This window comes from Achroia grisella, unplaced genomic scaffold (assembly GCF_030625045.1).
Source record: "Achroia grisella isolate CSIRO2021 unplaced genomic scaffold, CSIRO_AGI_Agris_v1 utg149, whole genome shotgun sequence".
NCBI lineage: Eukaryota > Metazoa > Arthropoda > Insecta > Lepidoptera > Pyralidae > Achroia > Achroia grisella.
Genome location: NW_026712644.1, coordinates 114,740 through 236,635, shown reverse-complemented (window position 1 = coordinate 236,635; position 121,896 = coordinate 114,740). Strand labels below are relative to the sequence as shown.

The 121,896-nt window shown below is 32.5% G+C and overlaps 2 protein-coding genes across 2 annotated transcripts; one reads left to right on the top strand and one right to left on the bottom strand.

The window, feature by feature from the left end:
• Positions 1–1,506: 1,506 nt before the first annotated feature.
• Positions 1,507–19,267, top strand: LOC131840792 (CLIP domain-containing serine protease B9-like). The gene is made up of 4 exons (XM_059188990.1): positions 1,507–1,627; positions 14,216–14,390; positions 17,574–17,755; positions 18,879–19,267. Exons 1-4 carry the CDS (start codon positions 1,555–1,557, stop codon positions 19,265–19,267), a joined length of 819 nt encoding a protein of 272 aa, XP_059044973.1. The 5' UTR covers positions 1,507–1,554.
• Positions 19,268–29,198: 9,931 nt separating this feature from the next.
• Positions 29,199–109,665, bottom strand: LOC131840791 (cell adhesion molecule Dscam2-like). The gene is made up of 30 exons (XM_059188989.1): positions 109,626–109,665; positions 78,773–78,861; positions 77,810–77,901; positions 77,218–77,369; positions 76,011–76,101; positions 73,746–74,130; positions 73,094–73,229; positions 71,704–71,823; positions 70,973–71,149; positions 69,596–69,740; positions 66,685–66,833; positions 65,921–66,092; positions 65,130–65,269; positions 64,489–64,638; positions 63,762–63,846; positions 61,391–61,473; positions 60,846–60,980; positions 59,401–59,553; positions 57,297–57,426; positions 54,171–54,334; positions 48,785–48,964; positions 47,168–47,368; positions 45,532–45,732; positions 45,128–45,288; positions 44,171–44,357; positions 41,011–41,128; positions 37,544–37,716; positions 32,343–32,453; positions 30,141–30,218; positions 29,199–29,237 (listed from the first exon to the last, which is right to left on the bottom strand). Exons 1-30 carry the CDS (start codon positions 109,663–109,665, stop codon positions 29,209–29,211), a joined length of 4,227 nt encoding a protein of 1,408 aa, XP_059044972.1. The 3' UTR covers positions 29,199–29,208.
• Between the last annotated feature and the right edge of the window lie 12,231 nt (positions 109,666–121,896).

Sequence of the window (121,896 nt, the reverse complement as noted above, 5' to 3'; positions counted from 1 at the left end):
GTTACGCTGCGTGGTAACACTGTTGCCTATTTACAATTCGTCAATGAAAGTGACAGCACAATTCGAGACTGATACATTTCTTGCCTGCCATTGTAAATATACCTCTTATGTATATATTTTTTTTGTTTCTTGCAAGACAAGCAATTAAAGTTTTTAAATTTATTTAAATTAATTTACACAGAAGTATTGTATATCATTTTAAAAGTATTTAGATAATGATTAAGACGGCGTGGTTAATTTAATTGACTTATATAAAAGGAGGCAATTCTAGCTTCTAATTTTGAAAAATGATATTTTTCTATTTAATCGACGATATATTTACCAAATGAAATACCATCCATCAATGGCGATCTTCCACGGTGCGTTTTTTTAGAAACTTTTTGCCATGCACAAATACATTGTGGAATCACAGGCAGCAATGGTCTTTATGAAAGAATACGATATTGAACACTTAAAAACAAAGCCTATTTCTTCTTAAAAGCTCGGCAATGCACTTGCCCCTGGTATTCATTTGGGTGCTCATTGGTGGTAATCACTTACTATCAGGTGAGTCACAAGCTCGTTTGTCCTCTATGCTATAAAATGGAAAACTTGTGAATATATCTACAATATACATATATAAATAGTTAGATCGGTCTCTTCTTTACTAGTTCCGTTTCCTGTCGCTGCTACTTCGGAACAACACCTATGTAAATAATGTCACAGACACTAAACGCGCAAAATAAAAGTAAAGTATTGAATAATAAACTATATGTAAATAGTGCAAAGAAACAATTTCCTTTGAACACTAGATGGTTGATGATTAATTTAGGTATTTTACATCGGCGCGCGAGCATCATGTCTACGTCATACATACGGTCTAGTGTCACCATTTAATTAATATATCAGAGTGGGATAAGAACATAAGTACAATATTTATTTTCTAATGGATAATGATGGAATAGTGCTCTATCAAAATATTTTAAACTACAAACGATTACAATAGATTAAAAATCCCTATTAATGAATTATCTGAAATGTATTTAGTAACACGGTAAAATTGAGATATTTTTTATCATGGATGGAGATATTCATTGGATATACAGCAGTAAAAATAATATAATCTGGATTTTCATCACTATTGCAGTTGGACATTACTGTTAATCAGCTACAAGAACACTCATTTTAAATGTAATTGATTATACTTTTTATTCCAAAAGTAATGTGCCTAATGCTGCCAAATATGGTTTCTTAAAAAGACAACGATATCGATGCTTATTTCCGAACGTAGAGTTGATAAACTGTCGACATACTGACATTGGGATTGCCCCGTCCGAGACGAAACACACCCATACCAACCATCATATTAGATGCACAATATATTGTGGAAATAACAGCGTCGAACAGTTTATATACATCAAAGCGAATAGGCATGTAGTAGCATATGTTCCGCGGACTTCAAACTTATCGCACGTGTATACTGAATAGTATGATTTCGTCTTTTATCGGAGTGTTTAACGAATTATTTATTCGGTTATTTATAATTGTGATTGAACGTTAGTTTAATTTTTATAAATGAAGTGTTTTATTGTTTTATGTGTGTGTGCATTAGTTGAAGGAGTACGATTGTCATATATTCATCGGAACGGTAAGTTTTTATATTTATATTATTTTCTATACATGGTATATTTTTTTAATTTGATATGTGTTTTGTGTTAATTTTAATAGGAAATACAATATTTCGTTTAAATATTTTAATATGTGATTTTGAACAGGTAGATTATATAATATAAAAGTTTTTTTTTATAAATTAAGTTTTTTATTTTCATCAGCGCACTGCAGTCCACTGATGGACATAGTTTTTTAAATAAAATCCCACCTTTTTGACTACTACTTGCATAAAATACATTTTGTAAAATCTGTAATCGCTTAATAGAGCTTTATCATTATGAAATAATGATAGAGCATTTTAAGTCGCAGTTGCGCAAGAGTATTTTAAGTTGCATTTTGACTTGTCTAGTTACTCCATATAATTTTTTTACGTAATTAGGTACATGTTTTAACAAGTACAGATACGTACCATATCATCGTACTTACAAAAAGTCTTTTCGAGTCAGTGAAACGATTTCTTAAGCCGAAGCAAGTTCTGGTGTTTATTTATTAGTGTTTAGTCTAGAGTGTGCGCTTTACTTCTGATGGTGGTGGGCTCGATTCCTCGCACAGTGCAAACATTTGTATTCATGAATATTATTGTTTGTATCGTTCTGGGTATATCTATTTATATTATGTATGTATTTACAAAAAAATCTAAGTCTTTATATCAGTTGTCTAGTACTCATAACAAAAGCTCTGCTTACCGTGGGACTAGATGGAGCTGTGTTAATTGTCCAGGGTTATTCATTTTGTTAAGTTTGTTTTAAATAGTCACACCCACTCCTGCGTTGTTGATGTGATAACGAAATGATATTACTACTTACATTATCTACATGTAGGATTGCATTTTATTTTTTAAATAATAAATATATAAACTGGTTTCGATAGGAAAAAATTAAGTATTAGGAAAAACAAAAATATTTTCATTTTTTTGCATTTAAAACGAATTTTTGTGTGCTTTTGATACTAGAGCTGTGACAAATGTTACAACTCGCAATTGACATCTAACATTTCGCTCAGTAATTATAAATCGTTAAGTACCCATTATGAGTACTTTGTTTTACGCATCGCAGTAAAGGTTGAAAACAAAGTATTTTGTATACTTTATGTAAAAGTATAGTATAATTACCAAAAATATAGTAGGATACGTTATTATAAAGTATGGTTGGGAACCCCTACCTATATGTTATATTATTAGGCACATTGATTGTGGAATAAAAAGTATAATGCATCACACTTAAAATTATTGTACTTGTTGCTAAGTAACAGTTATGTGTTACTTCCAACTGTGATGAAATCGAAAGTAAATTATATTTACTGCTGTATATCCACAGAATTTATAGTTAGTAATTAGTGGGTCAACTTATTTAATTTTGAATGATTATTCTATTTGTTTTTTCTTTTTCTGGCTTGGCACGTGCCAAGCCAGAAAAAGAAAAATGCATGGTGTGCAAAAAATGGTGCATTTGCCAGAACAATATTAAGGAAACTTGTTTACCAATTAAATATATTTAGGATATAGAATTTGGTATAGGATTAAAAGGGTGCATTGGTAGTAAAAGGAAAAAATAAAAAATCTATATAAATAAGCTGACATATTCTGATATGACCATTTTTTTTGCTAATTGTTTTAATCACTGTGACATTGACATTTATACCTGTCAATTTAGGTGACAGGTGTAAGTGTGTAATTTTCAAATATGTTACCACCCATAGCAGGGTAGTGCTGTACCTGCGATACCGATTTGTTTAATCGTAACTTTTTATTTTAGTACATTTGTTTGAAAGCTTTACATGAAGTTCCACAACATATTTTCCATATTTACGTACGTATTGTATTTGTATTACTACATTGTATTATACAATACAAAAATACTTATTTTTTATATCCTATTATATGCCTTAATCTGCGGTTGTTCTAACTTATTGTCACAAATGAAAAAAAAGGCTGTTGATTAAAAATATAAATAAATATGGCATTCAAAATTTGTGAAAATCTCACTCTTAAGGGCGTATAGAAATTCGTGCTTTTTTAGTTACTTTAAAATTAAATATTTTATATCATCCAAGGTCACTTTTCCACGCGGACACAGTCGGGCGGCGCGCTAGTATTATATAATAACTAACAACTTATTGCACCTACTATATTCTATCGAATAAATAAATTATTATTATTATTTACCATCATCTGAGCTGTACGCTTGATTGGTGTAAAGAATAATTTATCGATTTTTTATTGTTATATGATATCGATTGTTTTCAGTGTTCTCACATACCTAGGTATCTCATAGACGGTAGAGGCGAGAGCCAAATCTTCATTACACTCCGCGCTGCTCACACGTGTACTCATTAGAATATGCTTTCGTCGCGACTGTTATTGTGAAATTAATTTTATTTGTGTGGTTTTTATACTTTTGAATGCACTTTTTATTTTTCACAAATGAAGTTAATTGTTGTGTTATGTGTTACTGGATTATTTAGTGGATACCATTTGTCTTCTATACTTCGACACGGTTAGTTTTTTTTTTTAATGGTGAGGTTTGGGCTTTTAATAGTTTTTTTTTAGTGGATGATAATGGAATGATGCACTCGCCTCCGCGGTTTACGGCATCAGTGGGGGATGATATGATAAACATGAAGTCAGGTCAGTTAGCCCATCATGATAAATTCACCGGGTATTTATCACAATGGTTTCCAGGGGGAACCGCGTGGAGGTCAACCTGACATGGTACATTGTTAGCAATGGGATCATTAGTCCACATTACTAACAATACCCTTCCCTTACTATTGTTAGGTTTTTTTTTTTCATGGATGATAATGGTATGGTGCACCCGCCTGCGCTAACGGTTTACGCTGGCGGGGCACCAGTGGAGGATGATAAGATGAACATGAGGTCAGGTTAGTTAGCCCATCGTGACATATTTAGCAGGAATTTATCACGATGGTTTCCAGGGGGAACCGCGTGGAGGTCAACCTGACATGGTACATTGTTAGTAACGGGGTCATGAGTCCACATTACTAACAATCCCTTTCCCCCTACTATTGTTAGGTTCTATAAGACCTGTAACACTGCGACCTGTATAGATCTATTGTACTCACCCTTATTCAAAGTTCGCTACCTAGACCCGTGAGGGACAAGAATTGAAGGATATTTTTAGGAGCGATGGTTTTTATCTCCTCAGGATAGAGTGTATACTTTCCAAAGGAGATATTTCGCTTATGAGTGGGCTACAACCACTTAAGATGTGTAGTGGCGTTCCCTCTTCTGCTTGGCAAAATCTGCAAATTGATTTGCAGATTTTGCCATATTTATTATTTATACGTACAATTAAAATTCACGTAATCTTACCACAAAATTATATAATACACTTACATATTTATTATAAAAGATATCAACTTTATATAATTGTGTTATGTTACTAAACAACAGATATAAATATATCTGTTATTTAGTATCCATAACACAAGCTCTACTTACCGTGGGACTTGGTAGCGCTGTTTTAATTGTCCAGGGCTATTTATTATTATTATAGGTATAGGTTATTTATTTATAACGTTAAACCCTCGGTGACCATGGATCAACAAACAATGACTATTATAAAAGGAATGATGATGATGGCTAAGATTATTATTATTATTATTATTATATTATCTAAAGGAAACAGAAAAGTAATCTAAGTAGTAAGTAAATTATTAAATAAATCTAAGTAGTAAGAAAGCTTATATATATAGCAATTTACTGATCATATTTACAAGATACAAGTATTTTTTTTCTAAAGTAAAATCGAGTTTATTGGCTGCAGCAGTCAACGACAAATACCGAAGCGGATAACTTTGTAGAACTAATCACTGGTGAGAAAATTGTATAAGGAAACATTACTTATATGAATATTCATCTTATATCTGTGTAATTCCAATTTACCTATATTAGTCATCAGATTCACATAGTATACAATTATATTATTAACTAGCTGTTACTGAATTTAACGTTTTTTAATTGAAATATATAATGTTTATAAAATAAAAATAATCTCAGTTACTCCTTATTAGCTATCTGCGAGTGAAAGTACCTTCAAAATCGGTCCAGCCATTCCACCGTATATACTTTCATATATATGAAATTACAAAGATACTTAAATTTTGTTTCGTTGTCTATACTAAAACTTACCATGTATTTTCATACATGATGATCAGTATCACTATATCACGTTATATGATGTCCGTAGTATCACCTATTCCTCGGTGTCTTGTAATTTTTCTACTTTATGATCACTCTTCATCACTCTTACAAAGAAAGTCGACATAGCTAGGTCGAAATGTGAAATAATTGGAACTACTCATTCAGATGTAAATAATATATCTAGGTTGAATAAATAACCATCGTCATCGTCATGTGCTTCCTTATCGCATTCGTCCTTGTTCAAAGTCATCTCGTTATTTACTCTCTTTCTTAATATAATATCACCTTTGATACAGTCCATCTCTTTTTCGGTCCTCCTCAGCTCTTATAACCATCCACATTCACATGTAACACCTTCCTTAAGATATGATCATCATTCCTGCGTACGTAAAAAATGTTTTCGTTACTGTCATAATTACGACATTCGTACCTACTTCTGAATACGCCTCAGATGCGTCACTTTAGGATGCTGCTATGACCGGATTGAGACGATAAAATCAAGGCTGGGTTTAGTTAGGGAAAATTGTGAAATGTCATCGACTTTAAACAAAATAATATCAAATTCAAATTCAAATTCAAATTCAAAAATCATTTATGCATGTAGGACATTTTAGCCGCTTATGAACGTCAAATTTTTACATTATAATTTTTTTTTTCTCTACTGTCCAGTTCTGTATATAGATCCAATTGAGAAGAACTGGCAAGAAACTCAATTGAATTACTTTTTTTTTTAAAGTCAGTTTATTTACAATTTATTTTTATATAGGTGTCTATGTCTAACATTAAATGAAAATTCAGTACATGAGCAACTATTGCCATGCACACTCGTCATTCAAGTAATCGTTTAGTGAATAATAGCCTTTGCTCAGTAAATATGATTTAACAGATGTTTTGAATTTATTTAAGGGTAATTCCAACATATCCTTTGGTATCTTATTGTAAATTTTTATACCTATTCCCATAAAAGACCTATTGACTATTGGACAGCAAGTTTGTCGTTAAATCTAGTATAAATATTATGAATATTGCTGTTTTTTGGAAATCAATCAATGAATCAATCAAAATCAATAGGTAGCAGAGTGTTAATATAGTATATGTTATATATTATAGTGTATTGTATATACAGTGTGTATATTATACATATAATAGTGTAAGTGTGATAAGGTGTTGTAGCTTAGGCTACTTTTAATTTAGATTGTTTTTTAATTTATTATTTTACTATCTGAGCTCGCTATTTCACCCGTGTGAAATTTATAGCCTATATGTTATTCTGATAAGCTATATTACTGAAAAGTTTCACGACAACTGTTCAGTAGTTTTTGCGTGCAATAGTTACAAATAGCCATCCATACTCACAAACTTTCGCGTATTGAATGTTCACGTCCACTGTGCGACCACAGATATCAGTATTATAAAGCTATCGTAAAGCGATGTTAATTGTTAGAATATAATGGACGTCACGAAGTGAATCAAATATACGAAATGAGTTGACCTACTACCTATAACCGCAATATGGTACGAGTACGATACGCGCGGTGTTTAAACTGATTCATAAACACGATACATTCGTGTGTCGCACCTTTAATAGGGGTTTCTCTAATGAATAAATTAATGAATTTATAAAATATTGGTATTTTTTTTATAATACGTTGTTGGCAAATAAGGATACAACCCATCTGATGGGAAACGGTTATCGTAGTCTATGAACGCATGAGTCACCAAGCATGTCACGTGTTGGCGACCCTTAAGACACCTTATTATATCCTTTTTGAAAAATCACATGCATCTCTCGAGAAAACATCGGCAGGTAGTTATTCCACAATCTAAGTGTACGTGGAAAGAAGCTCACATGAAATTGACGAGAACGCTTAGGTTCCAGTGGGGATGAATAATGAATTCCTTGACGATGGCGAGCGGTGCGGTGGTGGAAGGTAGCCGTGGGCATCACGACAATAATTCTCAGAATTCTTTGACATGATGACAAGACAAAACATTCCAGTCCGTTATATATTCGCTAGAAGACACAAAGCTATCTTATATAACAAATAACAAGCGTTTAGCTATAATCATTTCCTTGTTTTTTGCACATTATTTGGGATCGGCGCAGTATGTCTTATTTTTAACATACAATTGACTCACAAAGGTCATGACTTCGGAACTTTAAAATTGGACTTAATCCAAAAAACATATCCATATAAAAACTGACGAATATATTTTCCTAACATTCGTAATCATCCTGTACCTATTATGTTATATTGAATCATTTTTAATTATTTTAGGGTACTACGATACTATGATTCATATGCTGGTTATGTGTATTATCTATGACGCCCCCAGTGGCCTAGCGGTTTAGTGCACTACTCTAATTCCGATGGTCGCGGGTTCGATTCTTCATACGGTTCAAACATTTGTAATAATGAGTATGATTGTTTGTATTGGTCGCTAAAAATCTATACATATAAATAAAATTCGAGTGTCTGTTTGTAATATTGAAATAACCGATTTTTCTATATGCATATGAATATAAATACGGTACATACACCAAAATAACATTTTCTACAATTTTTGTCTGTCTGTCTGTTTGTTCCGGCTAATCTCTGAAATGGCTGGACCGATTTTGACGGGACTTTTTTTGCAAGGTAGCTGATGTAATAAGGAGTAACTTAGGCTACTTTTATTTTAGAAAAATAAAGTTAAATCGACACGGACGAAGTCGCGGAAACAGCTGGTATTGAATAAAATAGTTTATAAACACTTACTTTTTTTTCAAATAGTCTCATCATTTAGGTTTCAAGGTGTGAGGATGAATTATTAGGTATATTGATTGTGGAATAAAAAGTATAATGCATCACACTTAAAATTAGTGTTCTTATTGGTAAGTAACAGTTATGACTTACTTACAACTGTGATAATATCAAGAATTAATTGTATTTACATATACTATAAAAGTACCTACTTATTTTATAAGCTTAAAGTAATTATAAAAGTTAGAAATACAATAAAAGTACCTACTTATTTTATAAACTTAGAGCAATTATAAAAGTATTCACTTAACTACTTAATACAAAATTAATATTTTGAAATTTAACAAATTTCAAAATATCCGATAATTTTTAAATATACTGTTTTTAGTTTTTTATATCTACATATATTCTCCATTACGTATTCCCTGTCGATGGCAAAAGAAAGATGGCGAAGAAATTTTTTGGACAGTTCTAAGAATAATTAATATATCTTCGATTATAGTTGTTCTCGAATTCTTCGAAATTAGTGATGTTCCTAGAAAATCTATGTATAAATTTGTCTATCAATAATTTAATAGTTAAGACGAAAAAAAACTGTTCTTGTTTTAAAGGAACAATTCCTTTTTTTATGTAGATGGAATGGTAAACAAGCTGACGGTCTATCACGTGGTATACAACAATTGTAATCTATACCTATACATATAAAAAAATACCATGTGACGTCCGTGACGTACCCAATAAAAAATATAAGTCTCGACAATTCACGCAGCATCTTGTTTCACACTCTAAGCTAAGCGGAGTTTATTTTATAGGTACTAAACAACTGTTAAAAATACAGTGGACCCGCGGTAATCCGGCGCCTGTCTAATCCGGCCCCCCTTGTAATCCGACATTGTCTATTATTTGTTATTGAATATTACTTTGACAATATACTTCAGAGTGCATATACATACATACATATATAACATAGAATCTTGTCACTGGATCTGTAATTTGTCGGATTACAAGATATCTTTTGTAAAAAATCCGACAAATATAATCCAACAAATACGATGGTCCCACACTGCCCTGCAAAATGTTTGTCGGATAACCGGGGGTCCACTGTATACATATACATATATAATATAAAGAATCATCATTGGATCTATAATTTGTCGGATTACAAGGTACTCTTTTGTAAAAAAATTCGGACTATAAGGGGTCTTAGGCAGTACTCTATAATCAGACAAATTCGATAGTCCGACACTGCCCTGCCAAATGATTGTCAGACTACCGGGGGTCCACTGTACATACATTATTATTGTCAATAAATACATAACATACATAAAACATAGAAATCACCCACAACGATACAAACAATCGTACTCATGAATACAAATTTTATATTGCGTATTGAATCGAACCCACGACCATCGGAACTATGGCGGTGTGCTAAACCACCGAGGCCGTCAAATATACAAATATACACGTTATATGTACCTATATATCATCGCTGCTCCGGATTTCCCCGCCTTTGTCCTCGTTTGAAGAATGTCCAAGGAGAGTCCGTATTGCGTTTGAAATTCGACATTTGTTTCGTATATAATAATCTCAAGACAATTCACACAGCGCTGTGACTAGACCCAAGTTAAGCTAGCTAAAGCTTGTGTCATGGGTACTATATAACTCGTACAAATACATACATACATTTTTTCGTATATACCATACCTGTTATGATTACGATTATTGACGACCTCGGTGGTCTAGCGGTTTAGCACACCGCTTTACGATCGATGCTCGCGGGTTCGATTCCTCGCACGGCACAAACATTTGTATTCATGAGTATGATTGTTTATATCGGTCTGGGTGTTTTCTATGTAAAATATGTATGTATTTACAAAAAAAAAAATCTATGTATTAGTCTAGTTCCCATAACACAAGCTTTAGTCAGCTTAACTTGGGACTAGATGGCGCTGTGTGATTTGTCCTGAGATTATTAATTAATTAATATTAATTAATACCTTATATATTATACATAAAAAACGCCCAGACCGATAGTTTGTATGGGTAAATTATAAGTAAGGCGGTGTGCTTATCGCTAGACAACTGAGGCCGTCTAATAGCACAAATAATATAATATTACATACTAATAGTAAGTTATAATAAGTACGTAGACGGTCCTCCACGAGTGTACCAGAAGGGCGGCCAGTAGGGAGAAATGGCGAGTTGCTGTACAGCGTGTGACATCAGTCTCTCACTTCACTACGTAACGCCTAACGTTCTGTCAAGCGTATCGAATATTAGAAGAAGAAGTCATAATAAAGAAATAAAGATATTATTTCCAAACCGTAGCAACAACATAACCAAATTATATTCTAATTCTTGAAAAAGTCAAGGTTATGAATACATACACTCCATACTGAACTGTGAGCCATTTTGTTTTGCTGTGGCACACATATGGTGGTTAAGCCACATTCTATTGTGTTTAAATATTCTGAATGTACTGCTTGTAATTGAACCTTATAACAACACTGGTCAAGAAAAATATATATTTTTTACTTCTATTTTTTCCGTTTCTACCTCGAATTAACGCGTATTGTTTGAATATAGCAACAATTTTTCTCTCACAGCTTTTGTTTTTGAGTTAACTTCCCTCATTTACTAAGTTCAACTTAGATTTGCCTTTTTTATTGGACAATGAAATATGTTTTGTTATTGTTTTCGATATGGCTTCGTTAACAAGATGTTATATAATTAATCCCGAATGTTGTTGTTATATTTGTAGTGAATATGAATTTGTTAAATATCGAAAACCTATATCGAACTTTGTGAAAACTGGGTATCATCAATACTTCAAAAGAAAATTGTGTATATAAAAAATTGAAGCTATTAGCAATCTCCTAGTATTTTTTTCATACTCAGCAATAAAATACCCAAAAACAGAAAAAAATTAAGGAAACAAGACTTCTGTTGACCAGTGTAATATACATACATGTATGTAGGTACTAAGATACACACAAAAATTCTTATACATATTATATGTAGGTATATACATCACAGAAGACCGAAGAGCTGGCAGCTACCTTGGACAAAGAATTAGTCTAGCTATTCAAAGAGGGAACGCTGCCAGTATCTTCGGAACGTTGCCTAAAGGGACCCCTTTTAATAATATATTTTAGTCATCATATTATATTTTTTTAAGCTTTTTAATTTTAGATTCTTAGTTGTACAATTACGTTATGTAAATACGAGTAATTAATAATTACAAATAATATATATATTGGTACTATATATATCTTGAATCACTATCTATTGTTAAAAATGAAGTAAAATGCGATGCGTAGTTAAAATATCTAATAGAGCAGACAGAGCAAGCGACTATATTTCATACTACATAAATATTGCCCGTTTCGATTTTACGCAAAAAAAAAAAACGATATGGATAATAAAAAATTTATGCATATGTGAAAAACCAGGTTCAGAGCAATTCTGTTGAGGGGAATGGCCGGCAAACCTTGACCGACTATCGTTCCGACCGATGTATAGTAGGTAATTATATTGTAGAGACGTTATAAAAATATATATTACGTCAGCCAATGAACAAACGGAAATCGAGCGCAAAGATACTACGGAAGACGAACTATTTAGTGTTCCATGGATTCACCGTGCTTGTGCCGGGTCTATTGTGTGGCAGAGAGGGAAATTCTGAACAGTTTCCTTTCACTTGTGACCCGGGTGTAAGTTTAAGGGGTTCCTTTAAATCTACTGGGAGCAGTTCCTGGGTCTTATGACCCGGATAAGGAGCCCCTTTAAAGCTCCACCCGGGTCACAAGTCTTGGAAACAACTCCGAGTTCTCTCTTCGCTACACGATACAATTATTAGTTAAATTTAGAATTTCTTTTTTTACATATATACGAACTAGCTTCTGCCCGCGGCTTCGCTCGCGTTAGTTTTTCCCTTAGGGGTGGAATTTATCAAAATCCTTTCTTCATCATCAGGCATCCCCTGCCTACGTCATAGTAGTTTTATGCATGTAAAGTCTCAGCCCGATCGGTGTAATATTGACAAAGTTTCATACAAACTTTCATCCCCTATTTTATCCCCTTGGGGGTAGAATTAATGAAAATCATTTCTTAATGGATACCTACGTCATAACATCTACCTGCATGCCAAATTTCAGCCCGATCCGTCCAGTGGTTTTGCCACGTTGGATAGTAACCTTGGCCTAATAAAGAAAATATATTTAGTTATATTATAACCCAAAATAGTTTCTGCGTTCTACCTTAATAATGTTGGTAGTTTCATACAACCTCTCATCTTCGCTTTCAACCCCTTACAACCCTTTTTTGCGCTATGTCTGTATGCCAAATTTCATTTAACTCGATTCAGTAGTTTCGGCGTTAAATCGCGACAGGCAGACAAACAGAGTTATTCTCGCATTTATAATTATAGTAAGGATTTGAATGTATATCTAAATGTCCTCAAGTACCTATGTACCTACCTATACTTATTTATATCATATCAGATAAAAACTATTTGCCCTTCTTCTTTCGAATGAAGTCTGGCGATAGTTACCACTCACAATTACATGGACCGTCAGTATGTTTGTCATGGCAAAAGTATTAAAAAAAATCGAGTTTAAAAAATATGTTTGGGTTCTTCCCGAGTGATAACTTTATTTATAAATTAAATTAAAATACAATTGTGATTCAGAACGGCAATTTCGTTTTATGGTATTCCCCACCTTTGTGATACGCGTTTACTCTGCATACAATATTACTCCGCGGTTGAGCCGATCTCTAGGGAGAGAGAGCCGATTTCTAGGGTCCACTAAGTTAGTAGGTCAGCGGAAGTCTTAATGATGTAATCTTAATAATATTATAAACCCGAAAGTTTATGAGTATGGATGTTTGTTACTCTTTCACACAAAAACTATTGAACTTATTTTGATTAAATTTATGCATCAGAATAACACATAGGTTATATTTTTATTGAAATAAAACGCGGGTGAAAGCACGGGCACAGCTAGTTAATATATTATATATTAATCTGATTATTCAATAGTCAATATATTATTCTGATTCATAAGCTATATTACTGTAAAGTTTCATCAAAATCCGTTCAGTAGTTTTTGCGTGAAAGAGTAACAAACATTCGTACAAGAATTAATATATTATTATTATTTAATATAATAGCCCTGAATAATTCACACAAATATCTAAATATATATAACTCAAAGGTGACTGACAACTATGTCAGTTCACTAGATCTATCAACGCACAGCCCAAACCACTGGACGGATCGGGCTGAAATTTGGCATGCAGGTAGATGTTATGACGTAGGCATCCGCTAAGAAAAGATTTTGATGAATTCTACCCCCAAGGAGATAAAATAGGACATGAAAGTTTGTATGAAACTTTGTCAGTTTAAACCGATCGGGCTGAGACTTTGAGATAAATTAAGGCGAGCGAAGCCGCGGGCAAAAGCTAGTATAAATATATTTTTTTTTATATTAGCTTTTAGCTTTTATATATATATACATATATTATATTTGTTTGGAATTAATATTATCAATTGGTACCATAGGCATATATGTATACGATATCTCAATATATGTCTAGTGAATTACATATATTTCTGCGTTTTCTAATTCAACAATACTCGTTTCTTTTGTTTCAGATAAAAAGTGTGGAGTGGAAGCGAGTACAAATCTTATCCACCGTAATCCATGGCTGGTATTCGTGGAGTTCCAGCGTAAGGACAGCATCATCGACATCCGCTGTGCTGGTACCTTGGTGGGCAAGAGGCATATAATCACAGCAGCTCATTGTGTTAAGAAACATAGATATAATAAGTACGTATCTAATTATTTTTAGGTAACTTAAACTTTTTATAGGAACTAGGAATGGTAAATCGTGGGAAATGATAGAAGAACCAACGATAAGAGCGCATATCTTAAGTTATGAATAAATAAATGCAATACTTTCAGAGGAGCTTCCTCCCGCGTACACTTAGGTTGTGGAATGAACTTCCTGCCGAGGATTTCTCACGAGACTACAGCATGGGATTTTTCAAGACACGTGACATCCCTGGTGTTTCAGGCGTCCATAGGCTACGTAACCATTTACCATCAGGTGGGCCGTATGCTTGTTTGCTACCACAGTAGTATAAAAAAATGGTAAACAAGTAGGTGACTTGATGGTAAACTAATTTGGATTTCAAAATGATAAATAAAGCGGCTTTTAAACTAATAACAAAAGTGCTAGAATGTGCGGACATGAGAATCCCAGTAACTGTTACATTATTTGACGACCTCGCTGATCTAGCGGTCTAGCACACCGCTTTACTTCCGATGGTCGCGGATTCGATTCCTCGTATGGCATAAACATTTTGTATTCATGAGTATGATTGTTTGTGTGGGTCTGGGTTTTTACTATACATATTATGTATTAAAAAAAATCTAAGCAATTATATCAGTTGTCTAGTATCCATAGGACAAGCTCTGCTTACTGTGGGACTAGATGGCGCTATGTCAATTGTCAAGTGATTTATTATTATTATTTGATATGAGAAAAGCCATCGCTTTTGTAGCTCATAAAACTTTATTAGGTAAGTCTGAAGAAGATGGTTTAAGTGGTCAAGCTCTAGTATGGTAACGGGAAAATAGATTAAAATATGCTGAAATCAACAAAATTAATAATGTTAAACATGAAATTACGTGTAAGTCACAAAACGAAATAAATCGAGTAGGTGTTCCCCAAGGAAGTATAATGGGACCATCATCTATATAAAGAACCTGCCTAATATAGATTCCCCCTTCAGCATTACAGACATGCCGTAATAATGTAACGCCACTGTATGTTAAATTTTATTTTTTAATCTATAGTACATAAAAAAATAAAGAAAAAGTGATGTCTCTTTTTTTAAAACAATTTACTTGGGGAAACACAGACGTACAGAAGGTATTATCCTGTTTGACGTCTTTGCGTGTTTGAGTAAATTATAGTGAGTGAAACAAATTAGCATTTTTAGGATTCCGAACGAAAATGGGTAAAACTGAACCGTTCTGTATCATATTTGTACGTTCATCACGTGACAGTGTTTAAAAAAATAGTAATATAATTGATTCGAAATTTGAAAATATCTTGGTATTCTTGTTTTTAACGAAACTCTAATAAAGCAATTAAAATAATTATTTTTCTTCTCATGTCTTTTTTCGAAACTATCAAATAGTAGGGTAGTAATCTGTGAAAAAGTATTTGTAAATTTTTTTTCAAATAATAATATATATATAGTTGTTTTTTTTTATATGTATGATGACGTGATACGTAATTTTTATATAATACTAGCTGCGACTTCGTCCACGGGGAATATAAAATTATTTTTCTAAAAAAAAAGTAGTCTATGTTACTCCTTATTACATCAGCTACCTGCCAATAAAAGTCCCGTCATAATCGGTCCAGCCATTTCAGAGATTAGCCGAAACAAACAGACAGACAAAAATTGTAAAAAATGTTGTTATGGTGTATGTATCGTGTTTATGTTCATATGAATGTAGTAAAAAATAGTTATTACAATATTACAAACAGACACTCCAATTTTATTTATATGTATAGATAAATACCATTAATAATAAGAATAAATAATCCAAATCATATCAATCAATCATAGTGACATTTGACTATAATGTTGGAACTAAATAAAATCTGTTCAAACAAGAAACTATATTATACATCCATTCACACTTGATTATTAAGAATTACAGTGTTCTATAGTGTCAGTGTATTTATGTTTTTATTGCTCGTCATGTCTTGGGCTCGTTTCATTTCGGTACACTGGAACTGTTATTATGTCCATAGATCATTATCCTCGATGATGTAGCAGTTTATTACACTATATCACTTTCGCTGGCCAAGATTGCTAGAAGGCATTGGATGTAAGCAGCGCAGGACCGATCGTCGTGGAGATCTTTGGGGGAGGCCTATGTCCAGCAGTGGACGTCTTCCGGGCTGCGATGATGATGATGATGATCACTTCGCTAGCACTCAGACTTTTGTAACACTAGATTTTTTTTAGAATACTGTTGACAGTAGATGGTTTATAGATTCACAGAACGATGTTCAAACATTTGTATTTACAGAGTATAAAAAAAATATATTTAATCATTTGTTTAGTACCTATAATACAAACTTAGATTAGCTTGGGATGAGATGGAACTGTGCGAATCTAAAACTACTTATATAATACTCAACGCTCCACGCTCTTCAATGAAATAAGTGTATTTTCTTTTCTTTTACCTTTCTTGTTTATTTTATTGTATCAATTTTTAATAATTTTCTATATATTACATGTTATATCTGTATTATTTTTGTTATTGTCTTAGGTTTTAATTATATTTACTACTAGCTGTTCCCGCGACTTCGTCCGCGTGGAATTTAATTTTATTTTTCTAATATAAAAGATATTTTCTAAAATAAAAGTAGCCTAAGTTCGTTACTACATCAGCTACCTTCTAAAAAAAGTCCCGTTAAAATCGGTCCAGCCATTTCATAGATTAGCCGGAACAAACAGACCGACAGACAGACAGACAAAAATTGTAAAATGTAGTTTTTTGGTGTATGTACAGTATTTATAATATGCATGTAGTAAAAAACGGCTATTTCAATATTACAAACAGACACTACAATTTTATTTATATGTATAGATTAATGATATTGTAATAAGGCTGGGTCGATGTGGCGGTCTTGTTACGTATGTCCTCGCGTATGTCCCTTGGCAATATTTGAAAATCAGTGGTTTGCTGCTTGTTGCAAATAATACACTGAGATGTAGCCTTTTTTTGCGTATGCGATGTTACTCACATGTATTTAGTACCTATATTGTATTTTGTTAAACGATGCAATTGTGTATCTGCTTTTATATATTACTGTGCCTTGTGTGTGTGTGCATTTAATGCAGATAAGTTTTATCTATCTATCGACTTAGATGAACTCATTAGCTTATTGAAAGTAAAATGTCATTAATTTTTTGTGAACAGATTAATAGCGCGCTTGGGTGAATATGACACATCGAAACGAAAAGACTGTCTGCTGGGTGTTTGCGCTGATCCTGTGGTGAGGATCGAAGTGGAAACTGTCATCATCCATGATGGATACAATGGCAATGGGTATGGCAATGATATTGCCATCCTCGTGTTAAAGACTGCAGCTCCATATACCGGTAACTATGTCTGCAATAATAATAAATGAAATGGTTTAGCAGTTTAGCATACTGCCTTACTGCCGATGGTGCGGATTAAATTCGATTCCTCGCATGTTATAAGCATTTTTAGTCATAGACATACATTGTATGTAAATATATATATATATATATATATATTTATTGAACAAATTTAACACCCAATATTCTAAAACAAACAATGATACAGCAGCGTTATGAATACATATGTTTGTAAACATGCAAATAATATTAAACAACAAACAATCAATAGCGGTTTAAGCACTTATTAAAAGTCTGATGAAACAATTCAATTGTGGTCAAATTAATACAATCTTTTCTACAAATTCTTTTAAATTCTACAAACAAAAAAACACACAGCTTTAATTTCTCTAACTTTTAACTTAACATACGTTAAACTCATATATAAACTGTGTAATATGTAAAAGTTTATATATGAGTTTAACATACATTAAACTCATATATAAACTGTGTGTTTTTTTTCTTTTTATGTATAATTAGAATGGAAAACCAGCTAAGTATTAGACAAGCCGTCTACCTGATGGTAAGCGACTCATAAAAAATCAGCACTACATATAGTACAGGAGAACAATCTAGAACATACTGGAAGCCGTTTATGAAATCCGGCTCGAAGGACCAATAATGTAGGGTCCTAAACTAAGGTCTTTTAAACTAAAAAGTTGATTTATGGCAAATCAACCTTTTAATTTAAAAGGCCCCAGAGAATGAGAGAATATTGGGCCCCGTCCAATTTATGGACTGTAAATTCGTGTAATAATTTAAATATAAAAAATACAGAGAATGAGAGAATATTGGGCGCCCGTGTGTTCGGTGCTGAGATCAGAAGTGAGGTGCTAGTCGCACCCCCCTCGAGCCGCGCCCCGCAACGTTGCTCGCGGACTCCAGTCCGGCGAGCGAACGATGTCCGAACATCACTCGTGATACTACTCTTGCGTTTCCATTCCAGTAGACTAAGAAGTCACTCTTATCCTGAAATTTTAATACACTTACTTACCTTACAACCAAAACACTATTGTTTAGTTATAAAAACCTTAATATGCAATTTTTAAGTTGTTAGTATTAATTTATGTTTGTATTGTCCTAGATTTTATTCGCCCAGCATGCTTACCCAACGGTCCAGTTGACGAAACTGTACTCCTCTTTGCCGCTGGATGGGGGGAGTTGACCACTTCCTCCCATTACAGTGATGTGAAGAAAATCATCCCCCTCCCTTTATGGTCTCCCGCCGAGTGCAGAGCCGTATATCCTCACACAAATTTACCTGAGGACATCATCTGTGCGGGGGGTGAAAAAAATATGGATACATGTCGAGGGGATTCTGGAGGTCCATTGATATGGATTCGCGAACGAGCCGAGCTACGCGGAGTTACCAGCACTGGTTACATCCATTGCGGAACTGAAAATGCCCCTGGTCTATATACCAGCGTTGAATATCACCTGCCATGGATAGAAGCAACTATATATGGCTATTAAGTTATAGTCAGGGTTGCCACGCCCAAATTAAAAAAATAAAGATTTTAAGTTCATAAATCCAGGACTATTCAGTTTAAAAACAGAACGCAGTAATAGTGTTATGCAGTAATAGTTAATATGTAGTAAAATACAAGTAATTAATATAATTAGGTTTTTAATAAAAAGTATTTGATAAAATTATCCTGTTGAGAATCAGGCATATTTTAAACCTGCTGGGTTTGCGTTGCGTTGCTAAATTACTATTCAGGACTTCCCAAGACACATCAAAAAATAGGACATGTTCTGAGAAAAGAGGACGGTTGGCAACCCTATTATAGGTAGCTAAGTAATTAGGGCCTGCATAGACGAGATCTTTTAAAATTTATGCAGACAGTATATTAAAGGTAGAGTATGTACTTAAATTTGATTGCAGTCCAACAAAATCCTTTATATTCCCATTATTTCCGGAAACAAGAGTCATAATAGTCCAGCTATAATACTCGTGAGACTCCTGTTTGTGGATGATGGGAGTGTGAAGGAGAAGGAAAACGACCTCTCTTTTTCATTACTAGTACGCAGCGAATCACTTTTGAAAAGCTGTATTAAATTTTGTTTACTCTATCTTCAACAGTGCTCACAATTTTAATATATTGTCCCTTTCCCAAATGTATGACAGAAAACCACAAAGAATGAACAAATACCTGTATTAATTGACTTTGTATTTTTTTAATAATCCTTCTGTATTTCTTAAAATAACTCAAAGGTCATTCGGGTTTTAACTCCATTTATATTTATTAAAATAAGGTATTACACTTTATTTTAAATTCCAAATTCTATATTCTATCTTCTTCCTTTTGCAATTTACATATCATATTTTTATTTATACTTTTGCATACAAAAGAAAAAACATTTTTGTAGCGGACTTAATGCCCGATGATACTCTCTACCAATCAACCATAGAATTGGCATACAATAAATATATAGATTTTGAAATTACAGTAAAATTACAACAAATGAAATGTATTCTAATGAATATAAAGTCGACTAATATAGGTATTAATTTCTTCAATTCTCGTTATGTAGCCCACTAATATAGGTATAAACCCGCAAGGGCACTAAAATAAGGTTGTAAATATTTATAAATAGTTCGGCATTCAATCAATCAACGGCTCAATTAGATATTGAATGACGGAACTGCATTTATTTACGAATATGTATTATAATAACGAAGAGGAATATAAAGTACAAAATGTATATAAAAAATTAAGCATAATAATAAAAGTATATAATAATTACAAAAAAAATAGCCACTAACAGTGTTCATACTGCTAAGTGTCGAATATACCACTTTGTCCAAAGTGGCATACAGTCAGTCAAATTCTATCAAAAAGTATAAATCACTTAGGTTTTAATACTTTGAAATCATCCATTCAGGAAATATAACACATTTCTTTAAACCAATCAGGAACAAGGTGACCAAATTCCGAAGTTTAATTTAAAATAATTTTTCAAATAATTCACAGCATGTAACAACCTTTTAATGGCCTGCACATGGCACTCGACCCATGGGCTATATCGGAACAATGGTGGTGAGAACCCTGGATAAATTCCTAGATCATCTCATCTGTATTATACATATAATCATAATACAGATGAGATGATGTCCAGATGGGATGATTTCTCATAACCCACCGAGCCTATTTATGCCCACCACATTTGCTCCAATATTACCTCTATTTTTAGTGTCCTACGTAGGCCAAATTACAGATATTTTTTGCTCAACTGTTAACCAATGACTTAATAAGACTTGTCCGACTTAATTGACTGTATTAAATTTGTTTTATTTATTATAATATGCAAAATAGACTAAAAAGTATAGAATGCTTTTTAGTCTATTTTGCAACAGTACAAGTTATTTTCACAATACTATATTAGTTTATAATTACTCATATTAAATTTCCGTCTTTGTAACATTCCTCGCTCGTTGTTGTAAATATTGCTCATAGTTTAGAATTAATTCGTTTATTTGAATTAATTCTATAATAAATATAATATTACTATATAGTTTACGGTATATTTTAGTGTAAAATGAGAAAACTGTAAAGAGTGTAATAAGGTCAAAATAATTAAAAGTAGGCGTTTTGACTCATTATAAAAATCTCTTTTATACATATATAATATTGTAAAAACAAAAAAGACTGTATTAGGCTATTGCCTATCATTATTTTGTATTCAAAATTTAGATAATATCAATAACAATGATACAAACATATAATTTCAATAAAATCCGGTAGACGTATGTAGGGATGATCGTTATAAAAAAATCGATATATCGATCTAGAAGTATCGCACTATTATAAATATCGATGTCAGAAAAGATGACAAATCGTATCTGACTCAACCGATCTGATTTCCTGTCATTTTGCATTGTGGTGTTTCCGAACCGGTACGATTGCGAAACATTCAAGAAAACAGCTTATTCCTGTTTAAATGGCCGGCAATTCACTTGATGTGTTGTGTTCATGGGCGGTAGTAATCATTTACCATTAAAGTACGCCGCTCATTTGTCACCTATGCTATAAAAAAGACCATTTTCTATGTCATATCTGATATTATGTCAATTTCTGTTTCCAATTACCAATTTTTTTGATAATCAAATTCCGAATTCCATCTAATTTCATGTAATATTTCTTATCTTTTTGTGACAATATTATCGATAACTTAAACCATGACAAAGTTATCGAAATTTGTCATCGATATTTATCAACTGAGAATCGTAGACAAAACATCCCTATACATGTGTATACTTTTGTTTACAATAAATCTGAATTCCATGACCTTAAATATTTTCTTATCTTGTTTGAAATACAAATCGAATAATATACTTTTTGGAAACTTCTCATAAACATTAAACAAGTATTAACAATTATTTATTTCAATGTATGGCAAAATGATGTTTTAAATTTAGAATGTTGATTCCTATGATGTCCTATGTAGTAGTATTAAATTTATATAATTTAATTTAATAAAAAAAATTAATAATACGAAAAATTGTTGTGCGTATATTGTAGGAGAATACCAGATTCAGTGGTTTCCAAATGCATGTAAATATATTTATTCTTTAATTTATTTTTTAATCTTAAAAAACCGTTATAAATTTAAGATAAAGATATTAATATCAAAAACCGTCTAAAGCTACCCAGTGGTTTCAGTAGTATCATTCAATTATAATGAACTGAAGGCTACATTTGGAGAAAGTAATTTTATTGTATACAGAAACAATAGAAAAAAAATGATTTTAATATATTTTTCTGTCATTTTTAGTATTACTTTGATGTAAGAAATAACCATGTTTGAAATTATTCATCTGGGGACTGACTATGTAATGATTTTACAATTTTCGAACTAACTGTAATTTACAGTTCTAAAACTGTCTGTAATTGATCTACATTAATAAAGTTATTTTGATTAATTTTGAATTGAAAAATTACTAAACATTTGACAGTTGTTATTGCAAAACGTGCAACATGGTTTGTAACTGCAACTGTCAAATATCTCATACATAATCGCAATGAGTTGAATTTCTATATATTCGTTACATAACTCTGTCCCTGGTAAAAAATACATAATGGTGATCTCTAGTTAGTCATAGTCATTTAAAGCATAATTTACCAAAAATTTACTTTAAACAGTATCAAATGTTGGTTCATTTTAACTTATTTAATACAAATAGCATTACATGCTATTTACAAACTATAATATTTTTTATTTATATGTGTTTGGATTTTATTTATTTTTATGTATGAAATGGTTCAATGAAGGCTAAAATTTAATTTAATTTATTTTGTTTTGATCTGTAAATATTGATGCGGTTTATCTTATTCTATTTTTTAATATGTAATAGTATAGTGAGAATAAATAGGTCTTACCCATTTATGAATATTGTCCTTTGCTGTCACGTATTTATATTTAAAAAAAAACAGTCGAGGACTTTTTCTGGCAGGTTAAATTTTGACTAATTCTCAAGTCAAATATATCTCTTATATGGCGGCAGTCACCCTCTCTCTCTTCTTAGTTTAATTGAAACAATCTTAGTAAATCGCATTTTTATATTCCATTTATTGTATTACTTTTTTTTTTTACTATATATGTTTACAATAAATAATAAAGAATTGTGCCATACGGAATGAAAATTTCTCCACATAGTTGATAGTTACCAATGGCTCTGGCTACCTTATATGAGATTACAGTTGTAATATTTGTTGTGTTATATATATTACAAATCCTGTCAAATTGTAACGACTATCAATTTTCACTATAATATATATATTCTTACAAGAAAAAAAAGTATCTTTTTGTATTAATGATTTTATTTCCAATAATTTATATGATGCTGTCAGCGTCATGATTCTTGTGTTGTGAAGTGTGATGATTGATGACTGATGTTATTCTATTCTATTTTATTGAAAATCTATGATGGCCTCGGTGGTATAGTTTTACTTACGATGCTCCCGTTCCTTGCAGGGCACAAATTTGTAATATATATTTGTTTGTATCGGTCTGGGTATTTTCTATGTATTTACGAAAAAATATATATCTATGTATTTGTATCAGTTATCTAGTACCCATAATACAAGTTTTAGCTAGCTTAATTTGGGTCTAGTGCGCTGTGTGGATTGTCTTGAGATTATTATTATTATTTTATTGAACCATATACTATTTTAGCTATAAATATGACGGATTCTAAAACTGGATATAAAATAAAATAATATAAAATAACAAAAAGTAATATTTTTATTATATTATGGACTTGATACAGCCCACCGCAAATTAATTATTGTATTGTATTATTATAAAGTATTTTTCGTACAGTGAATACTACACCATTTTTTTGTTACGATAATTTAAAATATATCAATTACGATACTTCCAAATTGTTAACTGTGAAAGTTGAAGTTTCTTATTTAAATTATTGTCAGATAAAATAACTTTATACATATTATAATAATTAAAATAACATGTTTTAATTTTCTTAAACATTAAGAAATTAATTTAAATTCTGTATTGAATATAGCTTTATATTAAATTTTTACTCTTAACCTTTTTTTCTAGGATTTTTATAGCACAGACTAGAAAAGACGGGAACCGGAATGTTTCTATGTTTATATACTTGCTCTGTAATCTACGTATTGTATTATGTAAAAAATTACTTGAATGTCTCAAAATATTTGATTAATTATAGGTTAGAAATATTTTTTTTTTCCTAAAAAAAACATGAAGTTTTTTATAGATTAATATATCTGGTTGCTAATTTTATTTTATTATAAATTAAGTTTGAAAATAATGTTATTTTTTCATTATTTATCTATTTACCTAAGTATTCATTAATAGTATTTATTAATTTAACGCCCTCGGTGGATACTGCTTTAATTTCGATGGTCGCAGGTTCGATTCCTGGCTTGCTACAAACTTTTGTATTAATGAGTATGATTGTTGTATAAACCTGAATGTTTTCTATGTATGTATTTACAAAAAAAATATAAACTACGTATTTATATCAGTTGTCTAGTACCCATAACACAAATTTTGCTTAGCATGGGACTAGATGGCGCTATGTGAATTGTAATCAAAGATAATAATAATAATGATATCCCTCCTGGGATATCATTATTATTATTATCTTTGATTTAAAACTGTACTTAAACATGTTATTTTTAAATACAGTATCTGTTTATGTTTATATTTTTTTAAGAATCCTATACGATTATATAGAAAGTACTCTTGAAACTTAAAATTGATTTGTAAACATATTTTGTAAACGTAAATACAGCACTAAGAATTTTAAATATACATATTAATTGTTGGCAAAAATAAAAGATTATACTTTATCTAACATTTATTTTATTTTATTCCTAAATAGAGCAACAATTGTTAAGATGAGTAGTCAGTCTTTTTTTAGATATATTTTAGCAGCTTCGTTTCACAAAATATCCATACATCTTCATACAACGACATTTCGATTTCATGTTTCACACAAAAACGTTATACACAACTAGTACATTTGGCTAATATAATGAAGTACTTATTTACAACTAGAATAAACAATTTCATATACAATAATAAAAATTGTAAAAAAACAATATTACAATAGTTATAAGTGTACAACAAAACAAGCTGTTCTTTATTTAATTATAATAAATATATAAATTTTAATGAATATTTTTGTTCTACATAAATTTATATTTTAATATTTATTTATCGACTAGCTTCTGCCCGTGACTTCGTCCACGCTATCACGATTGAATGAGATAAGTAGCTTACAGCATTCTCCTTTTTAATACTCCTTTCCATTACACCACATTGTGGAAGTATTTAACACCAAATTTCCTGATATACATATATTTGATTTTTCATACTTTAAATTTAATAAAATCCTATTAGAGATATTAGTTAGAAATCAGTAAATAGTTAATAAATCTATATAATTATAAGAGTAACATAACACAAGTATTAACTGGTGGTTATCTGTATTGATTTATATTTATGTACTTAAATATTTACAACATTATAAAACTGATTATATACCAAATAATATGCTATAACCCAAAATACAAAGGGGGAAGGGAATTATTAGTAATGGGATCTGGTGTCCCCATTGCTAGCAAGTTCCCCCTGGAAACCATCGTGGTTAATTCCTGGTTATTTAATCACGATGGGCAAACCGATCTGAGCTCATGCTCATCTTATCCTCCACTGGTGCCCCGCCAGCGTAAACCGTTGGCGCAGGCGGGTGCACCATTCCATTTATCATCCATAAAAAACCCATATTAAATAATATTTTTTTCAGCCGTTATGCCGAAATTATGTAATAAATAAATAAATAAGTGAAGTCACTATTACACCGTAAACTGAACTAGAAATCATTATAATTCTAATGAAACACATACGGCAATAAATTATATAATAAATACATACTAATCTATATACATATATGTAGGTCGTATCATGTCTATGGAGCGTGATATAGTATGAGTAATTGTAATTATTAAAAATAGACACATTGTTTATTTTTAAACCAGTTAGATTTATGACTAGGTACCATTACGTTATCAAGTTTGAACCTTTTGTTGACTTGCTTATAAAACAATAATTATTTTAGATTTTTAAACTACATACTATATATGGCAAACAAGCTGATAGGTAGGTGGGTCACCTGATGGTAAGTGGTGTTCGTCATATAGATGAACTGTATTACTGTTACATGGACATTACGTTATCACGTGGCGCTTAGTTGTCATCTTCCTGTAATTTTACGAACATATCTGACCTTCAAACGGCTAACTGATTAGCAGCAGAAATCGCCAAGACACGGTACCTACTTCCTCCTTCGATCGATCAATTCAAACACGTCCCCCCAAACAGGAGGTCCCCAAACAGGATCCCCCGTCCAATTCAAACAAGGATCGAAATTAGGACGGTCTAAACCTAGGTTCAAACCCGGTTTAGTCTAAGGGCACGCCCCGTGCCGTCAGACTAAAGTCGTATGCGTCAGGCAGGAGTTAGCCTTCAGTCGCTCCATAAGTCCTTCCTTTGGTTTGGAGTGCTCCTTATCGTACGGCGAAGCTGTAAAGGCCCGCTGCGACTAACAGCATTACATTAGTACGAAAAAAAGCAAGGATCCTTTGCTTTTTTTCGTATATATGTATATACAAATTTAGTAAAAAATACATACTGTCTATCTTTACGTCATCTCATTTGTAGAATAGACAGAGAACCAAGTATATGTCTATATAGTAACAAGGATACTCAAGGATCAAGAAGCCCATATCTCCAATAGAAATGAGACGACCTGCATTTGAAATTATACAACAAGATAGCAAAATTTATAATAAAACAACTGTTTAAAAATAGCACAAACATTCATTCTACAAATTATATATATATAGATAAAGGATCAACCAAGCCGAAAGATAATGGTTATGGAACTCGAATAACTTCCGCAAAGAGCAACATGGAATTTGGTAAGTCATTTTTCATAAGTTCAAAAAATTACTTTCAAACCAAATCAAATTAATTAAAAATATCTGTGTTACAGACAATTATAATATTTTAATGGGTTTATATTATTAAGCTATTGTGTGGCTTTGAGCGCGGCGACCGAATCAAGAAATTCCGTAACAAAAATAAACCAGATTATGACAATGTCTGTACATTGTCATAGTCAGGTTTATTTTTACCACAAATATTCCGTGCGGTAGTACCAAACTAAGTAGAGCTTGTATTGTAGGTACTAGACAACTAGATTCTTTTTGTAAATACATAAATTGTAGCTGTGACGGGGTCGAGTGGAATGAGTCATGCTCACTAAAATGTCCAGACATGTGGCGGCGTGGTGGGCCGGGTCATTGGGCTCCCTAAAATATGGTCGAGCGCAGTGATGACTGGCTCATCCGTCATACTCGTGAACGAGTGCTGCTTGTAGGGACTGGTCTGCTTACTTATCACTACGACTGATTTAATCTTATTGTGTTTTTATATTTGAGCCTAAATAAATTAGTGCTGGTTGGTAGTTTGTATTCACTCGTTTCGACTTATAAAATGTGAACTTACAAAGATTGTTTAAAAGAGCAACACACAAGTTTCTTGCTTATTCTTCTTGTGATGAGACAGCTTTCCGAAAAAATGTTGACTATTCAAAAGTGCTTAAATTAAGTATATTTGAATAAATGATTTTCTATTCTAATATGCATTAAATTGGATTGCGAATTTGTTTACGAATGTACTTAATGGATTTATATTATTTTGTTTAATTCCGCTACCATAGCATGTTTGAGACTGCAAATATTCAGTGCGGAAACCTGACCACCGCCACTAAAAGCGTACCTTATCTGTCAATGATCAAAATCCGTCTGTAAATGAATCTACATCCATATTGCGACAAGTGTTTTGCCTCTGAATGAGGCAACATTTGCCTAATGATACCTCATTCCGAGGCAAAACATTAATAGAGGTCGGAAATCCCAGCATCCCAAACCCAGTGTTGACTATTTAGCAACTAAACTACAACTGTGAAATATATCGTCAATTTTGTAAGTAGTTTGAGCCTCGAATGACAGAAGAAAAAGAAATCAAATATTGTATAACAAACACTTCCTTTGAAAATAGCATATTATAAAATTGAAGAGTTTGTAAATGATAATATTGTTTTAGTAGAAAAATCATAAAATTCATTGCGCTGACAATACTATATGATTGTACTAAGAAACCGCTACGCACTCAGCGTAGCGGTTTCTATGTTGATTATCGCATGCCTCTTGTTATTTTGTAACAGGTTTACTTTCGATGATCGCGGGTTTGATTCCTCGCTCGGTACAAATATTTGTATTCATGAATATGATTGTATCGATCTGGGTGTTTTCTATGTTATTATAGTATTTCCAAAAAATATATTCTAATCTAAGGATTTATATCAGTTGTCTAGTATCCATAACACAAGCTCTACTTACCTTGGGTCCAGTTGGCGTTGTGTAAATTATCCAGGAGAATTATTATTATTATTAATATGAATGGAGTGAACAAAGCATAAGCTATTTAATAAATCTAATGTTATTATTAAATTAGTTAACATTAAATATTATAATTAAACCAGTTGACGTGGCATTGTTATTTCGACTTTGTTACTTGGGAATGGTGTTTATTTTGGTTTATTGAGTATTTCATATTTATTATCTTTCGACTTGCTGTACTTTGCAAGTAACCCTGAATAATAACAATATATAGATATACATAAATACTTAGAATAACTTGGCAATATCGATTTATAAGACCAGAATTTAAACTCTACGAAATTTTACCATTTATTTGTATAAGGGCACCCAATATTTATGTAAAAGATACAATACATGGTCCGAGAAACCTAACAATTTTTAACTTAAAAACACAGTACCTATGTCCTTATTTAGTTACCTATGATGAGGTGTTCTGCATGACTCTGAAAATAAATAAATATATTAGTCTCTTTTTAGGCTACCTATTATAAGTATTTTTTAAATTATACTCTGTTATTTGTTGGCGATGGACTCCTAAACTACTGAACCGATTGCAAATTTGATTTGCACATTATGTGCAATTTTATCGAACTTGAAAGATAGAATGGCTTACATCTCAATTTATAGTCGCAATATTATTTTATTCAAGAACCTTAGTCACAGCAACGTGTGGCCGGGTTTGCTAGTTAAATATATACATATATAATAAATTACTCAAGAGTCCCATCATACAGTATCTTAATGTAACTCCAAAGGTTTATATAGTGTTCATTAAGAGAACTTAAAATCTAAGAATTATCTTGACGTTTTTTTTTCTGTTGGCAAATGGTTACCATAGCCTATGGACGCCTGAAACACCAGGGATGTCACGTGCGCGTTACCGACCCTTATGAAACCATTATATACCCTTATTGAAAAACCCCATGCTGTAGTTTCGTGAGAAAACCTCGGCAGGTAGTTGTGTACGCGAGAGGAATCTCCTTTATAACCGCACTGTCCGAGACCACTTAGGTTCTAGCGTGTGGGGATGAATCTCCTGTCGATGGCGAGCGGTGCGATGGTAAAAAGTAGCCGTAGGCATTATGTCGAACAATTCCTCAGACCACAGTATCTCGATTTACTTCCTTTTTAAAACTATCTCGAAGCTTATCTCTATATTTCGCTAAATTTACATGAGATATTCTTGTGTATATATACTATATATATAGACTTTAAACTGTCATCAAAATATGTTAAATAGTTTTTGCGTGAAAGTGTTCCTTACATCCTGTTACAATATATGTACTTCCTACATCCATCCACTCAAACAAACATACACGTGTACTATATTAGTAGGAAATACTTACTTCGTGGCACACTTTTTAATGTAGATTTTGATATACTGTCACTATCTTCAGATTCGGAGCACACCTGAAAACTCGTTTCTGAAACAAAAATATTAGTGAATAGTTTTTTTATATATGTATGTAGATTTGACCAGTCAAAAGTGAACTTGGAATAAAACCGAAGTCATAAAACTATGCTCAAAGCAAATTTAAACATATAATAAAAATGTAATTGATGGCAATATCATCATCACTAACGAGTCAGATATTAATGTTAGCAGACCGTTATTAGTATTTAATTGATAACAAATTTATATGATTAAGGAATTGTACATAGTGATTATTTGCTTACTGACATCACTCAATACAGTGTTTATGCTTTAGCTGTATGAGGACGACACCTGCGCTTTTTACTTACTGTCATCAAATAAAATTCATTCTGTAGTACTGCCTCATTTTATTGTACTCGAAAGTTACTCAAAATCTTACTCACTTAGTGTTTTAATGTCCCAAACTAATAATTAGATTTTCTTAAAAATAAAATCCAATATTTTAAAAATAGAACATCGGTATTGTTTTGTTTTTTTGTATAAATTCTCTCGTACATTCCACGACTATCCGATTGTGCATTTGATCCATTTCCAATAATGACATCAAGTGTGCAGAAGTAGTTAATATTATTACAACATGCAAAATTCCTCTAGTAAGCACAATATTAACCGTGATTAATTCCTGGTGCATTAGCCATCTAAACGTATATATTTACTATGAAAATATTTAATATCTTGAGCTCATATTATATATAATACTATCATTGTAAATATTAGGTTTATACCGTGTGCTTTTGTAGATATATTCAGAGTAATAAACAATTATGTAGCAAATCATTTTGAGATCAACACGCATTACGGTTGTTTACAACTTGTGCCTTAAAAACTCTAACGGATTCTTTTTGAGTGGTAAACGACGGAGGACAAAGGTCGACCTTCGAAGAAATTTTGGTCTCGATCAGTCAAGCCGTTTCGGAGGAGTATCGTCACAAAGAATGCAATTCTGATCTCTAAGATCACTTCACCCTTTGCGCTCCTCTCAATTGAATTAGCAAGTATAATTGTATATATCTGCACACAGTTACATATAAGTAGCTATACTAAAATAATTAGATACCAATTTGCTACTATAAAATATTAACTAAAAGTAACCTAATGTTATTTCTATGAAATGTATTTTCCATGGCACAAAATATTTAATGGACTACCTATAGATTTAATAGAATTGACAGGACAACATTTTAAAAACAAATTCACTAAATGGCTGTTAGTGCACTGTATCTACTCTATAGATGATTATTTAAATTATAAATAATAATAATAATCTCAGGACAATTCACACAGCGCCATCTAGCCCCAGGTTAGGCTAGCTAAAGCTTGTGTTATGGGTACTAGACAACTGATACATATACATAGATAATTTTTTTTTCGTAAATACATACATATTAAACATAGAAAATACCCAGACCGGTACAAACAATCATACTCATGAATACAAATGTTTGTGCCGTGCGAGGAATCGAACCTGGGACCATCGTATGTAAAGCGGTGTGCTAGACCACTAGACCACCGAGGTCGTCAATACTATGAATAAAAATGTAATGTAATGTAATAATAAGAATACTAATTGTAACAATGATAATAATAATAATTCTAAAATATTCTATAATAATCGTTACATATTAAATTAGAATATAATTGTTATAACATATGTAATTTTTAGGCTTAGTAATAAAAAAATGCATGCCTACTGTAAAAAGGCATATTTCAGCGCTGTCTGCTGATATCATCACTGTGGCTTAATTGTTTACTTATCTGTAATGCAACATAATATTGCAGCCGAAGCTACAGTCCTTGTTTTCAGGCCACATATGTATTTATATGTAGAATGTGTACATAACGAAATAATGAAACCTAAGAACACCCAAAAATAAATAAAATACATACCCCTAGTAAGTAGTTTGTAGGTTAAAGAAAAATGTTAGGTAAGATCACAGATGTAAAATAAAACGTGGAAAATAAGATAGTACAAAGCCTGGAAGTTCATATCATATCATATATATATATATATATATATATATATATATATATATATATAAGGATTGATGTGAGCATGGAAAAAAAGAATTAAAAAAGGAAGGCAGAAACACATCACAATTCACAAAATACCTACCACTATCAAATCTGTGCTTGCTGTGTCGACTAGGCATATCTTGGTTTTCAACATGGCCGAAAGTACGGAAGCCAACTGCGAATTGCGCGTACGGACTGATCTCGTAGAGTTCTGTAATAGATCATCTTGTAAAAAATTACATAACATAATAATATTACAATAATATCTGAGGTCAATTCACGCAGCGCCATCTAGTCCCAATTTAAGGAAAGCTTGTATTATATCAAAACAAATCAAAAATCATTTATGATGCAACTTTTGGAAAAAAGTTACGAGTATAAAAAATTTGACATTCATAAATGGCTAAAATGTCCTACAAGAACTTTATTAAAAATTTCTTTTGAATTTGAATTTGAATTCATGTAGGACATTTTAGCCGCCTATGAACGTCAAATGTTTATATTACAATAACCCTACCTACCAGTTATATTAACTAAATATTATCAATTTATTTACATAACCTAATTGTACAACTAAGAACCTAAAATTAAAAAGCTTAAAAAATATAATATAATGACTAAAATATATTATTAAAAGGGGTTCCTTTAGGCAACGTTCCGAAGATACTGGCAGCGTTCCCTCTTTGAATAGCTAGACTAATTCTTTGTCCGAGGTAGCTGCCAGCTCTTCGGTCTTCTGTGATGTCGACTAACCTTTTCGTTATTTCTTTGAAAAGTCTTATAGCGCTAGGACCCCACGAACCAAGGGTCTCGACACTGAACCGACACCTACTAGTTCAGTATACAGATTCAATTAAAAAAGAACTGTTAAGAAACTCGATTGATTTCTTTTCTTAAAAATAGCCAGTCATTTACATTGTCTACTTATGTATGTGTTTATGTTTAACATTAAGTGAAAATCCGTGCGTAAACATTCACATTTGACATTCAAGTAATCATTTAGTGTGTATATAGGCTTTGCTCAATAAATATGATTTAACAAATGTATTAACTTTTATTTAAAGGTAATTCCCATATAAGACCCACTGACTTTTCTAAATGATAGTAACAGCAAGTTTGTTTTTAAATCTAGTGATAATATTATTCAAATTCAAATTGAAAATATCTTTATTTATGTAGGTCTATTATAGACTCCTATGATATGTCAAATCTACTGAAGTCTAAGTCAGTTCGAAATGATTTCGAGATGAGGAGACCTGACAAGATACTCAGCTCATTCTTTTAAAATTTTTTCCTTAACTTTATTCAATATTACATATATGTAATATTCAATATTACATATATATCAGTTTATAAACATCATACTCAACATCGTATATACTTTATACTAAATGTACGAAACTTACATCATAAAATTAATTTTTGTCTGTCCGTTTCTTCAAAGTTAAAGTTATGCAAAAATATGTGTGATGGAATTGTTCTCCTTTAAAAGCTTTAAAAGTTCTAACAAAAAGTCTACGATAACACATGTCTCTCTTTTAAGTTTAACTCACTGTAACCATTTTTATGTTAATCAAATTTCTTCTAAAATAATCCACTATTTCTAAAGGTGTTTTTATAAACATGATATTAATCATTATCCTAATAAATACATTATTTATTTATAGAGAAATAAAAAATCGACTACAAAGTTATAAAATGCAGTTTATGAATAGTGTGATATATTTTTAATGCTTGGCAACGAAAGTGTGGCATATGGGTAGGCGTCGAGACATACTGTCTACATGTTACTATAACAATACCTTGTTAGAATATATACAATGTGAATCAGTTTTTCAGAATCGTATGAAGGAATGTGATGCGTCACATTGCGTTTGGATATAATGATGATGTAATAAGTAATAGACATACATAAATAAATAACCCTTATATAATATTGTATTAACGTTTTCTATTATTATTATTGTATTATTATTTATATATTTTAGTAAGTGCATGTATATATTTTTTTTAAAGTAAACATTAGAATATTGTTATTACAAAAATTCGAGCGCTATCGTTGCCTGCTAACTGTCATAGCGTTAGGTTGGCTGGAAGAGATCTTGCAGAGATAACCCACCCACCCTTGCTAACATTTTTGTATAATTATCTTTATCCAAAAGCATTAGTGTAGTCCTAAAAAAGATACACTTCTTCGATGTGCCGCGTTGGTTTACAATGATTGTTTTTTGTTTGTGTGGATAGATGTAATTGTATACAAATCGAAAAGTATAAATAAAAAAAAAGTATTGAATTAGAAATGTAGCAGTTGTATTTCTTGCCAGTTCTTTTTAATTGAAGTAGTTAGCTGAACTGGTAAGGATAGTGCCAAAAATATGACGTGCACAAGAAGACGAAGGGTCCTAGGTGAATGAATGATGAGTTTATTTAAGAGTTTTATTAATAAGTTAATTAATAACTTTGGATAACTTATTCAGAGTTTTCTATTATTTTTTTACTTCTATTATGAGTACTCCGATATGGATACTATATCAGATATGCTTCCACAAGGAAACAGTTGTTAATACGGAGTTAAGAGATTGTTATTAAAAAACAAGTCCTTAAAGAAGTGAGGTGTAAAGTCACAGATATATTGGGGAAAGGCGATCATTAGTAATGTGAACAAATAACTCTATTGCTAGCAATGAACTATGTCAGGTTGACGCTGTTCCTTCTGAACTATCTTGATAAATTCCTGGTAAAGCCACGATGGGCTCATTGACCTAATCTCTCATTCATATTAACATCTTCCACTGATGCTCTGCCAGCGTAAGTCCACGATTCCTTATTATCCATTGAACAAAAACATTTGTTAATAGAGATGAATCCATCACCATGGTCTAACAGACTTGACTTCATGCTCATCTATATCATGATTCACTGGTTCCCTGCATATTACATGTGGTTGGCATCGGTTCTCAATAGTGCTTAACAAAAATTTCTTAGAAATGTTTAGTTTATAAAATAAAATATTCTCATAATTGTCATGGTAAAAGACTTTTTCTAATAACTCTATTTTCAGAGCCTATACAATTATTTCCTCTTGTTGGAAACTGTTTTATAAACCTTTTTTATTATTTATGTGTTTTATAATATTATATTGCTTTTATATGACATAAGTCATTATTACACAATATTTTACGACTATACCGATGCTTTCTTTGCTCGACATCTTGGTCTCCATCCTTCACACCTCTTTCTAATATTAGTATAGATTGTCATTTATAAAAGAAAATAACTGTTATTTTAAGGATTAGTCAGATGAATTTACTAAATTGTTTACAGACATTTATCACATGTGAAAAGCTACGTACGCAAGTCGCACTTGCGTAAGCGCACTTGCGGATGCATATTGTTTATTGTTACAATACGCGTGTACAGTCTAACTTCCTTTTTGAGAACCGGGTATTTCAATAAATAACACTGGCCAACAGAACAAAACTGTTATTTCTTTCGATTCTTCTTCGTTTCTAATTCGAATTAACACGTTTGTTTGAATATAGCAACAATTTTTCTCTCACAGCCTTTGTTTTTGAGTTACAGCTAACTTCCCTCATTTACTATGTTCAACATAGATTTGCGTTATTTATTGGACGCTGAAATATATTTTGTTGTTTTTTTTTGATATGGCTTCGTCAACAAGATGTTGTGTAATTAATCCCGATTGTTTTTGTTATATTTGTGGTGAATACTGAATATGTATTTGTAAAAGATCGAAAACCTATATCGAACTATATTTTTTTGTCAAAATGATAAAACTGTGCATATAAAAAATTGAAGCTATTAGAAATCTTCCAGTATTCTATTCATACTCAGAGCCATAAAAATAGTTAATTACAGAAAAATAAATGAAGGAAACAAGACTTGTGTATAATTTAAAAGTCTAGCGTTGCCCGGAAAATATTTAAATTTACGAAGAAAAAATTTGAAAGATACGATTTGGTATAATAATCGAGTCCTACTCGTAAAGCGTGAAATTTTCTGACATCTTAAATTAACAGTCTCGGTGATCTAGCGGTTTAACATACCGCTTTAATTCCGATAGCTCCGGGTTCGATATCTTGCATGTTACAAAAATTTATATTCATGAGACTGTTTGCATTGGAATGGGTATTTTCTATGTATATTTCTATTTATTTACAAACAAAATACGTATTTATATCAGTTTAGGACTAGGTGACGTTCTGTAAATTGTACATGAGAAAAAATACGAGTAAAACTGTAAAACACGAATGTTTCTGACATCTTGAATTGTTCGTTGTTTCAAACCTACAATTTATACATAAGCAACTAAAAAAAGATTGGACATATTTATTATTTAATAGATATTTATAAAACTTTATAAGCATTATAAATTAATTTTAGTTGTTAAACGAAATAAGTTGTTTAACGACTTAATGAATGTCTATAAAAAGTACGCCACTTCTCTGACCCATTCAGAGAAGTGGCGTTCTTCGTGAGTTGATTTTGAAATGTGAAGGAAGTGGTTCGCAAAAATAAATTCAACACAACCAAAGGGGAAGTTCTTATCTTGAACACAAATAACTTACCGTATTTACTATTAATACGACTCAATGAATGTGTATAAAAAGAAAGCCACTTCTCTGAATAGGGGAGTTGATATATTAGGTCCTAATATATGAAATTGGCGTTTTGTAACGGAGTAACATAAAGTAGATTTTTTTCAAAATATAACAAATTTATTTAATCAAAGTATATACCATTTACGCACTTTTTTCATCTTATAAGTAGTTCATTGATCCCTGTACTAAAAAAAACATTCGGACGGAAGTCAATAAAATCTTTGAAGGCGCTTTGGACTGCACCATTCAAACCAAAAGTTATTCAAATCAATAGTTATATAAAAAAGTTATCCAATTTCGAAAAAAAAAGTTAGCTGGTCGAGCGTTACGTTGTAACCAAAAACGCACTGTGTTTTCTTTCGCGATACCACCGCCATACGCACCATTAATCCTTCCAGCCGTTTCTGCAGCACTGGTGCCACGGCGGAACTAGTACTCGTAAATAACGCGATATTTTAAATTTTCCATTTTGTAAACTGAGTGACACAAAGAAAAAATTAAAGATGGAAAATATATGGATTACGGTTTTCGAAAAACAAATGCATGAGTAAATAGCTGTATAAATTTGAAATTGGAATTCCTAACCAAAGAGGAGATATTTAAGATCAAAGTGGCCAGTACGACAAAACATCAATTTCATATGTAGGACCTAATATTAACTCGAACACAAAGAACTTACCGTGTTTACTATTATTTCTCATATGTATTGGTGCGCTGTATATTCTGTTCTGTGCGTTTACTGAATTATCTTTCATATTAGCCAAATTTGTGTGCGACGTGTTGGCAGTCAAATTACCACTCTCCGATTTATTGTCCACTGTCATTGAGTCCCTGTAGTCAGTGAAATTGCTTCTGAAAAAAAAAAAGAAACACAAATTGTTATGATTCGAATGGCAAGACATTTACATAAGCCATGATGGAAGAAGAGTGTTCTAAGTTTAACGTGTTTGTGTATCAGAATATATGTGCTATTGCTACTAAAATAGATTTCAATATCAAATGGATGCTGCGAAGGGGATTTCTGGGGATTAATCTCAATTCCTAACGAGTGAGGATTAATGGCTCATTTGCTGGCAATATATCAGGCCGGGCGCCACATGGTCCATGGTAAATTTCGAGTCAATTCACCATGGGCTAATTAGTCTTGACTTTATCTCATTCATCTCATCCTATCATTCCCTGTGGTGGTTCGCTGGTGTAATTCCGTTTGCACTGACGGGTGCACCATTCCATTGTAATTCATAAAAATTCATGTCCACATTCAGTTAGGTATATTTGAATCGAACAGTATAGGATGAAAGTCTAGTCTCTCGGTTAGATTAGGTTCGGTACTGATTTTTTTCATAAAAAGAAAGTTAATTAGGTATTTTAATTATACTTAATGTTTTTACGTGGCGTACGAAGTTCGAACTCATACTATTTGAGATGTAAGTCTGGACAATAAACAATAAAACTATCACGGTAGGCATATTCAATTTGACGATAACCGTAAAACGGGTCAATGTCAATAGCCAAATGATTTGCTTGACATGAATACAAATGACTATCATTTTATCAATAGTTACGAGAAACAAGTTAGTCATCTGTTGCAGAAAGTATTTTACTCATTTACTTGGAATAACAAACAAGCTAACGATCCAAACCTGGCGAGAAATGGCATTGTTAGTAATGTCACAGATAATATAATATTACATAGTAATGTGGATTGATGATCCAATTGATAGCAATGTAACTTGTTAAGATGATCTTTACACAGCTCCCCTGGAAACCATCGTGATTAATTTGTCACGATGATCTTACTGACCTAACCACACGCTCATCTTATCATCCTCCACTGGTGCCTCGCCAGTGTAGTAACCAGTAACTGTTAGCGCAGGCGATTTCACCATTCCATTATCATCCATTAAAAAACCAGTCATTGTCATTATTTCAATCCTATGATATATTTGTCATATGGAATGGTGACAAGTGAATCTTCACGTATTCCGGATGACTAAGATGCCTTGCTTCATCATCATCATTTCAGCCCGGGAGACGTCCACTGCTAAACAAAGACTTCCCTCAAAAATCTCCACGACAATCGGTTCTGCGTTGCTCGCATCCAACACCTACTAGCGATCTTGACCAGATCGTCGGTCTACCTTGCTGGAGGCCCTCCCATGCCTTGTCTCAGTAGGTACTCTGCAATTTCTCTGCCTTGTACCGAAATACATCTTATAAAACATGATTGGTGGCTGAAATAGATGAGACTTCGGTATTCACGCAGACGACTTTGTACAAAGTCTTTCTTTCTCGTTTTTTTAACCAAATCTTTGAAATTTTATTAGTTTAATAATCATTGTCACAACGTTTAATTCTTAAAAATGTATTATTTATGCTCTACATCAGTGATTTCAGTTTTTTTAGTTAGAAATTTACGAAAAATCTATACCAGGTAAGAATGGGGGTTTGACCCAATATGTCAAGGGGCAATAAGACAATCTACGACATAAAAAATGTTTGAGAACCTTTGCTCTACACAATAATAATGTAGTGACTCACAAACACTAGTAACTACATACGCACAACATTCACTTTGTTAGGTATAGCAACGTGGAAGAGAGGCGGATGTTCATGTTGTTGTCTGTCAAAATCTTTATTAGATATTGAAAAGTTCTCTATACTAAATTATATAATAAAATTCTTTAGAAAAATACAATATATGAACTGTAAAAGTATGTGGCCAGTACGTCATCAACAGTTTATATTACTGTTTACATTTTGCAAATATTCAACAACGGCGTAATTATCAGCGTTTTATTGTGATAACATATTTACTGTATTTATTTCATAACCAGCAACTCATTATTTACTAAGATAGGATAAGACCAGCACTATATTTTTTTTAGTAAATTTATACGTTTATTGTAAGGCTGATAGTCTAGTAAAACTTTAAATTAAACCACAATGTGACCAGTTTTCGCGCAATATATAAAAATAAGTTCGCAAATACGTGAATAACAATATTCAGAAAGAAATGTTTATTAAGAAACGGATATTTTCATCCCTTTCCTTTCTTTTTATATATTGCGCCAAAACTGGTCACATTATGGTTTAAAAAAAGGGTTGAAAAATGTTTTTTTTTTTCAAAATAACTCGATAACGGTAAGAAATATGAAAATATATTTTAAATGAAAGATGTAGAGAATAAAAATCTGCATTTTTAGCCACAAAAAATTAAAAAACTATAAATAATAAAAATAGAGAAATAGTAACGGGATATTACCACGTTTTATCTATTTTTATTGAGTTCCCGATATATTGGCAATCTTTTAATCGCCATGATCACTAACGGACATCCTCATCATTTACCATCAGATGAGGTAAGACCAAGCGCAATCCCATTATTAATAAAAAAAAAAAATATGAGCAAACATATTTGCACGTCAACGTTTGTTGTTACTATTGATAATATTGATGATAGAATATCGAAAACTCGATAAATATAAATAAAAATGGCAACATCCCGTGATATTTGAACTCAATACAAAATAAAACGTGGTAATTTCCCGTAATTTATTCCTAATTTTACGCATATAAAATTCATGATATTTTTTTTTAAATAGACTATTCAAAATAACTAAATACTAATTCGGAGCATTAAGTCGTGGGCATTAACTACAGTTATAAATAATAAATAATAATAAATAAATAATAAATAGGAATATTCGAGTACTTTATTTGTACTTAGCATTATCATCATCTGCTTCTTCCTTATCCCATTTATTTGGGGTCGCTGTGATTTTGTACTATTATTATTATCGTTAGGACGGTAGGGAAAAAAAATTATAATGTAAAAATTTGACGTTCATAAGCAAAAGTGTTATATATAAGAAACGGATATTATGGTCATCCCAGGGTCTCGAAGGTCTTCGCTTCCAGTTTCACAGTAGGTTTCACAGTTCCAATTTATTTCAATTCACAACACAATGCGCGCGCGCGTCAAGGCCGCTGTAGTTAGGGAGGGGAAGTGAAAGCGCGGGAACAGAAAACTAACGGACTCTAATATAATAATCTGTGCTTACGATGATACAGGGTAGATTTTGAACAGTCCTACATGAATAAATTATTTTTGAGTTTTTTGAATTTTGAGTTATTTGTACTTACCGTTGACGTTTTATTAATATGTATATACAACTCAACAGACAGACCGTGAGTAGTATAGAACTGCATATTATAACAAGCATGTTGAGGTCAAACATCTCTGATGGCGGGCCCACCTCACCTGCAAATGAAAACAGATCTATCAAATCAGATAGAAACATAAATATTGACGGCCTCGGTGGTCTAGCGGTTTAGTACACCGCTTTACTACCGATGGTCGCGGTTCTATTCCTCGCACGGCACAAACATTTGTATTCATGAGTATGATTGTTTGTATCGGTCTGGGTGTTTTCTATGTATAATATGTATGTATTTACAAAAAAAATCTAAATATTTATATCAGTTGTCTAGTACCCATAACACAAGCTTTAGCTAGCTTAACTTGGGTCTAGATGGCGTTGTGTTAATTGTTCTGAGATTATTTATGTATAAATATTGACATATCCATAACACAAACTCTGCTTACAGTTGGGTTCGGTAGTCTAGTAACACTGCTACCATTAAATATGTTATAACTGTACCCAATATATACCTAAATATATAGTTATAACATAATAACTACGTTTTATATCCAATAGTTTATTTATTACTAGCTGCAGCCGCGACTTCGTCCGCGTGGAATTTAACTTTATTTTTCTAAAATAAAAGTAGCCTAGTCTCTTACTCCTTATTACATCAGCTACTGCCAATAATAGTCCCGTTAAAATCGGTCCAGCTCTTTCAGAGATTAGCCGGAACAAACAGACAGATAAAAATTGTAAAAAATGTTATTTTGGTGTATGTACCGTATTTATATCATCATTCATTCATATGCATGTAGTAAAAAATGGTTATTTCAATATTACAAACAGACACTCCAATTTTATTTATATGTATAGATGATTAACGGTTAGTGATTTGTAGGTCTCTACATTACGTCATGATGAACTATAAAAATATTTACTACTAGGTGATTGTACCTTAAAACCACAGAATGTCTTCACATATTACAACACATCAAAATCAATTTCACAATAAATTTAATATTGATGTTTGTTACTCTTTCACGCAAAAAATGTGTGTATTAGTTTAGTTTAGTTTAGTTTCATTTATTCATCGTTGCCTTGCCTTTATCCCATTATTTGGGCAGTATGTCATTCTCTTCCACTGCTCTCTATCGGTCGTCATTACTTGGGATCGGCGCACTACATTATCTTCCACTACTCTCTATCGGTCGTCATAGTTTAGTTTCATTTATTAACCAACGTAAAAAACATCTTTAGATATATGGCAAGTCATAATATACAATAATGATATTTATAAAATTTAAATTTGATCACATATAATTAAATTGATATTATTAAATAAAATAAAATAAATTAATTACGTACACAATACACGGTGTAACTAATTACAATACATGACGTATTGTAATAGAGTTAAAAATCATAATTACGGTATAATTATATAATTATACTTTGATTCCTATAGTCTATAATATTATAAAAAGGATGTTTTTCAAAGTAACATTTTATTTTCAATTTAAATTCTTTTGGAGGCAACTATCTGATAGTAATGTTTGCTGTCTTGTATGGATCAGAGTGCTTGCCCGTAAAGGCGACGGATGAAAGACGACTGCATGCAACTGAAATGAGAATGTTGAGGTGGATGTGTGGTGTGACAAGAATGGATAAGATAAAGAATGAACATTAGAGGAAGCATGAAAGTGGCGCCGGTGTCAGAGAGGTTGAAGAGTAATCGTCTATCATGGTATGGACATGTAATGCGTAGGAACGAGGATAATATTTTAAGAAAGGTGTTACATATGAATGTGGATGGTTATAAGGGCAGAGGAAGGCCGAAAAAGAGATGGATGGACTGTGTGAAAGATGATATGGTAAGAAAGGAAGTAAATAACGCGATGACTGCGAACAGGGATGAATGGAAGCGAAAAACATATTACACCGACCACAAATAAATGGGATAAGGAAGAAGCAGATGATGATGTCTGATAGTAATTGGTAGGTTATTATACATTTTTATTTTTAAAGTAATACCTTGTTTAAAAGTTTTACCGAGTCTTGTTTTTGGCAATTGTATCGCTTCAAAATCAGTTGCATAGTTTTAAAGATTTAAGCATACATAGGGATGGACAGACAGCGACAGCGACTTTATTTTATACTATGTAATGATGCTTATTATAAAACTGAAGAGATTAGACGTTACCACGTAAGTGTTTGTATAATGCGCCGCTTACTAACTTGTCAGTTTGTCTTATGGTTGACTGGTAGAGAACGCCCTCAGGTGTTAAGTTCGCCATATGCACATTTATATATTGTATTTGTGCATTAAAGTTTAAATAAATTAATAAATTAGAAATCATAATGATGTTTTCGTAGACAACATTTTACTTAAAATACATAGCGCTGACAATATTATCTGATTGCACAAAGAGATTTCTATGTTAAGAGTGTCTAATCCTTGTCAATGTGTATCAAATCATCACAAGAATAACGAGAAATAACTCTTTTAAATTTAAAAGAGTTATTTCTCGTTATTCTTGTGACGAGTCTGCGTTCTGAATGATTAATATATAAAAAAAAATTAACTATTCAGAAGTGCTTCATTTCATTCATAATTTAAGAGCTGTGCTCTTGTCGGTGGCGCTCCCGCCACCTTCCACGATCTTCTACCAGTTCTTTTAGCTGTTAAGTGTGCTATGTTAACTTTATTTCAATAAATATTATTTTTATTTCTATATCAAATTATTTACGAATGACAAACTTGCATGGCAACAGTTGTTCACGCATAAAACTAAAATTAAAACAATTATGTGAACAAAAGAATACCAGTCACATTATTTGATATAGAAATAAAAATAATTTGCTCAATAAATATGGTTTATCAGTTTTTAATTTATTTAAAAGTAATTCCAGAATATCTTGTTGTATAATTTTAAACTCATTCACATAAAATACCTATTGACTTTTCTTAATCATACTTAGACCTTTCTGTTTGTAATTCCTTACCAAACCTACCCCTTAAAAAGCCGGCCAATTAACTGTAATAAGTCTGACATTCTGGGGTGTTCATGGGCGGCAGTAATCACCTACTATCAGGTATGCCGTCAGCTAATTTGTCCCCTGTACTATAAAAAAACTAATATTGAATTAGGCTTACTTACTGCCATCCATATTCTTCGTGGCGAAACTGTAAATAGAGATAACGCTGCCCGCTTCGTTCATAGCAGTCACTCGGACCTGGTACCAAGTGCCAGGAGATAGATCGGGGACCACAAATGATCCGGTGCGATATATCGACTTCTCTTGGTACAGGGATGGGAGATTCCAAGTGGAATGTTCGTCGTATGACTGAAATCATATGTATGATTAGCAATGTAAACTAGCCTTGTATCTGTATGTAAAATATTACATAATTAAAAAAAAAACTGGCTACAACACTTGAAAAAATGAGACTACTTTTAAAATATACTGTAACCAAAGGTATCGGTTTATTAAGTAACAAACATTAGAAAAAGGAAATACAGCTGGAGAACCTCCTCCTCCGATTTTGGAGTCGGTTAACGAAACATATAATAAAAATATATATCACAGGCAATGATAATTAGTAACAAAAAGTAAAAAAAGTTATACTGTGTGGAAATTTTAATTTCATCGAAAAAATGCCACCAAAACTCAATTTATAAATTTATTTAAATCTTTTGACTTGAACCAATGGTAAACGTGGTAAGATTGTGTGATTTTTAAGCAAAAAATAATAACCGCGATAAATTTAAAAAAGATCACTAATGCAGATAAATGGGTTAATTAGTGTTTCACACTATTTCAACAACTCACACAGTATCAACTAGTCCTAAGTTAAACAGAGTTTGTGTTATGGGTGCTAGACATCTGATATAAATATTTGATATTTTTATTATTTATGTCATATATGTAAATATTTAAATTATAAATACATACACAATATACACAGAAAACAGACAGATTAACAATCATAATCATGATGTATTACATGAGTAAATTAGTGTTCTTATATAAATTTATCTACCTATAGATATATCTACTAATTATAAACACAATATTTGCCGTGTCAGCTAGTTTGAATAAGAATTAAAAATTACTATTGGATGCAGTGCTCTTATCCAGGTTCTGGTACCGAGCTGCCTGTATTCCACGTCCCATCCTCGGAGATCACAGCCTCCGTCGTCCCATCCGGCCAATTGTACATATATGTGACTGCAGTTACTCCATAACCAGTCTGCAGTTGTTGGAGAAATGGGTACTGAAAAATAGATTTTTTATTTATATTTATATATGAGGTTATATATTATTACTAGCTGAACCCGCGGTTTCTCCCGCGTGAAATGTATAGCTTATATGTTATTCTGATGTATAAGCTATATTACTGTAAGATTTCATCATAATCCGTTCAGTAGTTTTTGCGTGAAAGAGTAGCAAACATCCATCCGTACTCACAATCTTTCACGATTACAATATTAATAGGAGAATATAGAGTAGTCAGTACCTCCACCCAAAGTGCTAACGTCCATATAAGCTGGCTGTGAAGTCCCCACTTTATTTGTGGCAGCTATCCTCAAGGAGTACTTGGTGCCGCATTTCAGACTGGTCAGCAGATGTTTCTGTATCCCTGACAAGTTCGGCAGTTTGTTCGCTGGCCACGCTTCGTGCCACGGTCCATTAGCTTCCTTCCATGTGAGACTATAAGCTGAAGTTAGGACTATGATTAGTTTTTGGTCTACATAATAATTATAAACCTCGACAATTTACACAGCGTCATCTAGTCCAAGGTAAGCAGAGCTTGTGTTATGGGTACTAGACATTTAATATAAATACTAAGATATTTTTTTTGGAAATAATAAATAATAAGAAAACACCTAAACTGATACAAACAATCATACTCATGATACATATGTTTACGCTGTGCGAGGAATTGAATTAGCGACCATTGGAAGTAAAGGTTGTGCTAAACTGCTAGACCAACGAGACCGTTGTAAATATACCAAAAACACTTGATGCATTTCAAATTAAAAGCTGAGATTATATTTTTTAAGAGTAGATTATATGGCAAAGCAAAATGATGGATAAGAAAGAAAGAAATAAAGTTTATTTATCAACTAATATATACCTGAACATATGAACTTGAGCAATTTAGAACACCACCTTATTTCTGATAGTCGCGGGTTTGATTCCTCTAATTATGCAGGCATTTGTATTCATTAGTTTAATTATTTGTATCGGTCTGTGTGTTTCTATGTATGTACATATAAACACTTAGTTCTTGTATTATGTAAATACATATATAATGTAGGTCATTATATATGTACATATTTACATAATACTAGTTCTGTTTAGGTTCGGTTGATATATTCATTAGTTCGATTATTTGTATCGGTCTGGGAGTTCCTAAGTATGATATATTGTTTAGTTATCAAATATTGAAAAAGAAAATTCGTGTATTATTTTAAGTTAAACAAGATAGTGAAAGATTAAGTGTGTCCTCATTCATTCATAAACTTAATGGCAACGCTCTTGTCGGTGGAGTTCTTGCCACTTTCTACGACCTTCCATCATACTCTTTAAGCCTTGATACGACACCGCTCCAATTCTGTCTTTAATTTGTTTGATGTAACTGTGCCTTGATCTTCCTCTCCCCCTCTTTCCTTCTATCTTTTCCTCAATAATTAGTTTAAAAAATTCATCGTGCCGTATCAAGTGCCCTAACATTTTTCCTCTTCTACTTTCTATAGCATTCAATATCTACCTTTTTTCTTTCCCCCTGTGCAATACTTTTTCATTTCTTACTTTATCTTTCCAGATAACTCTTTCCATCCTTCTCCAGCACCACATTTTAAAAGCTTCCAGTTTGTCGTATCGTTTTCTTTTTGAGTTAATGTCCACGTTTCATATGCATACAAAGCCTGACGTATGTTACGACAGCTTAAAAGTCTACTGGAAATTGATGATTAACCAGGACCACCAAAAGAGACGATGATTCTGCTGGGAATCACTCTCTACCCGCGACGTAGCGCCTACACCACACATCTGTTCATAGTCTCCGACTGATTGCAGGATAGGCACAGAAAAAAAAACATGCATACAAAGCTATCTTACTTGGTCAAATTAGAAAAGATAATACTTACAAATCTTTTGGCGCGAACTTCTATTGCTGTGGATATAATACGGTTGCTCCCATTCCACCAGGATAGAGTCTTTGTATGGCGTCGCTCTTAGTATTGGAGCTTCTGGAAGTGGTAGAACTATCACCACATACTCCACGGAATCTGAACCGTACAGGTTTTTGGCTAAACAACTGTAATTACCGCTTAATGATTGGTCTATATCTGAAATAAACCAGGCGAACGTTATTAGCATCTATTAGTATGGAGTAAGGTACAATTTTGTGTAACACTATTTGGAAGTTACATTGTTGGTCATGTGTTCGAATTCGACCGACATTATAAAATATTGCATGTAAATGTTATATTTTTAGGTGTTCAAAACTTTACGAGTCATTTTACATTTGTCACGTGAATTACATGTGATTGAAACAATTGGTTTATTTATGGTTTGATTAGAATTGAAGTACAAATTGAATTTGGCAAGTGTACAATATTCTAGTTGGATAAAGTATTACAATCACCAGAATTAGATTGTAAAAACAAATCGGCGTGGGTAACTCAGTCTCACTTATTCCTAACATAAAGTAGCTTGATTTAGCTGTATTCTAGGGTTACACAGTTATATCAAGTGTGTTTTAGGGTCTGATTAGGCAGTGAACTTATTTTATTTTGTATATGTATTATTTATTTAATAACAATAATAGTTATAATAATCTCAGGTCAATTTACACAGCGCCATCTAGTCCCAAGTTAAGCTATCTAAAGCTTGTGTTACGGGTACTAGATAACTGATACAAATTCATAGATTTTTTTTCGTAAATACATATAAATTATACATAGAAAACACCCAGAGTGCCGTGCGAGGAATCGAACCCGCGACCATCGGACCGCTAAACCACCGAAATCGTCATTTGTGGCTGTACATGATATTTCATTATCAAGTTATTAAATATGTACTTATGTATGTGTATATACGTACATATATAGGTATTTATTAATATATATTTGTATGTGTATTATTCAATTTATTATTTATTTATCTTTGCACCGCCAACAATTATCTTCTGCACCACCCATGGGTTGACTGGTAGATAAAGTCAGATATAGTTAAGTCGGCCATATGAACTTTAAAATTATGTGCATTAAAGTTTAAATTCTTACTAATATTATAAATGCGAAAGTAACTCTGTCTGTCTGTCTGTCTGTCAGTCTCACTTACACACCAAAACTACTGAACCGATTTAAATGAAATTTGCTACACAGATAGTCTAGACCCTAAGAAAGGACATAGTCTACTTTTGAATGCGATAGAAGGGTTATAAGGGGTTGAAAGAGTTATATATGGAAGTGTCGTCATTTTTGAAGATGAAACGATGAAACTTTTTCATTTGGCTTTTATTGGGTTAGGTCATTAAATATTTTTTTCATTATTTGGTCAAGGTCACTATTTCGCGAAGTCGCGGGTACAGCTAGTAAATAAATAAATTAACAGGATAAGGGGTATGTTATCATAGTCTTCTGGAATGGCACCGCTTGAGTGTTATCATGGGTGTCGCATGATAACGTGATATCCGTAGTTCTGTCCATATATATACGGAAGGGTTACTGCTTACCGTCACTTGCCAATACCATACTTACTGTTTATAAGTAAGCTGTCATCATGATTTCTTGTGAATCTAGGATGGTGGGTGATGATGTTGTGTTTGTGGTACCAGACAGTCCTCGGTGGTGGAATTCCCACACAGTGACAAACTAGAAGCAAAGAACTCCCTACTCCTACTGATATTATACCACCCAGAGAGGCCACACCTGCGACCACTGTAAAAGAAAATAGAATAAATAAATACATAACCCTAGACAATTAACACAGCGCCATCTAGTCCCATGGTAAGCAGAGCTTGTGTTATGGGTACTAGACATCTGATATAAATATTTAGATATTTTTTTGTAAATAAATACATAGAAAATACCCAGACCGATACAAACAAACATACTCATGAATACAAATGTATGTAAGGTGCGAGGAATCGAACTTGTGACCATCGGTAGTAAAGCGATGTGCTAGACTACCGAGGCCGTCAAATATTCATTCTTTTTTTTAAACTATTAACTTATTTTTTTCTGACCATATTGGCCCGCCCTGTAGATGGTGTAGGGCAGCCCCATCTCGTTGTTGGGGCGACCTATTACGCCTTACCCAATTGTGGAAGCGCATGCATCCAGGCCACTTGATTTGCCCCAGAAGCGTCCGTGTGTACCCACACGCATCCACAATTGAGTCGGGCGAAATAGGTCGCCCTAACAACGAGATGGGACCTGCCTAACACCATCTACGAAGCGGAGCAACGCCGCCGGAGTCGTGGTAGAATGCAACGCGACCTCCCGACTCCGCCAATGTCGGTTGTAGGAACACCATGTGGTATTTTAGTAAGTAAGAATCAAACACACCCTCTTGTCATCCCTCTGTCGGTCGGTCTGGTCTTTTGAAGCTTTATCCACACGATAATGAATATGCGATATGATAAATTGTATATAGGTTTGAACAATCATTGGGCTCCCTAAAATATGGTCGAGCGCAGTGATGGCTGGCTCATCTGTCATACTCGTGAACGAGTGCTGCTCGTAGGGACTGTTCTGCTCTTATCACTACGACTGATTTAATCTTATTGTGTATTTATATTTAAGCCTAATAAATTAGTGCTGGTTGGTAGTTTGTATACACACGTTTCGAATTGTATAATGTAAACTTACAAGGATTGTTTAAAAGAGCAACACACAAGTTTCTTGCTCGTTCTTCTTGTGATGAGACAGTTTTCCGAATGAGCGGTAGATTAAAAAAAAACATTGTTGTGACTATTCAAAAGTCCTTAAATTAAGTTTATTTGAATAAATTATTTTCTATTCTATTCTATTCTATTCACAATAATTGTTTTATATTAAATTTTCAATAGAACCAAAACAAAGAATTAAATTAAGTATTGTTTAAATTTTTGTCTGTTTATCCCGAAACTGCTTATGTTGGTGCTCTTTTCTCTTCTTGTATCGTGGTAAGCTTTACATAAAATTATGTGTTTTTATTCCAATCGGGTTTACAAACGAAAAAATTATATGCGTTTCGTATTCATATAACTATTTCGTTTGAAGTTTCACGAGATCTTCTTGTTAAGAACTACGAGTACGTGTGTCAAATTCTAATATTCTTATACTTGTAATATTTATATCAATACGTTATATTTTATTTATATTATATTTTAACGAATGCGATGACGTAACGCGACAACAATCTGTTTTACTTTTTTGATATTTTTCCTTGAATAATTATTAGTGCGAGTCATTTGAATATAAATTGATATCATTATCAATTCAGTTTTAAAATGCATTTGACTCATTCATTGTTAGGACTACATTAATATGACGAATGTTAGCGTATTGGACTATTTTTGTATATGAAGCCGAAAGTTAGATAGAATACATATCAAACTGAATCACTTGCTACAAGAATTAAAGTTGACTATTGAAATTACTTGTTAAAAACCAAATGTTATTTGCTTTGTGGTTTTCTATTTTTATTTTTATGGATGACAATGGAATGATGCATCCGCCTATGCCTATAACGGTAACCTATAACGGTTTACGCTGGCGGGGCACCAGTGGACGATGATAAGATGAGCATGAGGTCAAGTCAGTAAGCCCATTGTGACAAATTCACCAAGAATTTATTACGATGGCTTCCAGGCATGGAGGTCAACCTGACATGTACATTGCTAGCAATAAGATCATCTGTTGTAACTTGCTAATGAAGAAACGTTTTATATTCTAAATTTGTATTTGAATTTATAGTTATTTTATATTACATTCTTGTTTTTGATACTTAATTCCTTCTTTCTATTCCTAATTGTCAGTAGTCTATATTAATATATTTTTTTCTCCGTTTACCTAGTCTTTTTTCTTACTACTACAACATCATCAGTCCACGTTACTAACAATTGTTTCCCTTTGTTGGTATTGTCAAGTAGTAAGTGTCCTTTCAGTCATTCAAAGTTGACTGATTTGGGATAAATTCGCTATTGTACAACATATTTCTTAAGATCGTTGTATCTTGTCATTTTAAATGTATTTACTGTATAATGAAGTATTACAAAAAAATAAACAAACATTTTACAAACTTCTTTTTTTTATACTAATTTGATCAAAAAACGTTAATTGATCTTTGTGTGGAAAATAAATCATTCTGAGAATTCCACTTTATTTCTTGATGAAAGTGCTTCAGAGTGTACATGGTTTTTGGTAAAATTTATGCACTTTGTATAGAATACATGCGAAACTGAACCACTTGCACCAAGAAATAAAGTTGACAATCGAAATTACTCGTTAAAACCGTATAAATTTTACAAACTTTTTTTCATAATATTATAATTTGGTCAAGTAAATGCTTGATCTTTGCATAGAAAAAAATCATTCTGAGAATTCTATTTCTTGAACTTCAACTCTATTTCTTGAAAAAAAAATGCTTCAGTTTCAACATATCTGTTATGAATTTTGCATATCTTTTAGTTTGGTATATATACATTTTCCGACTATATCTGGTTGTTGCATATTATTATTTATGTACAAACTATTATTAACTATTTATGCCGTGATGTCAACCGGCATTTAATTAAAAGAATTTTTTTATTAAATTAAATAGCAACTACCGTCGTCTCTGATCTTACCATATTGTATTCATAATTGTACCATATTTTCGTTATTATACAGGGATAATAATATTATTCTTATCCGTGGAGAATTTTTCTTATCAGCATTATGAATGTTATAGTTATTTATATTTAATCAACAACCAAATAAGTTTCAAGCTTCTGCTTTAAAAATGACAATACTTACATTTAATTTTTCATCTCCCTTACAACGCTTTTTTCGATTTAAAAAGTAGCCTATGTCCTTTCTCAGGGTCTAGACTATCTGTCAAATCAAATTTCATTTAAATCGGTTCAATAGTTTTGGCGTGAAAGCGAGACAGACAGATAGACAGAGTTACTTGTGCATTTATAATATTAAGGATTATTATTTACCTTTACCAATTCTCGTTTATTTATATTTTTATTCAGTTTTTTTTCGTTTTTGTTTAGCTCATAAGAGTCATAAAGTGATTATGAATACAGAATAACCTCTCAAGAAATAGGATATAAAGCAGAAATAGGTTTTATTCTTAAATTTGACTGGTGATCTAACTGGCAGTTTCACAGACGGATGCGTAGCAACAATGAAACATTTTAGCTTATATATTCATTTTAGTTTAGCAGACTGCCCTAGATTCATATGGGGCTCGTAAATTCGTGCCTTTTTTATAAAATAATAATATCTTAGTACAATTCATGCAGTGTTTTTTTTTTAATTTAACCCAAAATAAGCAGAGCTTGTGTTAGAATAGAATAGAATAGAAATCATTTATTCAAATAAACTTACATTGAAGCACTTTTGGATAGTCATCACATTTTTTTTAATCTACCGCTCATTCGGAAAGCTGTCTTATCACAAGAAGAGCGAGCAAGAAACTTGTGTGTTGCTCTTTTAAATAATTTTATTCTTACTTTACAATTTAAGTTTAAGTGTGTGAATACAAACTACCGATTAGCACTAATTCAATTAAATAATCAAATAGAATAAATGTGTACTATGTACGTGTTATGTGTACTAAATAACTAATATAAATACATAGTGACTTTTTTTTAATATGTACATACATAATATACATAATTGACGGCCTTTAGCGGTTTAACACATCGCTTCGGGCTTGCGGGTTCGATTCCTCGCACGGCACAAACATTTGTATTCATGAGTATGAAAACACCCAGACTGATACAAACAGTCATATTCATGAATGTTTGTACTGTATGAAGAATCGAACCAGCATCGTCAGAAGTAAGGACTGCTAAACCGCTAGACAACTGTCGCCGTATTTAGATAATGTGTAGACTTATCATTATCAGCTTCTTCCTTATCACATTTATTTGTGGCGTAATATGTTTTTCTCGTCCATTAATGTTCGCATCTTTCAAACATGTGGAGTACCTACAGGCCACTTATTTAGTCTATGCTTTATTTATAAGCTTCATATTTTAAATATCGAATTCCATTCTAAATTATCACTTCATTCTATTGTCTTTTTCGGTTTTCCTATTTGGCTCTAGTTAGTAGTGGTAGTTTTTGTTTCTTTGTATAATATACTAGCTACTCGCCGGCTTGGCACAGGTGTACTATATGTATGAACCTTTCTCTAGAATGACTCTATCTATTAAAAAAACCGCTTCAAAATCCGTTGCGTAGTTTTAAAGATTTAATACATAGGGACAGACAGCGACAGCTACTTTATTTTATACTATGATAATGATACATCGTCGTAAGCGACAATTCCTTGGTTTTTTTTTATCGCCCACAACACAGTTCATTCATCTCTTTTTCGGCCTTCCTCTGGCCTTATAACCATCGACATTCATAATATATATTTCATTAAATTCATAAGAAACTATATACCGTACTTACATCGAAAAAGCTTATCTGAAACTGGTGAACTTTGACAGGACTTTCACTCTTTATATTATGAAGAGGAACTTCTATTTTCTTAATATAATATAAAAACGTTTAATTCCACGCGGACGGAATTGCGGGTAACATTATTTTTTTTATATATAAATGGAATAACAGGTATATTGACGATCTATTTGATCGTGAATGGTATTTGTCGTCATATCATCATGTGTCACCCATAGTGACTCATGCGTTGGAATTCGGGCCACTAAAATACATGTATCGCTTCTATATCCAGTAATAATATATGCCATGGAACACCCAGAGCAATACAAACAACTATACATGAATACAAATGTTAGCACCGTGCGAGGAATCGAACCCGCGACCATCAGAAGCAAAGCGGTGTGCTAAACCGCTAGACCACCGAGGTCGTCTATAAATTGTATTTATTGTATATCCACTGAATATTTCATCAGTCAATTATGAAGGTGATTACCTCGATGAGTTGGTGCATGTGATATCCTCCGCGTGGGTGGACCCTCTCCAGCCCTGGTAGATGCTGTGACCCATACTTCATACGTGCGTCCTGTGGTCAAATCCTTCAGTTCCACAATGTTCCGACTGGATTCATCAGCTCGGTGCGTCTGAGGCGGGCCACTGCTGTATGGTAATAGGGCATATGCCTGCTGTTAAAAAGTAACTTCTCTAGGATATAAATGAATTATTTAAGGCCAGAGAATGGGGGATGTTGGTTTCATGAATATTTTTTGGATTGTAACCCATTTACACACATTAGAATAGATCGATAGGTTTTTATGGATGACAATGGAATGACGCACCCTTTTTACGGACTACTCTAATACTGTTGGCCAAGGGGGAAAGGAATTGTTAGTAATGATCTTATCGCTAGCAATCTCAGTCAGTTTGACCTCCACGCAGCTCCCATTGGAAACCATCATGATAAATTCTTGGTGAATTTGTCACGATGGGCTAACTGACTTGATCTCACGCTCATCTTACCATCCTCCACTGGTGCCCCGCCAAAGAAAACCGTTGATGCACCATTTTTATTATCAACCATAAAAAATACTGTTGGCGACAGCTAGCCTTTACAGCTTTACCGGACGATAGAGGACGAGTGCAGATGGCACTCCAAACCCGCGGTAGGACTTATGTAGCGGCTGAATGCCAACTCGCGCTTGACGGATACGACTTTAGTCTGAGGGCACCGCTACGGGTTCGAACCTCGGCTCAGACCGTCGTAATATAATTTCGATCTCCGTTTGAATTTGACAGGGGACTGATCGGAAGGGAATGGTGCACCCGTTTGGGCTAACGATATACTCTGACGGGGTACCAGTGGAAGATAATATGATTAAAATGTAGTCAGGTCAGTTAGTTCACGATGATGAATTTACTCGAAATTAAAAACGATGGTTTACAGGGGAAACTGCCTGGTGGTATCTAGTCCCCATTACTGATAATCCTTCCCCATACTATTTGGTAAAAAAATATTAATTAACGTTATTTTTATTGTAACTGCAAGAATCTTTCAAATAATAACCTTTCCGCTAAGTAAGGATAGTTTCTTTACTTAGCTATAATAAGAGACACGACACCTTAGTTTTATGAAATGGCAACATATGAGTGGTATCACAAGGGTCACATGATAACGTGATGTCCGTAGTGATTTTTATTACGAGTATATATAACGCTTACCATCAGCCTGTTTGCTTAATACTTAATGGTAAATTTAGTGAAGAAATGTATAACAACCCTAACTTTATTTATAATCTGTGTCATGTATAGCTAACCTGTGCAGGAAACGGATATAGTATTTTCTGTTCTTGATCTCCTTGTGAAAAAGTCTTTTGTTTTCATTTAAATAAAATCTGTACGTGTATTAACTAAAACTGTTTATTAATCACTGTTAACAGCAACACATAACAATAAAACAAAATATTTTTTTTTATTACAAATCAATATCGTTCATTTAAAAAAATGGCGAAAGGCGTATCAGGTTATAGCCATATCTTTTTACCTCACGTCATCCGGCACCCTACCTCTTTTAGAATGAAAAAAATGTCAACAGATGTTCGTCTCTTCCACGAAAGATTTAAATAACGGTCAAGGATTTAATACGCAGTGTAGCGATGTAGTAATCACAGTTGAGTTCGTATGACGTCACATCTTTATGACGTTGCATGACGTATGTATCGTCAAATGTAATAGTCTTGCGTAACAGTTCGTGACTCGGAGCGCTCAATTTAGTTCGCTGATCTTCTGTGAATCACTATACCTTATACGCTGTAGCATAGTGCGGGTGAGCTTCATTAAGGTTTCGTTTCACTCTTAAAAGTTGCCGCGATTTACAACTTATGACTTAGTATATATATAGCATATATAGAACATTTGTAATATATAAAATAATTAATAACCCATAACACAAGTTTAGCTTAACTTGGGACTAGATGGCGCTGTGTGAATTGTCCTGAGATTATTATTATTATTATTATTAATAACTGTATTAACTTAATAGCAATACATAATTAGTAACTGCCCCCTGCACCGTGCTTATAGCATACACAGCATAAGCAAATTATCACTACGTTATAATCGCCTATCTCCTATAAGCATCTTTGATTTTTAGTCGTACTACTATCGACATTACTAGATCGGGTTAGTGACCTCTTTGTTTACTTCTAAGTTCTATTGAAATGCAGTGTACCTATTTTAACAAATGATTTAAAGAGCGGGAGATCTGCGTAATAAGGAGCGTTCTTTCAAACTAGTTCGTTCGCAAACTACACCAGACAAAACTGAATGGTAACATAAATAGATTAATAAGCAAATTATCACTACGTTATAATCGCCACTCTCCTATAAGCATCGATGATTTTAGTCGTACTACTATCTACATTACTAGATCGGGTTAGTGAACTCTTTGTTTAGTTCTAAGTTCTATTGAAATGCAGTGTACCTATTTTAACAAATGATTTAAAGAGCGGGAGATCTGCGTAATGAGGAGCGTTCTTTCAAACTAGTTCGTTTGCAAACTACACCAGACAAAACTGAATGGTAACATAAATAGATTACGCTGACTAACAGCTTCCTGATGTCTCGTTAAGTATCGTTTAGAAAAGTTCAATGGATCTTTTATGGGAATGGGTGTAAAAAATTATAATAAGATAATTCAATTTCAAATACAAATATAATTTTTTCATGTAGGACATTTCATGACATGACATTATGAATGTCAAATTTTATATCAATTTTGATACCAAAGGGTAACACTAGAATTACCTTTAAATAAATTTAAAACATATTTGTTCATTCATGGGTTTTTACTATATAAGTACATAATGTAAATAAACTGGCTTAAAACAAGGAAATTCAATTGAAATTCTTGCCAGTTCTTCTCAATTGAATCTACATATATACATAAATGGACATAAATGGACTACATATATACAAAAATAATTAATACAAGAAATATGACGTTCATAAGCGGAATAGCGGAATGATTTTTGATTTGAAACTTGAATATTTTGGTTGGATCAAGTAAGATAACAAATTTTACTATATGCGAATGGTTTTGTTTGTTGTTTAACAATATACTAACCTTGACGTGGGTTTCACATATATGGTGTAATACAACAATTCCCCATTAGGATGTTCAGGTCTCTTCCAACTGACGAGGAGAGATGTTGACGATAGCACCAACACTTTGATGTCTGCTGGTGACCCTGGAACTAAAGATGGGGATCTTATGATAGAAGTACATAGCAGACAAGTTATCTCATGTTGAAGCATCATGGTCTACGTCATCAGTCTCGTACCCAAGGATGGTGAGAATAAATCTGGTCATGAACAAAAAACCTTTACGTGTCTATTTATACTTCTTATTCTCTGGAGATAGAAATGTTGTTACGTCCATTTACATACGAGGTTGAAGATTTTTTTAAAAAGGGAATATGGCTCTGGATAAAAGATTTGCTAAATGTATTGACCTAAGGGGTGATTACATTAAAAAATAAAATAAAATAAATTCATTTTCTAACATAGCCATTCTAATACTTTTTGAACGCCCCTAGTTATAACGTATACCATTGACCTGCAGGTATACCATCTACTTGTTCACCATTTCAATTACAAAAAAGAATTAGTTTATTCATAACTAGCTTTTACCCGCGACTTCGTCCTCATGGAATTTAACCCTTTTTAATCAATTTAATTGGAATATAAAAGTAGCCTAAGTTACTCGTTCTAACAATAGCTATCTGCGAGTGTAAATCCCGTTAAAATAAGTGCAGACGTTTTAGTGAAAAACTGTTAATTAAAAACTATAAATAGATTATTTTTAAACTTTCATGATTAATATACATTGTTTATATTATTAACCGGGTTTTAACACGAATAATTTAATGGCAAACAACCTCCTCGACCTCCGGTACCTTCCTCTACTTTCCTCTTTGACTAGGTTGCACTAGCCGTGGTCACGAGCTGACTGGAGTAACAGCGATGTCAATGTAGATAGGTCTCAGCAGTATTTTTTTCTACTTAGAGATAAATGTCTTTATTAGCCATAAAATTATTCGTTTTAAGACTCGGTTAATAATATAAATAATGTACAAATAGATTCAATTTTATTTATTTGTATAGATTAAGAAAACAAGTCTCTCCTGTTTAACCGGTAGATTAAAAACATGTGATGACTATTCAAAAGAGCTTCAATATAAGTTTATTTCAATAAATGATTTCTATTCTATTCTATTCTAACTAGTATAGATCAAATTATATGGTGGTATATTTTGATCGGTCGATTTTGTCGGATATAAAACCACAAGCGGAAGGTGACTCAATATCTTGCTCTGCCGTCGAGGTCATGTGTTGGGACATCACAGTCTCGACCGACAAGAGGACAGTGCAAGGTCAGTACAAGTAAATGGAGTTCGAATACTACGCTGGCGTCACCTCATATCATGCCACTGAGAAGAATGAGTCGTAAGTTTGGCAATTTATTATGTCCAATCATTACATAGTATAAAACAAAGTCGCTGTCGCTGTCTGTCCGTCCCTATGTATGCTTAAATGTTTAAAACTACGCAACGGGTTTTGAAGCAGTTTTTTTAATAGATAGAGTGATCCAAGAGGAAGGTTTATATGTATAATACATGAACATCCGTGCAAAGTCAGGGTGGGTAGTTAGTTATCTATAATACGGAGGAATGATTTGGATTTGTAAAAACTACGTTGCCGATTTCAGATAGTCTTTTGTTCATTGAGATCTTACTAATATTATAAACGCGAAAGTGTGTAAGTATCGATGTACGAATGGATGTTTGTCGCAATAACTACTAAACGGATTTTGATGAAACTTTACAGTTATATTAATTTATGTAGCTTATACATCAGAATAACACATCTCTACATAGTATAAAACAAAGTCGCTGGCGCTGTTTTAGATCTTTAAAACTACGCAACGGATTTTGAAGCGGTTTTTTTAATAGATAGAGTGATTCGAGAGGAAGGTTTATATATATAATACATGTACACCCGTGCGAAGCCGGGATGATTAGCTAGTAATATTATAAATGCAAAAGTTTGTAAGTATGTATGTTTGTTACTCTTTCACGCAAAAACTACTGAACGGATTTTAATGAAACTTTACAGTAATATAGCTTATGCAGCAGTGTAACACATAGGCAATTTTTTTTGTAACTTACCATCTTGTAATGTAGAGCAGATTATTGGGTATGAATACGGTCCAGATCCATAATTAGAGAAGCCGGCAACTTTCACTGTGTAATTGGTATACTTCAGCAGATTTTGAAGATATAGTTCAGTGTGGAGTGATGTTTGATTATGCCAGGCATCGTCTGAAAGTGTCAGTAAGTTAAATGTTTATCAAACAAATCTTATTAATATGATAAGATGGTGGAATTACCACGGCCTTGGTGGTCTAGCTTACTTTCCGATGGTCGCTGGTTCGATTTCTCGCACGGTACAAACATTTGTATTCATGAGTATGATTGTTTGTATCGGTCTGGGTGTTTTCTATGTATATTATTATACGTGTTAAAAAGGTATCCATGTAATTATTTGACGACCTCGGTGGTCTAGTGGTTTAGCCCTCCGCTTTACTTCCGATGGTCGCGTGTTCGATTCCTCGCACGGCACAAACATTTGTATTCCTGAGTATGATTGTTTGTATCGGTCTGGGTATTTTCTATCTATCTGTGTATTTGTATCAGTTATCTAGTATCCATAACAGAAGCTTTAGCTAGCTTAACTTGGGTCTAGATGGCGCTGTGTGAATTGTCCTGAGATTATTATTATTATTATTATTATTGTTATCATCGTCTCACTCTCTCAGCTTTTGATGGTTTTTTTCCACACTAATTATTATTATTATTATATCAGTTATCTAGTACCCATAACATACGAGTACATACGGTAAGCTTTCTTGAGACTAGATGGCGCTGTGTGAATTGTCCTGAGCTATTATTATTATTATATGTCAAGCAAATATGGAGTACCGTATGGAAGTAAATATACAAAATAGTCTGTATAGATTAATGCTTTTAAGTTTATACTTCGGAACACAGCGATAAAGAACATATTTGTATGTCCTTGGATTTTAATAATCTTTAAAAATAAAACGTATAAAGTTAACGGTTGATAACTTCCTCGAATTATTGCATAAAAATGATGCTACTTCTAATTTTAAAGGCACATCTAGTTTTTCTTGATAATAATTACATTTCTATGAATATACTTAATCTATTATTATTATATACATATATATAACTCAAAGGTGACTGACATAGTGATCTATCAACGCACAGCCCAAACCACTGGACGGATCGGGCTGAAATTTGGCATGCAGGTAGATGTTATGACGTAGGCATCCGCTAAGAAAGGATTTTGATTAATTCTACCCCCAAAGGGATAAAATAGGGGATGAAAGTTGTTATGAAACTTTGTCAATTTTAAACCGATTGGGCTGAGACTTTGCATTCATAAATTTACTATGAGGTAGGCATCCCCTAAGAAAGGATTTTGATAAATTCCACCCCTAAGGGGATAAATTAACGCGAGCGGAGCCGCGGACAAAAGCTAGTACTTAATAAGGATACAAGCGTTATTTAAGTAGTAATCTATTTTGTACCTTCTGTCGTATATAATATGGTGTATCCTACAAGAGAATTGCCTTGTCCGGGTAACACAATCGGTTGCCAACCGACCCTCAATGATGTTGAGGAAACTGCAGTGCATTCTACTGAAGACGGCGCTTTTTCTGGAGCTGAAATAAAATTAAAAATATATAAATATAGTATAGATAACTAGCTGACCCGGCAAACGTTGTTTTAGCATATAAATTATTTTTGAAAATTATTAAAGTAATAATACTAATTTTCAGGGAGGGTTTACAGGAGGGAGAGACAGGGTTTATAGGAGGGAGAGACTCAGGGAGGGGCATTATCTTCAATATTTAATCATTCATCAGTTAATGACAAATAAACATATATAGGAGCATATTCATGCTATCGACGGCAGTTCGATAAAGCGATTTTTATAGTCTCTATCCAATAGTAAATTAATGTGAATTTATTAAAAGAATTTTAATAATGAGGTATTACGTGTTAGGGCGTAAAACCTCAATATTAAAAATTGACTTGTCTTTCTTTTTTATTCGTATAGAAAAAAATTTACCTCCTTCTCGAGTATCTTGAAATACAGGCAGCGAGAAAGGCCCGGAACCAGCATTGTTGAATGCTGATATTGATATTGAATATCTGGAATTAAAATTGATTGATTTTATTATTTTTATTCATTAAATAATTTTGTGCGACTTTGTATAAAGTTTTGGTTTTATTCATTCAGTAAGTTTTTGAGACTTTGTATGAAGTTAACTATGTCTCTGTTGCAAACTCTTTGCACATTTTTATATGTTTACTAGCTGTCTCGTCAAACGTTGTTTTGCCTTAAAACAAAAAAATTAGGGATGGACTACCCCTAACATTTAGGGGGATGAAAAATAGATGTTGGCCGATTCTCAGACCAATACACTCAATACGCTCACAAAATTTTATGAGAATCGGTCAAGCCGTTTCGGAGCAGTATGAGAACGAAAACTGTGACACGAGAATTTTATATATAAGATATTTCTACCAATTTTAAATGTATTTTCGTTTAGAATTGTCATATATTTTTATTGTCACTTTTTGTCTTACAACCGTTTGTACATATATCTTCATTATAAGTATTTACCATTTTATTTTATTTATTTATTTATCCTTTATTGCACTATTTAAAATAATGTACAATTGGCGAGCTTAATGCCATATGGCGTTCTCTACCAGCTAACCGTTGGGTAGAAACAGAAAGCGGTTGAAGGGCAGTATTGGGAAAAGGCATACTATTTGTATTTACCTAACTTAGGTATATATATCGATAGTATTAAGCTTACATACCTATGAATATATATATACAAAAACACAAAAATATATAAATAATAATAATAATAATAAATAAATATATAAATATATATACAAGAAATTACTACTATATATTTTATACGACAACGGAATGCAGTTATCGTGTCATTTTCTATCCATTATTTGATTTACATCACACATACATACCATTCTATCACCTACATTTTGGTCCTACTTCGGTAGAATTCCAACATTTATATCCTGCAGTCTCATTTAACAACTATTACATCTATAGGACATAGTTGCCTAGATACATAAATATAATAATTGCAATTAATTACGGCTAGTAAGACAAACTCAATATTGTCTACTAAGCACTGCCGTGTCTAAGCTGTGTTTGGTAAATGTTCTTGGAGGTATTAGAATGAACATAAGATACTTTTTATTTAAAAAAAACACATTTTTTATAAAAAAACAAACATTTTTAAATATCAACAGCAGCAGCCAGTAATGAAGTTAGAAATCATTAATAAATCAGCGCCATATAGTATTCAGCAATGAAATTATAAATCAATTGAGTATAGTTTCAGCTAATTGGAATTTTTGAGGTTACATGTCATTTTAAAAGATGGAACGTCCCTATATTTAATGGATTAAATACGATTGAAGCCGCGGGTAAAAGCTAGTAACACATAAAAGTATTGAAATTACTGATAACCGTCGAAAATGCGAATTAACATTTATATATGCTGACTGCTCTAACTCATTAGTGTCGCCATAAGTCAAAATGTGATAAATGTTTAGTTGTTATTTTAATCAAGATTCTTATAATTGTAAGGTGTTTTCTTTATATATTATGTATGTATTTACAAAAAAATCTAAGTATTTATATCAGTTATATAGTACCTATAACACGAGTTCTGCTTAACTTGAGACTAGATGGCGCTGCGTGAATTGTTCAGGGATATTGTTATAGGTTTTTGTTGAGAATTAAACTCGCGATAATTTGTTTTTACTATATTTTTTCTTCTAAAATATAGACTACGAAAAAATAAATATGATGATAGTACCGGGGTCATCGTTTTTCCTTATATTTTTCCTTTAATAATAAGTTCCTCGAATCATATCAAGTATCCTAACATTTTCCCTGTCTGTATTAAGTAATGTTGTTGATTTGTTTTTTTATTTTAATTTTTGTATGACTTCATCATTATAATAAAAAAGTTAACAACAATTTTTCTTTATCTTGCTAATATTATAAACGCGAAATTTTGTGAGTATGCATGGATGGATGTTTCTTAGTCCTTCACGCAAAAACTATTGAACATGTTTTGATAAAAATTTACTATTTAAAAATTTATCACAGTTTTTTAATAAATTTCATTCTTCACTTTTCCACAGATTTTATTCATATGCCTGGCCTTCTAAAGTGACAAATCTTTACTAATATTATAAATGCGAAAGTAAATCTGTCTGTCTCTATGTCTTGCTTTCACGCCAACACTACTGAACCAATTTAACACATAGCCTAGACCCCGAGAAAGGACATAGGATTTTTAATGCGAAAAAATATTTGTAAGGAGTGATTAAATTTGTTAGTATGGAAGTATAGTTATTTTTAAAGCCTATATATATATAATATTTACCTTGTATTCTTGAGTAAGCCACTGAGCAATGTTTCCTGCTTTCCGGATTGCTGCGTTATTTTCAAAGTCTTCTTATTGTTCTCATCTGTAATATACACGTGTTTGTCAAAATCAAAGCCCAAATAATTTATTCATATACGGAACTTCTTGCTTAGCAAGAAGACTTCACTAATAAATGCATTTTCTGATATACATGCATGTATCACGGGCCATCTCCTATTCTTTACTTTTCATAGTCATTGGGCTCCCTAAAATATGGTCGAGCGCAGTGATGGCTGACTCATCCGTCATACCACGTGAACCAGTGCTGCTAGTAGGGACTGGTCTACTCTTATCACTATGACTGATTTAATCTTATTGTGTTTTTATATTTGAGCCTAAATAAATTAGTGCTGGTAGTTTGTATTCACACGTTTCGACTTGTAAAATGTCAACTTACAAGGATTGTTTAAAAGAGCAACACACAAGTTTCTTGCTTATTCTTCTTGTGATGAGACAGCATTCAGAAAAAGTGGTAGATTAAAAAAAAAAGTTGACTATTCAAAAGTGGGGTTTTTCAAGAGTTTTTTAAAGGTCATGTGCGTCCGTGAAACCTCTGGTATTTCAGGCGTTCATAGGCTACGGTAACTGTTTACCATCCGTGGGCCGTATGTATGATTGCCAACTACGCAGTACAAAAAATGATATTAATATATACTGCGGGTAATTAATATCAGTAGTTGTATACCTGTTCCACCGTTCTGAGGTATCGCTTTCAAGTGATACCCCATTATTATTCCATTGTGTGACTCCTTAAGAGGCGGTAGCCAGGAGACGTACAGTTCGCCAGGATTCTCCGTCTGCTCTACTTGTAAGTTGACAGGAGCTGATGATGGTGCTGAAATAATGATGTAGAACCATAGAACAATTCAATAAATCTTAAAGAATGATGCAATCATTCAATATCGTCAACAACCTTTCCTTCGTATTAAAAAAAAATAAAATTCAAAATATCTTTATTCATGTATGTCTATTACAGACTCTTATGATATGTCATATCTACCGTCAGTTCGGAATTTCGAGATGAGAAGAACTGACAAGAAACTCAGCTCGTATTATTTTCAAATAAATATTGTACATATTTACAATAATACAGATTCATTTTTAAATTCAAATTTGGGAGTGGACTGAAATATCCCTTGCTTACCATCGCATCACATCTATTGTAAATCAATTTTGACAGAGAAATTATAGGGTAATCAGACTTAATTTGGTACGAAATTGATTAAAAAAATTAACATAAAAATTATACCAGATGACTTTATTACCTCCTCGTTGAAATACCACACAAATTAGCCGATAGCCTCAAGTGTTGCCAGAAATTCTTACCTTCTTCGTGAGTCGTGAAATGTGCAGGTATTGTGAACTGGCTAATCCCAACCTGGTTACCAGTTGCCACCCGTATACCGTACGCAGTTGCTGGCCGAAGGTTCTGCAGTTCCACCGTTTGATGGATGTCCGTGTCTTTCCTGAAATATATACACAGAAAAAAAGTGAAGGGCGTTTTTAAGTTGCAGTAGTTAAAAACGCACTTAACTTTTTTTTTTAAAACATTAAATACCTTTTTTTATTGAATTAAATATTATTTTCTGGTATTTTAATTATTTAATAGATTTATATGATTACTTATATACATATATTATATTAAATTCTCGTGATGCAATGAGTGTTTATTATCAAACTCCTACAAAACTGCATTACCGACTTTTATAAAATTTTATGTGTATATCTGGGTAGGTTGAGTATCGACCAACTTCGATACTCGTAGTATTTTGCATTTCTTTCAATGATAAGGGTGATCCAGACCTAAATATTGTTTTTATTTTTTTATGAACTTTTCTTATTTAAATTTCTTTGTGATTACTATTGACAATTTTTTAATTCTTTTTTTTGTGATTCGGTATTAAAAATACAATCTTAAATTTTCACCCTTTCACCATCAACACCTATTTTTTAATAGCGATATTAATTAATATAAAAACAACGTTTGACGGGTCAGTTAGTATTTATATGATATTGATATTATTCTGTTGAATTCCCCTATCATTATCACGTGTAAGACTAGAAATATTTAGTGAGGAAACCAATTTAAAACAATACATTTGCCATCTCACTCTTACCTGCTAACATTGATGTTAGTAGCATGTTCCCACACACTGTCACCGTACTGGGTGACCACGTATTGTAGAGTGTAGTGTCTGGCGTTAGCTCGTAGTGCATCCCGCCAGGAAACCACTGCTGTCCGCGCTCGTACCGTCTCTATATGAAGGTCTGAAGGTGGACTGGGTGGTTCTGGAAGATCAAAACACGATTTAAATCTATTAAAGAACATTTGTTTAATGTTGTATTGAAAATCGTTATTTCTGAACATGGAATGATGAAATTTTTTTGGGTTATATAATTGAATATTTTTTTCTTTATCTGGTTAATGTCACTGTAACAAGCGAACGAAGTCACGGGCACAGCTCGTATAATTTAAATACATTAAGTAATTAAATCATATTTACTGAGCAAAGCTAACTCACTAAACAATTACTTGAATGATGAGCGTACATGGCAATAGTTGTTCATGCACGGGATTTTCATTTAATATTAGACATAGACACCAATATAAATATACATTGTAAATAAACTGGCTTTAAAAAAGTAATTCAATTGAGTTTCTTGGTAGTTCTTCTCAATTGGATCTATATACTGAACTGGACGGTAGGGAAGAAATTATAATATAAAAAATTTGACGTTCATAAGCTGAGAAATCGTCCTATATGAATAAATATTTTTTAATTTGAATTTGAATTGATGTCCACAAAATAACACCTAGTTAGATAAGTAATTTATCTAGTATATTTTCATCGATTTTTTTATATACTGAAGCTGATACTACCTAATATCGTTAATCGCATATTGTACGTAGCAACTCCGTATGGGTTGCTGGCTCTGCACTGGTACAGGCCAGCATCCATTGTCTCTGAATATTGCACACTTATAGCACTAAACACTCCTTGGTTAGTCTTCGACTCTGAAATCTTCATCCTGAAATGGAAACCACATTCATATTACATGACGTCTCGACAACCTCGGTGGTCTAGCGGTTTAGCACATCGCCTTACTTTGATTAGTCGCGGGTTAGATTCCTCGGACAGTACATACATTTGATGATACAATTTTATGAACATGAGTATAATAATAATCTCAGGACATTTCACACAGCGCCGTCTAGTCCCAAGTTAAGCTACCTAAAGCTTGTGTTACGGGTACTAGATAACTGATAGAAGTACATAGATATTTTTTTTGTAAATACATACATATTATACATAGAAAACACCCAGACCGATACAAACAATCATACTCATGAATACAAATGTTAGTGCCGTGCGAGGAATCGAACCCGCGACCATCGGACATAAAGCGGTGTGCTAGACCGCTAGAGCACTGAAGTCGTCATGTTGTTTGTATGATTGCTTGTATTGATCTTAGTGTTTTCTTTGTAGATGTTACACATTTATAATGTAACATACATATACACCAGTCACATATTTACTACTATGATATAAAAAATGGCAAACAGTATAGTTATACTATACATAGGTATACTATTTACAGTAGAATTTTTGAATATACCTACTTATTTAGATACGACAGCAATTTTCATTGACTTAATATAATATTTATTTTTAAACTTTCACCTTTATTACAGATCATTTATGAAGTTAAACGGGTTTTAACACGAATAATTTTATGGTAAATAAATATACATCAAAATACATATATATATAGAGCAATAAGAGCGATAGAGGTAAATATCTTTATCTATACATATAAATAAAATCGGACTGTCTGTTTGTAATATTGAAATAATCGTTTTGCACTACATGCATATGAATATAAATACGGTATATACACCAATATAACATTTTTTACAATGTTTGTCTGTCTGTCTGTTTGTTCCTGCTAATCTCTGAAATGGCTGGACCGATTTTGACGGGACTTTTTTTGGCAGGTAGCTGATGTAATAAGGAGTAACATAGGCTACTTTTATTTTAGAAAAATAAAGTTAAATTCCACAGGGACGAAGTCGCGAACAGCTTTACCTTAGACCTTAGCAGTTTACCATAAAATTAGTGTTAGGTACCTATAATGCCGAAATTAGTAACTAATAAAATAGACACTATAAAATTGTATATAATTATTGTAATTCATTATTATCATATTATTCAAATATTCATTAACTATAATGAGAAATAATAAATGCTAATAAAGTTCCTGCAAAATAAATTTGAATAACAATATGGAAATATGTTCTAATAATATTCAGTTTCGATTTAAATTCTCAGATACTATCTTGTCTGTAATAATTCCTAAGACGAAACTGTCCTAACGCGAAAGTTTGTCAGTATGGATGGATGGACCATCAATACTCACAAACTTTCGCGTTGATGCAAAAATTATTGAACATTTCGATAAAACTTTTCGTTAATATAGCTTATACATCAGAAAAACACATAGGACACAATTTAAAAAGATATTGTGCAAATTGGGTGAAATATTATGATAAATGTCAAGTAAATGTGATGGCGATGAAGTTGCCTGGGTCAGATAGTTATATATATACAAATTAATTAATTTATATAAAGTTTATTTAAATACGAAATAAGTGGAAACGAGAGGTATACCATCGGAATCTCTTTTAGTTGAGTAATAATAAAATAACCCAAAAACAATTAATATATGGCTACGTATTGTTTCTTCTGGTTTTTCCAGTGGTTTTCTGGTTTTTAGTAGTGGGACACAAGATGGCGGCCTATGAACAGTGATTCGAACAAAAAAGACATTATACGAGCAGCCAGCGAACGGAACGGTTGTGTTGTGCGCATGTATGCCTAATGAGGCAAAACATAATGGGACATCATATTTTACACCAAAAACCGAGTCGCAGGGATGTTAGAAGTAAAAGAGAACAGATTTTGATTTTTCCAAATTTATTGTTTCTTTGTCTGTTTGTACAGGCTAATCTCCGAAACTGTTGGACCGATGTAAACGAAATTTTGCATGGAGGTAGCTGTTATCCCCGGTCAACATCTTAGTTAGTTTTAAACACTGAAAAATGAAAATTAAAGAATTCTCAAGGGATAGTTAAAAATCTATAGTAACATATACAGCTTAGTACATAGCCTGCATAAGTCGACCGCACGTCATTTCACGTCATTTGTTAATTTTGGGCCAGTATTTCCAGACATATTAAATATATAGGTACATACATACATCGATATATAATAAACTTACAAACCTGTGAAAATTTAATATAATGGCTTTAGTTTTGTAGTTACGATCTTTTTACAAACTGTAGGAATGTTCAAATTCATTGATATAATATAATTTCAAAAAAGAAATCTTCAAAATAATCCAAACTTTCTTTATAAATGTTTTCTCTTTTTTGTAAGCCGACGCAAAAAAAGATTATATTTGTGTGAAAGTGTGTGTGTTAAAATTTACAGGTTGTTAATTTTTTTTTAAATACCCGTGAGAAATCTTGGCAAGCCGCTATAGAGTATAAAAGAATTTCGCTACCCGTTGTCTGTCTGTACCTATGTATGTTTTGATCTTAAAAAGATACGTGGATTTTAATAAGTTTTTTTTAATAGACAGATTAGATAGTGTGACTCAAGAGGAAGTTCTAAGCTATATAACATCCCACTACTGAGCAGTATAACCTATAGTCTACGCGGGCGAAGCCGCGGATGGAAGCTAGTCCCAAATAAATTTGATTTGATTTGGTTAATATATATAATACGTACCTCTGATTTTGTGTTTCAACAAGATTCCCATCATGCATCCATGTCACTCTTATAGGGTCATCTCCGAGCGGCCTGCACTCCAGTGTTACAGGGTGTCCCAAACGGGATGTCAGGTTTGTCGATGATGCTTCGAAGTGAACAGGCTCTATAACACCGATAGTATCTAATGTTAATTCTAATAACTATTGTATATATAATATATCTACTATATACAGTTGCTAATTATTTCCTACGTTTTACCATATATTTTATACTCTTTTACCTCTGGTAAGAGGTAAAAAAGTCCTTTGTGTTTGGTTACCTCAGTCGGTATTTCCTTCACTAAAGAGTCAGTCAAAAATACAAACTCGGTTGTCTGGTTATTTAGCACACCGTCTTACATCCAATGGTTGCGGGTTCGATTCCTCGCACAGTACAAATATTTGTATTCATAAGTATGATTGTTTGCATCGGTCTGGGTGTTTTCTATGTATGTTGCTGTATTTTTAAAAAAATATCTATATTTTGTATTAGCTGTCTAGTACCGACAACACAAGCTCTGTTTACCTTTAGAGTAGATGGCGTTGTGTATATTGTTCTAAGATATTATTATTATTATAAATTGACAAGCAAAGTTTTTTATTTGGTGTCAAGCAAATTTAAACTTACCTCTTGAGTGTCATTCAGGGTAGTAAATCACTAGGTGATAACACTCTCATACATAATAAATTATAATGCCGTATTTACAAAGTCATTATAATTTTATTACAGTAATAAGAATTCTGCAATTTTTTTGACAAAATAATATAATTCAGTTAAGTAAATATTTATTTATACTAATAATATACATCAATGTTTATTTAAAAGAGCAACACACAAGTTTATTGCTCATTCTTCTTGTGATGAGTCTGCATTCCGAATGAGCGGTAGAATAAAAAGACTTAACTATTCAAAAGTGCTTATATTAAGTTTATTTGAATAAATCTTATCACTACGACTGATTTAATCTTATTGCATATTTATATTTGACCCAAAAAATTAGTGCTTGTTGGTAGTTTGTATTCACACGTTTCGACTTGTAAATGTAAACTTACAAGGATTATTTAAAAGAGCAACACACAAGTTTCTTGCTCGTTCTTCTTGTGATGAGACAGCTTTCCGAACGAGTGGTAGATAAAAAACAAATTGTTATGACTATTCAAAAGTGCTTAAATTAAGTTTATTTGAATAAATGATTTTCTATTCTATTCTAAAGATTATGAGCGATAGAATAAAAAGACTCGACTATTCAAAAGTGCTTATATTATGTTTATTTGAATAAAGATTATTTCTATTTCTATTTTATATTGTACATAATTCTGTTAAGTAATTATTTATTTATTTTAATGATGTACATACTGTTTACGCTCATCCAAACAGTCTTGCTTAGCGGCTGACCCACTCCGTTCTCAACATTACAGGAATACAATCCTTCATCAGTCAGAGATACCTCTTCTATAACTAATGTACCATTTGGTAGACTCAAGATGCCACCTCCAGCTAGCTCTAAAACTGGCTGCCATGTTCCTAAAATAGCTGTAAAATCATGTTTTAATAATATATTTAATCCAGTGTTGGAGTTACAGAATTATAAAAGTATTCTTAAAGTTTTGTTTTTGAAACACCTATTATATAAGCTTAAAAAATTAAATAAAGTCTTTAGTGTATTAATGAGTGAGTCTTTGGTGGTCTCAATAAAGATATATAATACACATTAATAATAGAAATATTATCCATTTTATGTAAGAACATAAATACAGCGTTTAAAATGATGTGTTTGAGGTAAAATATGTTTGACACTTTTGTGATTAAAGTAAATTAACACAACAATGGTGGATTAGTGGTTTAGCATACCGCTTTACTTCAAAATGGCCGCGGGTTCGAACTCCTCTCATAGTGCAAACTTTTGTATTCACGAGTATGATTGTTTGTATCAATCTGGGTGATTTTTTATAATTTATATTAGACATAATAATTATACACAAAAAGAAATGAAGCATTATTAACAGTTGTCTAGTACCCATAACACAGCTCTGTTTAGCTTGGTGCTGTGTTATTATTATTATTATTATTATTATTAAATGTAGTACCGTCTTTCTTCATCCAGTGTACTTGTGGCTGCGGATACCCACTGGCACTACAAGACACTGTTCCTCTCCTGCCGAGCAGAAGCGAAGAGTTGCTTGGTTCTTCCACCCATTTAGGAGCCACTGAAATATATTTACACATATATACATCAATAAATACGTATCAATCAAGATTGAACACAAAACGAAGGTTATGTTTTGATTTCTAAAAAAAATCTTTAACTTCTATAGTCTAGGATTTACAAATAATTTAAGTAGCTATGACGTAGTTGAGTAGATTGCGTAGTCATGTTCACTGAAATGTCCTGACATGTGGTGGCGTGGTGGGCCGAGTCATTGGGCTCCTTTAAATATGGTCAAGCGCAGTGATAGCTGGCTCATACGTCTTACTCGTGAACGAGTGCAGCTTGTAGGGACTGGTCTGCTCTGATCACTACGACTGATTTAATCTTATTGTGTATTTAATATTTGTCCCTAATAAATCAGTCCTGGTTGGTAATTTGTATTCACACGTTTTGACTTAAAAAAGTAAAGCTACAACGATTATTTAAAAGAGCAACACGTCAGTTTCTTGCTCATTCTTCTTGTAATGAGACTTTTTTGTTATTATTATTTTTTTTATTAGATTGAGCTTTTTTGTTATTATTATTAAAAGGATAACTATGACAATTCAAGTGTGCTTAAATTAGCTTAGTTTATTTAAATAAAGGATTTGAATTAAGACTTGATTGCAGATATGAATTAAATTAACACAGTTAATTCTCGTAACATACAAACTATTTACCAATCTAAACAAAATTGTGATCACATTCAAATATTGCAAAAGGCATCAGTGAAATCCTTACAGTTACTGGCTAAGATATTGCGCAATGCACTAAAGAAAATATCATCAAGAAATACAGAGAAAATACTATTTCCATTTGGCAAACGTTAGTAATGAGATTTGTATTTGTTACTTAAGTAAATATTCTACAGAGAAAATATTAATGCATCTTAAAACTGGAAATAATTGAATAAAATTTACTTATATTTTACGAATAAGTTGAAAGCATTGAAGAGGGAGTAAGTGAAGTAAATTTAAATTTCAGTAAATTGGAATTACATAGTTTAATAATTAATCGACGACCTCTCACCGGTGGTCTAGCGGTCTAGCTTTACGTCCAATGGTCGCGGGTTCGATTCCTCGCCCGGCACAGACATTTGTATTCATGAGTATGATTGTTTGTATCTGTCTGGGTATTTCCTATGTATATTATGTATGATTTACGAAAAAAAATGATCTATATATTTGTATCAGTTATCTAGTACCCATAACACAAGCTTTAGCTAACTTGGGTCTAGATGGCGCTGTGTGAATTGTCCTGAGGTTATTATATTATATTATTAATAATACCTTTAATGTAGAGTTCAGTGGATCGATTGACTTTTGCAACGTGATTTGAAGCAACGCATATATATGTACCGCAGTGTTCTAAAGACACTTTCTTAATTACTAGTGCACTAAACAATTCGGAACTTCTTTCAACAACCTGCAAGCAGAGAAATGAACAATTACTTTATCCTTATATGTAAGTACCGCTTTATGTTTAGTAGTATCATCGACTTTATGTTTCATAGATTTTTTTTATTATTTGATCAGTATGATGTAATAAATATTTCAAAATATGTGGCATACAGTTTAAATATATTTTATTCTAAGTATTTTTTTTTATATAAACTCTTTATTGCACCAGACAAAGAAAACAACAAAATGATGTATTACATAAACTGATACAAAGGCGGTCTAGAAGAAATAGATGAAGAAGAAGATAAAGATAAGAAATATGTAGCTAGAAATAGCTGAGAAATCTCTTCCAGACTCTGGTAGTCTGGAAGAAAAGAGAAAGTACCATTAAGATAAGAAAGGGGTAGGTGTGCACGTAATGAACATAAATATATACATTAAGTAATGAAATGATAACAGAAATTATAATAATTAGCATGTTTTTTTTCCTTTTTACGATTGTGATCATATGTACTGTCATTGCTACTTCGTTTTCCTTCACCTTTAAACTGTTTGGTATCCTCTTGCCATCCTTAAGCCATTCAAAATGTATAGGCAAATCTCCACTCCTAACATTACAATAAATATTAACTATTTGTCCTTCTTGTAAATTATTTCCTAATAATAAATCTTCTAAAATTGGAGCCTCAATAACTTGTATCTCAAAAGCTCTTCTTGCCATTTCTCCTGAAGGACTTGTAACTATACATGTATATACAGCTCCATTCTGTTCCTTGCTTACTTCTGCAATGTTCAGTACTCCATTAATATTTACAGATGGGACTTCTCTTCGTATCTTTCTTTTTGTATGATGTAAATTTCTTTTATATCTTTGAAATAAATTATTTGTGTTTAATATTTGTCCATTGTGTTCCCAATCAATTTTGCTGAAAGGAAAATTTGTTCTTTTTTTATTTCTTAGAAAAACAACAGTTTAGAAATATGTAATGTATTTCTAAAATAAATATGTAATCAATATTGTTATTCTTAGTCATGCAACTAGTAGCAACAGACTTAACCCTTAAGATTTCTGCAGAATTCACAATGGATTGGAATGGAATAAACTGAAACCAGCTAAAAACAGACCATCTGATGATAAGTGGTGACTTGCGTCTACTTATATGAATGTATTATACATGAATCGTACTACAGATATCATGCTATCATGTGACGCTCCTGATCACTCCGGGTTGCCATTTTGGAGAACAGATGTTGGATGGAGCATTGTATCTTGTAATATCACTGCAATATTTTGCTTCAACCGAAACACAATTTACAATGCAAGCAAATCCCATTTGTTACTGTAAGCAACAATGTCATTTTTGTGATTTACTGCATTCGAATTGAAAATTTAGGCCCATAATTTTAGTTGCCTTAAATTTTCGCTAATATTAACCAAATTCCATTTAACAAAAATGGAACATTTGTGAATACAACACACACGAATGTACGGTATAGTTTTCTAAATACACTATAAGTAACATTTACAATTTATTGATATAGAGTATGTAGGTATTAAATTTAAACACATATATGAGTATACTCTTATATTGACAGGTCTACAATAATACTTAGAATTACGAAGTGAAATGAAATTATTGTTGAGATTAAAATCTTTGTGAGCACGGTGTCACAGTAGTACAGCGAGCGGGCGACTAAGAAATCATTAGCACTCGGGTATCGGAGCCAACGTTTGTGTATGCGTAGCTGTAGGTAACACTAACATTGAGCCACTACAAGTATATGATATGATAAATATGTATATACTTAACATATGAGTAAAATGATTACAATATACAGATAGACCCTAAGGTAGAATAAGGTACATAAAAAATGAGATAGTATTATTTATAGTCTCAAATAGTAAGCAAGTATTCTTAGCTGTAGATTTAAGTTAGAGCATCAAGGTTTGAATTGAGACTATTTTAAAGGTAAAAAAGTCACATAGCAAAAAATCGTTTATATTTTGCCATAATGAGTGTTATGGTGATTTCATAGCTCCGAGCTATGTCTAAGAACTACGAAACTACTTTTTGCTATCACGGTTCGGAATGGAAAGCTGTTAACGGTCCGCAGATTAGAAAAGTTTTAACGGATCTGTTAGCAATCGGAATAATGAATTCCGTTTTTAAAATTTCTCGACGTTGGAATTTTCTATTCGTTTGTGGACTGACGGTAGTTGGTATAAAATTATACGTAACGGTTGATTAGTCTTTTTATAGAAATTATACATTTAAGAAAATTTTTATCTATTTTTTGTTGGAGGCGAAATTAATTACAATTCAATGCGGCAGAAAGCATATCGCAATCTCTCGGATTATTTTTTGGTTGAATATCGATGTTTTCTTCAGAAATGTGAATTGAAACACAGTTTCTTTTGTTACTTGAACTTAAGATTTCTTGGATATAAATTGGTACAGTAAACCAAGCCACGTCGTTTTCAAACAGTGTAGCCTAATTGAGAACTGTCTGTCTTCATTAATAAAATATTCGGCGTCTTAATTACTCTCCATTAAAAGAAGAGCCTCATTATCCACCCATATAACAATAATATATTAGTACTTACGAGTACATATAATGTAAAAAGATTTTCTTTATTTAATTTATATTTTTCCACGTATGTTAGTATGCTCAAGTGAACAACAACTTGTACACATTTTATAAACAGGATGTGTACAATTATTTATGAACTCCCGATATTCCGATACAACATCCAGGACGTTTATATAATGCGTACAAAAGTTTAAAACATTCATAAACAACTTACCTAATAGGATATCCGTAATAAGGGCATCGTAAGTTGACAGATTCCCCACTTTGAATTTTTATTGGCGGTAATGACCTGATGTATGGTGGTCCTGAAAATTTATACTTTTAATACATTTGTGGTAGTATATTACAGTAATACATTTAGGGTATGGTTTTTAGTGAAGTAGCTTTGTTTACCATAATAATGATATATGATTTTAAAATGAATGTAAGCCAAAATTAAAATTGAAATGAAATTTAATAATTTGACAGTACCTATAGATTTTGCGCATATGGTAAAGAATTTTTGCAATCAGAATATCAAACCAGCTGCTAGCTCACTTGATGGTATGAGGTACCAGTCGCCAGCTGTTAGTATATATATAACTTAACAGCATTTCAGACATAACGTCATCATCAAGTTTGTGGTATATCACTCAGACATTTATTTAGTGTATATGTATTATTATTTTAAATCGGTCTTTTAACACAGTTACACTAGTGTGAAAGAAAGGCATATCTTGAATACTATTAATTACTATTAAATAGACGAGGGAACTTGTTGAAACATTGGATACAGCGCAAGAAGTATATGAATATTATAATTGAAGGAAAAATAGAAGAAAAGAGACGAATGCCCGGACACAGTTGTATAAAGCAAAACAATAAATAAATTGGAGACGTATCGTATCAACATTTAAAGTGGCAAGAGTTCCATTCAGAGCATGGTTTTTCTTTACATAGTATAAAATGAATTCGCTTCCGATGCTGTTCGTTTAGATCATTTAAATTTCGCAACGGATTTGCAGTTCTTAGAAATAGATAGAATTATTGAAGAGGAAGGTTTTGATACATGTATACCCGTGCGAAATCGGGGCATGTAGCCCCTCCGATCGATCCCCCGTTTAATTCAACGGGGATCGATGTTACGACGGCCTGAGTCGAAGTTCAAACCCTAGTGTTGCCCTCAGACTAAAGTCGTATCCGTCAGGCAGGAGCTGGCCTTCAGGCGCTCCATAAGTCCTTCCGCGGGTTTGGAGTGTCATTTGCACTCGCCCATTATCGTCCGGTGAAACTGTAAAGGCCAGCTGCGGCCAACAGCGTTAGAGTCATCCGAAAAAAAAAGGGGCATGGAGCTAGTAAATTATTAATGAATGAGCATAGTTTTAGAATGTATATATGTCTAAGAGACTATAACAATTCCATAGATAAATTATATATCTTACCATAAACATCAAGTCTGTTTTCATGAGACGCAACATGATCTCCCTCTCTTGCTGTACACGAGTACACACCGCCATCTTCTACTCTCACCCTGGTGATGTTGAGTTGGGCGACAACTGAGTTATCTGACGTCATCACTTGACCTAAAGCGTATCTGGAATTGATGATGGAAAGATTATTTTTTTAACTCTCGACATAAAATCAGGGCTACTTTGTATTGTAGGTATATTTTTTTCTAAAGAGTTTATTATCGTGGTTAAGCCATTTCATTGGACGGCCTCGGTGGTCTAGCGGTTTAGGATACTGCTTTATTTCCGATGGTCGCGGGTTCGATTCCTCGCACGGTACACACATTTGTATACATGAGTATGATTGTTTGTATCGGTATGGGTGTTTTCTATGTATATTATTGACTTAATTACAAAAAAAATGTCTAAGTACTTGAATCAGTTATCTAGTACCCATAAGACAAGCTCTGCTTTCCTTGGACCTAGACGGCACTATGTCAGTTGTTCAGAGTTATTTATTTATTTATTCCAGCTTTCTCGTGAGGTAGGCAGAATAAATGCTTACGCTTTTAAATGTAAAAATTACCTATTTTCAGTATAACTAGTAACAATTACGCCATCTCTTTCCCACACAAATTGGGGTGGTCTGTCCCCAGTGGCAGCACATTGCATGCTAATCTGAAAAAAGGAAAAATCATGTATCATCTGTAGGAATTTGTTTTAGGTTGACTTTGTACAAAGTAATCTGCGTTGGTATCTCTTTATCACCTATTTCCACAAAGCAGTTTTGTTAACAGTGTTTCGGTTGACGAATGAGATACAGCAGAAATTACAGAGTATTTATTTTGAAATTTCCAGATATAACAAAGCTGAACATATATTGGACTTTGCAGGCGAGCCTGTATTGCAGGAGTCTACAAAGTATTGCTAGATGTTAATAACTATTACAGATCAGTGAGTAGTGATGATATTTTAGTTCGGCGATCAAAATTACGACGGCTTGCCCCGATGTTCAAACCCTTAGCGATGCCCTTATACCAAAGTTGTATCAGTCAGGCGTGTGTTGGTCTTCAGCCGGAGCGGCTGGTCTGGCTGATCAGTTTTTAGAAATAGATAGAATGATTGAAGAGGAAGGTTTTTATACATGTATACTCGTGCGAAATCAGGGTATGTAGCCCCTCCGATCGATCCCCCGTTCAATTCAACGGGGATTGAAGGTTCAAACCCCTAGTGGTGCCCTCAGACTAAAGTCGTATCCATCAGGCGGGAGTTGGCTTTCAGCCGCTCCATAAGTCCTTCCGCGGGTTTGCAGTGCCATTTGTACTCGCCCCCTATCATCCGGTGAAGCTGTAAAGGCCAATTGCGGTTAACAGCATTAGAGTAGTCCGAAAAAAAATTCTTCGGTATGGCAATGCGTGAGTTCTACAGGCATCGATTCATGACGTGATACTCGTCGTGCTCTTTAAATATAGACGATCTGCTTTCTCTATCAAATGAGCTGTCAATGCTTGTGAAATGGTAGTGAATTCTAATATTGAACTATACTTACATCACCGCCAGGCGTTACTGTCCTCTCAGTGAAGTGTTGTGTGATGATTACCCTATTCTCAGGTAAACTTCTATACCTTCTATGGGAGTCTGGAAAGAAACATTATTTATATACAAGGTGATCTCGTAAACGATTTTATATAACTAGGATTGATTTTGTTATTCGAAATAAAAGATACTAACGGTTATTTATCAGTATAATAACTATGTTCTAATTTGATTCATATGGAAGTACATGGTCAGCTATATCTGGTAATAGTTTTAATGGCACGGTTTTACTTATTTAGGTAAGGATTTTATTTTCGCAAAATGTTTTTGATTACGTCTTTATAAAGTTCAGAATAGAATGAAACTAAGACGGTCATTCTAATTATAAAAAAAGAATGCTCAAATCAGTTTACAGTTATGGACATAAATTTAATTTTTTAGGGGCTGTAGTAATTTTTACATGATGCATATGTAATACATTTGACACATTCTAATAACAGTTATTATAATAACTAAATATAGGATTTTTTAAAAATATAATTTTAAAGGCTAATTTATATGCTGTCGAATTGGGAGCTAGAGGTATACCATCGAAATCTCTCTAGTTAGTGCAGGCGGTTGCATCATTTGACGACCTCGGAGGTGTAGCGGTTTAGCTCCGCTTTACAGCTGATGGTCGCGGGTTCAATTTACACGATATAAACATTTGTATTCATGAGTACGATTATTAGTATCGGTCGGGGTGTTTTTTACGTATATCATTTATATATTTAATAAAATATATGGATTTATCAGTTGTCTAGTACCCATAGTACTGGCTCTCACACGGTGAATATATGGAATGTTATGAAATTCGTCTCTCTGTACAGACAGCAGTCCGTTACAATTTTATACATAGGTACTGATATTAATTTAGATATATAGCTTGTAACTTAACTTACTAGAACATAAGGTTGCTAAGCAACGATACCAAGATGGCGGATTGGGTGCGAAAGGAATTAGTGCGTAAAATTGTTGATTAGGGCGGTAACTGGTACTGCAGTTGCATTTCCGGTATCGGTATATATTGGTTACGTATACAATGCTATCATGCTATACATTAAATGGAAGGACGAGAAGGTACCAAATATAAAACATAATAACGTGATGTTCGTAGTGTTGTTCATGTATATTGGTAATGGTTACCGTTTACCATCAGGTGGGTCTACTGTTTGACTTTCCAAATAAATAAAAAACAGCTGAGTTTTACTGAAGACTATTGTAAAATTTGCAAAATTTTGTGTAGACTTATAATGTTTTTTACTTTGACATTGAAAATCTTATAGGTACTAGTTATATATATTTATATTTCTATTTATAAACTTCCTTATTTAATACATATTAATTCAGCTCGTGATTACAGCTAGTGTAACTTAGTCGAATAGTCGGGAGTGGTAAATACCTTTCTTTACCATAAAATTATTTGTACTAAGAGGTACTGATAGATATATGAGAATGTATATTCATTTTTGTTAACCTGTCAATATTATTATTCAATATTGGATCCCGCCACTGCAGAGAACAATGGCGTAATATTCATCAAATATTGCACTACTCATTGTATTGGGCAGTACAGCAAATTCAATATACTATTGTAACCATCCCTCCGATCGATTCCCCGTCCAATTCAAACGGGGATCGATATTACGACGGCCTGAGCCGAGGTTCGAACACCTAGTGGTGCCCTCAGACTAAAGTCGTATACGTCAGGTAGGAGTTGGCCTTCAGCCACTCCATAAGTCCTTCCGCGGGTTTGGAGTGCCATCTGCACTCGCCCCCTAACGTCCGGTTTTTTTTTTATTATTTGGTATATAATCTTCAATGTGAGCAAATTGTGAAACAGTAAAGTTCGCATATGATTTGAATAAATAAATATTTTTATTATGGCAACATTTTATCTCTGAACTTGTAGAGAGTCGAAGGCAGATTGCAATTACCAGCAATAATTACATTCCGGAACAGATTGCGCGGTAACGAAGGGCTCCCTCGTAATGAGATGCAGCCAGTGGCTATGTTATCACTGATTAGAGGGTGCCGTTCAAAATGGCGGAAGATTTCTAGAACAATCTCTCGCTTTTTCTTAATTTTCGGAAATAACTTTATCTTTATCTATCAGGAATGGCGTTGGAGTAGTTTTTACCAAGGCAGGCTTTGTCGAGAGTAACCTCATAATACCTTAATTCGACCTTCGAACAGCTTCCTTGTGTTTTATAGTGTATACATTTTTATGAAGGGCAGAATGGAATGGAATATAGTATGAAAATAAGTTGAGAGTAAATTCAAAATGGCCGAAGATTTCTAGAAGAATCTCAAGCTACTTCTTAATTTTTGGAAATAACTTTATCTATCAAGAATGGCGTTGACGTGGTTTTTACTAAGGCAGGTCTAGCGGTTTAGCACACCGTTTTACTTCCTACAACTGTGGGTTCGATTCCTCGCACGGCACAAACATTTGTATTCATAAGTATGATTATTTGTATCTATCAGTTGTCTAGTACTCATAACACAAGCTTTAGCTAGCTTAACTTGGCCTTCAAACAGCTCGCTTCGTAGTATTTTATAGTGTATACGTCTTTATAAAGTGCAGAATAGATTGGTATATAAGATGAAACTAAGATGAGAATAAATTAAAAATAGTAGAAGATTTCTAGAACAATCTCTAGCTATTTCTCAATTTTCGGAAATAAATTTCTCTTTATCTATCAGGAATGGTGTTGGAGTGTTTTTTACCGAAATAGACTTTGTCCAAAGACAAGTCCTCTGGAGTAGAATTGCAATATCATGGCATCATGTGATAACGTGATACCAGTAATCTGTGCATGTATTTAGGCGACGGTTAGCAATAATTGTGTTACCTTTTAGTCTATTGAAGTTACATCCTCAAAATCGTGATGACCGTGATACGCGTACCCATTCCTGAGGACTATGGATACATGAGAATAAAATCATGAGACTATCTATAGTTGATCCTGCTTAATATAAACATTCAATATAAAAATATCAACCAAGATTTTAGCTATAAAAACTTCGTCGAAACACTACCCTCTGTAAATGCCTCTCATTTTTCACTCTGAAACCATATAAAGAGATAGGTCCTCGAAAATCTATTAGTCAGACACTCGCAAATAAAGGTATTCCACACGGGGTGTGCCGCGGCGCATCGTTCTCCATTCACTGGCTGATAAATAACGGCCATAAATAATCTGTCGGTGACGTCGGTCGTGTGGAGAGGCCTTAGTTTCTGTCACTTTCATATTACGGGTGTGTTTTACACCGAACGCATTTTGAAAAAGGAATACCTTTTTTTTTAAGAATAAGACATTTTTCTTTTTATAGGCTAATAGCAATCTTGACTGGTATGTATACTGCCAGCTATATAGAATACATTATATAAAAAAAATATATATATACACTTAATTTTTACTTATTTGCACCAAATACAGAGAATAATTACAATAGCAAGCATAGATTAACTGATACAAAAGGGGGTTTTACCGCTAAGCAATTTCTTACAGACTGCCTCTGGGTGGATAAAGAAAGGCAAGATAAGAAAAGGGTAGATAGTATTAATATATGTTCTTATCTTGAATGTACCTGTCATAATTTATATATATATAAATTAATCCCTATTTCTCTTGGTTACGGTATCAAGCGTGAACGGCTGGACCGATTTCGTAAATTTATTTTTTTGTTGTATTTCTTATTATCAGGAGAGTATTCCTATGAAAGATAAATTTAAGAAAAGTGCGCGGATTTTTTTTTATTAATTAATTATATGTATATTCATAGTTAAGACAGGATAAAGTCTGTCAGGTCTGACCCCCAGCCAGGTTGAATTCCGAGTCAATATACCCCACGGAATATAACCGTGTTAAGTTCCGCATGTATGTTATACCAGGACGTTGACAGTTGACTGGATACCCCATCTGGGACAACAGTTATGAAGTTACGCCATTTTTACTGTAGTTAGAAAGAGACAATGGTATGTTTCAATGTATCTAATCAATGTTCTACATCAGTAAGTACTCTCTCGTATTTGAAATTCGAATACAAACATGCACGAAACATCAAAATTCAAAGTCACTAATGAACACAAACTAGGGATGTGATGTTACGTCTAAAAAAATATCGATTAATCAATAATCGTTTAGTTTTGTTTCCGATATAGTCGATTATAAAGTATAATCTATTTTTATAAATTTCTTGATTTTTAGGTATTGTTTCCGGTGGTTTTCCTGTTTTGTCTTGGTTTTTCGTACTGATCCGATAAATGATAGCTATTATTAAATAATCGATTTATTGGGTAGTGACTATTACCCGCGACTTTGTCTAATTTTCTTATGTTGCTTGCTTATGTTCGTCCCTGCATAGAATTTTCACGTCCGATTCTTTCAACCGTTTAGTCATGAAAGGTAACAGACATATATATGAACAGATTTCCGGCATTTCTAATATTAGTATGGAAGTATGAATTAACATCGATTACTTGCCCATTTTGTAAAAATTACAGATTTCTTATAGTTAATAGTAGGACGTACAGACACAAATTACACACACAGAAGTAAAATATAAATAATAACAAAAAGAAATCTTAAATTAAATTAAAATCACAATAAAATAAAACAAATTTTAATAATTTTCACCAATAGTTAATCATTATTTACAAATAATCGATTTTTTTCCATAATCGTCAATTTTACACATCCCTAATTGACTACATTGTGAGTAGGTGCCGCATTTTATTGGAACGAAATGCCTTTTGTCGTCTGTACCGTTGGATTATGTTTGTTTTGTTTGGTACGCGACCCTCCTAATGATTCATAGCTGTGTAACTCGTGCACTGGCAAATTACGTAAAAGATTTTACGTACGATTTTATTTTCACGGAAAAACTGAGCGTTGTCTTTTTCTGCCAGATTGTTAGTAGAGCTATGTAATATTATGTTATCTGTGGTAGAACACAGTTAACACTTACTCGGTCGTGGTGTCATTTTGAGTGTATAAGTCAATATTAGTAAAAAAAAAAGTATTTTAACTAATATATTTTTAAATAATAAAGCAAAGCAAAAGCATATGAGGGGTAGAGGTGTACCGTGATAACATGATGTCAGTAGTGCTGTTTATTTATGTAGGCCAGGGGTGTCAACCTCAACTTTGAAGAAGGCCAGATATTTAAAATTGTAGGCGGGCCAGATACCAAAAAAGTCAGCAGTACATTTTTGTACTGTATTATTAATACATTTTATTTATTTATCAAATCAAATAAAATCAAATGTAATTTAATTTTAGCCATTTATAAATGTCAAATTTTTTGTAAAAAAAAATTTTTTCCTTACCGTCCAGTTCATTCAAATCAGAAGACCGGCAAGAATATCAACTGAATTTCTTTTCTTTCAAAAGCCATATAAATTAAAATCGCTATTGTTAATTGGGGGTTGTATGTATTTTTTAATTCCAGATTATAAATATTTCAAAATTAAATAAAATGTCCAAAAAATAAATATTAGGGGTGGACAGCGTCTATCACTAAGGGTTATGAAAAATAGTTAATAGCCAATTCTCAGATCTACTGAATATGCGTACAAAATTTCACAAAAATCGGTCAATCCATTTCGGAGGAGTATGGTAAGTAATATGTGACACCAGAGTTTTATATTTAAGAAATACGAGTATATATTTAAGATAAATATAACAAAATAATGAGCAGATGGTCTAAAATTACCCATTAGTGAGCAGTTACGTGTTAAAGTTCATACGATGCTCCATTTTATTGTCACCTCTCTGTATTTTCCGTTGTAGAGTTTCTAACACTTTAGCAACTGTAGAACATTTCTTTTGTAGAGGTAGTTTAAAAGAAACATTTCTTCACGTTGGACTCGAATTGAACTTTTAAGAGTGTTCGGAATTCCATTTGAATTTAAATTGCGTTCGATTTTTAAAAGTTCTGAAATAATGTCACTAGATTTAAATTTATTTATAAATATCAGTATTCGACATTCAATCTATACATCTATACATATAAACAAAATTGGAGTATCTGTTTATAATATCGAAATAACCGTTTTTTACCGTATTTCATATGCATGTAGCATATGAAATACGGTACATACACCAAAATAACATTTTTTTTCAATTTTTGTCAGTCTGTCTGTTTTTTCCGGCTAATCTCTGAACTGGCTGGACCGATTTTGATGGGACTTTTAATAAGGAGTAACTTAGGCTACTTTTATTTTAGAAAATTAAAGTAAATTCCACGCGGACGAAGTCGTGGGTTCAGCTAGTCATAAATAATTTAAATTATAACTTTAAACATTATTAATATTCTATTTTCAACGACTATACTTCTATGCATGTGTGTGTCAAATATACATGGTAGTATGTGTAATGTTTTTTTTTTATTGATTTATTTTTTATAAATAATTTAAAAAATATATTAGCTATCTGCAGTCTATCTCTATATGTACACTATGTGTGCGAAATTTCATACTCCTTCGTTGATTTTCGTAAAAAGGGGTATAAAGTTTTAGCTTAACATATTAACATCTATTATGACACTATGCTATAACCGCGGTATGTGTGTATGTTTCTTGATGCCTATTTATGATAAAATATAATAAATTGGACAAAGAATTGGTCTAGCTATTCAAAGATCGCTGCCAGTATCTTCGGAACGTTGCCTAAAGGGACCCCTTTTAATAATATATTTTAGTCATCACATTATATATTTTTTAAGCTTTTTAATTTTAGGTTCTTTGTTGTACAATTAGGTTATGTAAATACTAGTAATAAATTTAAATTAATATATTATAATAATATATAATATTGAAATAAATAATACATCTTTTCTATATCATTGATTATTTTATTAAATTAAGTCGTAAATTAAATTATGTTATAGTGAATATTGTAATTGTGAGAAAACCTTTAATTGGCCTTATTTTTAAGAACATATTATTTGTATTTCACTGTTGGTTTTCAAAATAAATAACAAAAAAAGATTTTTTTTCACACATTTTTTTCATTTTTCTTTAGCCGTATTGAATAAAATATTTGTATTATATGTAATTATGTGAAAATTTCATTACGACCATTATCCCAGTTAAGGCACGAATTCATTATCAACTGTCGATGTCGTTGAACGCTACCCTTGACATGTCCATATTTCGCTCCGTATATTTGATATTCAAGGTGGCAGATGGCGATCCTACCGCCGACTTTCAGATTATTTTTTGTTTGTTACTGGTGTTTCCTTCACCAGAGAGTTAGTTAGAAATATAATTTATCATATAGTTTTTTGGTATCAGCCCAGATTTGAACTCACGATCTCTCGGGTGTAATTTAACATAGTAAATAACGAGATGCTACCGCCGTCTCTCAGTTTAATATATTTTTGATACCGGTGTTTCCTTCACCAGAGAGTCAGTCAAAAATAAATTTTAACATGTAGTTTTTTGGTACTTATACGGCTCAGATTTGAACTCACGATCTCTCGGATATAAATTAAGATAGTAAATCACCAGAATACGACGGTTTCCTGTATATAAATATTATATTTTGTGTCAACATAAATTGGCCCATCCAAGTTAAGCATACAAAGGTCATATATTTTTCCTTTTAACGTTCAATATATGATTCAAGATCAATGGGAACAGCTATACAGCTATATATCATGTCTGGATCATTGGCAATTTGCTCTCAAACATATCTTTGAAATATTATGAATTTTCATTTGAAATTCGTAGTCAGATAATAAATATATATTCTTTTGTATTGTAGACAAGACTAGACTATCCTGATATGGCGAACTTTGTACTGCCTCATAATTAAATAATGTACCCATAACACAAGCTCTGCTTATCGTGGGACTAGATGGCGTTGTGTTAATTGTCCACAGTTATTTATTTATTTATGATAAATAATAAAGAAAAAATTAAAAATTAGTAATTAAGTCAATATTATATAACTGAACTTATTGCATGTGCAAGTGGATGTCTTCTTGGACACTCAAATAAATAAAAAAATATATAATTTGGCCTCTCCGAACTAAGTATACAATAAAGGTCATATATTTTTCCCTTTTAACGTTTAATATATGATTCAAGATCAATGGGAGAGCTATGTATCACGCCTGGATCATCGGCAATTTGCTCTCAAACATTTCTTTGAAATATTGCACCATTTATTTTTTGCAGATCTAAGTTTACCAAGTGAAGCATCATATTTGGCGAATCGCACTTTGGGTAAAGTTATAGTTATAAATTCGCGTTTGAAATTGGTAATGAAATAAGAAATATATATTATTTTGTATTGTAGACAACGTCGACACGCCAGATCAGGTAGATCTGGCGTGTCGACGTCGTGTCGCCACAGAATTAAATAATATATGAAGTAAAAATATAATAATTTACCAACTCACTCTGTTTGACAAATATATCTATATATATGAATAAAATTGGAGTGTCTGTTTGTAATATTGAAATAACCTTTTTTTACTACATGCATATGAATAGAAATACGGTACGTACACCAAAAAACCATTTTTTACATTTTTTGTCTGTCTGTCTGTTTGTTCCGGCTAATCTCTGAAATGGCTGGACCGATTTTGACGGGGCTTCTTTTGGCAGGTCGGTGATGTAATAAGGAGTAACTTAGGCTACTTTTATTTTAGAAAAATAAAGTTAAATTCCACGCGGACGAAGTTGCAGGTACAGCTAGTATACAATATATAGGAATTTTAATACAATTCGTATATATTATCCTAGCCTCAAAAATAAAAAAAAAAAGTCTTCTACAAATATTTAACGCTAAATTAGCCAATTCACTACAGCGATCTCGAGTTGTAGTTATACTTGTACAAAGGTCAATTTATTTTTATTTCTACATCCTCTCATTCATAAACATGCTCAATATCTTATAAACCTATTGTAATGTTAATTCCTACTGAATTTGGTACAAGGGGCTAACTATCTGACTTTTTAGCCATCCTGTCATCATGCCATCACATCCCGTAGCGCGGATAAGAGAATCATTCCATTATAATCCATTAAAAAAAATGTCTCACCTTTTATTGAATTGAAATATCCGTCTGTCGCTACGCTGCCGTTTCTTCGAAATGATCTGAAACAATAAATATGAAAAATATATCTACCTTTCTATCTCCACTCTTTTCCAAACACGACGTACCAAACATAATTTTTTTGACATTCAAAATTGAACTTGAAATTGTAGCTCATTCAGTTGGATTTCATTCTGTCAAATTGAATGTAATATGGTCTCTTTTAGAAATGGAGTAGCTGTGTAGTTATATTATTAATATAACTTTTTATATCCACCGAAAAACATATACAAAAAAGAAAATGAGTAACTCTATAGTTATAATAATCAGGGATGTTATGGATATGAAATTTCGGATAGGTTTCGGATATAGGAATAATTATTATACCGGATACGGATGCGGATATGAAATTATTTCGGATTATCCGTTAGTTTCGGATAATTTCGGTTACGGATATTATTTTTTTAAGGAATTTCAAAAGTAAATTACATATAGCTAATAAAATGTTACATAACGTGTCTCTATTAGGCTCTGCCCCTATCCGATTTTATCCGAAATTTTTAATTCGGATTCAGTTACGGTTATGAATATTTTTTTATATCGGATATCCGATAGTTTCGGTTACGATTAATATAACTTTTTATTATTCATAGAAAAATATATACAATAAAAACTTCACATTAATATGCTAAAAAGGCGGCCTTATCGCTTAAAATGGTCTCTTACAGATAACCAAAATATCTCTAAATGAATTTCTTTTATTGAATTACTTTATATGCAATTTATCACAAATTAATAGGCTTAGTTGATGGAATGCTTGTACGAATTGAAATTAATAAATGTAAGCCTAAGGGAAATCAGTGAATTTTTACATCATTCACAACGCTTTGAATATAATAATAATCCATAGACTATTCATACAGCGCCATCCAGTTCCAAGCTAAGTAGAGCTGGTGTATTACTAGACAACTGATAGTACTAGACAACTGATAGATATCCTAAGCTTGCTTTTTAATATACATACATAATTTACACAGAAAACACCCAAATCATTACAAACAATAGTACTTATGAATACAAATGTTTGTACCGTGCGAGGAATCGAAGCTGCGACTACCGGAAGCAGAGCTAAGTTAAGCAGAGGTTGTGTTGTACAAGCTCTGTTTAGCTTGGGTATAGATGATGCTGTGTGAATTGTTTTAGGTAGAATAATAATATTATTGCTATATATAGAAGGAAATTAGAGACGTACCCATGTAAATATCTTTGTACAAAGACTACCAGTTAAAGCATTGGGTAATTGAATATTTAATTTACTTTCTTCAATTTCGAATATATTAAAAATCAAAGTATTATTTTCCGTGTAATATACAATTACAGACTCTTATGATTGTCGAATTTATCGTCAGTTCAGAGTGCTATCAAACTAAGAAGAACAGACAAGAAACTCGCTCGTATTGTTATCGAATGAGCTGGTACATGATCAAAAAAGAGAGATATTTTTTAAAATTCAATTAGAGAGAATGTGGTGACCACCAACATATGCTATTTTATTAAAATGAAATAATTTAATAATAAATACTACTAAAAAACAACTTAGCGTAAAATACTATCGGTAAACTTCAAAAATATTCAAAAGAACGGTTTCAAATTTTATTTTAACTATTATAACGCTATTGGCCGCAGCTGGCCTTTACAGCTTCATCGAACGATAGGGGGCGAGTGCAGGTACTTCAAACCCGCGGAAGGACTTATGGAGGGGCTGAAGGCCAACTCTTGCTTGACGGATACGACTTTAGTCTAATGGCATCTCTAGGGATTCAAACCTCGACTCAGATCATCGTAATTTCGATTTTCGTTTGAATTGGATGGTAATCGATTGCTGTTAGGTTATAATATTTTTTTTTAATCTAAATATACATAACTCAAAGATGACCGACTGACTGACATAGTGATCTATCAAGTAGATGTTATGACGTAGGCATTCACTAAGAAAGGATTTTGAATAATTCAACCCCAATGGGAATCAAATAAGGGATGATGATGTAAATGTATTAGTTTGAACCTATCAGTACCTAATGGAACGAATAAATTAAGACGAACAAAATAATTTGTAGTTCTTTAGGCTACTTTTATTTTTAAAAAATAAAGTTAACTTCCACGTAGACGGAGTCGCGGGAACAGCTAGTACAATGTATAATGCATTCATAATGTAAGAAAATTACTTTTCTCTACCAAACGAAGCAAATAAGTCAAAAGTCATAACATTTCAATTCATTGAATATGTTAGAATATTTATAATATTTTTGTGTGTATATATGCATACTGCCCAATATCCTTAATTTCAGTTCAGTGACTTGTCGAAACATGGTAATGTCAACCATATATTGTAGACCCCGAAAATAACCCTAACATTAAGTTACAACAGTCCAAGTTATATTTGCACTTGGAATATATAAATGGTTACGACTTATATAACTTGAGCTCTAACTTACCCTTTTTTATGGGACAAGTAGGAGGATGTGGAAATATGGGTTTAGCGAGAGAGGTCCTGTTATATGGTTTTCAATACGCCTTTATTGTGTTTATTTTTTATCTGACTGCGTATTGTTTTTAAGTTATTGTGTAAATAATGAATATTTATGTACGTAAATATTGTTCGCAAAATAAACCTACTGTGAATATTAAATACTAGTTGTTATTCGCGACGTTGTATGCTTTTTTCAGATTGAAAATAACCTATTTTCATCTTCATGTTACAATCTATTTTGATATTAAATTTAATTTATATCAGTTCAGCCGTTTAGCTATGAAAATGTAACAGACAGATAAACTCCTTACAGAGTAATGGAGATATCATTAAGTAGATTCTTAATTGGACTTTATTGTAGTTTTGTCTTATGTGTGTTACCTAAGAATTATTTCTACATTAACCAATTTTGATGATTCTTTGTTAATTTAAAAGGTGGTGCTATTTCTTTTTTTATTATTAAATTGGGAAAGCAAACAAAGTGACGGTAAACTTGATGGTTAATGATAACAGATGCCTACACATATATATTTTTAATATTTGGGACACAGTTACGTACATACATCAATATAATCATTGCATTTAAAAATGGCTGCTAAGACAAATTAAATATTGTCTACTAAGCACTGCCGTGTCTATATTGTGTCACCCCACCATACATATTCCTATTGTTATTTATAGATCAATATTTTTATGTACAATTGTTAGTCTATAATCATCCATATTATAGATTACCTCGCAACAAAATACATACATAATATACATAAAAAACACCCAGACTGATACAAACAATTATACTCATGAATACAAATGTATGCACGGTGCAATTGCGAGGAATCAATCCCGCGACCATCGGAAGTAAACCGGTATGTTAAACCGCTGGATCATCGTGGCCGTATTTTGTTTGTTTTGTACTATAAGTACCATAAGCAGCGACGAGGATAATTCTAAAATCCTCGAAACCTACATACACGCGGGAGGTCAAAAAATCCTGAAAGCTTTGAGTTACTGAATAATTCATAATTCACAGCATCTTCATCTCACAGTGAGTGCAAGCACGTTGAGTAGAGAAGCGGCGTAAGTATGTAATTCAACATTTTTTATTCATGCAACACAGCGCACGAATCGCCTTCATAGTGCTCTCATTTTTTGTCTGTCTTGCTAGATAATAATCGGAAACTGAATAGTTATCTCTTAAAATGTCTATTTTATCATATAATTTCAATATAATAAAACGAACTACTAGTTTTAGTTGCAATTTAAATGAGAAATAAGTTGACGACTTTCCCGATGGTAAGTGGTAACCAATTAATTAAACCAACATAAATTACGTCATCATGTCTGACGCCCTCGGTGGTCTAGCGGTTAAGCACACTGCCTTACTTCCAATAGTCATGAGTTGGATTCCTCACACGATACAAACATTCTTATTCATGAATAATGATTGTTGTGTTCAGTAGCAATAGTGTTTTCTATATAATCTTCTTAGCTTAGGATTATTACCGTGATATTAAACAAGATAATATAACACCTAATAAGATACAGTATATATGTTTTATATATATGTGTAAAGTTTAGCTTACTTAAATTCTATTTTTCTTTCAGTACACTATACTTTGTTTAGCATTCCAGTTACTATATATATAAAAATACAAACATACATGCAGTCTGTCAATGATATCCAAAGTTCTGCAAACATCAATGGTCCAGATAACGTAAGTTTGTCTAGTCCAGCGCAGCGGAAACTCCTAAACGTATATATTTTTTTATTTTATTTATGAATCCATCCACGGTTTCCAGTTATTTACCTAACTCTCTGCGGCGCGGTATATTCCCAACTTGTCACAGCCCGCTGCAGTTTGTTTGTTTTTTATGGTTTTTGCTGGCAAAAGGGTTTTCAGTATTTGAATATTTCTGTAGAGAGCGCAGTGGCTTAGTGATTTACTATCAGGTTTACAAGCAGAAGGTCGCGATTTCAAATATGTTTAGCACAAAAAAAAATATTTATATATATTTCTGACAGATTTTTCTCTGCTGAAGAACACAATAATACTGAACCAAAAATTAATCTAAGAAACAATGTAACAAAATTTCTTCGAAATGATATATATTATAGGTATATGTATCAGCATTCGATCGTAACTGGGTCTGATAGCTAGGTTACATAACTTAAATTCCTTGGCATCATAAGACTAACATTTATTCTCAATTCGTTCTAAGTTCTGTAAATTTATAGTAAAATTTGAAAAAATTAAAGGTTGGACTGATACTCCATTTCTCGCACCGCAGTCGAGCATTTACCGTCTGAGTTGTCGCTCAATATTAAATGTATAGACCCCAGGCGTCTATAAACATAATCTTATATTGTAAGGCTCTTCGTACATTAAGGTAAGATAAAATAAAATTAAGGTAAGATAAATTAAGAATGAAGAATGATGTACCTCAACATTACGTAATAAACTAACTGTACCCCCTTGAAGGGGTATGAAATATCATACCCCTTCAAACTACCCCTCCGATCGATTCCCCGTCCAATTCAAACGGGGATCGAAATTACGACGGCCTGAGCGGAGGTTCGAACCCCTAGTGGGTCCCTCAGACTAAAGTCGTATCCGTCAGGCAGGAGTTGGCCTTCAGCCGCTCCATAAGTCCTTCCGCGGATTTGGAGTGCCATCTGCACTCGCCCCCTAACGTCCGGTGAAGCTGTAAAGGACAGCTGCGGCCAACAGCATTAGAGTAGTCCGAGAAAAAAAAACCCTTCAAACTTCTTGCTTTATTTTGTAATAGATGGTGATGGAAGCGGGTGCACCACGCTTCGCTAACAGTGTATGCTGGCAAGGCACCAGCGGTTAATATGTGGTGGTGGTACCAGCACTTAATCCTCAGATTAAGTACTAGTACAACCACCACATATTAAGTACCACCACTTTATCCATCCCAATGTTAGGATGAGGATAAAGTAAAGTTGATTAGTCCGTTATATTACAATTAGGTATAATGTTTTCGTGTGAAGAAAGCGTGTAAAGATTTTTTTACGATTAAAATAGAACACAAAATTTTAAGTGTATTTTACCACGATAAACTATAGAAAATCGCACTAAAATCGTCATCGTCTCTGCGATTAGCGCCTACAAAAGCACATAAACAACAATTAAAAAAATGTTTTTATAACCTTATTGTATTGAAGAAATCCCCTAAAAAGTATTGATATCTTTTTTAGCCACCAGTGATCGAAGGAAAAGGGAAGTTAAGGACTCACCCAAATTGCACAAAATTATAGTTTATAGATAAACTGTATCAGCGACTTGAAGCACTTGAGTTTTTTAATTACATTACACCACACTCGCGATACAAATATAGTTTGTTTTAATATTTAAGGAGCTCCTTTTGTTTATTGATGCAATCGGTGGTTGTTTCACTCGTTAGATGGCGGCGAATAATCATTATCCATGTAGTGCAGAGGAAGGGGGGCAGGAAAAAGCAGTGTCCACCACACTGCTTTTTCCTGCCCCCCTTCCTACAAACTTTTTTTTCTTTTTATGTTTTTAGAAGACGCGCAAACAAGTATTTATATCTTGTATAGATATGGCGACTTGTTACATTTTTAATTATATGTATAGATGTAGATAGATAATAATATAATATATCTTTCGTCGTTTTAGGCGAAGTAGGCAGAGATACAGCATAGTGACTGCGCGTAGTTTCGTCGTTTTTCCAGTAACAATCCGGACATGATGAGATAGAATGTAAGACATCGCATATCACACGGCTGAATACATACATAATATTTACTTAAAAACTGTAATCATTATATTAAGCAAATAAATTATTTGATGCGATTTGAAATTATCTTTTAAGTGTGAAAGTCACCTCTGTGTATCGTAATTTAAGAAAGGCCTTACGGTAGCGTAGTGATGTCGTGTCGTTTCGTAGTTTTCTACACCAATGGTCTGGAAACGGTCGGATGGCATGCAAGGTATCGTGTATGCAGGTTGAATCACACATATATTAAGTTAAAACCAATATATAATATACTTTTATCTCTCTATACTATTGATCTATATCGCCTCTATGTGTCGCAATGTGTGAACAGCCTTCCGATGCCGTAGTGATGTCGCGTTTCGTAGTTTTCCACGCCAGCGATCCGGAAACAGTCCGATGGCATGCGAGTTATCGTATATGCAGGTTGAATACACACATAATATTAAGTTAAAACCTATAGTTACTTTATTTAGCAAATAGATTATTTTAATAAAAATCATTTATCCCTCTATACTATTGATCTATATCGCCTCTGTGTATCGTAATGTGTGAACAGCCTTCAGGTACCGTAGTGATGTCGCGTCGTTTCCTAGTTTTCCACGCCAGTGATCCGGAAACAGTCCGATGGCATGCGAGTTATCGTATATGCAGGTTGAATACACACATAATATTAAGTTAAAACCTATAGTTACTCTATTTAGCAAATAGATTATTTTAATAAAAATCATTTATCCCTCTATACTATTGATCTATATCGCCTCTGTGTATCGTAATGTGTGAACAGCCTTCAGGTACCGTAGTGATGTCGCGTCGTTTCGTAGTTTTCCACGCCAGCGATCCGGAAACGGTCGGATGGCATGCGAGATGTCGCGAGCGGTCGTGTGAACATGCCTTATGTCTGTACATTTTCGTATCTACGGCTTTCGGATGAAGAACCCGGCCATTTGTACTCACGCGTACACGGGTATATGTAATTTTTTTACTCATTAGTCACTATAGATCCAAAAAGTCTTGATTTTGAATCTGAACGATATTTTAAAAAATCCAGCTTCAATTTACATTGATACATAGCTATCAAAGGTATAAATGTATATAAAAAAGTCGTATATCTTAGTCTGACCTATGGGATACAGTTACTTCAATGTAATACTTACAATTATTCATGGCTAGTAAGACAAAATAAAGGCGAGAAGGGCTAAAGATGTGCCTTGGGAGAGGTCTATGTCCAGCAGTGGACTGCAGTGGGCTGATGATGATGAAGCCAATATAATATTGTCTAATAAGTACTGTCGTATATTCAAATATACTTTTACTAGTACTATCGTGAATTGAACAATAGCTTACCCCAGCTAATAACAAGGTGGTGATATGAGATTTTTACCTGCTCCCTTTCTCCTACATAGATTTTCCCCCTTGAGAAAAAATGTGTCCCATATTGTTGTATTTGGCTAATCAAAAATGTACTTTTTTCTTCTAAATTTGTATTTAATTGTATAATACATTTTTGCTTTATACTTCATACTGTCTGGTCAATAGTTGGTTCCTTTTTACCTATACTCATCTATACATATAAATAAAATTGTATCTGTTCGTAATATTGAAATAAGCTTTTTTTACTACATGCATATGAATATAAATACTGTACATACACCAAAATAACATTTTTTACAAGTTTTGTCTGTCTGTCTATATGTTTGTTCCGGCTAATCTCTGAAATGGCTGTACCGATTTTGACGAGACTTTTATTGGCAGGTAGCTGATGTAATAAGGAGTAACTTAGGCTACTTTTATTTTAGAAAAATAAAGTTAAATTCTACGCGGACGAAGTGACGGGTACTGCTAGTTTAAAATAAAACTACAGCACATATCAGCCGCCAAATAGCTTACTTTGTACGCTATTCTTGCCTTCTCCTTTAATTTCATCATGTAAAAGAAACTCTGGTGATGGAAACACCGATAATCATAATAATTTGACGACATCGGTGGTCTAGTGGTTTAGCACACCGCTTTACGACCGATGGTCGCGGGTTCGATTCCTCGCACGGCACAAACATTTGTATTCATGAGTATGATTGTTTGTATCGGTCTGGGTGTTTTCTATGTATAATATGTATGTATTTACAAAAAAAAAAAAATATCTATGTATTCGTATCAGTTACCTAGTACCCATAACACAAGCTTTAGCTAGCTTAACTTGGGTCTAGATGGCGCTGTGTGAATTGTCCTGAGATTATTATTATTATTATTATTATTATTTATTTTATTTAACATATTTTATATAAATAATATATGAACTTGATCCCTGACTTCTTAGGTAGGTAGGTATAGGATGAATAAGTCAAATTGATCTGAGAGGGTGTTAAGTTCACCCTGCCATATTGGATTATAATTTAATATACCCAACGAACTGTAACCATGTCACATTGCGTTCACCATGACATTTGACAGTTGACAATTGACAATCTCCGTTTCTACCCCATTTCACAATAGCAAATATATGATAACTAGTGATCCGTCCCGGCTTCGCACGGATGCATTACGAATCTTTTAATTTCTCGACTTGTTCTATACTATAACACGCATGTGTTATACATATAAACCTTCCTCTTGAACCACTCTGTCTATTAAAAAAACTGCTTCAAAATCCGTTGCGTAGTTTTAAGCATACATAAGGACGGACAGACATCGACAGCGACTCTGTTTTAAACTATTTAGTGATACCACTCAATAACATTTTATAAATACACTATTAAAATTGTTAAATGATAATTTGACGGTTTCGGCAGTCTAGCGATTTCGCACACAGGTTTAATTCCGATTTTCGTGGGTTCGATTCCTGGCACGGTGCAAACATTTTCTATTTGTATTCATGAGTATGATTGTTTGTGTCGGTTTAGATGTTTTTTATGTATATTATGTATGTATTTAAAAAAATATGTATAAGTATTTATATGAGTTGTCTAGTAATTATAATAATTTATAATTATAGTAATAACTAGATACCGGGGAAATATTATTTTGCCACCATAAATTAATATATCTATAAAAAATAGGGGTCGGTGGTAGAAGTGTGAAAATTTAGGAGTGTATATATTTTTATTGCCACATTAAAAAATAAAAATTAACATTTTGTCCAAAAAAATATCTGAAATTATATTGGGGTGGGTCACCCTTGTTATTTAGCTATGACGCAATCGTTCATAATCTGTGGCACGTCAAAACACTAAGTATGTCATTTTTGTTTATACACATGTTTTGCCAATTTCATCTGCCATATAAGTTTACAAGTTATTAATTCAAGTGTATTAAATTAGACGCGGTCATTATTTATACGTTTAATTAATGAATCACATGATCATAGCGGTTGAAACACTGCCGAAATATCGGGAACTCAATAAAAATAAAACGTGAAATGTCTACTTATAAATAAGTGATCTTCACTATAACCGATATATGAAATCCCTCTTTTGTATTCCGCCATTGTATCATTTATTTTTTTTAACACATATCTATCTTTCTGTTAATAATCTATACAATAAAGAATTACAAACAAACAAACGAGGCATTTAATTTAATTTCAAATGCACTACTTATTTGTGTTTAAAACTATTCAACTTAGAAAACGAGTTTATAGCAGCGTAGGAATTTTCCTTTTCCTAACATCTGTTCGGGTTCATAACGAGCGTGGACGTTGCGCGCCAATAACTCCGAGCAGCTGTATTAAAAAGTTTTCTTGTTATAGCTGTTTATCTAAACGGACCCATAGTTTGCCGTCGTTTTGTTTAAAAACAAATCTAAACTAGAATTATAAAAAAAAGCAAGACAATACTTTCTTTAACTATCCTATCTAACAATACGATATAATTGTGACTACAGAGATGATTATATTATATTTATATTTTAATATTATATTATATTTATAGTCGCGCGACAATAACTCCGAGCAGCTGTATTAAAACAGTTTTCTTGTTATTGCTGTTTATCTAAACGGACCCATAGTTTGCCGTCGTTTTGTTTAAAAACAAATCTAAACTAGAATTAGACAATACTTTCTTTAACTATCCTATCTAACAATAGGATATAATTGTTGTGACCACAGAGATGATTTATATTTATATTTTATTATTATTTCATATGTATGTTATTACCTATGTGCTACTAACTACTGTGGTTATGTATATAGTAGTATACATAACAAATTTCGCTTTGATTGGTCATGCTTCTGAGGCGTGAATGCACTGCACTTAGTCCTAATTACAATATTAATTAGAATTAAGGATAGTGTATGATTACGAAATATATATATATATGATATTGGATTAATATAAATTTATACCTAACTGGCTGACCCCGCAAATCTTGTTTTGCAATATAAATTAAATCCTTTTAAAAAATAGGGGTTGGTAGGGGTTCATAGAACGGTGAAAATTTAGGGTTACATGTATTTTTAATGCACTATTATAAAAATATAAAAAAAATATGTTAGGGATGGACAACCCTTATCACTTAGGGGTATGAAAAATAGAGAGTATCCGATTTTCAGATCTACTGAATATGCATATAAAATTCAATAAAAATCGGTCAAGTTTCGGAGAAGAATGGTAACTAACTAGTAGTTAGTAAATCAATACAGTAAATTATATTACATAACAAACGGAATATAGATATATATTTTGCAAATTATGTAAATTGTGAAAGCTTATTTATAAAAATATATATTTTCTATAAAAGCTTTATCTGTAAAGCTTAGTTGTGAACGACTCTAATTAAGTAAGTTAACAATAATTACCAATTAAACGGATTGACCGATTTTGATGAAATTTTATATGTATATTCAGTAGGTCTGAGAATAGGTTTATAAGCAATTTTTATACCCCTAAGTGTTACGGATGGCTCACCCCAAAACATTTTTTCGATAATTGTTTTTATTTCTATTTTTTTGTTATATGGCATTTAAAAATATATACAACCCCAAATTTTCACCCCTCTTCCATCAACCCCTATTTTTAATAGAGATTTTAATATGTCAAAACAATATTTACGGGGTCAGCTAGTAGTAGTATAAAATTAAAGAAAAAAACTCATCTACATTTCCCCCAGTTGCTTGTGTTGTGGGTACTCTTAAGCGACGTTAAAAATAGATCTTCTTCATATCCTATAACTTAGGTGTGTATAAAACCCTGTATATCATCAACCTTACAAATAATACGAAACACCAAAACTGATGTCGCTCGCAAACTTTTCTTGTTAGACTTCACTATGAATAAACAAACGAATGGGACAGATGAGTTTTGAACCAAATTCTCGTTGAAAAAATTCTTGCATATAAATATTATCTGATTGCACAAAGATCGAGTTCGTAGCGGTTGCTACGTCGATTATCGCATGCCTATTCCTTGTTAATGTTTGTATACTTAAATAACATTTATTTAAAAGAGCAACATGCAAGTTTCTTGCTCGTCCTTATGATTAGCCTGCAGTCTAATGAGTGGTGGAATTAATATATGACTATTTAAAAGTGCTTATATTAAATTTATTTGATTGATTATAGACTGAGTGTGATTGTTTGTATCGGTCTGGGTGTTTTCTATGTATAATATGTAATATACATAGATATTTTTTTCGTAAATAAATTACGAAAAAAACAATACTCAAAGTAGTACTGTTAACAGAATCATCTGCCTACCCCACCTAACATAACAGTCGTGAAAATATAATCTTCGATATTTAACGTAGGTACAGATAATTATTACTCAACGAGTGATCCCCTCAAAGAAGCTCGCGTTTAATTGAAATCTAAAATGAAAGGAGTTACCAGAAAAAATAATTACGTAATAAATTACTTTTAAAAGGGAACTTCCGGCCTGTCTTTTTAAACGACGGATGTCGCGAGAATTCTTTTTTTAGTTGTGCGCTTGATAGCGTATCATTATAATGGACCGATGAAAAATAATAATGAATGTCGATTTCAATAATAAAAGTGCTCTTATACTGCACTAGTAGTGCGCACTGGATTTGCTCGGAGATAATAATAATAATAATATACCTGGGCAATTCACATAACATCATATAGTCTCAAGGTAAGCAGAGCTTGTGTTATGAATACTGGACAACAGATATAACTACTTAATTTTTTTGTAAATACATACGTTACGTAATATACATAGAAACACCCAGACCGATACAAACAATCATACTCATGAATACAAATGTTTTTACCGTGCGAGGAATCGAATCTGTGACTATCAGAAGTAAAGCGGTGCGCTAAACCGTTAAGATAAGATAATTTATATGCTTCAATATTTACAGTATACAAATGACAAATGTTTGCCTCATATTCAGGAGGCATGCAAATTATAAATCTTAATGACTTACAAAGTAATAAACAGAAGATTAAATGATTAAATATTAAGTAAATTCTCGCAAAGTGAATAATATAAATAATTGATAGTTTCTTTCATATATCATCATCATCATCATCGCAGCCCGGAAGACGTCCACTGCTGGACATAGGCCTCCCCCAAAGATCTCCACGACGATCGGTCCTGCGCTGCTCGCATCCAATGCCTTCCAGCGATCTTGACCAGATCGTCGGTCCACCTTGCTGGAGGCAATATATATATTAACGTCAAAATCATTTCAAATGTTCGTTGAATTTCAATTATAAATGTAATCCAAATTACTTAGTGTAAAGTATAAAGTTTATCCACTTTAATGACCAAACTGGATAAAAGTAATTATTTTTATAAATAAATAAATTTAGTAATAGGTCACTGTATTCTCCCAAATTTGAATTTAAAAATGTATTATTATAAACATGTCTAACATTTATTTGAAAAGAATACGAGCTGAGTTTTTTGTCAGTTCTTCTCATGTCGAAATCATTCCGAACTGACGGTAGATTTTACATATGATAAGAGTCTGTAATAGACCTACATGAATGAAGATATTTTCAATTGAATTGAATTAAAGTATTTTAATTCACGCGTTGTCACTTGTATATGTCATTTTTTATCACTATATCCCTACTGTCAAGCTTGACAAGCTCCGTCAGTTGAGAAGAACTTAAATTGATCATATTCTTATGTTAGACATTTTTCTTAGCATTGATTATAGTAATATCATAATCAATATAATAATCCTTGGACAACTCACGTATACTAGTACTACACTATGAGTATCAATGTACTTATAGTGTAGTACTAGGTATCTAGGTACTACACTATAAGTACATATACAATTGTATTCTGAAGAATTTACAAAAAAAGTATCTATGTACTTATAGTCTAGTACTAGATATCTAGGTACTACACTATAAGTACATATTCAATTGTGTTCTGAAGAATTTACAAAAAAAGTATCTATGTACTTATAGTCTAGTACTAGATATCTAGGTACTACACTATAAGTACATATACAATTGTGTTCTGAAGAATTTACAAAAAAAGTATCTATGTACTTATAGTCTAGTACTAGATATCTAGGTACTACACTATAAGTACATATACAATTGTGTTCTGAAGAATTTACAAAAAAAGTATCTATGTACTTATAGTCTAGTACTAGATATCTAGGTACTACACTATAAGTACATATACAATTGTGTTCTGAAGAATTTACAAAAAAAGTATCTATGTACTTATAGTCTAGTACTAGATATCTAGGTACTACACTATAAGTACATATACAATTGTGTTCTGAAGAATTTACAAAAAAAGTATCTATGTACTTATAGTCTAGTACTAGATATCTAGGTACTACACTATAAGTACATATACAATTGTGTTCTGAAGAATTTACAAAAAAAGTATCTATGTACTTATAGTCTAGTACTAGATATCTAGGTACTACACTATAAGTACATATACAATTGTATTCTGAAGAATTTACAAAAAAAGTATCTATGTACTTATAGTCTAGTACTAGATATCTAGGTACTACACTATAAGTACATATACAATTGTGTTCTGAAGAATTTACAAAAAAAGTATCTATGTACTTATAGTCTAGTACTAAATATCTAGGTACTACACTATAAGTACATATACAATTGTGTGCTGAAGAATTTAAAAAAACAAAGTATCTATGTATTTATAGTATAGTACTAGATATCTAGGTACTACACTATAAGTACATATACAATTGTGTTCTGAAGAATTTACAAAAAAAGTATCTATGTACTTATAGTCTAGTACTAGATATCTAGGTACTACACTATAAGTACATATACAATTGTGTGCTGAAGAATTTAAAAAAACAAAGTATCTATGTATTTATAGTATAGTACTAGGTATGTTCTGAAAAATTTAAAAAACAAAGTATCTATGTATTTATAGTGTAGTACTAGATATGTTCTGAAGAATTTACAAAAAAAAGTATCTATGTACTTATATAGATACTTACATTTTTTATAAATTCTTCAGAATACAATTGTATATACGGCGAATCGAATTGAAAGAAAATTTTATTACTGAATAGCCCATTCATCTATAAAGACTAACAGCATACTGGGGCCAACAAAAGGGGAGTATCAATGAAAAATGTTGTAAAAACGCAGACTAAGTTTCGCGTGTCATCTAGTCATTAAATACAATGAAATTGAAATGATGATGACGTATGTAAATTAAAAATGAAATGGTCATTTGTAAAACCAATCCCGTCCATTTGGACTGCCGAATCCATCAGGAGTCCATTACGAATTCTGTTTGACACCGGTCATATAAAATATGTAACATCCCATATCGGTCAGTGTGATAGCTGGAGAGAATCCTCTTTGTGTACATACATTAATATTTTATAAAGCAGAGATTATACGAATATTTTCCTATATTCTTGTTTCTTTTAGTCCTTTTGAGATAATCCTTAAGTAGCGTAATTTCCTTTGAAAGTATTAGCATAAATAATGTAATCAATACAATCTCGGTGATCCAGAGGTTTCATACATCGATGGTCGCGGGCTCGACTCCTTGCACGGTACAAACATTTGTATTCATGAGTATGATTGTTTGTATCGGTCTGAGCGTTTTCTATGTATATTATGTATGTATTTAGAAAAACATGTATATCTAAGTATCAGTAGTCTAACACCCATAACATTATTTTTTTATAGAAATTTATATTTAAAATATTTTGCTTTGTTTATTATTTTTATACAACTTTTTTTGACATTTCTCATTTATATTAGTGCACCGCAAACAATCTTTCTCTGCATCACTCATGGTTGACTGGTAGATAACGCCACGGTATTAATTCCGCCATATGTACACATTGTTTTTGTGCATTTAGAATAGAATAGAATAGAAAATCATTTATTCAAATAAACTTACATTGAAGCACTTTTGAATAGTCATAACATTTTTTTTTAATCTACCGCTCATTCGGAATGCTGTCTCATCACAAGAAGAATAAGAAAGTAACTTGTGTTGCTCTTTTAAATAATTTATTCTTACTTACAATTTAAGTTTAAGTGTGTGAATATAAACTACCGATTAGCACTAATTCAATGAAATAATAAAATAGAAAAAACATTCAATACACTACAACTGATTAAACAATTAATAAGAGAAAATAAGTCATAGTGATTAGAGTAGACCAGTCCACACAAGCAGCACCCGTTAAAGTTATAATAAATAAAATAAATAAATAACACAAGCTCTACTTAAGTTCGGACCAGACTTTAGCAGTGCGAATTGTCTTCAGATGTTTCCTAGAGTGAATAGCATGAAGGCATCCATTCATAATACATTGCTAGTAATAGGACCACTACTCCTATGTACTAGGTATCCCTTTTTTTATTGAGGTTCGGATTATTATTAGTTGCTTGGACCTGTAGCACTGCGACCTACAAAGATCTATTATGCTCGCCTTATTTCAGATTTCGGTACCTAGACCCGTCAGGGGCAAGAATTGCAAGATATTCTTAGGAGCGATGATTTTTATTTCCTCAGGATAGAGTGTAAAGTTTCCAAAGGAAATATCTCGTTTATACATGAGTATATAATATTTCGTTTATACATAACCACATTGGATGTGAAGTGGCGTTTCTGGCAAAATCTGTAGATGTTTGTTGTACACAGATCCTGATTTGGCATATGTTTATTCAATTTGCAGTGTCCAACTGTCCTGTGAGGGCACTTGTATGATGCATATTATTATGTTGTTTTTATTCAATAGCAATAATCTATTAGAGTATTTGTTAGCAATCCCTTTCATCCAGTTATTATTATTAACAGTTTAATGTACGTGACTAAAAATAAAGGTAAGTTATAATGACGAAATCGCTGTGGGCTCCAGCAAAAATCAATTAGGGTTGTGCAAACATGAAACTTCCAAGTGCCGATTGACAAGGATTAACGGCGTTGTTATTTCAACATTACGGTGTTATTATGAACATAAACAATAACGGTTATAAATCATCTCAGTTGTATGGACGGTTAAATTCAAAACACTAGGATAATGCTGCATCATCGAAGTAAATCACCATTTAGTTAGCACTGATCAAAGAACGGAGAAGATTCCGTAAAGTATTGTAGTTATATTTATATATATAGGTATATTATAGCTAATATATTTAAATATATATGATAAAAATGTAACTGATCGCTGTCTGTATATGGAAGATGCATAAGAAAAATTGTTAAAAAAATGCTTAATAGGATGTCATTTTTTTATACTACGACGGTGGCAAACAAGAATACGGTCCTTCTGATGGTAAATGGTCACCGTAGCCTATGGACGCCTGAGTACAGACCACCACCAAAAGTCATGCCCCTTATCCTGTAACTTTGTTGCTTATCTCACACATTGACCGCAACTTTAATTTTGTATCAATTACACACATCTGTTTGCCCTATGGTTGACTAGGAGAAAATGTCTCTAGGTGTTAAGTCCGCCATGTGTACCTTTATTTGTATGTCTTTGCATTCAAATTATAATAAATAATAAAATAAAAAAATATATCTTGACTTACTCCGCACACTAAAAAAGTCCGGTACATACTAGTGTTTTTACCACTTACCATCACATTGGCCTTCAGTTCGTTTGCCCTTTTGTACTTTAAGAGTAGGTGTGCGAATTATTTTTTTATATTCTGTAGGTAACAAACCATTTTGTTATTGTCACAAGTTTCTTGGAAAAAAGTTAATAAGTAAAATCTGTTTATATAATCAATTTATATCATAAATTGGTTGTCACTCTCTGTAGAGAAATAATAAAAATTTTACCTTATTTACAATTTATTGAGCCAGTCTATTGTTAATAGTGGTTTAGTACATCGTCTTACTTCCGATGGTCGCAGGTTTGATTCTTCGCACAATACAAACATTTGTATTCATGAGTGTGATTTTTTGTAGTTTTGGGTGTTTTTTATGTAAATATATTATATATGTATTTACAAATAAAAATGTAGGGTAAGTATTTCTATCAGTTGTCTAGTATAAGAAATGTATATAAGCTTTTTTAACACATATTCAACATAACACAAGCTCTGCTTAGCTTGGGACTACATGGCGTTGTGCAAATTGTCCATCGTTGTTATTATTATAATGAAACTTTGTAGAAAGTCAGCTATATATCAAATTCATCTCAAGGAATGTGCTTTGTAAGAATGTGTTTCCGGTTCAAAAAGAAAATAAGGCAGTGAAATTAAAGACTAAGGCATGACACCTTAGTCTTTTGTAATGGTAAGGCTTCCACCGATCGATCCCCTGTCCAACTGAAACGGGGATCGCAATTACAACGGCCTGAGCCGAGGTTCATACCCCTGGCGGTGCCTTCAGACTAAAGTACTATCCGTCAGGGAGGAGTTGGCCTTCAGCTGTTCTATAAGTCCTTTCGCAGGTTTGGAGTGCCATCTGCACTCGCCTCTATCGTCCGGTGAAGCTGTAAAGACCATCTGCGGCCAACAGCATTAGTCCGAAAAAAAAGTAATGGTAAGGCATGAGTGGTAGCACTATTGTCGCATTATAACACGATGTTTTTATTGAGTTTAATTCAACGTAATAACTAAACCACGACCTTCTCAATAATCAGAATATTTACCAAATCAGATAATATACACAGACATGTACACAATAATCAAATACATATATTTAAACCCCAATATATTTACGTATTTACATCTGACAGTGTCATTTCAGTTGATAAATAACATTACGCAGTCCACTGAAGCTGAAAATTGTTCCGAGGGAACTGGTTTCATTTGCAAATAATCTTTCCATTTTATATATAGTATGGACAGATCCGAATTGACGAACTATTGTTTATTTTGTGTCGTTATTAATTTATAATCTTAATTAGCGATCCGTACCGGCTTTATTACAAATCTTAAAATATCTCGGCTTTTTCTATAATAATAATAACACACTATCCTCAAGATATTACAACTTCACCCACTTACTTTCATCCTTCTCCAAAAAGCTGTAATATTAGACACTTGTAGAATAGTCCGCAAATTTTTGTCTTCCACTTAAAAATTATCCATCCTCATCATTCATAATTTATACTATCATTGTTTGGTGATTTTTACCCGCAATGATCAGTCTATTACCCCATCAAAGGAAGATATATAATATATATATATAAAACTGCCCAAAAAAATAACCAAAAAACCAGCAAAAGCTGAGGAAAAAAAAAATAATAATATGTAATTTATTTGCCTACAACACGCATGTATTATACATGAAAACCTTTCTCTTGAATCACTCTATCTATTTCTGAACACTGCAATAAAATCCGTTTTGATGCGTTGAATTGAACATACATATTGATGGACAAATGTGCATAAGCACTGGTTTTTAGTTTGTACCTACGTGGGCGTAACAAACCTGAAGTTTTGTAGTTACATATATACTTGTAGTGATACTTATTAAAATAGCCAGACATGTGGCAGCATGGTGTCATTGGGCTCTCTAAAATATGGTCGAGCGCAGTGATAACTTGCTCATCCGTCATACATAACAGCTAGTATAGTGGGCTACAACCACATAAGATGTGTAGTGGCGTTTCCTGCTGGCAGACGTCTTAAAAAAATGTCCAGACATGTGGCGGCGTCATTGGGCTCCCTAAAATATGGTCGATCGCAGTGATGGCTGGCTCATCCATCATACTAGTGAATGAGTGCTGCTTGTAGGGACTGGTCTGCACTAATCATTACGACTGATTTAATCTTATTGTGTATTTAATATTTGTAGTGTTAGTTGGTAGTTTGTATTCATAGGTTTCTATAAAAAATGTAAAGTTACAAATATTTAAAGAGCTACACGCAAATGTCTTGCTCATTTTTCTTGTGATGGGACAGCTTTCCGAAAGGCCGGTAGATTACAAGAAGAATAACTATGTCTATTCAAAAGTGCTTAAATTATTTTTATTTTAATAAAAGATTTTCTATTCTATTCTATTTATATACGCTGGACATCCACACCACAATACAACTAAATAAAGTTTTATTGCAAATAAATAAAGTTTGTTATTCTGTGAAGTTATTTTTAGATCTTTGTTACCGGATTATATTCTGGAGGGTAAACGAATTTACTCAGAATTTACATAAATAGTACATTAGTGGGTACAATACTTATTCTGTGTATTTATTTATTTATAACTTTAATTAAGAGAGTATATACTGTTAAAGAATTACTTTCTGATATGGTTTTCATTATCATACACATATGTGAGCTGCCCCACTAGTAATAATAATAACTCAGGACAATTTTCAAAGGTCCATCTAGACCTAAGCAAAGCAGAGCTTGTGATAGATAGATAAAACATTTATTGGTCTCATTAAACAAAAATATAAAGAATACACAAAATAAGAAAAGAAAAAGGAGCTGCCTCAGCTGTTGCCGATATAAGCACAAGCTCAATGTATGAGCTGTATAGTGCTACTATACAGCCCTGATTTTCAGGTAGCCCCCATTACGTTATTGCTTGACAACGGATACATATATTTATGTACATTTTATTACATAAGAAAACACCTAGACCAATACAATTATACTTATGAATACAAATGCTTGCAAGACCCTACGAGGAATCGAATCCGCGACCTTCTGAAGTGCTAAAACCGCTAGACATAGTAATACAACATAAAATGCAAAAAACAAAAAACCCGCATACGTGATGACGTAATGTCCCTAAATTCCTACATTACTTTAAAAACCCTTGTTTCCAACACAATCATGCACCAATCGAAACCCTCCCTCGCGGATATTAAGAGTCAATTTCCCTTAAAACATCCCCAAGAGACGAACAATATATTGAAATGGGATTTTGTTTCAAGATTTCATTCGTTGGGAATACAAAGGGTAGGTGAAATATTGCTGAGTAAATGCGATGGGACGGCTTCCTCGCTTTTTCTCAAGCAACCGTACACTGTAATTTAGGCCGTCTGTGTATAATATTGTAAGTTTTGAAATGCAAATAACGAGTTCTTTCATAATTGTATATTACTGAATGCAGTAGATATATAATGTCATGAAAATAATACCAGTGCTCAATAATATTGGAGATTAAAGAGTAGTCTTAAAGATGATAATAAAATGTAAAATATTGAGCACTACTGCTGGAAAATCTTGAACACTGATACGAGTATCGTTAGAGAAAAAACGATTTTCGAATTTGTGCCAATTTTCGTTGTATTCCATAGGACTGGCAAATAACGAGTTCTTTCCTAATTGTATATTACTGAAGCCAGTAGATATAGAATGTTATGAAAATACCAGTGCTCAATAATATTGGAGATTAAAGAGTAGTCTTAAAGATGATAATAAAATGTAAAATATTGAGCATTACTGCTGGAAAATCTTAAACACTGATACGAGTATCGTTAGAGAAAAAATGATCTTCGAATTTGTGCCAATTTTCGTTGTATTCCATAGAGGACTGGCAAATAACGAGTTCTTTCCTAATTGTATATTACTGAAGCCAGTAGATATAGAATGTTATGAAAATACCAGTGCTCAATAATATTGGAGATTAAAGAGTAGTCTTAAAGATGATAATAAAATGTAAAATATTGAGCATTACTGCTGGAAAATCTTAAACACTGATACGAGTATCGTTAGAGAAAAAATGATCTTCGAATTTGTGCCAATTTTCGTTGTATTCCATAGGACTGGGAAATAACGAGTTCTTTCCTAATTGTATATTACTGAAGCCAGTAGATATAGAATGTTATGAAAATACCAGTGCTCAATAATATTGGAGATTAAAGAGTAGTCTTAAAGATGATAATAAAATGTAAAATATTGAGCATTACTGCTGGAGAATCTTAAACACTGATACGAGTATCGTTAGAGAAAAAACGATTTTCGAATTTGTGCCAATTTTCGTTGTATTCCATAGGACTGGCATATATTTGTAGTTCGTAGAAATTGATGCTGGAATTGTGTCACAACGCGAGCTTCTAAGCGCTCGTGTCCCAAGTCCTCAACAATATGCTGCTACTTTTATAGGTAAAGGAAGACTACTGGCCGGAGTTGTGTACCATCCGGCCCGCCGGCGCCGCTATCGTGGTAAATTGCCATAGTGATCGTGGTAACCACAAAGTGTAGATTAATATTTTATTTTATGTTTTATTGTTTTTTATGTATGTTAAATCTTAAGGTACATGTAATATGAGTAAATATTGTTATAAAATTATATTATTTATTAATTTCAGGCTACTCGCCTCATATTATAAATACCTTATATACTGCTCTATACATCTCACTAATATTACAAATATGATAATAACGCGAATGTTTGTGAGTATAGATGGATGTTTGTTACTCTTTCACGCAAAAAATACTGAACGGATTTTGATGAAACTTTACAGCAATATAGCTTATATACCGGAATAACATATGGGCTATAATTTCAAAAGATATTATGTAAATTGGCCGTAATATAATGATAAATATCGAGTAAATTTTATGCAGGCAAAGTTGCGCGTGTCAGCTAGTATGGATTAATATTATAATACCACAGATAACATATGATAATACTAATATATTGAAATTGACTCTTTGGTCACTGCACTAACAACGGCAATCTGACGGGGTAGTGCCGATGCACTGCACCCTTCGGCCAGTAGTCTTCCTTCATGAAGGTGGGCAGTATATTGGTGGGGACCTGGGCCACAAACGTCTTGAAACTCGCGTTGTGACTCGACGACAGTTATGTCACTCTCAATGTCAGTTTACTCCTGGTCCGTATGTAGGCAACAATGTTATGGTCGACAATGATATACTTTCGTGTTTAATATACATTATTTAAATTATTAACCGGGTCTTAACACGAATAATTTTATGGCAAATAAAGGTATTTACCTCTCTCGACGTTTCGACTAGGTTGCACTAGAAAAAACTGCTGTCACCTATCTACATTGACATAGCTGTTACTCCAGTCAGCTCGTGACCACGGCTAGTGCAACCTAGTCGAAACGTCAAGAGAGGTAAATACCTTTAAATGCCATAAAATTATTCGTGTTTAAATAATGATATACTGCCTGAAATAAATAAAAACATAAACGTCCCTAAAAATCAAAGAATTAAAATATAAAATGATGGAATCCAAACAAGATATTTCATCTAATTAACAGTTTCCTATAAGAATCCTTACAAGTTTCAAGTCGTTTAACGGAAGTTAATTTTAGCAATTCACAAATTAAACACAATTTACTTATGAATAGCTAATATGGTTTATTGGAAATTGGTTTGGGTATAGTAGTAAAGTAACCCTGCTTTAGACTTCAGTTATAATGTTTTTGGTATGTTTCTTTGATACTGTTTAGCGTAACTATAATTTATTTTATGCTGGCTGTGGGAACTGGTCTGTTCAGGTTGCGAACACTGATTGAATTTTTGTTTTTTGAAATATCATATGCTGTTGGTCATATTTCTCTATTATCTTCCAAATTTGAATTTTAACGACTGTGTATTATTGTAAACATGTTTTTTTTTTTCAGGACAATTCACACAGCGCCATCTAGACCCCAGTTAAGCTAGCTAGAGCTTGTGTTTTGGGTACTAGATAACTGATATATATACATAGATATTTTTTTGTAAATACATACATATATACATACGTATATTATGCATAGAAAACACCCAGACCGATACAAACAATCATACTCATGGATACAAATGTTTGTGCCGTGCGAGGAATCGAACCCGCGACCATCGGTCGTAAAGCGGTGTGACCACCAAGGTCGTCAATTTAAATGTTTTTGCCGTGAACAGGATGTTCAAAACAGTTTCGAAATATTGGTAGCTCTGAAATAATAATATCAAGATGTGGAACTCAAATTAACATGGTACATTGCTAGCAATAAGATCATCAGTACACATTACTAACAATCCTTTTGCCCATGTTAGGTTGACCTCCACGTTTTTCCCCGTGTTTCGTGTTTTGGAAACCATCGTGATAAATTCACAGTAAATTTACTACGATGAGCTAAAGCTGACCTGACCTCATGTTCATCTTATCATCCTCCACTGGTGCCCCGCCAGCGTAATCCGTTAGCGCAGGCGGGTACACCATTCCATTATAACCTACTATATAAGATCCTTTACTTTTATGGTTATTTTTATTATTACTGTATAATAATAAAAATACAACAATTTTCACAGTACAGCCTGTCTCGAGAGAAAAATGAGCAGGGAACAATTTATCATAGCGTATTTTGGAACTGTGATTTGTTTTCTTCACGGACTGGCATACCTAGTTCATATTTGCTCTTTATTTTTGAATATATCTCTATCTACTTATATATGTATATATATATATATATACAAAATTTAGGTAATTTATTTAAGCTTTGTCCATGCTATGCCTAATGCCATTGACATTTCGGAGGAGTAAAGACTGGCCATATCATTTAAACTGCCATATCTCATTCTTCAACGAAAAAATCTCAATTTGTTTGATATATTATGTAGATGAGACAAAAGTACCTATGCACGCTACCCTGTCTGTGAAGATCTAGGGATAGGGATAACAAATATAACTAAAGAACAACCTTGGAAATGTTTAAAACAAACTTTACCTCCTTATATTAAGAAGACGCACAACTCGTCCGTTCCATTCGCCGGCTGCTCGTATAATGCCCTTTTTGTCCGAATCACTGTTCATAAGCCGCCATCTTTTGCTTCACTACTCTCGAAAATCCCAACGTGATAGCAGATAGCACTTATAATATGAGTACAGATTTCTCCACTTTCATATATTACCCGGTAGTAATATAGAAACGTAGTTTGGAAAGCGAGTCCGTAAAGATAATATCAGTGACGATGTATCCCTTTCATAAAAAGTCATCGTCTTCCTAACACGTAAATATCCCAATAAATTGTATGGAAACGCAAACAATTTCATAGAAGAATAGTTTAGGTGTTCCCTTTCCTTCGTATCGTTAAAGTTGTTTGTTACACAATTTTCTTTCACTTAATTTAGTGATCCAATCTTATTGTCTATTTTTTTTTATTACTACATGTGTCCGCAGTTCACCCACTTGAAATTTATAGCCTGTATGTCATTATAATATATAAGCGATATTATGCAAAGTTTTATTATAATCTATTTAGTAGTTTTGATTTGAAAGAGTAACAAACATCCATCCATCCAAACTTACAAACTTACATAGTTATAATATTAGTAAGATCTATTCCTTTATTACTTTGATTTAACTGGTCACTCCTGGTTACGAAAACAGTTTAAGATCCTTATTTGAAAAGAATATGTGCTGAGTTTCTTGTTAGTTCTTCTTATCTCGAAAGAACTGACGGTAGGTTTGACATAACCTAAGTTTGTAATAGACCTATAGAATAAAGATATTTTTAATTTGAATTTGAATTTCCTTATAAGGACCTCGGCTGGTAGGTGGCGTATATTAAATGTTTTCATTTTTAAATATTTCAACCCTTCAGTATTAGATAGAGATATTGGTTTGCGAGTAAACTGCAGTCTATTTGTAAATTAATAAATCTTTAAACACGACACTCTGCAGCTGTGATTGCAGGAATAGTAAAAAAAGGCATCGTTCATTAAAAAGTAATCTACGAGATTGGTCGGAAACAAGTCCACTCCACCCCGAGGTAGGGTGCAAAATTAAAAAGTTACAATCTAAGCGTGACACTAACTTTTTTTGTAACTTTTCAATTTATCCGAGTAAATTCATTTACGCTGCGAGACGAACAGATTCTCTTCTTTATTTGTCTTACTTCCGATGGTCGCTGGTTCGATTCCTCGCACGGTACAAAATTTTGTATTCCAGAGTATGATTATTTGTATCGGTATGCCTGTTTTCTATGAATATTACGTATTTATCTGTTGTCTATTATCCCTAATATATCTATAATAATATAATAATATAATATATCTATAATATCTCCCTCCTCTTTTTTCCTCGACTGGCAACATTACCGATAACTGTCTTTGTCAGCTGGCCCTAATAATTAAATACTTTTATCTAATTTATTACTCAATTTTTTTAGTGTAATTGATATAATTAGTGAGTTTAAGCTATAAAAAGTATCGATTGTTGTTTGTGTTCATTTTTATATAGTATTTGTGTACAAAAATCGACACATAAATATTTCTTACCGGTCAACTGTCAAAGTTCGTAATAAACTTATATTTACATCAATCTTGTACATGTTATCGCGTAATTCAATTTAAATTATTATAACATTCCTTTATTATTACTTATTTTGTGTTACATGTTAATATTGTGGTAATTTTAAAAGTGAATTCAAGTTGTGCGTCGAGGAAAAAAAATAATTACCCACTAACCAAATATTGTAAGTACTAACTGAAATATAATTAATTCTTACATTAAAATACACAACAAGAGAGTGAAACTTTCACTAATTTAAATAGTTATTTATATATATTTCAATAACAATACTGAATCTTCTAGAATTGGTTGTTTTTAATTCTATTATTTGAGCTTGTGTAATACCCCAAGAAACCCATTCTTACAAGTAATAATATTTAGTATTGTTATTTATAATTAACAAATTTACTAAAATTACTTACATATTACATATTACATAGGTATTATATATTTATAAATAAATAAATTGTAAGGAAATAGCACACATTCTAAATTCCATTAAGTTCCTTTATATTTAAATTAATTACTCAGCATATTTAATAATGATGTCCCGAAGAGCCTGTGATCTTGATGCTAAACTTAAGGTGGCACTCGTTGAATTAAAGAAAACCCAAGACTTGAATAAAGTGTTGTTACAGGAACGGGATGATAGTGAAATAGAGATGAAATCTCTATTTGACAAATATGTGGCCCTGAAGGGGGAACTTGTAGACATTAATGTGTTCTGTGAGGACCTACGCGTTGACAGGGATAGACTTCAGGAACTTGTTAATGAATATGATCACTGCAGGGACACATATGAGTCAAATTTACAGCGTATCACTCACCTCGAGAGACACCTTGAGGAAGCACAAGCACATAGTGAATCTATGTTGGAACACAAACGGGTGAGTAGCTATAATAACACCTTAGATCTGTATACAGAATTGGTAAATGTCACTTGTGATCAAAAGTCTACTCAGCCGTTGGTGACCATAGATTTAACTAATACACCCAGCTCAAATAGTTGTATTAGTAAATTTAATAGTGTCAATAAATTAAAAAAATATATAAAAATAAACAAATTTATTAAAAAGTCAGAAAAGTTAGTGAGAACTCATACTAAATGTTTAAAATCTATAAATATTAGAAGACAAAAATTAGACCTGTTACAAGAACTTCAAAATTGTAAAACAAATTTACATGATAAGGATTTAGAACAAAATAAATTAAAGAGTAAAATTCAAGAGTTAGAATCTTCATTATCTAATTTAACAAAAAAATATGAGTGTGCTCAACTTGAAATTAATAATTATAGTAAATCGCTGGATAAATTAATAGAGTTGGGAAATTACAACATGGAGCGGTTTACCTCATTGACAGAGAAATGTTGTTGTGAGACACCTGAATCTCCTAAATCTTGTCAGTATAGCCCTAATGGAAATAACAATAAGTCAATCACATCGGTTTTGACTGAGTCAATCACTCCTTGTTCTAGTTTACTCAATTCTAACTTGTCTTTAAAAACTGATAATTGTAATGTTGCACCAGTACGAAGGACAATTATTTATTCAGATGAATATGGTAAGGGTCTGGGCCGTTCATTATCAGAAAGTCTATATCAACATGTCATAAATAATTGTCTTCCTGGTGCTTCATTGCCTAATATTTTAAATAAGGTGGTTAATGGTAGGTATGATAAGTTAACCACATTAGTCATTGCTTTAGGCAACTGTTTATATGTAAAAAAAAGTCATGTAATTAAACTTGTAAACTCTTTGCTTAATATTGCTGAGCTGGGCATAGGTAAAATAATATTATGTGCATTTCCTTACTGTCGTTCTCTGACCATTGAACAAAATAAGTTCATATATTATATTAATAATTTAATTTATAATATGACATGTCGTCATAATGACTTTTTATTTTTTGATAGTAACAAATTTGTTACAAACTTTTGTATGACTGGAGATAGATTTTATCTGCCTAAAAAACAAATAAGAAATATAGCTAGTTTACTAGCTTATAATATAAATGACCCCATTATAAGTAATATAATGGGTTGCATTAATCCAATTAGTAGTACTTGTACTAATGTTAATACTAAACATACTGAAAATATTGACATAAATATTGATTCTAGTAAGAATCCTTTTATTTACAAAAATTTAAATATGACTGCAGATTTAAACTGCTGAAAAAGACAAAGGGAAAGCTATCAGAATTGAAAATTGTTCACCAGAACATACAAAGTTTTCTCGGCTGTGAATTAATTATTCAATTGTTTTTAGAAAAAAATAATATAGATGTTCTATGTTTAACTGAACATTGGCTCAAAGTGAGCAATATGATGTTCAGCTTAAACAATTATAATATTGTCAGCTGCTTTAATAGAAAAATAGTAAATAGAGGAGGTTCTATGATATTGGTGAAAAATAATATAAAAGTAAAAGAACGTAGTGATATTGGCAATCTTTCTGTTGAATGTTGTATTGAAATTTCCTGTGTGGAACTAGACAATTATATAGTTATATGTGTTTATAGACCTCCAAATAGTGATTATAATTTATTTGAAGAGGTAATGGAGGATATTTTAAAAAGAGTATTTAATATTAACAAAAAAATTATAGTGTGTGGTGATTTCAATGTTGACATTTTATCACATAATACCACAAAAACTAAATTAATGAGTTTATTTCAGTCCTTTGTCCAAATCCTCAATCAAATGCTACAACACTTTAAAGTAAATAAACTGCTTCACAGTCGACAATTTGGTTTCACGGCCGGTAAATCAACTACTGATGCCGGTGTAGCTCTCATTAAATATATATTTGATTCTTGGGAGAGGTCTCAGGATGCAGTCGGTGTATTTTGCGATCTTTCAAAAGCATTTGATTGCGTTGAACATGAAACACTTTTGCTCAAACTTGAACATTACGGTATTAAATATGAAGCACAAAGCATGATGAAATCCTATCTAAATAATAGAATGCAAGTTGTCGAAATAAATGGTGTAAAGTCTGAAGGAACTAGTATTAAAATGGGTGTTCCTCAGGGCTCTATTTTAGGTCCTTTCTTATTTTTAGTTTACATAAATGATCTTCCTTATATGGTAGAAAAGATAGCTGACATAGTTCTGTTTGCTGATGATACTTCATTAGTATTCAAAGTCAATCGACATATTGATGATTTGGACGAAGTAAACGGTGCTCTTTCTTATGTTTTAAAATGGTTTACGGCTAATAATATGTTACTAAATGCAAATAAAACTAAATGTATCAAATTTACTCTCCCCAATGTAAGACCGGTAGATTCAAAAATCATGTTGGACAATAAACCTATTAATTTTGTGGATGATACTGTATTTCTAGGTATCACATTAGATTCCAAGTTGCAATGGGGTGCCCATATTACTAAATTAGCGAGTCGACTTAGTTCTGCCGCTTATGCGGTAAGAAGAATTAGACAATTAACAGACGTGGCAACAGCTAAACTTGTGTACTTTAGTTATTTCCATAGCATTATGTCGTATGGTATTTTGTTATGGGGCAAAGCAGCTGATATAAATACAATATTTATTTTACAAAAGAGGGCCATTCGCTCCATTTATAGCATGGGTTCCAGGGAGTCTTTGCGAGAGTGCTTTAAGGAATCAAATATCCTCACCGTTGCTTCTCAATATATTTATGAAAACATCATGTATGCCAGGAAGAATATAGACAGTTTCAAAAGAGTTAGTGATTGCACTAATAAAAGCTTACGTAACAATAACAAACTGATTTTACCTAAATGTCGTTTGGCTAAAGTTAGTAATTCGTTTTATGGCAATTGCGTAAGGTTTTACAATAAAATACCAGAGTCTGTTATAAATCTGCCAGAAAAAAGATTTAAATGTCAAATAAAACACTTCCTTTGCAAAAAAGCTTACTATAAAATTGAAGAATTCGTTAACGATAATAATGTTTTTGTAGAAAAATTTTAAATACATAGCACTGACAATATTATCTGATTACACTAATAATGAGTGCGTAGCGATTTCTATGTTGATTGTCGCATGCCTCTTACTTGTTACACTGTAATTATTTATATAAAAAAAACATCTATCAAAAAGAGCAACACACAAGTTTCTTGCTCATTCTTCTTGTGATGAATCTGCATTCCGAATGAGTGGTAGAATCAAAATATGACTATTCAAAAGTGCTTGTAATGAGTTTATTTGAATAAAGATTATTTCTATTTCTATTTCTATTTCCTAACACAAGCTCTGTTTAGCTTAAGATTAGATGGCGGTATGTGAATTTTCTAGAAATATTATTATTATTATAAAGAATTTTCTATTTTATTTTATTTACCATTAGGTAGATATGTCTGTATGTTTTAAGCTGTGTTATGTAGTACCAACCAGTGTGCACCGACGTGCAGTGAGGGTACGTCGTGTAGTCTTCACCCCGACCTATTGGACGTACGGTGCACGAGCACCACTACACCATATTCTAGATGTAATTAACACCAAATTTCATGTTTTTTTTATAACACAGGGGACAAACGATCATGCGGCTCACCTAATGGTAAGTGATTACCGCCGCCCATGAGCACCCGTAACACCAGAGGAATTCCAAGTACGTTGTCGGCCTTTTAAAAAGGAATATGCTCTTTTCTTGAAGGTTTCAATATCGTATCGGTTCGGAAATACCAGTGATTACTGATACAGATATATTTGATTTGTCCTACTTTAAATTTAAGACAACCCTATTAGACATATAAATTACAAACCAGTTAAATAATTAATGTTAATTAATTAATTATAAGAGTAACATAACACAAGAATTAACGGTAGGTTATCTGTATTGGTTCTACAATTGTTAATTTATATATATGTACTTAAATACATATTATATTGTGAAACTTTTTGTATCTATAATATAAAAATGAATCGCTAAATGTGTTGGTAAGCGCTAATCTCGAGAACTACTGAACTGATTTCGATAATTCTTTTTTTAGAATATTCCTTGAGGTACGAGGATGGTTCTTACGGAGAGAAAAAATTAAAAAAATGCCTAAAAATGCCTAAAAACAACACTTTTCCTTAATCCCATACAAACGATTCTTAATGATACTTAAAAGTCAATTTGAACTTTAATACCATACCATAATAGTTATAATAGATAGAGTGATTCAAGAGGAAGGTTTATATGTATAATACATGTACACCCGTGCAAAGCCGGGGCGAGTAGCTAGTTTCAAATAAAATAAATAAATGTCAGCTAGTTTGTTATAACAATTTCATAAAAAAACATCACCTACAATTCATGATAGGCACTCTGAAGTTATGCCACAAAGGTGGCTGTAATTGGCCTATTTTTTAAAACCTGCTATTAAATTTGCACAAGCCACTTACGCGTCTGAATTTTTCAGCACCTGCTTAAAAGAACTGGGTAACACCTGTCGTAAATACCCGAGAATTGGTGTGGACATAAAAAAATAGAAGAGGCTATATAAAAATTTAGTTTTGTAAAGTTTTAAATGTTTACAATAACTAAGTCACTTTTTTTTTTTAAAGAATTGGTTGGGAATATACTTTGTCCTACAATCTTACTAATATTATAAACGAAAGTTTGTGAGTATGGATGGATGTTTGTTACTCTTTTACGCAAAAACTACTGAACGATTTTGATGATATTTTACAGTAATATAGTTTACACATTAGAATAACATATATGCTATACATTATTTAAATTATTAACCGGGCCGACGTTTCGACTAGGTTGCACTCAGTCAGCTCGTGACCACGGCTAGTGGTTTATTTGCCATAAAATTATTCGTGTTAAGACCCGGTTAATAATTTAAATAATGTATATTAAACACGAAAGTTTAAAATTAAATATATGCTATAATTTAAAAAGATTTTAAGATACTTGGAAGAAATCATCATCATTACATAGTATAAAACAAAATCACTGACGCTGTTTGTCCGTGCCTATGTATGCTTAAATCTTTAAAACTACGCGACGGATTTTGAAGCGGTTTTTTTTAATAGATAGAGGAAGGTTTATATATATAATACATGTACCCTCGTGGGAATCCGGGGCGAGTAACCAGTATAATGATAAATGTCTAGTCAGTGCGATGCAGACGAAGTTATTTTAGCAGACGAGGTTATCTAGTAGCTGTATATGTTGAAACGGTACCAAGAGCCCATCTATATAGTAAGCAGAGCTTGTGGTATGGGTGCTAATTAGATAAGTGATAGAAACTCTCAAATACCTTTTTTTTTTGTAAATACATAGAATACATCCAGATCAATATAAGTATTTGTAAATGGGTAGGATAATTAATGATGTATTGTGGTAAAATTCCCATTAAATTCAGTGGCCATTTTATTCCAATCTGATAATAAAAAGATACAAATATACACCATTGCAAAGATGTTTCGATCTTATCTCAAAATCGCTCAAACGGCTGTACAAATTGTAATAAAATGTGTACCTACAAATAAACGTATCCCTGGGCAGCCATGTGAATTGACAAATAATAGGCTACATAACCAATATTTCAACAAATGAATGACAACCCTATTTCCCACGAGAGCATAGACATCACAAAGCTATCAACTCCTGAATGAGACTTCCAGATTATCAATATCTATGGCAGAGGTCAAGTTTGCAATCTTCTAAAGTGGTTCCCGGCGGGTGACTATGATTTTTATGTGAGTACGGATAGTCTCAGTAAGTATCAACCCTACGAAAACGTGTCTGTAAAATATTTTAAAAATTCAAATTTAGTACAGTTGGAGTATTGTAGTTTTATTTTATACTAGTTTTTCCCGCGACTTAGTCCGCGTGAAATTTAAATTTATATTTCTAAAATTCAAAATCATTTATTCATGTAGGACGTTTTAGCCGCTTATGAACGTCAAGTTTTTACATTATATATTTTTTTCCCTACCGTCCAGCATAAAGTCCAGATAAAAGTTCCTTATTACATCAACCAAAAAGAGTCCCGTCAAAATCGGTCTAACTATATCAGAGATTAGCCGGAACAAACAGACAGACAGACAGACAAAAATTGTAAAAATTGTCAAGTGTGTATATATGTTCATGTGTATGTATATGTATTTATATTCACAGGCATGTAGTAAAAAACGGTTATTTTAATATTACAAACAGACACTCCAATTTTATTTATATGTATAGGTGTATATAGGTAAAAGGAAAACTATAAAAATTGAAAACGATAGTCAAAACATAATGGTATAAACAAGACTGTACAATTAATAAATAACTATAAATTTAGATTAAAATAAATACATTTTCGATTAACCAGATACTTTAAGAATAAACGGTACGGTACTAGTACTATAATAAAAACAAAGATGAGAGTTATAATTAATTATAAGCTAATGAGTCTGTGCACTTGTACCATTATATCTGTATCTCCCAAAAAGAATGGTTAGATTTTTATGCGTCATTTTTTATTTAAAGGAAAACGTAATCGAGATTGTTCTTAACTATAATTTATGAAGATCTGTTTAGATGTTTTAAAACTCTTAAGTAATTTTCTATTCATTTTTATTTACTCTCGATTTTGAAGGTATATTAATTTATAATTTATATGTACACTAGCTTTTGCCCGCGGCTTCGCTCGCGTAAAAATTCTTTCTTAGGAGATGCCTACGTCATAGTAGCATCTACCTGCATGCCAAATTTCAGCCCGATCCGTCTAGTGGTTTGGGCTGTGCGTTGATAGATCACTATGTCAGTCATCTTTGAGTTATATATATTTAGATTTCCGGTTTTATTCTCATTAGAACACTGGTTAACTCAAGAAAATTACCTCTGAGTTAACGTTTTGTCTCGTTTAATACTTTTAAATATATAAGCAGCAATTGTATTAGTTTTTATTTGAGACAAATATAGATAATTATTATTATAGACGATTGAACATCAGGCTGACCGATGGCTAATTTGCCATTCCAGCTATATAAAAAACAAGGGTTCAACGGCCACAGTGGTCTAGTGGTTTACTTACGATGGTCGCGGGTTCGATTCCTCGTACGACACAAACGGGTTGTATCGGTCTGGGTGTTTTCTATGTATAATATGTATTTACGAAAAAAATCTATGTATTTGCATCAGTTATCTAGTACAACACAAGCATTAGCTAGCTTAACTTGTGCCTAGATGGC

Excerpts from the sequence above, each read along its gene's own strand:
- LOC131840792 (XM_059188990.1), top strand. The coding sequence starts at position 1,555 with ATGAAGTGTTTTATTGTTTTATGTGTGTGTGCATTAGTTGAAGGAGTA. Across the intron at positions 14,391-17,573 it reads AAGAAACATAGATATAATAA|ATTAATAGCGCGCTTGGGTG; the intron begins GTACGTATCTAA and ends TTTTGTGAACAG. Across the intron at positions 17,756-18,878 it reads GACTGCAGCTCCATATACCG|ATTTTATTCGCCCAGCATGC; the intron begins GTAACTATGTCT and ends GTATTGTCCTAG.
- LOC131840791 (XM_059188989.1), bottom strand. The coding sequence starts at position 109,665 with ATGGCAATTTACCACGATAGCGGCGCCGGCGGGCCGGATG. Across the intron at positions 47,369-48,784 it reads TGACAGCTTACTTATAAACA|ATATAGACCAATCATTAAGC; the intron begins GTAAGTATGGTA and ends GGTTTATTTCAG. Across the intron at positions 45,733-47,167 it reads AAGTTCGCGCCAAAAGATTT|CTTATAGTCTCACATGGAAG; the intron begins GTAAGTATTATC and ends TCCTAACTTCAG.